We start from the raw sequence: 128165 nt of genomic DNA, 5'->3' as shown, positions 1-128165 counted from the left end.
ATCATAGTTTGTGGACAAAATTAGTTGAATATCTATATAATATAAACTACATATTGACATGTGAACTCATTGTATATTATGTCGTACCACACTCTAATCTCAAATTTTATCATTAGTAAAATTTAAATGAAAAAGGGTTGTACCAGGTGGGAGGGGCGATTCATGCAATCGCCTTTCTCCCATCGGACAAACCAATACTTTTTCTTTTTGTATTACAGTTAGGAAATTACAAAACAAAAACATCTGTCACTAATATAATTTATATATACTATAAATTAAATTCTTATATCGAGTCGCCCCATACCTATTCTTTAATGCCAAATGCAATCTTTAGCAGAAATTATTAAAGGAGCGAGGATTAATCGTTTTCACTCTACCGCCCCTCCCATTTCCAGACAGAGTTTATGTAATTTCACATGAATTTATCAAAACTATTTTAAGAAAGACTTTGCATTTAAAAAATTAGAATTCAAACGCAATTTTTCAGTATAAGAATCACGATTGAGATGAGTTCTAAACCCAAATCATTTTTTCATAGTCGCCTTTTTCTAACCTTTACTCAATCTGATATTTTTCTAGTTAAATAAATTTGGGACTATAACTCACAATTTATACTTTGATTTTATTGAATATTATTTATCGAATAATTTTTTTTCGGCGGAGATCCCAAAGCCAAAATCTAAATATGTGGGGTATCTTATCTTTTCAAGGAACAAATCGGATTTTTTGCAATGTATTAAGGGCCTATAAATTCATATTAGAATATTTTTCAAGCACAACATTATTCAAAAGGTCCTTTTTTAATAGTATGAATAATGAGTTTTAGGTCAGGAGAATACGTTTCTGCAGTGAAGTATGCAAGAAAACTCTTTTGGCGGCGGGGCTTCGCCCCGAACTCCATTGATGAATAATGAGTTGTAGATGTCAGGAGAATGCGTTATTGCAATGAATAATGCAAGAAAAGAAATTTTGGCGTCGGGGCTTCGCCCCGAACTCCATTGATAAATAATGAGTTGTAGATGTCAGGAGAATGCGTTTCTACAGTGAAGAATGCAAGAAAACGCTTTTGGCGGCGGGGCTTCACCCCGAACTCCACTGATGAATAATGAGCTGTAAATGTCAGGAGAATACTTTTCTGCAGTGAAAAAAGCAAGAAAACGCTTTTGTCGTCGGGGTTTCGCCCCGAACTCCATTGATGAATAATGAGTTGTAGATGTCAGGAGAATGCGTTATTGCAATGAATAATGCAAGAAAACACTTTTGACCCCGAACTCCACTGATGAATAATGAGCTGTAAATGTCAGGAGAATACTTTTCTGCAGTGAAAAAAGCAAGAAAACGCTTTTGTCGTCGGGGTTTCGCCCCGAACTCCATTGATGAATAATGAGTTGTAAATGTCAGGAGAATGCGTTATTGCAATGAATAATGCAAGAAAACACTTTTGGCGTCGGGGCTTCGCCCCGAACTCCATTGATAAATAATGAGTTGTAGATGTCAGGAGAATGCGTTTCTACAGTGAAGAATGCAAGAAAACGCTTTTGGCGGCGGGGCTTCGCCCCGAACTCCACTGATGAATAATGAGCTGTAAACGTCAGGAGAATACTTTTCTGCAGTGAAAAAAGCAAGAAAACGCTTTTGTCGTCGGGGCTTCGCCCCGAACCCCACTTGAAAAGCTTATAGCGATGCCCCAGTTGTTTTGTTTTTCACCAAAGGTTGAGAAATGCTGCTTTTTAAAAATTCTCATATATATATATATACGCAAGTTTATGCATAGGGTTAGGGTTTACTGGGCATTAGGGTTAGGGTTTGGAAAAAAATCGCCCCCCCACTCAAAAGTTCTGGATCCGCCAGTGCCCACCCCAAACCGTTTTTTTTTTCAACAAAAAAAGTATTTAAAATTTTAGGCTTAATGTTTCATGTCCTGACATGGGATTAAAGATGGCGAAGTTACAAAAAAGATCTAAGTTGCACTTAGTATTTACTTATCCTTCTTAAAATACACCATATCAATTCTGTGTTCCTTGTTTATAAATAGGCCTCCCGTCGTAGTCCATTTAGAGTTGGCAACAGGTCTGGTATTTGTCTAGACATGTTAACAGCACGTTTTGGGACTACACACAAACAGACGCATGAATGCATACACTCGCTCTCAGAGACACACACAGAATTTGGGCATTGAAACTGTACGACTTTATCGGTACAGAACTAATGCAAAGTTTTTGTTTTGGCTTTTTTTATAAATTAATTTCGAAACAAACAATATAATTTAAACAATTAATTTCTACTTTATATTCAAATAATGTAACAAACTATACATTCATTATTTTTCTCATTGAAAAAAAAAATAGGACACGAACGCGCGACATTCTATTAACTTCGCTAATCAGCTATGCTAATATGTGAAAATTTTAGCTTAAAATGAATAATTCAGGTTTTTTTTACAACACCTAGATTTAGATACTTTTTATTGTAGAATTTATCTATTTTGTTCTTACATACATTTTATTAGGCCTATACCTTGTATTCTTACATACATTTTATTATACCGTGTTTTCTTACATACATTTTTATTACATCATGTAACGGTTTTATATTATTTTAAATTTTAGTATGTGTAAGTATTTTTTGTTAGCCTATCCCCAGCTTGTGTAGCTATTACAATGTATTTCAATAAAATTATCTAATGCTTCATACATAGACATAAATATATTTATGTCTATGGTTTCATATCAACACTATCTCTTGGTTATATTTGTTCTCTGATGTCCCTTAGGTTCCAACTTTTTGATTCCACGAACAAAATTTAAGTTAACAGTGGGAATTGTAAAAAAAAAAAAAATGATGACAATATTGATATTGAAAGACCCACTGTCCCTTGGTTTAAAAAATAAATTTAAAGTAGTTCAAGAAAAATCAATACAATTATTGTGTTTCACTCTTTAAATTACACAGTGTTGGAAATGTCTTCCATAGTAAGCCTAAATTTGATATGTTGAAACTCAGTCTAGTCTTTAAATTACACAGTGTTGGAAATGTCATCCATAGTAAGCCTAAATTCGATATGTTGAAAGTCAGTCTAGTCTTTAAATTACACAGTGTTGGAAATGTCATCCATAGTAAGCCTAAATTCGATATGTTGAAAGTCAGTCTAGTCTTTAAATTACACAGTGTTGGAAATGTCATCCATAGTAAGCCTAAATTCGATATGTTGAAAGTCAGTCTAGTCTTTAAATTACACAGTGTTGGAAATGTCATCCATAGTAAGCCTAAATTTGATATGTTGAAAGTCAGTCTAGTCTTTGATAATCTTTCAAGACTGCCATTCTAAGTCAAGTAAAACAGAAACAATATTTAGTTATTTGACCGACATTAGTCCAATGTAAAGTATTTTCTTTTTTAAAATATTCGCCCAACATTAACGCAATAAGATGTCTGATTTGGATTTTGAATTATAAATATTTATTTATTTCTATGCAATGATAAAGATAAAGCGGAATTTCAAAGCGAAGTAGTTTATTTTAAGTCCAACCGTGTTCATCTTTATGTTCTTGTGACCAGTCAGGATGCACACAAATTTTGTTTCCAGTTTGAGCTCCACAATTAATGTGCGAATAAAAAGTTTGGTCACGAAACGGTTTTGTCTTCGGTCAAAGCCAGCAATTAGCAAAGTTACGGGAAGTTATCGGCCAGACCAGCGCTTCTCAACCCGAGCTATGTAGACTGTACTTCTGCTGTCTCAGGCCTAGGTGAGAATAAGTTTAAATAATGACAGACAACAAATCTAAAGAAGAAAAAATCACGCTATGCAATAGTATTGATCAATTAAGATAAAAAGTAGAACTGGAAAATGAAAAGTATTTAGAGAGTAACTAGGAACAGGTAGTGCCATTGTTGCCGATATACTCACTCCCCAATTAACTCACACACATTCTTTTCTATTAGCCTATTCTTTTCTGATTATTACTGTTCTGTTTTTTGGAGTTTTCGGTAGAATGAATGATAATGGAATCACCTTCACCTATCCCTTAGCTTGGGGCACCATACATGATCTGTCGACCGTCTTTCTCCATTCTGCTCTGTCTTTGCCTTGGATAGAATCTCTTTTGTTACAGGCTCTTTTATGTCTTCCCATCGCTTTCTCTGCCTCTTATTTTTTTCTTCGCACTGTTTCCCGAAGGAAGGTCTCTGCTATTCCTGTCATATGGCCATAAATTTACAGTTTGTGTTTTTGACAATGGTTGGCAGGTCATCATAGGGCCCCAAATTGCCGCTGTGATCCTGTTTTTAATCTTTTCGTTTGTGATGCAGTCTTTGTAGGCTATACCTAGAATCCTTCTATAGCATATCAATTTCATTGCTAGGATCCCCGTCTCTAGTCCAAGATCATTGATTAGTCTTGCTGAAATACGATCTCAACTCTTCTGCCCCCTTCTTGCTGAAGGTATAAGAAATAGTTCTAGTTGTGTCGACGCGTTTTCTTGCTCTTAGAACATAGTTTGGGGGGGGGGGGGGGGGAGAATAGACTGAATGGTTCAACAGAAAGAGTAAAAGGAAAAAAAAATCTAGTTATTCAATACATGTATCAATACATTCTTGAAGAAGGCGGTTTAACCTTGCGCAATGAAAATTAACTCGCATTGTGGCTGACTTGAAAAAAAACAAAAACAACATCGTATCGCAGCTGTTTAGACAAGGCGAGAGCGTACGATGAAAGACTGTTGATACCATCTTCAAGTTGAAAGACTACAAGGAAGAGGAAAGTAGCGATGGTGTGTCTAGGTTAAATTAGACTTGACCGTAGCTCTGACTGTGATGACTTAGTCAGAGCTCAAATTATCATCTCATGTGAAGTTGAGATTTCGCTCTTGAAACCAATATATATTTCACATTTCTGTAACATTATTATCAGCTTTGTACTGAGCTACAACTATCAGTCCAAGGGATTGATTTGTTAATGTATGTTTTTGATCCTTTTTTTTATTTTTTAAGTCTGTTTATTAGTCCATGTGTAACTCATGGGTTCCTTTTTAACGAGAAAAATTATCAGATTTATGTTATCTCTCAAAAGAGAAGTGGGTCAGTGACTATAACTAGTGAGATAACAAAAAAACAATGACTAAAGAGGTAAGAAGTGAAAGGCAACACTGAAATTAAAACGAGTTTAATTAGTGTGGAATCTTTTTTCAATTGTGAAAATGTTTTATGGGAAGGACATTTTAGGTGTCTGAACACGTTACAAGACCACCTAGCAAGGCGCCGTGAAAATCACGTTACAAGACCACCTAGCAAGGCTCCGTGAAAATCACGTTACAAGACCACCTAGCAAGACCGCATTGATCAAGATTGAAGACTGCCACCCAAATAGATTGGATGCTCGACTTTGAATACTTTGATGCAGAATACGGCACTGACCACTGCTGGTTGTAGATGACGTCAATGACCACTACTGATATAGATGAAGAAACCATCCACTGCTGAGGCAAATGCAGAGGCCACTGATAATGTAGATGAAAACACTGACTACTGATGAAACGCCCTGACCACTAATGACGAAGATGAAGACATTGACCACTGCTTCCTATTTCTTTAGAAATCTCACTACTTTCATAGACGTCAAGACAATAACAAGATCGCTAGCAGGTGGTAGCTAAAATGTCTGCTGAGAGAGAGAGAGAGAGAAAGAGAGAGAAATGAGGGAGGTAGGGAGAAAAAAAAATAAGGGGAGACTAATTTAAATGCAATGAATCAGAAATGTATAATTATGGATTGGATGACAAAGTTGTCCTCTCCTACCCCCCCCCCCTCTGCTTTTGTGACCAACAACGTTCGCTGTTACATTGATGGATTCGTTATTAGAGTAAACTGACTACTGCTGGCGTGATGCGTACTCCTCCCCTATTATAGAACAGTTGCCTTATAATATCAAAGAATTAAAGTGTTTAGAGTTCCAAGGTACATGTTTAGCACAGCCTACCATCTTATCACACATTTTTTTTAAAGGTGATGAGACGGGGGCGGGTCGTGTAAACTTGGTATTACGTCAGGTTGAAGCTATTTCTGTCAGTTATGTAGGCCAGTTTATCTGAAATTGTCGGGCGTAGACCCGTTACAGTGTTTACTGCGTCAAACGATCCCCCCCCCCTTTACTTTTTTTTTTTTTTTCATACTCCCCTATTTCCGAAAAAAAAAACAATTGCCGGAATTATCTCTCTTTAGTCTTTAGGTCGTGCTATTAATAGATATGCGTGAGTGGTTCAGTTCAGTGCTGATACTTTTGCTACTATAACGAAAAACAAAAAGGCAAGTGAGAGCTACCGCGATACATTCCCATGACTGGGCGATGTAACCTACATAGGTACTGGCGGACTCGACGAGCAGGCTAAGTCACGTGATCGTGTGAAATTCTTGCGGTTGACAGTCACTCTCCCTTGCGGGATTTTATTTGTTGCCTCCATCTCCTCAGCCAGTGGTGCACAACCCTTTTCGACTTGGGGGTCCATTTCAATCTCCGATACACGTGTCACGGCCCGCACCACGTCAAAAAAGTCGTCTAGTCCAATGGAACCTCTATGGCATCGTTATGGTCAGTGGGCAGAAATTTTGAGGGACATCGTGTGACAGGCCGAATAAGGCCCGCGGTCCTTAGTTTAGAAATCATTGTTTTAAGAAAATTGATCTGTATACGATAGAAGTGTGGCTGAGCCTGATCCCAAAGTGCATCAAGTTAACAATTATATTTGTTTGACATGTTTCGGATGTTCCTCCAGAATTGAAGATTATTACATCCTGGCCCAGACCCAGTCTTAAGCCACTGCAACCTATGCGGTCGCAGTGGGCCCCGCGCTTTTATATGCCCCGCGCTAATTTTATGTGTAATTGTTAATTGCAAAATATATACGAAAAATTCCTGGAAATAACCTGCACTTATTAAAATTTCCTGAAAACTCATAAAAATCTCATGAAAAATAGACAAAATTACCATCTGTGTGTGTCATTCATTATGGGAAACGCCATTCCTACGCGCGATAAAAAAAAAAAAGACATTCTCAGCTTTCATGTAATAAAATGTAATAATCGGACGAATTTTGCCCTTAACCGGAAGTTCCAATACGTATTTACTTTTATTGTTACTTGCATATAAATATGCCATTGGTTGCAAGATTGGTAAAGTAAAATTAACTTGATCGCAATTTTGTACTTAGAAAAGAATGAGTAAAATGCAAAGCCGAATTTATTTTCTATTACAAAATCTTAATTTTCACTTATTATCCTTATTCCCACCCAGACTAGGCCCTGCGCAATTAGTTTCGCATAGGGCCCCGCAATCGCTAAGACCGGCCCTGCCCAAACCTCAAGCAGGACGGCGTCAGCAGGCAGGGTTTGAACCAGGAACCATCGAGGCCACCATGTGTCCCAATCTGTTGTAGTGCCAGAATGATGAAAGGAAACACACTACATGAGAGAAGTGAGTCACCTCAGAAATCTGGAATATTCTTTTTTTTTTTTTTAAAGATGGTAAATACATCGGACTTTGCCAGACTTAAAGTTAATAAGAAATGTAAAGCTAGAACCGATACCAGTGAAAGTGTGTGTGTGTGTGTGTTTGGGTGTTACGTAATAACAATTAGATCACACCATAGTTCCTTCCACTAGGGACACACACATTATCAGACCATTCAACACAGCTATCTGAACTCTATCTAGATTTGCTAACCAACAAAATTACGTCTAACAGACGGTGAAATATAAACCTTTGCAAGCCACACACACACACACACAGAGATTGAACTGGCGTGTCGCAGTAGCAGCAATGTTCAAGAACTACACTGGGCTAGACTTGACAGAAACTCAATGTACACAGGCGTGTGTGAGAGGAAACCTGACCTAGTTTTGACAGTCAACAAAGTCTAGAAACTGACGAGTTTGACAGACATACTAGACTAGATTCTAGATCTAGAACTTTTACGAGATGTGAATCAAGACTTGGTGGGCGAGGGAAGTGAAATTATAAATGAAGCTTTAATCGGTCAACTGACATTTCAAGATTAGAAATGATTTAGACAAAAATAGCATCAAATTGTCTATGAACGTATTTAGGCTAATCGCCGCTAAAGAATAAAAACTCTTCCAAGATAAAAAAAAATTGGTTAACTAAACAATACATTTAACGCTGTGTAGGAATAAACAACAACACGTACACCTCTTTTAATATTAAAAAAATAATACTTATGCCGAAGAACAAGTCGAGCAGAAGGCTGAATAAGCCAATGAATGTATAGTATTAGGAACTAATGATGTCTACACATTAATAACAAATGTCATACATTCTTTTATTCATCAGAACCTTATTCTGACCTAATAGCTTGCACTTGTTGTTAAAGACACTGTTCTGTATCTGATGTTAACATCATTGACAAAAACAAGAACATTTCGGAAAATACGAGAACAAAAAAAAAATGAGCGAAAAACAAAAGGGGGTGGGGTGCGTATGCCTAGTCCTTCAACAATTACAAGAATTCAAATGAAGCTATGAAAAAAAAACAACTTGTCAGTAGTCTAGGTCTATGACATGATGTCACTGACTGACAGTCTTTGTTGATAAGGTATAGTCATAATGATCGATCAACTAAGTACCATTTCATGGCTTGGGGTGAGGTCAGTGAACTTCTAATTAGGGCCCACTACTCGTACACAAAATAAAATGGATCCACAGGCGTCAACAAAATACACTAAAAATATTACCCAAAAAATAATAACAATGACTAAAGAATCCATTTCAATTACATAGCTTACAGATTGAACTGACAATTGATAAATTACATTTTTAATTGTCGCAAATGTTTAACTGTAAAGGAAAATTACTACGCATTAGTAGATTATAGAATAGATTCAACAATGTCAAGCGAACTATAAAATTCACGTTTTATTCTAGACATATTTAACGCTTCTGTTATTCTGGCAAATTTTCAACCAATACTAGGCCTATTCCTACCAGACCATCCCTGAAACTGCGCTGAAGATTAAGAAAAATACGTCATTGTCAGATGTACAAACGAAAATTGTGTCGCGTGGCACACGTGCGTCACCGCTGAAACAGCAGGCAGACGTCACTTTCCAGCAATGACAGAGCGTGTGTGAGGAAGGGCGAGTGAGTTGTGGTCATCACATGTCTACTCAGACTTCGACAGTTTCCACTTGCTAATGTGAATCAATAAAACAGCTAAATGCTGGTGGCAGGTGATGCACATCTACCAGCGGGTGATCAATAATTCTACAACTCTATCACAGTCATTTAACCTACTTTTTTGTTGGTTTGTCCCGTCATCGAATGATGTCACGTCAATTGGTCATTCACAATCAATCTTGAATTTGAGAATGAGAAAAAAAAAGGACTGCGGTATGTTGTGGCAACACTCTTAGAGTTTAGACTATCTCTCTGCGGTATGTTGTGGCAACACTCTTGACTTAAGAGTTTAGACTATCTCTCTGCGGTATGTTGTGGCAACACTCTTGACTTAGAGTTTAGACTATCTCTCTGCGGTATGTTGTGGCAACACTCTTGACTTAGAATTTAGACCACCCCTCTCTCTCTCTCTTGCTGGTTTCAATGAAGCTGTGAAGCATAAGCTGCTCTGTTTCTTCACCCACGAAACTCTTAGAGATAGAAGTCCCCCCCCCCCTTTTTTTTCCCCACTGGCTTGAATTGAAAGCAATCTTTTTGCCCAAAAGGTTCTAAGCAGATAAGCAGATGAACATTCGTGATTCGTTACGTCTGTTTTCTTCGAGGTCCCAAAATCCTAAGACACTCGAGCTACAGTCCGAGCTCCAAGGGGGGTGGTGTCCCCCCTCAATCCTGTGCCCCACTTCCATTGCATGATTTTATTTGAAAAGCGTTTTTTTTGTTTTCAAAATTTCATAAGATGTTCATAGCCTCTAAGCTTTATGGCTTTGCTAAGTAGGTCGTCAAAAATATTCATTTATTAATTTGTTAATAGTCCGTGAATGTGGGTAAACTTCTCAGTTCTCTGATTGATCCCTAAAGTTTCTCATTAGTGTCATCAAATGGAACATCTGTACATGAAACCAGACAGTGGCCTAACTGACCTTAGACTATTATTATTTATGGAGATTGTTACAGCCACGTTGAAGATAGATCTATAAAGTTGGAAACATAAAACAATTCGTAGACAGTTGTTTCTAAGCTGGCAGAACAGAGAGAGAGAGAGAGAGAGAACTAGGCGTGAGAGCTAGTGAAAGAGAATTACCGTGTGTGGCGTGGTGTATGGGTCAGATGGAGAGAGAGAGAGAGAGAGAGAAAGACTTTGAAAGTAGATACAATATAAATTCTATCCTAAGGATGTCAACAAAAGGACCAGCCAGACACATAAATCTAGCTTCAGCTGAATGACTACAAATTAAATCAGATGATGAAATAAAATTCTCTAAGTAAAACGTACAATATTTCTTGACACCCAATTCTCCTACACTACATAAAAACAATCACTTGAACGTAATTAGGAGGCGTCAAAGAGAAACTATGGTTTAAAAAATCAAGTTTTATCTTCTATTTCGTTCATACATCCATAATCGTTCAATTAGGCGACCAAATTTTGTACAGTAAGCTACAAGGACCTGCCAACTACATCGAAACATTTTCAGGCAAAGTAGGAAAGAAATTCACGATTTCTTAGTTTCCCTTAAAAAAAGGTTTCTTAAGATTAAAAATACATTGGTATGTCTTTTTACTAAATCAGTTTGTTTGTGTTTTCTTTCGCATATTATTAATGTTTTTCCAGATTATCAAATACATTATTTAAATATACGAATAATTAATTTAGAATAGTAAATAGAAAAGTGGTAGTTTACCTTAAAAATACTTGTGTTGTTTATTCGAACTAGTCCATAAAGAGACGCATTAACATTCTACATTCTTAGAGGGTCAGACAGATATGTAGACATATATGGGGAAGTAATCATTATTTTAAAATGTTTTCATTAGTTTCTTCAAAGGACAATAAAAATGAAATATAGAAATCAAAATATAGATTATCAAATCATCTTTATTAACTGTGGTCCCGTATGGGGCATGGACCACCAGCAGCTTTCTCCAGGCTTCTCAGTTCTAGGCGAGTCAACAGTCCCCATGTCTTGCTCATCTCCCTGGCATCTGCTTCCTAAATCAGTGGCATAATTTATACATTGAAGTGTGAATAAAAAATACGATTCTACTACGGTATCTAATGTTGTTTCTTTTCTTGTGTGATTTAAAAAAAAAATTTCCATCTCTTTCTCAGTTTCTGCCCAAATAAAATAACACATTTTGAGACCCACTTTAACAATTTACAGCCAAAGAGATCACCGTAAAGTGTTCCCATAATTTCAAAGTGGTCTCTTTTTTTTTGCATCCAATCGTAAACCCTTGTTCAATCTACAAATGTAGTTATCTAGGTTTTCACTTATCACGTAAACTATTTCTTTGAGACTTCGACACTAGAAGAGCCAGAAATTCGTTCTACCTGTTAACATGAACATAAAACAAGTGAATCTCTCAGATGATCAAAATGTCCTCCTTCAACATGGCAATAGTCTTCAAATCTCTCGTGATAGCAAAATTCAGTGTCATGATAAGTAAAGCTCTTGTGTTTAAAGTTCTTGTTTTTAGAGTTCTTGTGTTTGGATGCAAGCTCTTTCAACATTGTGTTGTTTCCCTTGGTAGCTGATGACGTAATCTTATCTTATATAATACAGACGTTACTTCAAAAAAGAAGATGATTACGTCCTACGCGTCATGCCTCTAGTCATGCATGTTAACCAAGCGTCGAGAAGTGAGAAATATTTCAGACATAAAGATGGATAGCACCAAAGCCTCGATATAAACATGATACATTGTCTGTCATCACATTGAAACGTTTATGCATGTAAATGTCAATTGAGATATGATCACGTGGTTTCAGCTTAGTAGTAGTACTTACTGTTTCGTTAGCAGATTCTGTTAGAAAAAAACACACTTTTAGCAGCGTTGTTTCGAAACATGCTTTTTTGTTTTTTAAACCAGTTTGCATGGTAAAATTCTCTGATACATAATCTTACGCTGCATTTTCTTTTTTTCCATCTTTCTTGCAGCCCAATAGGTAACATTTTCTGTAGCAACAATTTATCCAGAATACTATCGCTCGACTATAACAAGAAATCCATCCACGCAAAAGGCTGAGCTGGGCACACAATGCGTAGAGCTACAGACAGCATGGCAAGACAGGCTAAAGACTAGTAGTAGAAAATGGTTGGGAGACCAAAGTAAACTGGAATTGCCCAGAACAGAGTCCCATGTCTAAGCACTGTTACGGCCCTAACTATGCTCCACTGGTGGTCAGAAGAATCAAGTTATAGCTCACAAAGACTTTCTGTAGGGAACAACTCCAGTGAAAAGTCGGACAGGCCAAAAAAAAAAAAGAGAAAACATCAAGGAATCTAATGTTAATGAAAAATACTCTAATCCTGGCAAAAATCGGAGAAGAATGGAGAAAGATAGTCAGCAGATCATATGTGATTCCCAAACGGTCCAAAAGGCTAAGGGACAGGTGAAGGTAAATGTAGCTACAACTCAGCAAACATGCACTTACAGGTGATTACAAACGACGTGCACAATTTTAAGAACAAAACAAAATTGTTCAATACACTAGCGAGAACAAAGATGATTCCGAGAAGCTTAGGTTATTCAAAGAATACTTTTAATTTATAATATATAACTGGCTTGAAGAAGTATTAGTCATTGTATAGGATGTTTCGATGTTCCATACAGCGCCTAGGCAAGTAGGAAAGCATGACACAATAAATACGAGGGGGAAGGGAGAGAACTAGAAAGAAGGGGAAGTAATAAGGAGGTTCACATGAAAAAAAAGGACGTAGAATGAGAATACAATTCACGAATGATGTTGAACTAAGCCAAACACAATACACTCTGGACGACTATCTTCTGGCGCACAAGAAATAACACCCTGTTTTGGAAACGTGTCCTGTTTAATTCTAAATTTCGATTTGATATTTGTAAATGCAACATTAACTGTAAATTTGATTTTTAATTTCCCATCACATTATAGTCTGTCTGTATTGATCGGAATATCTAGAAATAATAAAAAAATTAAAATGAGTGAATCGTCTGGAAATGTTAGGACATCACAAGCCAGACTTGAGAATGCGATGTTTCAATAGAAAGTGACAGCCTCTTCCAAGTAAGCAACGGCCTAACCCTAACCAATTGGGTACAAACATTTGTATCCAAAGTTCAATTTCCTACTGAAATTGTTTATTTGCTAATTATCTAAAGTTGCGTAACAACAATCATGAGCGATTCTGTGTGGCAATTCTACATTCCCTTTGTTTTTCCGTTATAAATCAGCAGTTGTGACTTTTGATTTTCCAATACCAGCTTTTTCCTTAACTAAATAAACTGTATAAGGATGAAGGGCTTTGATCGTCATTTTCTTTAAAAATATATTAATGAGTAATTTCCATATCCATTTGAAAAGAGAAAAGAAAGAGGAAAGGGTGAGAGTTGGTGAGAGAACAAATCATGGATACAGTTTCATGGAGATGCTATATATAACAGAATCTTTCATGGGCGTAGCCAGGGGGGGAGAGGGTTGGGGGTTCAACCCCCCCCCCCGAAATGAAATCCCCCGAGGGGGGGGGATCGGAACTTAGTGACTGATTTTTTGCTTTGATTTTGTTTATTTTAGGTGCCCAAGCACAACCAAAGGGGTTTTGAGTTTAAAACCCCCTACCAGGGGGGTTCGAGTTTAAAACCCCTACCAGAGGGGTTCGAGTTTAAAAAACCCCTACCAGGGGGTTTGAGTTTAAAAACCCCTACCAGGGGTTTTGAGTTTTAAACCCCCTACCTGGGGATTCTGCAGTTAACTCCACCTCTTCTATAAAACAAAACAAAAAAAAAATGCAAACGAAAATCCCCTAATTTCAAGAGCACAGTTAAGGAAGATTTTGATTTTAAAACCCCCTCTAAAATTTACGACAAACCCCCTCTTCAACATAAAAAAAAAGCTAATTACGCACTCAAACTGTTATGGGCGTAGCTAAATGGGTTTTGACTCAGTTTTGGATTTAATTCCAACTTCAGCGGGGTTTGAAGGTAAAAAATATCTCTTTAATAATAAAAACAAAGCAAATTATACACTCAAAATGTTATGAGTGTAGTCAAAGGGGTTTTGAGTTTAAACTCCCCTCCAGTGGAGTTTGAAGCTAAAAAGTACCTCTTTAATATAAATAAAAGCAAATTACTCACTCTAAAATCTATGAGCGTAGCCAAAGTGGGTTTGAGGCTAAAAAATACATCTTCAGTGTAAGAAAAAAAGCAAATTACGCACTCAAAATGCTATGAGCGTGGCCAAAAGGGGTTTTGAGTTTAAACCCCCATTCAGAGGGGTTTGATGCTAAAAATACCTTTCAATATAAAAAAAAAAGCAAATTACACACTATTTGAGCCAATCCGATCGGGGGTTTTGAGTTTAAAACCCCTCCAGATGGTTTTGAGTTTAAAAACCCCCAACAGATGATTTTGACGATAAAAATTCTCTTTTCGATATAAAATCTAAAGCAAACTACATCCACTTAATTCCAAGAGCGTATTCAAGAGAGTTTACACATTTGTACCAGTGGCAGGGCTCCATTAATAAACTGCAGTGAATAGTCATCTGCCGAAATTGAAAAACACTAAATTTGGCTCAACAAAGATGGCTAAGACAGATTTTAGGAGTCAGTTATAGAGATCAGGTCTAAATCAAGGAAATCCAATGCCAACTGGGAGTCGACCCCTTAGTAAGATTGTGAAAGAGCGACGCATGAGGTTTGCGGGACATGTTCTCCGACAAAATGAATTACGCACAAGAGGAGTTGCAATGATATCCTAGTACAACTTGACGCCACTCATTCATGGAGGTCCTCATGGCAGGTGGGAAGAGGCTTCAGACATTACCAGTGACAGATTTTTATGGAAACAACTTGACGGCAGATGAGCCGAACGGCGCGGGAGGGTCTAAGTCAGTAAGAATAGCACATTAGTTTTTTGAAATAGAACTTTTTAAAAGCAGGAAAATGCACTGTAGATACCTCAGAATATGCATTTTGTTGGCTTTCAATACCAGAAATAGTGCTCCTAGCGCTCCCTTAGATCCCATTGCTAGTGATGGCGGGGAATCTACATTTTTTCCACTAACTCCAGGAAGAACGAATTCTAGGTCACAATAAAAGTTAAAGGTCTTCCAAAAGAATGAAGGGTCAGAATTTAATAAAGATTATGCACACACACACACACACATAAATACATATAAAAAATTTTTTCGCTGGGGGGGGGGGGAGGGTTCCGCCCCCCCCCCCCCCGAACAAAATCCTGGCTACGCCCATGGAGTCTTAACAGACTAGTGACAGACTGATCACAAAGGTACACGTGTCATAGTACTTCTTAGGTATTTCTAGTTTACAAAAAAAAAATATTTTTTTTTTGGAATCATCTCCAAGAAGAAGCTCTGAGTATTATTGGTCCATATTCAGTGTGTTTAATTTTCTTTGAGTGAGCTTAATAGACAACTTGCTTGACTTGCTCCATTAATCCCTCAAATGCTCAAAATTAGCTATAGTAACAGCTATATTATTCATTATCATTATGTATGCAGTTATAATAGGATGTATTATGTATATCAATATCTAATGCAGTGTGAATCCTTAGAAACTGGCCTACACACAACCATTAATGTAAATGTATAAATGTAAGTAACATGTTCAGAAAATACCATTGTTTAAATTCATAATAGAAAGAAAAATTGGCCAGGTACCAAGCAGAACGACATGGTCAAACAGAAGTAATCTCACAATCATGTCTGATATTGATTTTGGCTTTTCTCCGCGGACTAATGGCCTGTCGGTTTTGTTCAATCAATAATAAGTACCAAACAATAAACAGTGGCCAACTATTTCTAGGCCAGCCCATGGGGATATTTAAAAAAAAGAAATAGCTACAAGAAATAGACATGGAAAAAAACTGAAGATCGTTTGACTACAGCAGCAAAGGTAAGATATAGATGGGGAATACAGCAGTGGCGGGCCTCACGGGGCATCAAGTGGTGGGGGTATCAAATTGAGGACAAACTTTCTCAGTAAAACTATACATTGTAATTACATAAATAAAAAAAACATTTATTTGTTTTGTTAATTTGCTATGTCCGATATTCTTTCTTAAATTAAATGTAAGCTATAGACCACCTTGAATCAATTTTTTTCAGATTTATTTAAATCTCGGCAACTTTAACATTTTTTTAACCTTACATGATGTGACTTCATTGTTCAATGCACTGGTTATGGACACGTTTAGAATGGTGGTTTTTATAATTACTAATTAGTAATTTACCAATCTCTTTTGTGGACCAGTGGGGGGGGGGAAGGAGTATCTGGGAGAAAGTTTTCCAACCACTCAGCAAACACAACCTTGCTAGAGTCGGAATTCGAACTCAAGCCCCCTTGTAAGGTGGCCAAGCCGAGACCAAGCAGTTTTAGTCTCTCGGCCGCACATCACTTGCTTGGATGAAATGTGAAGTTCGTCTGTGACTAGGTAACAATAATGACAGCAAGACTAAAGATTTAAATAAGCAAGAGGGCAAAATGTGGAGAGATTATCTCTAGAGAATCTTGAACATCATGAGTTTTCTCGTAAAGCAGAATCTGTCTCTCCTTGGGCATCGCGAACGAGTTGAAGAATTGGCAGTAAAAATCAAAGAAATTACTATCCAAGTACGATCCATTCCTGAGAGACCAAATACGTAAATGTCCCAACAATAGAAAAACACATTTCTTGTACTATAAGTGCTCACGAAAAAAAAAAGTATAAGAAGCAAATATTTCTCGATTATTTTCCACAGTACACTTAACATCTAAAATCTGGATCAAAATTTTATGTCTAAAGTACTAGAGAGGGTCTTATCTTATAAACTTTCCTTCAAGAGAGGAGATAATTACTTCTGAACTATAATGTAGGCCTATTATACATCGCAGTGCTCTACAGCTTAGCTGGTGTCTACAATTAGTTGTTTCTAACTTGTTTCTGTCACCTTTTGTTTCCTTGGTTCTTAAAAAAAGTTGATTCTAAAGACTCTGTAACGTAATGCTCTGCCAGGTAGTCAACATTTTAGCAAGCTCTTCACTTTTCTCTGCTTTCAATGTCCCGTTTGTTTACCGTTCCTGCTAGTAAACATTCAGGTGTAAAGAACATGCTTGGCCCATTCCGGTTCCATTGCAAAAGAACATTTGACTAGCTCTGATTTTCATCTTCTGAAGTCTACTTTGCCCTTTTTTTTTCTTCTACTGTGCATGCAGGATAGTTTGTAAAGCCTTCGGTTTTGATTTAGTTGAGTAAATCAATTTTAGTTTTCATTAAAATTTACATTTTTAAAAATTCTCTTCTGGATGTACAATGTTTTACGTTTCAGATGTTCCTTCAGAGGTGAAGAAATTTACTTCCTAGTCCAAACCTCCCGCAGGACGACGGGGATGGGAGCGGGCAGAGAGGGATTGAACCACTGGCGGATCCAGAACTTTGGAGTGGGGGGGGCGATTTTTTTCCAAACCCTAACCCTATCATCACTTACCACAGCCCCCCTCCCCCCCCGCGAAAAAAAATTATATGTGTGTGTGTGTACATAATTAATCTTTATTACATTCTGACCCTTTCGGAAGACGTTTATTGTAGACTCCCCGCCCTTGCCAGCAAGGGGGTCTGGGGGAGCTCGCAGCGCTCCCCCAGCGCGGGGCTCGCCGCCGAGCACTATTTCTGGTATTGAAAGCCAACAAAATGCATATTCTGAGGTATCTACAGTGTATTATCTTGCTATTAAAAAGTTTTATTTCAAAAACTTAATGTGCTATTCTTACTGACTTAGACCCTCTCGCGCCACTCGGCGCATTTTCCGGCAAGCTTTTTCGCAACTCTTATTTTGCTTAATTCATTTTCTCGGAGAACATGCGACGTTCTGTCACAACCTTTCTAAGGATTCGACTCCCAGTTCGGCATATGATTTCTTTGATTTAGACCCGATCTCTATGACTGACTCCTAAAATCTGTCTTAGCCATCTTTGTTGAGCCACATTTAATGTTTTTCAATTTCGGCAGAAGGCTATTCACACTTTAGGCCTATTAATGGAGCCCAAGCCACTGGTAGAAATTTGTAACCTTTCTTGACTACGCTCTTGGAATTACATGCCTGTATTTCGCTTTAGATTTTATATCGAAAAGGAAAGTTTTTTCGTCAAATCATCTTTTGAGGGGTTTTAAACTAAAAAATCTCTGGAGTTTTTTTTTTGTTTTTTTTTTAATTCAAAACCCCATTTGGTGACTGTAGTTTGCTTTAAAATAATATTGAAGAGAGAGGTTTTCAACTCTAAACGCTCTGTAGGGAATCTGGAGGGGTTTTAAACTTTAAAGAAAAAGCCATCAACTCAAAACCCCTTTGGCTACGCTCATAGATTTTATAGTGTGTAATTTGCTTTTTTTTTATATTGAAGAGGTACTTTTTAGCTTCAAACCCCAACTGGAGGGGGGGGGGTTAAACTCAAAACCCCTTTGGCTACGCTCATAGAATTTTGAATGTGTAATTTGCTTTTTTTATATTGAAGAGGGGGTTTATCGTAAATTTTTTAGGGGGTTTTAAAATCAAAATCTTCCTTAACTGTGCTGTTGGAATCTGGGGATTGTTGTTTGCATTTTTTTGTTTTGTTTTATAGAAGAGGGGGATTTAACTGCAAAAACCTCTGGTAGGGGGTTTAAAACTCAAAACCCCCTGGTAGAGGGATTTGTATCTCAAAACCCCCTGATAGGTTTTTTTTTCAATCTCAAAACCCCCTGGTAGAGGGTTTTTAACTCAAAATTCCCTCGGCTGGCTGTGGTAAGTGATGATTTAGTATTAAAATCTCACCTATAATAAACAAAATGAAAGCAAAAATCAGTCACTTAATTCCGTCCCCCCCTCCCTTGCGGGGGGGGGGGATTTCATTTCCGGGGGGGGGGGGGTTTGAACCCCAAGAACCCCCCCCCCCTGGCTACGCCAATGATAGGCATATATATATATTCGATATATGAGAATAAAATAAGACTGTTTCTCAATCTTCGGCGAAAAAAAAAACATTCATGTTGAGGTTCTTTCTCTTGCAAGCTTGGGGGTCTGGGAGAGCGCTGTAAGCTTCCTCAGTGGGGTTCCGCCAAAAGTGTTTTCTTGCATTTTTCACGGCTGAAACGCATTCTCCTGATATCTACACCTTATTACTTATTAGAGGGGTTCGGATCGAAGCCCCGACGCCTAAAGCGTTTTCTTGCATTCTTCACTGCAGTAACGCATTCTCCTGACCTACAGCTCATTATTCATTCTATTATAAAGGACCTTTTGAATAATGAGGAAAGATATTCCAATATGAATTTATAGTCCCTTAATACATTGTAAATACAACCGATTGCTTCTTTGAAAAGATAAGTTACCCCACATATTTAGATTAAGGCTTTGAGGATAGCCGCCGAAAAAAAATATTCGATTAAAAATATCCAATGAAATTCAAGCATAAATTGTGTCCTAAATTTATTTAACTAGCAAAATATAAGATAGAGTAAAGGTTGGAAAAAGTCGACTAGGAAAAGATTATCTGGCTTTTGAACTCATCTCAACCGTGATTGTTATATTGAAAAATTTCTTTCTTAAAATAGTTATGATAAATTCATGTGAAATTACACAAACTCTGTCTGGAAAGGGGAAGGGCGGTAAAATGAAAACGATTAATCCTCGCTTTTTATAATTTCTGCTAATGATTGCATTTTGCATTAAAGAATAGGGGTTGGGCGACTCGATATAAGAATTTACTTTATAGCATATATAAATTATAATATCAGGTGACCGAGCCTCGCTCGGATGAATAATTTGTTAAGGAAGGATATATACCCGAAGTCATTTTGAGAATATTTTTGTACCAGGTGGCCGAACCTCGCTCTGTTAAATAATTTCGGAAGGTTATATACCCGAAGTCATTTTGGGAATATTCTTGTAATTACGAAAATGAACGATCGGATAAAGACTACTAATCTGAAGAGTTGTTTTAGTGTTCTGTTAGTTCTAATTGTAGGGCTAATTGTACATGTCGATTAAATTTAAAGTCTTTTAAGTCCTCCTACAGTCTAGACAAACTACAGCTCACGTCCGTCTTATAGTTTTACAATCCATCTTTTGCGTAAAACTATTGTAGGCTTACTATTATTGGCTTGGAAGAAAGTCTTTGCAGTGTAACTTCTCTACGTTATAGGGTAAAACATGCACTTAGTGACAAAGTAAAATGGCGCATTTTTTCTTATTAGACTTAAATCATGGCATTAGTTTTCTAAAGAAACGTTTCCGTGGGGCACCTCTGTTACGCCAAACAATATGCTCGTTACCCATACGGGTTACGTGCCCTGCCCAGCCTGACTGTCGGACTATAGGAAGTTCATACCGGCTTTTGCCATCCATCCATCCTAGTGGTGCTATGGCCTGCTTTTACACATCCATCCATTCAGATCTCTCCTGGCCCTAACTCCAAGCTTTTTACCGAGGTTTATAGTTAAATCAAAAGAGGCTGCAGTGTACGCAAACTCGTTGACCGCTAGATGGATATCATGTTTAGTGTGAGCAAGTAAGGCGTAGAGAAGTTGTGTTATGACCATTTCCTTTGTTTTGGTACAGGAGAGGTAGACACTGAAGCATGAACACATGGTAATAATTCACCAGCAAAATAATAATAATAATAAGGCTTGTCTTAGAGTCCGAAAATTAATGAGGATTGCAGCTGTGACCTACATATCTTGCCACATCCAGGGCAAGCATAACCATTGTCCGCGATGCTCGATTAAGATTTTCTTTTAGCGTCTGCGTCTGTCCTCGGCAGCAAATTTTCTTTTGGTCTCAAATGTGTATCCGCGGCCTTTGTATAGAGGGAATTCTTTAAGTCCGACAGTTACGCTGGACAGAGCAGTATCCTGTATGGGAGACGAATCTCAGACGAACGCATGCCAAAGGCAGGATTTTTTGGTGAGCTAAAAAGTGGTCGACGTAACACCGAAACCCTTAAAAGACCAGCTTATGGCGCAAACTTGACTTAGCTGACATAGAAGAGAGCACATGGTTGCATGCAACCTCAGAACGAGACAGCTGGAGGTCACCAGCAAAATAAACAACAAAGTAAAAGGTATCTACACCGCTCTACACAATTAAAGTGTAAACAACTTATTTAGCACTTAAAACACAATAACTAATCATATATCGGCACATTTAATTTCATTACTTTTCTTTCATAGTTCTATAATAAATCAATCTACATTAAGATGGTGCGCAAATGTTTAATTAGGTCTATTGATCCTTTAAAACTCGTTCTTGTTTGCAAAGAAATATTTTAGTATACTGCGGTAAGCCTAGTGACGTAAACAGCGTTTTTCCCGTTTACGTCATGGAAAATTTTCATTCATAAAACATTCTAGCCAAAATTAATTTTTCGATAATGAGGCATTTTCAAACTGATATAACGGTCGACCTCGAGTTTTCCCGATGTGGCCAATGAGTTGAGAATTTTTTTCTTACTAATATGCACATACCTTGAAATTTTAAAGAAAATCGTTAGAGCCGTTTTCGAAATAAAATTTATATATATATATAAATATAAATATATATACATACATACATACAAGAATTGCTCGCTTAAGAGTATAGGATTAGTGATAGATTTTTTAAATTTTGTAATCCTATACTCTTAAGCGAGCAATTCTTGTATGTATGTATATATATTTATATATATATATATATATATAAATTTTATTTCGAAAACGGCTCTAACGATTTTCTTTAAAAGTTCACGGTATGTGCATAATAGTGAGAAAAAAATTCTCAACTCATTGGCCACATCGGGAAAACTCGAGGTCGACCGTTATATCGGTTTGAAAATGGTTCATTATCGAAAAATTAATTTTGGCTAGAATGTTTTATGAATGAAATTTTCTGTATGACGTCAATGGGAAAAAAAAATTGACACCGCTTACGTCACTAGGCTCACAGCAGTACACTAAGACATTTCTTCGCAAACAAGAACAAGTTTTAATGATTCAATTGGCGTAATTAAACATTTGCGCACCATCTTATTGTACATTGATCCATTAGGAATTTATGGAAGAAAAATAATGAAATTAAATATCTTAATGTAAGATTAGTTATTGTGTTTTAAAGGCTTTATAAATTGTTTACACTTTAATTGCTTACATCCGTAGGTAGCTTTTACTTTGTTATTATTTTGCTGGTGAATTATTGCAATGTGTTTAAGCTTCGAAGTCTGCTGTCCAATACCAAAACATAGGAAATGGTCATAACACAGCATATCTATGCCTTACTTGCACAATCAGGGCCGGCCCTAACATTTGCGGGGCCCTATGTGAAATGTGAGGATTGCGCGCGGATCAGTAAGGGTAGAGATAAAGATAATAAGTGAAAATAAAGATTTTGTATTAGAAAAAAATTCGTATTTGCATTACATTTTTATTAAATGAAAGCTGACGATGCCGTTTTTTTATATCACGCGTAGGACTGGCGTTTACCATATTGATTGACACCCCCAAAGTAACAATTTTGTCTTTTTAAGGACATTTTTATGAGTTTCAGGAGATTTCCAGGAGCTCCTTGAAAACAAGGAGACCACGGGAACCCTATTATAAATTATAATGGTTTAATTTAATAATTTACACCTAGAATTAGCGCGGGGATTTTGAACCTTCGGGGTCCACCACTGTGACAGCATAGGCCTAGGGCTGGCCCTGATGATATCCAGCTCGCGGTCAACGAATTTTCATCACGCTGCTGCCTTTTTTTTTATTTGTTAACCTATAAACCTCGGTAAAACAGAAGTCATGTTCCAAAAGTCACCCAATAAAACCTACTCAGCCCAAAGATCACTGCGCATAGACATCCCTTAAAGTGGTAGATAACTTCACATTATCTGGGAAGCATTTTATCAATTGACGCATTGCTTTAAAGAGAGGTTGATATGTGATCATGGATAGTCGTGCTTTTGGACGCCTCCAAGCGAGAGTGTGGCGAAATAAATCGCTCCGCCTGTCTACAAAAATCAGTGTCAACCAGTATTCTCTCAACCCCTCTATGTGGATCTGAGACATGAGTACTTTATAGAAAGCAACTAAGACTTCTTGAACGACTTCACCAATGACCACAATACAAACAGCGATATTCTTGCAAAATGGTATGAAATTCGAGTCCGAAAATAAGTGAGGAATGCAGTATTTTCCTTTGCTGTGCAGCCCCAACTGTGACCTACATATTTTGCCACATCCAGGGCAAGCATAACCATTGTCCGCAGGTGGCCGATTTAGATTTTCTTTTCGCCGTCTGCGTTTGTTCTCGGCAGCAGATTTTCTTTTGGTCTCAAATGTGTATCTCGCGGCCTTCGTGAGAGACCTCCAGCTGTCTCGTTCTGAGGCCGCATGCAACCAGGTGCTCTCTTCTATGTCAGCCAAGGAAAGTTGACGACTAAGCTGGTCTTTGAAGAATTTCCTTGGGGCGCATCTGTTACGTCGACCACCTTTTAGCTCACAAAAAAAGACTGCCTTTGGCATTCGTTCGTCTCCCATACAGGATACGTGCCCTACCCAGTGCAACTGTCGGACCATAAGAAGTCCCACTATACTCTCCATACCGGCGTTGGCAAGGACATCGCTGTATGTAGTGCTGTCCTGCCACCGTATGTCCATGATGGAGCGCAAGCATCTTTGGTGAAAGCACTCAAAAAGTCTTAGTTTTTTCTGTAAAGTGTCCATGTCTCAGAGCCATAATAAATATACTAATTGCAGTATTAAATGTCATGAAGTAACCATTTTAGAAGTTACACTGCAAAGACTTTCTTACAAGCCTATAATAGCCCAATAGTTCTACATGAAAGAAGCAATGTAAAACGTTAAGACGTGAGCTGTGGTTTTCTATAGGCCTACTATTGAGGGTACTTTCTATTCTAATCGCCATGTACAATTACATTGAGAACTGAAAGAACTAAAAAGCAACTCTTCGGATTGATAGTCTTTACCCGATAGTTCATTTTCGTAATTACAACAATATTCCCAAAATAACTTCGGGTAAATATCCTTTCTTAACAAATTATTCATCCGAGCGAGGCTCGGTCACCTGATATTTTCTTACTATAATACAAAAAGAAAAAGTATTGGTTTGTCCGATGGGGGGAAGGTGATTGCATGTATCGCACTTCCACCTGTTTATATTATATAGATATTCGACTAATTTTGTTCACATACTATGATTTCTCCATAAAAGTAGGACCGCCCCCCCCCCCACCACTCAAAGGGTTTAGATGGGAAGGGCAGTAGAGGTATTCACTCCTCCCCTTCCAATCGGCCAACAGGTGAACGACATAATATAAAGACCGGTTAAAATACCAATAACAAGTTTTAATCATATAGATATTTAATTGATTCTGTTAGCAAGCTGTGATTTCTACAAATAAATAGGACCGCCCCCCCCTCCACTCGAAAGTTTATGGTGGGGGCGGGGGCGGATTGATGCTATGGCCCCCTCCTGACCTTACAAAATCGCCCAAAATACTAGAAAAGGGGGGGGGGGCGAAATAATCTAAAAATAGGTTGAAATATAAATAATTAGTATATATTATTAACATAAGTAATAAATTCGTATACAAATTGTGTGAATTCTATACTAAAATTCGTCCGCCCCCCCCCCCCCCCCCCCATGGAACCGCCAGTGGATTGAACCCAGGATCATCGATAAATCCGAAAGACAGTCCAGCGCGCAAACCGCACGACCAGGCAGCCAGCGTAATGGTGTTTCTGTCTGATTACTTGTTACACTCATTTCCAATCTATTTGTTCGAATTTTTTGTTTAATTGAGCTGGGGTTCCATTATGATTTTATTTATAATATAGGCATGATTGCTGAGCTGGAAACATTGTGACCGAAATTCGAAGCGCTTTCCGTGGCCAGCGAACACGACAAACCTTTTTGACGAGAGCAGGATTCGGAATGCTCAACCCTTTATAGGGTTCAATTTTTTTTAATAATGTGTACCATGTTTAAAAATGAAGGGTGTGTTTTATTCAGCCGAGCGTGTCAGACAAAACAAGTCTATTCAAAGCAGCCCCGATGTAGCATTGCTTGTTCAGACTAACACTGTTGAGTCACGGTGGGTCGAAGTTTTTTGTTCTCTTAAATCAACCAACTGTAAATTACTAGTTGTAACATATCTCTTCTAGATGTCTGCGATCAGGAGCCTGGAACTGATTCTTTGTGTATAGACCTAGTTGTGTTGGCTGAGCGCCTGAAGGCAGCACGGAAAGTCTCCCAGATAGGCCTACCACCTGCCCTTCACTGGCCTGTACAAGTGATTGGACTAGAGCGATCTCAGCATGTTATAGCATTGAAAAATTTGCTATTCAAAATTGATTTTAAAAATACATTTATGAAGGTACATCTTCAAAAAAAACAACAAAAAAAAACAAAAAAAAAAAAAACATGACAAAACACATAACATTCAAACAGACAAAACACAACATCCTAAAATTTCTCATTGGAGTACAAAAACAAAGCCCATGAGTCTGGAAGGAAATGTGTTTTTAAAGTAATGGCTCAGTTGTGTAGTAGAAGAAAACATAAAAGTGAGTTCACATTTCGCGTTTTTAATGATCTTTTGAAATCACGCGTTTCTTATTGATAAGCCATTGACATAGGGATAGCCTGCACCAAAACTTCAAAAGTCGCTTCTAATTGTTAGAGCTTTGGAGATGTTCATACACGGGGGGGGGGGGGGGGGGTGGGAGAACTATAAATAGCATTTTGGTGTATTCGGTGTACAAAATGAAGGAAGATACTTTTTTTTTGAAAGGTACCGGGATATGATCATTTTACTGCCTATTTTTAGCTCAGGAGAATCAAATTTTCTAAGCTCTTCTGTTAGTAGAACAAAATAGTTTCAATGTGTAGAAAGAAAATATACTTACACTCAAAACAATTTAAAACAAATGGATAAATAGCTTACTTAGATCCTCCCGCACAGTTTGGCGCATCGGGCGGCAAGCTGACTCCACAAAGATCTGTCACTTGCAATGCCGGAAGTCGCTTCCCAAATAACTAGCGGTAATACAAGCGTGTCGATACAAAGATAAACTGCCACGAATTCAGATATCGTTATAAAGTATAGCTCATATTTTATTTGATTTAGTTGACAACAGTGGAATTCAATTTAAGTGTCATTGTAGTGATTAATTGTTTTCGTGAAAGTCGCCACTATTGAAATTATTTGGCGCTATAAACGGAGAAGCTTTAAATCTACAGTGCCAAAAAAGTGCACTTAAAATTAACATTTACCTTTAAAAAAAAACACTTCCTTTGTTTTGTACACCAGATACACCACACAAGTAGCTCTATTAAGGTTTTCCCGCCATGTATGAAATTCTCAAATAGGAAAATGATTCAAACTGCTCTCATGCATTCATAATGGCATGGCTCTAAACAAATGCTACAAAGATCAATAGATAGCCTTTTTATAGTATAGAATCTAGCCATAGATCTAAATCTAAATGTATATGAAAATGTATTATGCCCTAAGCCCTCGACCAAAGCTAGTGTTGGATAACAGGGATGCTAGTGTCTTGGCAGGACAGAGAAACGGATCCTCTACACTTTCACCATACATCTTTACCCCTGGGACGTTAAGTTTATTTAAAAAAAAAAAAAAAAAGATTTTCATGTTATGAGGCTAATAATGAAACTCAATGCGTAAGTTAGATCTACAGGTCATTTCGATTTCAGCATTAAAAAAAGGTATAAAGCATTTCTTTTTGTTCCTCCTTATGGTTAAGCGCCTGGGTTCTGAACATGCGGTCCTGAGTTCGAATCTCGCTGAAGACTGGAATTTTAAGGGCGCCCCTAAGTCCACCCAACTCCAATGGTACCCGACCTTAGTTGGGGAAAGTAAAGACGGTTGGTCGTCACCCTGCTTGTTAACCGTTGCACAAAGAAACAGATGACTAACATCATCTGCCCTACAGACTGCATGATCTGAAAGGGGAACTTTACTTTTTTTTTTTTTTATGACCCCCCCCCCCCCCCCCCCGTTGCTGACAAAACAAAAATTCAGATGGGCCCGCTCATCATTCTTTAGGAATGTTTGTAATACCGGTATTTGAAATGTCTGCCTGGGGCAGTTGGTAATATAGTGCATGATTGGAAACCTTTCATATATTTTAAGGATCTATCACACATACATTGTTCAATGTATCTGAGAAATTCACGGCTAGGGTTAATCATGTTATGCCTACAAGGCCTGACCTGTATCAATCAGCCAAAATATCTAAAAGGTTTGTGTGATCTGTTTCTAGTAATTAAACTATCCCGAAGCTATTGTGTTATGTATATCAATCAACTGGACTATCATGGAGACACTGTGTGTGTAATATCCAATGGAATTTCCCTGTAGGTATTATATGGCACGGTGGCTAAACCACAGTGGCTTAGTGGTTAAGCGCTTGGCTTCCAACCCTGGGGTCATGGGTTCAAATCTCGATGGAGATTGGGATTTCGAGCTTTGGAATTTTTACGGGCCACATTACATCCTGCTCGTTAACCGTTGGCCAAAGAAACAGAAGACCTTAACATCATCTGCCCTATATACTGCATGGCCTGAAAGGGGAACTTTACTTTTTTATTATGTATCAAAAATGTCTACAAGCACTAGACAAAAACATTGATCAAGCCACAAAGTCTAACCAGTACAATGACAGTTCTACAAGACATACAGTATTAAAACCATTCCAAGTCAATGCTTCAGTTTCTCCTCATATATTTTCTGAGTTCATACAGAAACAAAAATAGCTCCAAAAAAAAAAAATTGTCAAGAGAAAATCAAATGGACAAAATCATAAGTTACAGCTAGTATACATAGGTCAGGTCAAAGAGACATTGAAATGAATGAATGCAGTGATTAAAAACTCAATGTCCAAAGAAGCAGATGCTCCAGATCTAGGGAAGGGGGCTCACTTTAAAAGCACTCACAAGATAGATCTAGGACTTTTTAGTACATATATTTTGGTTGTCACTGGATGTTGTCATCCACACCCACCCTTCCAAAAAAAAAAAGCTGAGGTTCATCCTAAAATATTTTTCTTGACTTTGAATCTTGTGGAAGACAGAAACTAAAAAATAAAAACAACAAACACACACATGAAATCAAGGAAAAGGTTATGCAAAAAGTTGAATTCCATTGAGACAAAGAGAAAGCAACAAAACAAAAAAGAAATAGCCTCCAACAAACCAACAAACTCTAGAAATTGTTTGATGTGACAGAAACAGTTTGATATTTGATAATACTGGTGTAGCCTTGACTTTTCTGAAACAAAATAGATCAGGTTTTTTTTTTTTGACACATTCAATTTGCCAATGATTTAATCGACAAAATGATTTTTAACATGAAACCAAAACAAAAGACTAAAAAATGATATCAACTAAGTAGTGACAAATGTATTCACATTAATATTACAGAGCACTGAATGAGTAATTGGGACACAGCCCATTACACCAGTTCATACAACAGCCAGCATCAAGTGAACCAAAAAAAAAAGTTATGGTGGACAAATAAATAGCAAAGCATAACAGCTGGTATCACATGATATCTGGTTCAACTTGGCTGCTAAATCTGGCCACAGCATATTTAATAACCCCTTCAATTATTTTTTTTCACCGAAGTGGCTTTAACAGAGCTAACTAAATGAGAAGCTCTTCTTAATTTAGAAGAGATTCACATTTAAAAGGGAGATTCTAAATCAGATAATTAGGGCCATTCATCATCTTCCCCCCCCCCCTCCCAAAACAATAATATTGTTTGTTCATGATTGACCTAGTTAAAACAAGACTTATTACAGAACAGACAACATTAGTTTGAATGAAATTACAGATTTGAAGTTCTAATCCCATATGCAACCCCCTTTTCAAGCTGGACAAAGTAAAGCTGGGGGATGCACAGTGATTTATATCTTTATAAGGTTAACTTTGGCTTGGTGGATTAAAAAAAGTACAGGGATTCAGTGGATTTTGTCATGAGATTTCTATCCCCAGGATTCCAGTGGTACAAAGCAATAAGGACATTTCTGATACAGTGTTACTTTAGACCTTGAGAGGTTAGGCTATCAACCATGTCCTCAAACAGTTTATTAGAAGTCCAGATTACCAAAAGTTATAGGGACTTAAACTTTTATAAACATACTTTTACCATTTCTCTATGAGCATTCAAAACTAATTATGATTCGTTCATTAGTTAAAAACAATACCCTAACTGCGAGTAAGATGCAATCCATTTTCTATGTCTCAAAATATACAATTAAATAAAAAGACATACAATGTCTGTTAGGGTCTTGTATTCACAGCCATCTGAAAAATGTCATAGACCACAATGGAATATAGGTTAGGTTGGCAAACACAATGGAAAATACAGAAGGTTCTTTATCATGTTGGGAAATATAGCAGGCCAATAGCCAGTGGGGAAAATACATTAGGCCAACATTGGAAAGAAAAAAAAACTTTCATAAAACACTGTTGGGACTACAGCATGACTTTAACCTCAGAGTTGTCAAAATCATGGAACAGTGACTGATGGACCACTTAAGAGAAATTTAAAATGTGTACAAGTTCATATCTTGAACAAAATAATCAAAACTAAAGATTTGTACAAGTTCATATCTTGAACAAACTAGTCTCATTATACATAAAAAGTTTATTTTTTGACAAACTCAAGTGACAGTAAAAGTCATATTACAAATGAATTCTGAAGTCAGTCTACAGTTAATGCTGGAGTCAATGTTTTGTCAAATTTCACAGTCATTTAATAATATATTTCTAGAGTAAGTGCTTCCAAAAATTCTGACACAACTTGAAGACTTACTAATAAGAACAGAGTCACTTTTTGACAAATGTTATACCATTATACATAAAAATGGAAAAACACTGCTACAAAATCGTTTGATACCAACAATTTTTTGTTTGTTTTTTGTTAGATATATATTTCAATAAGATATTGAAATGTACAGTTTAAAGTTCTCAAAGAAATAGAGTGAACTCTGTGTATATGTGACCATAATTTGTCACATTTCTCAATGAAGATGAGGATGATCAAATTACAAATAAATAAATAAAATCAACTAAAACCCAAGTGACTGATAGTTTCTATCTATACAGGTGTATGAAATGTACAATGTATAAATATATATATGTGTGTGGCTATGTATAAGATGAACATCAAGCACTCTATACAACAGGTGTTTGCAAGAGCACCAGGCCTGGGGTAGGTGAACGAGTGTCACTGTGACACCGGACTCTTTCCAAAATCTCTTTGCGGCAAATAGGACATTTCTCTAACTGAATGGCACAAACTTCACAGAAGCCTCTGAATAGAAACAAGAAGTGCATGAATACAATTGTTTTTTACAATTTACATTCAAGTTAATAATGACATCAATGGATACATCTTTGCAAGGAGTTATATCAATGTTTAAGTCTGAGAAGCAAGAGCAACATTTAGTTACAGTATAACCCTTTGAGTGCACTCATCAATAAGGTTTTACATGTCAGCATAGGTTGAATGTTTATGTGTGTGTGTTGGTCAGAATGGAAGGTTGAGAGAGGGGGAGGGAAGAGCACATTTCAATTCTAATAAACATTTACTGAACAAAACAAATAAACAAACAAGACAAGACCTACAAAACTAACCATGAGCTAACAAAACTAGACAGACAAAACAAAAAACAGACAGAGAAAACTAAAAAAACAAACTAGACAGACAAACTAGACAGACAGAGCTCTAAATTTTGCAAAGTTGGAAATATTAAAAATAAGGATATAGAAAAAAAACTCTAGAGACTCAGTTGTTACCCACCTGTGGCCACAGTCCAAAAGCTGTGTATCAGCAATATTGTCAAAACACAGAGTACAGGCATCTTCACTGACCACAAACTGATTCATCAAGGCCATTTTCTGATGTCTGTCACAAACATAGAGCATAAACAGAATGACTTTGTTAGACTTCAACTCAAATATAGGTTTAAATACATAACTTTCAACTTGAAAATTATCACATTTTTTTCTTTTCAATTGCTTTTGAATACCAGGTACAACATCTTTCCTGCTTATAGTATGCATTGCATGCTTAGTGTGCTAGGGTCCAATATCTTTTGTGGACCAGTGGAGGGGAGGTGGTATTTTTGAGAAGGTTTCAGTGCTGCCTTTAGGTGCTAAGCAAACACAGCTCGAGTGGGTTTCAAACTTGAGACCCGCTTGAAAGGCAGTCAAGCGGTTTTCGCCTCCCACTAACACAGAAGATTTTGTTTTTACTTTATAGCTTTTTGTTTCAATGTTATAAATACAAATGTAAATCATGGTTCCCCCCCCCTCCCAAAACAAAACATAATGGGCATGCTTGAAAGGATCTAAATCTAATATTTGTGTACAATGTTTAAAAACATATTTTGATCTGCTATTCAAAAGGGGAGAGTAGCAATACTCTGGAGTGAACATATTAGTAAACAAAAAGTATCAACTGTCACCTTCCAGACTACTGAATATCACACAGAGACTTGCTTCAATACAGACCTGGGCAATACAATCTTCTCTTCAGGTAAGAGTCTACCATATTGGTTGAATGTCTTGAAGGCTCGTGGCGGGGGATAACGAAACTGTTTCTCACCAAAGTTAAACTCACACTGCTGGAAAGACATAAAACTGGCAGCTGCGAAGAATCCAGTTCTGGAAAGCAAATGGTGAAAAGTGTGCAATGAAGTCTCTCACATACACAACATAAATCCACTATAGCCAATTGTTTATCCATTATTCGCATATCTCTCTCTATCTACATCATATAACAAACAAACAAACACATATACAGATATACAAGGCAATTTAGTTATATATATACATACAAATTGACAACATACCTGGCATGTGTAAACAGCTGCTTGTAACTAGGCAGCGGATCTCCATTCAAATAAAATATCAGGTATTGATTCTCAAGATCCAGCAATAAACCCAATATATCACCTGAGAACAAGATCAAAACAAGATGCATATCACTCTGGTGTTGACTCCACACAGATAGGAACACACGCGTACACAGCCGCCAGATAAACAATCCAATTTACATGTCGACTTAGGAACAAATTAATAATAATCACCCCAACCCCCTCTTTATCCACACGCCATGTTGTACCAGCATGTCGATCATCAAGTCAAGAGATAAGCTTCTCAGACAAAGGATCCTGGGACTGACTGTAAAAGTGTCGCCACATCTGGCTCACTTCTGTTTTTTTTCTTTTTAATTCAAGCCACTTTTATCACCGTACTAATTACATACACGAGAGACACGTTTTCTTGTCTACCTTGTGGACTAGCTCATGAGCGATGCACAAAGGGACATCATTCGGGTATCAGTCATTACGTCCCAACTGGTGTGGCGGCACTCGCTCCATCGTCTACATTGAGGAAGAGTATAAGACCTGCCCTCTATGGCATATCAACATGCAAGTGGCTGGAGGTGTGCAGCGAGACGAGAGAGGAAGGTATTTCATAAGACGTGAACATTACATACAGAGGACGGAAAGAAACATTCGGATTGGGAAAGGGGGGGGGGGCTAGACTGTTACGTGAGCAGGACCAGCAAGATTAGCTAAGAATTGCAGAGAGAGAGAGAGAGAGAGAGAGAAAGAGAGAGAGAGAGACGGACAGATGTTGACATGCAGCCAGTAAGAAGCGGGCAAGAAAGTCACACACTGCATTGATCATATGTCACTGACAAACACAACGTCAAATAGACGGGGGAGGAGAGGGAGATGTATGTCCACAGTGCTCATGACCCATTTCTCACACATGGCCACAGTGGGAAAGAGAAAAAAACGTTCTCTGGGCTAGTCTCGCTCACACGCTAATCTGAGCTGTAGATCTACCAGCAGACGTTGCTTAGACCACGAGACACTCAGTGACTGTAAACTCATTCAACAAAACTCAGTTTTAGAAGCGTGCCTCTATTAACAAAGCAATGACTTGAACAATAGCATACACAAGTGTCTAAGCAATAGACCCACACATTGAAACGTGGCCAGAGAGGAAAATATTAGTTCAAGATCTTACTACTATCCCAGAACATTCAGTAAAACAAAACTCAAACCAAATAACAGTTAACAATAACTACAAGGAGGCGTGGGGGCTGAACGATAAAGCGCTTGGTTTCTGAACTGAGAGTCCCATGTTCGAATCCTGGTGAAGACTGGGATTTTTAATTTCGGGATCTTAGGGCGCCTCTGAGTCTACCCAGCTCTAATGGGTAACTGACTTTAGTTGGGGAAAAGTATAGGCGATTGATCGTTGTGCTGACCACACGACACGCTCGTTAACCCTAGGTCACAGAAACATGAGCTTTACATCATCTGCCCTATAGACCCTAAGCACGCGCCCTAAGGTCTGAAAGTGGAACTTTATTTTTACAATAACTACAAAGTACGCGCAAGTTTGACTAGATCAAAGTTCTGAATAATTTGATTCGACAGATCGGTGGTGCAGAGCTGCAGCTACTTCATCATTAGGTTACCACGTGTGAATAGGACAAATACATAGTTCGGCTCGCGTGCAGTGCTACAGTCACAAGAAGAGAGTGTATCTCTAGAATGACTAGTTACCTACATCGATGGACCAATTTTATTTCTGCCATCTCAGTCCTCTACTGTCATTGTCATGTTAGCTCAAGGCAGCCGTCAAAACAGATTTTTCGATGTGTCTTTCAGAGGAACAATGAGTGAGGAGGGCGAACACAAAATACCTTGGGTAGGGAATGCTTTATACACAAGCACATCAAAGCCTGTGTGATGAGCACTCTGCTATACGGTAGTGAAGCATGGTCCTTCAACTCTTGGCAGGAAAAAAAAACTGACTATCTTCCGAATCCGATGCTTATGGCGGATCTTTAAAATAAGGTGGCAAAATAAACTAACCAAATGAGGAAATGCTGGGTGCTGTTATCGCCTTGGCTGGCTTCGACCTGTTCACAGAACCCACAAGGTCAACTCCCACAAAACTTTCTGTTTGGTGATCTAATAGAAGGCAAGAGAGTCGCAGGTCGCCCACTTTTAAAGTATATTGATATATGAAAACGTGACATGAAGCTCTTAAAAATGGACACCAACAGTTGGGAAAAGGGGGCACTGGATAGATCCAGATGGAAAGCAAGCATAAATGAAGTGTCCTGGATTGCAGATGGCGTACACACGAGAAGTAGAAAGATGGAAGTGCTACAGTGTCTGGTGATTAATATGGCCTACCTGTAACCACAGTAATGCAACAAGGATTGGCCTCTTTAGTCACACGAGAAGTTGCCAACGGAAAAGATCTTTTATCGTGACGTAAAATGCTCCCCCCCCCCCCAAAAAAAAAATATTGTTTATTGCCGGTAGTGGTAACAAAAACTACATTAACTATAAAATGCTTCCAATGTCTCAAACAGCCTTTGACAACTAGTCCAACTCTTGGCCAGCCTGGCTTAGATAGTGGATCCGGCGGAACTGTTTTCACTAACAAGAGAAGGAGCAAAGGAGAGTAACTGGCGCCCAAACCAGTAAGCTTCTGGCAAGAGGGGCTTGTTAGCCTTGGAGAAGGAAAACTCAGAATTCAAACATCTGCTGCCTTACAGCTATACCCTAACATAGGAAAGGCCATGGGAGTCAATCTTGAGGAAAAACCATTAGGCAGCTGGCAGCACACAATTCTACACATGCTCCTCATATTAACAACCATTCTGTACGAAGCAGACTGTGTGTACAGGATAGGAGTATGAGAAATTGAGTTGGTGTTGTCAATTATTCCGACAAAATATTTCTCCATCAAATGTGTTAGATATTGCTTGCCAAGACTGGCGTATAGAGAAAATGAAATAATTGGTCAACCGCGGCGTGAACATTGGACGAGATGTTTTGTAAGAAATCTGCTCCAGATGAACTGAAGCAAGTTGCTTGGTAGAAGTCTGACAATAAATCTAACTATTCAGCTTGTCCCATAGTTATGTTACTACTTAGATCTAGTTACTAGTAACTTTTGTTTCCACCTCAGCAGCAATGCACACATATGGTAATAACCTATTGTCAAAGAAAAGCACTGACTATACGTACAGTGGACCAACAATCTATAGGGCTGATTCTTAACGATGTGTAATAATAGGGGACTGCGTTTACCAGGATGGCTGTCTGGTCGTTCGGTCGTCCCGGGCCCGTTTGGACTAAGAAGTAGATTATGTTCAACTCTGAAGGAACATCCGAAACATGTCAAACAAACAATGACATACAGATACACACACTTTTGTTTTTAGTGTTTTACGCCAGGTTATAGATTGAGCCGAATACCTTTATCGAGGGTCATCAGTACTTGAGGTTATTTAATAATCATAATTATTAATCAACAGTGAACGAATTATCTTCACCAATAACACTGTAGACACGTGGTTGTAAAGTTCCCCAACCTTTACTTGTTAGACCCACAAAGTTGCTTCTATTAAGGAGTGTTTTTTTTTCTTGTAAAGATTGACAAGTTGTTTTATCTTTATAGAATCAAGTAATAAAAAAAAAAGATCAAAGGGTTCTCTTCTCTGACAGGTCAGAGAGTTATCCAACACGCTTGGCTTGATCTAGCTTTAACGTGCAAATCTCGCTGACCCAACGGTCAGCTAGAGCTGATCTAACAGAATCTCTAGGTCTTGTCCTTCCTATGACCCGAAGCCAGGTGACCTTTCAGCCCAGACGAGGGAGCAAATTGGCGCGTGACCTCCATGTCGAAGGTGCCGTTTGGCGTGGGTGTAGTCTGGGAGTACAGTATGCAGGTCAAGCTAATAGCCATGAGATAAAAATTGACATATTTTGGGACAATGGTCTATGTTTGAAAATTCTTGATACCATTTATCTCACGCATTCGTAGGGAAACTAGATCATACATACTTTCTCAAAAATCTTAAAAACACCTTCCCGGTTTGTAGTCATGCTAAAACCCACTAAAATAATATCTTACTGTGGGCGTGTGCACCCGCCCCCCCCATCCCGCCCTTTTCCCAAGTCATTGATTGCGTGTCCACTGATCCAAACTCGAAATGCTCTAAAGAGTCGATTAAATGACTCTAAAAGAGAACAATAGGCCCCTGGGTGCCTAGAGCTTGTTTACAGCCCTGGTAAGGAATACAAATGTGTGAAGATCTGATAGTCATATTCACACTAATATTAGGGGCTGACAGTTGCAGAGACAAACTTTGAAGAGTGTTTCCACGTCTTCTGGAGTAGCTGAGACACAAAGTCCAGCCATGGCTCAAATAGATACCTCATTTATTCCCGAGGCAGCTGAATATAATTCGGTCATTGCGCCTATTATACAAACTGGTAAGTCCATATCTTGATTACTTGCTTAAAACACTTGGTTCTCATAATCTGTAAGTCGCAAGACGATTATAAATGTACATGTTCAAGAGTTCATACAACAGATTCGAGTTGAGTGTGCTTTTTTAGAAAGTAAAAGTTTAGCTACGGTTTTCTCTTAGCTTTGGTTGATAGAGGGTGTGTCCAGAAGTAGGAAACAGAAGGACATATCTCCGCATCAGGTTCTAGTGTCATTGTTAGGTTCTAAAGTCATTGTTAGGTTCTAAAGTCATTGTTAGGTTCTAAAGTCATTGTTGGGTTCTAATGTCATTGTTAGGTTCTAAAGTCATTGTTAGGTTCTAATGTCATTGTTAGGTTCTAAAGTCATTGTTAGGTTCTAAAGTCATTGTTAGGTTCTAAAGTCATTGTTAGGTTCTAATGTCATTGTTAGGTTCTAGTGTCATTGTTAGGTTCTAATGAGTACAAACAAACAAAACATCCAACAAACAACAAAATGTTTCAACTGATTATGCATTTGTTCAACATTTTTTTTTGTCATCCGAATGCACTAGCTGTTCAAAATCGATCAATCGTGGCTTCCCCTGGCGTGACACGAATATATTTTCTCATAAATGGTTAACGTTATTGGCCAGGCTATCCCAGCACTACAAGACATAAAGTCAACTCTAATAGTACAATGTCTTAAGTCAAGTTGAATACTACAAGGTACAGATCAGACACAACTGATAAAACTGAAGAGACTATCTCCTCGGTTCTTCCCCCCAGAGGATCCAATATCAGAGCCAGATAAGGATCCTAACGACGCTTAGAATGCCAATTAAACTGCAGAAAACTAGGCCGAGAGATCACACAACAGCTTAATAGACATTAATACATTCAATTATAAGATATTGAAAAGGTGTTGTGTGATTCATTGTCGCATTCTTGGGAAAAAAAGGGGGGGGGGGGGCTCTACACTTAGACGGATAGAAATAAAAAAAAAAAGGTGCAAAATGAAAAAAAAATTATAATCGAACACCACTCCTTTCATTAAAGGAATCATTTCAGGAATCACATTTCACTAGTCTGCCTGTTACTGACAAAAAAGAAAAGGGGGCGGGGCACAAGAAGTTTTCACTGCAACAATTCAAAAAGTGTTGAGAACAAAGAAATAGTTCATTTCTGTCATAGTAGTTCTTGCTGATATTTAGGTTACAATTTCAAAACTCAAGTGCTAGTTTCTGTTCACACACCATACAGTTGTGTGACTGGCTGATAATGTTGCCATGTCTCAGCTGTTACATTTTGGACATTATTACATTGAAGAAAAAGGTAAGTACATCAGTTGACCCCCCCAAAAAAAAGTTTTGAGAAATATGAAATATCACTTATCAGGTTTGATGATTATTTCTTTGAGCATTCGTGGGTTATGTTTAACTGAATCTTATAAATCTTCCAGCATTTCTCAAATTTCACGCATCAAGTACCCTCTCAGTACATGTTTCTTTTTCAATTAGCTCTTCAGCTCTTGTGTTTACCAAGGAACATACCGCTATTTTCTCTTTCTTTAGAAGTAATGCCCACCATTTTTTTCTAGTGGTTCAGGGCTACACATGTTGAGAATCCCCTGGACTAACAAGAACTGATGGGCCCATAGTTATGACTGAGAGATCATGCTGGCACCGCAAACTCACAGCTTTGTCTGCAGCTTATTGAGGACGTGAATTCAATACAAGATGGGTTATAAGAAAAGTTTTTTTTTTTAACCGTGGACTGTACAAGCCACAAGTTCAAAAGGGAATTAATTTAAATATTTATGACATATTTATACGATCAGATATCTGAGCCTTAAAATATTGTGGACTGCACAATCCAGATTGCTTAACACGCTTTAAGTTTAGGACACAAAGATTAAAACCAGTACAAGTTTTAGAGCAATAAAAAACAACAACATTGATTACATTTTACAATCAATGTACAATAGACATGAATTGAAAGCAGCGGTACACTAGTGGTAAGAAAGTAATGGTACACTAGTGGTAAGAAAGTAATGGTACACTAGTGGTAAGAAAGCAGCGGTACACTATTGGTAAGAAAGTAATGGTATACTAGTGGTAAGAAAGTAATGGTATACTATTGGTAAGAAAGTAATGGTACACCAGCAGTAAGAAAGTAATGGTACACTACTGGTAAGAAAGCAATGGTACACTATTGGTAAGAAAGTAATGGTACACTACTGGTAAGAAAGCAATGGTACACTATTGGTAAGAAAGTAATGGTACACTACTGGTAAGAAAGCAATGGTACACCAGCAGTAAGAAAGTAATGGTACACAAGTAGTATGAAAGTAAAGATACATTAGTGGTAAGAAAGCAATGGTACACTAGAGGTAAGAAAATAATGGTACACAAGTAGTAAGAAAGTAATGGTACACCAGCAGTAAGAAAGTAATGGTACACAAGTAGTAAGAAAGTAATGGTACACAAGTAGTAAGAAAGTAATGGTACACCAGCAGTAAGAAAGTAATGGTACACCAGCAGTAAGAAAGTAATGGTACACAAGTAGTAAGAAAGTAAAGATACATTAGTGGTAAGAAAGCAATGGTACACTAGAGGTAAGAAAATAATGGTACACCAGCAGTAAGAAAGGCATGGTACACCAGTAGTAAGAAAGTTATGGTACACCAATTGTAAGAAAGTAATGGTACACCAGCAGTAAGAAAGCAATGGTACACTAGAGGTAAGAAAATAATGGTACACCAGCAGTAAGAAAGGCATGGTACACAAGTAGTAAGAAAGTAATGGTACACCAGTAGTAAGAAAGCAATGGTACACTAGAGGTAAGAAAATAATGGTACACCAGCAGTAAGAAAGGCATGGTACACAAGTAGTAAGAAAGTAATGGTACACCAGCAGTAAGAAAGCAATGGTACACTAGAGGTAAGAAAATAATGGTACACAAGTAGTAAGAAAGTAATGGTACACAAGTAGTAAGAAAGTCGTGGTACACCAGTAGTAAGAAAGTCGTGGTACACCAGTAGTAAAAAAGTAATGGTACACCAGTAGTAAGAAAGTCGTGGTACACCAGTAGTGAGAAAGTCATGGTACACCAGTAATAAGAAAGTCATGGTACACCAGTAGTAAGAAAGTCATGGTACACCAGTAGTAAGAAAGTCGTGGTACACCAGTAGTAAGAGAGTCGTGGTACACCAGTAGTAAAAAAGTAATGGTACACCAGTAGTAAGAAAGTCGTGGTACACCAGTAGTAAGAAAGTCATGGTACACTAGTAGTAAGAAAGTCATGGTACACCAGTAGTAAGAAAATCATGGTACACTAGTAATAAGAAAGTCATGGTACACTAGTAGTAAGAAAGTCATGGTACACCAGTAGTAAGAAAGTCGTGGTACACCAGTAGTAAGAAAGTCGTGGTACACCAGTAGTAAAAAAGTAATGGTACACCAGTAGTAAAAAAGTAATGGTACACCAGTAGTAAAAAAGTAATGGTACACCAGTAGTAAAAAAGTAATGGTACACCAGTAGTAAGAAAGTAATGGTACACCAGTAGTAAGAAAGTAATGGTACACCAGTAGTAAAAAAGTAATGGTACACCAGTAGTAAGAAAGTAATGGTACACCAGTAGTAAAAAAGTAATGGTACACCAGTAGTAAAAAAGTAATGGTACACCAGTAGTAAAAAAGTAATGGTACACCAGTAGTAAGAAAGTAATGGTACACCAGCAGTAAAAAAGTAATGGTACACCAGTAGTAAAAAAGTCATGGTACACCAGTAGTAAAAAAGTAATGGTACACCAGTAGTAAGAAAGTCATGGTACACCAGTAGTAAAAAAGTAATGGTACACCAGTAGCAAGAAAGTAATGGTACACCAGTAGCAAGAAAGTAATGGTACACCAGTAGTAAAAAAGTAATGGTACACCAGTAGTAAGAAAGTCATGGTACACCAGTAGTAAGAAAGTAATGGTACACCAGTAGTAAAAAAGTAATGGTACACCAGTAGTAAGAAAGTAATGGTACACCAGTAGTAAGAAAGTAATGGTACACCAGTAGTAAGAAAGTAATGGTACACCAGTAGTAAGAAAGTAATGGTACACCAGTAGTAAGAAAGTAATGGTACACCAGTAGTAAGAAAGTAATGGTACACCAGTAGTAAAAAAGTAATGGTACACCAGTAGTAAAAAAGTAATGGTACACCAGTAGTAAGAAAGTAATGGTACACCAGTAGTAAGAAAGTAATGGTACACCAGTAGTAAGAAAGTCATGGTACACCAGTAGTAAGAAAGTGATGGTACACCTGTAGTAAGAAAGTGATGGTACACCAGTAGTAAGAAAGTAATGGTACACCTGTAGTAAGAAAGTAATGGTACACCAGTAGTAAGAAAGTCATGGTACACCAGTAGTAAGAAAGTGATGGTACACCTGTAGTAAGAAAGTAATGGTACACCTGTAGTAAGAAAGTAATGGTACACCTGTAGTAAGAAAGTCATGGTACACCAGTAGTAAGATAGTCATTTAGTTAAAGTCCATGAACTATTTATAACGTTAATGTCTCTTGTTAGCAACTTGAACAATGCTGTCCGTGTTGGTCTCAGTGAGGGATATGTACATGGACAGACAGAAGACTCGGTTGTGAGCAACGATTGAACACTTCATCTATCAGTTAAAAAAACAACAAAATGTATAGCCCGCACGTGTTCGTTACAACACAACGTTTCAAAGAAGTCACTGAAACTGTGACCAAACTTATTGCCTGATTAATGTTGACATTCTATCTCTTTTTAAGTTGTGAGACTAATAGCTCTGTTAGTACTTCAAGAAAGGCCCTTCACTCAGTTTATCTTTGACAAAGAAACTTCAGATGAAAGAAAGTTACAAACACACTGCCCATCTAGTGTCATAGTACTCAAGGGCTAGGGGCTCTTTAGACAAACAAGTCGACCCAATCACTTCCGTAGAGAACATCTGATAGAGAGATAAGTCTGTCACATACACAAGCTTCGTTCACTTGCATTGGAAAACCGAAGACTTCACCCTCCCCCCCCCCATCCTTACCCCACGTCGATAGAAACACGAGAAATAAAAGCGAAAAATGTTCATGTTTTGATTAAAATGATTATTTTAAGCTAAAGGGAAAAAAAAGCGTGACAACTCCCACTGTGCATTCATTGCACACATATTCCAAAATATTTTCTTACATTGTTACTGTAAAATTCATGTAATCAATGTTTTGGGAAGGCAGTGCCAAACTTCGCGCTTGAGTAGAGTAACCAACTTTGAACTCAACATTCTGCCCTAAGGCGAGTTGATGAACTTGTGAAACAAAAACAACTAAATAAGCAGCAGTTCCCTGACTGTACCCCAGTACACGTTCAATAAGAACGCTTCATTAGCTTACAAAGATTTCTTTGCATTCAAACTTAGAATACAAAAGGTTTTGGAAAGCAGAGGAGGGGGGGGGGATACAACTCCAGTTTGGTCAACGATTTGTGAACAAGCAGCGATCGAAACTTGGATCTCGAGCTATCAAGTTAAGAATACGACGGAAACAAGAGATGGTATTGTGGTGCGTCTAACGTATCCACCCAATGCATTCATGCGAGGAAACTTGGTGATTAACCTCTTCAGACAAAACCGATTTGACAGAACTGCACGACACGATCGATCTCCAGGTTAAATACATCGCCACTATATGGGAATCTCAAATGAAAGACAATTCCATTGTTGACTACATACACTGCTAGTCATTTATAAACTCTACACTAATCAAAACAGTGCAGGAAATCAAGTTCACAGTCAAGTATTTCGTCTCTTCAAACTGAACGTCTCTAATGTTTGTAGTTCTGGGGTGATACTTTCCAAAGAAATAAATCTGTGCGTGTAAATTGCCTGCTTCCTCTGATTGTGTACTGAAGGAGATCAACAGATGGACGTGTTAAAAGTCAAATGTCTGATGTAGACGTGAGATGTTTATTTCAAAGATGCTCCTAAAATAACGCCTTTCTTCTTGTTCTATGGATATGCTAGACAAACAGAACATGGAGGAAAAAACAGATTCTTTTATTCAGTTACAAGGTACGCAAGGCTAACCTTTGTTTATTTTTGTTAACCATTTACAGTGTATACCACTAATCATCCTATCCCCATTTATTTATAGGACTATGACCAGAAAACAACAATAACAAAAACAAACACAAATATAGAGTTGAAATTTAACACTTGCAATATTTTTGTCATTCTATCCAAACTGAAAACTAGTTGTCTACTTCATAAGTTTGACAAGAAATGCAGAAACTTAGTTTTATGCAGTGACCTAAACCATATTATAAAGAAACTATAACGAAGTGGATTAAGACTATGAATCACTGTCTAATACAGATTTGTGCAGAATCTTAAATGTGCCGTGTTTCTGTTTCATTTTGCTTATAAAACACGTTCCAGATGTTCCTCAAGATTGGAAGATAATTACATCCTAGTTCAAACCTCCCGCGGGACGACGGGGGATGGAGGCGGGCAGGGATCGAACCCAGAACCATTTTAACCACCGAATGACAGTCAATAGCGCATACCACAAAACCAGGAAGCCATCGAATGACCGATTGGGTCAATTCCATATTTAAAAAAAAAAAGAATTTTAATTAGCTCCAGCTAAACAATATAAATAGTTGATATAAAATTTAGTGTTTTTATTTGCTTTAACGTACAGATTGCCCTTGTATAATTTTGAGGGCAAATGTGTACAGATCTTTTTGACCAGGGCTGGCCTGCAACCTATGCGGCCGCAGTGAGCCCCGCACTTTCATAGGCTTCGCGCTATTTCTAATTGTAAATAATAAAATTAAACCATAACTTATATATAAAAACAGGGTTTCCGCGTTCTCATTTTACTGGACCTCCTGGAAATTTCCTAAAATTGCAAAATATACGAAAGTCCTGGAAATCTCCTGAAAACTCATAAAAATCTACTAAAAAAAGTAATACAAAAATTGTTATTTTGAGGTGCCAATCCCACAAGTGATTAAAAAAAACAACAACAACACGATATTGTCAGCTTTCCTTTAGTAAAAAATTATTGCAAAGACGAATGCATTTTCTAATAAAGTTTTCACCGCCCAGACTGAGCCCCGCAATAGTTAGGACCGGCCCAGTTTTTGACTCTGTATTGTAAATGTGTTTACTCTTGTCCAGGGAACTATTTCATCATGGACTCTGAGCAGCTGGTCTCCAAACCTTTCCGAGAGTTGCAGCTGGAGGCGGTGAATGATGCCCACAAGAAGAGCTCCATGACCGAGAAGCTGACCACAGTGAAGAACAACATCTGTGAGAAACATTTCGTGATGGCCAAGGGAAGGTTAGAGAGACAGAAGATGACTAGACTCAAACAGCTGCATGACAACTCCAACAAACTTCGTCAGGAGGTAAGTAATACCGATACAGCAGCTACAGTGGCACCAAGAAATGTGCTTTCTACAATGCGCATAAGCAGTCAATGTTGTTTTTGTTTTCTAAAAAAAAAAAAAGGATCGTAAATCAATCTCATCGGGTACTCGAGAATGGGTGGAAGCTCAAATTAATTGTGATCCGAGTGTAACATAAAAAAAAAAACAGCAACAAAAGAAGGTTATTTCCGTTGCTTGAGTTTATATCATAGACTTATATATATACATATATCTAGACTGGACATGGAAACTTTTTGACACTATAAAAAATGTGAAAATTTTGTAGAAAGTTGGATCAAGGCGTTGTTTTGTAAAAGAAGTAAAGGCAATTTTTTTCAACCCTAACCTATGTAACATATAATTTGACTTTTAGATCTAGATCTAGTAAATGAACATCAAAAATAAGAGTACTCTCGTCTCATAATTATTATTTTGCAATTTCTAGATACATAATCTTCTTTATCAAAAGACTGAATGCAACACTAAATTGTGATTTTTTGTGTATTTTTGATAATCAATTACTAGATCTAGATCTAAAAAATAAAATTATATGTTACATAGGTTAGGGTTGAAAAACAACAACTTGACTTCTTTGAACTACTTGACAAAACAACGCCTTGATCCAACTTTCTACACATGTTCACGAGCGATCTGTCGCGGGTAAGAATTTATTTCCGGTTTCCAGTCTAGTAGTAGATATAAGTCTATGGTTTATATCCTCAGTACCAAAACAACTTTGCCGATTACGACTTTGTTGTACATTTTTAAAAAGCGCGATTTTACTCATGTTACTTTGGTGGACTGATTATACAGAATTATTTGTGTCTTTCATGCACGTCAATAATTAAGACGTTTCGAGTATCGAGTACATGTTAAGTGACGTCCTATTTGAAACGATTTATGGAAAGTGGTCTTCAAAGAATGTGTCTTCAAAGAGGAGTATTTGTTTGAGAGTGTGCGACGCAAGCCCAAAGAAAGTTTTATTGTAATGGAGATCTTTGTTCCTTCCGAACATAGGTGTTGGTTGTAATTTGTTATAATGTAATGTAAGTCAGTCGATAAAATGACCTTGCCCATACTTCGATCCCTTGTTAAGAACTCAAAGCATCCTCGAGATAATCAAAACTTCACTGAATACCGCGATAAGAAAGCCTCATCTCTAGTCTTGAGTGAGAATTTTTGATCCATGTTTTGACTATCTTATCTTATATAATATAGACGTTACTTCCAAAAAAAAAAAAAAGCGGTCTCGCTTCAAAAAAAGATGATTACGTCCTACGCGTCATGCATTCAGTCATGCCTATTAACCAATGACTTAAGACGGTTGAAGTGCTGGACACAAAACTGCGAGAAGAGCGCTCTCTTGTTTTGTTATTACTAGATTAGTCATTGACACCTTACTATTGCTGTTTCACTGATTGGGTGAGAGTTCATTTTCACAAGTGAAATTGGGGAAGAGAGAGAGAGAGAGAGAAGAGAAAGAGAGAGCGAGCATAGTTAGAAATGACATGTGACAGTTTGGGTGATTGACTGCCTATGCCTGACCAAAAAAATGCCAGTGTCAAACAATAACATCAAGTGAGACAGATGTCACTCGACTAACTACCATCTCCTCTGTTGTAGGTGAAACTGTTCAACTTGGACAGACAACGTCATCACGTGGAGGTCAAGAAACGGTTACAGCCTGACAGGGATTACAGCTATGACGACACAGTAGTCCTCAATATGGAGCGAAGGCTCGGGGCTAACATAGCTTCAGGTTACCTGGATAAGAAACTCAAATACCCTATCCGACTAAGGTAAACCACTATTACAATTAGATCTAGATCATTCAAGCAGTTGTGTTGCACTAAGCCGCCTTCACCAGAGCACTCGATAAGAAGAAACAACTAAAGTTTTAAATTTACATACAGATCTAGCTAACAGTGAAAACAACAACAATAATAATACCCCCCCCAAAAAAAAAAACAACAAAAAACAACAACCCTGACCTGGCTGTATTTCATCTAAAGCTCTAAGATATACAATGTCATTCGCTGACTCGTTTCCCTTTGTCTATTGTTCCTTACTATCAATGAAATTGAAATATGTCATTAGAACATTTGTTGAGCGAATATATATATAGTGCTTTAAAAAAAAAATGGTGCCGGTACTCAGTAGTTGATTTCCTAACTTTAACTAATAAAAATTAATAAAATATGTTAAAATACAAGAAAAGTATTTTTTTTTTCAAAAAGGTGCCGGTAAGCCGTACCGGTGCGTACCGTCACAAAAAAGCCCTGTATATATATATATATATATATATATATATGAATGTAAGGTATATTTATGAATTATGTCCCGCATACAAATCAAAACCGTTTGACCAATCGTGTTAAAACGTGGCATAAGTGTTCCTTGGATCATGGTGGAGACAGTAGAGTTTGTTCTGTGTCACTCCCACAACCGGACCAAATTGGGGTTGGGTACAAATAATTTTAAAATACCTAAATTTATCTCCATTTAAGAACGAACCTTTTTAACAAATCGGGTAAACCCGTTTTCACAGTATTTCATATTTGATCTGAATATGTCGGCTGAACGAGTAAACCTATTTTAAAATTCTTCTATTTTTTTTCCTTGTAAAATTATATACAAATGTGAAGGAAACATTCGCCATGTTTGACATAGATCTATATCCAATCCACTAGATCAGCAATATCCAAACTTAGGCCCGCAGGCCATATCCGGCTAGTATATATATTCATCTTATTTCCACAGATCAATAAACGATATCAGAGTCACCCCAGTGGTCAAAAAGGCCAGAGAATGTCTCCAGCAGCATGTCACTCAAAGGACAATCGAGACAACACTCCGGGCCAGTCCACAGAGATCACACACAGCAAGGAGCACAGCTACTTCCATCCCCAGTGCCTTGTACCAGAGAAGAAACTCGCGATCTGCTCCAACTACTTCACGCCCGTCTGATCAACTACAGACAGCACTGCCCAATATCCAGCAACACCGAAGCCTTACCAGCAGGCAGGAGCAGCGTCCGCAGACAAAAGTGAAATTTTCTTTGAAGAATCCACCAGAGGATCAGCTAATGTCAAGACAAATGACGCGAGCCAACACTTTTAATTCCGGCATTAGCTTACCTCAAACTACACAGAGCAATGATTTCTCAGAAGAAGACGACCTCGACGAAGATCCAGATCTACCTGATTACATCGATCTCCGCGAACTGTTTCACGGCAACGTCACCCTGCGACAAGACAACAGCGTCCAACTTCCCATGTCTGCTAGTCGCTCGGTGAACAATGCAGCAGCGACATCAGCTAGAAGGACTCCCGGGTCTCCGCCAAAGTTAACCACAGACATGCTGCAGTTGGAGATGGATCAGATCAACTCGAAAATTAACACGTTCATCAAAACTCTGTCGGAGTCACGTGGTAAGGCCAACAGTGACGAGGACAGTGATGACGGCTTCATGGACAGCATCAGCCATAAACTGATCAAATTTCCATCGAACGTGTTCCAGGGTCACCACAAAGAAATCAGCAACCTCAGAAGCACACCGGGTAAATCAAGCAAACCTGACCCAGCACCACCCCTCAGTACAGAAGATCAATTCACCTCTCAACTACTTCCGTCGGAAGTCACTGACGCTTCACTAACTAGCCGCGAAGAGGTGATCGAACCTGCAAAGGCAGCCCAAACTCCCAGATACTCGTGGCAGTTCATTCGAGGACACCTGCGGGAGCGAGAGAAAAGTGACCAGAATACAGAGGAGCTGGTCCTACAGGCGTTGACCGGTATTCCAATCAGCAATTCCATGCACACCCACGTCCCCCTGCACACAGCCTCCAGGGCTCTGCGCCACACCTCCACATTCAAGATGCACAAGATAGTGGAGAAGCTGATACAGGAGAGGACTAGGTATGAGCGCCTTCAAGTGGAAGAGCTGAAGAAGCAGATGGTAGCAGAAGAAGCACAACCAGCGGAAGGTGAGACTGTTGCGGAGTCCATGGAAGAGGCTAAAATGGAGTGAACATATTTTTGTTTTTTCAAACTTAATAGTACTTCATGATTTCTCATGTGTGACTCACAGACTCTCGTGTTCCTGTTAATAAATATACCTCGGGTTTGAAGTGGACAAGAAATACAAAAGAAAAAACAAATTCAGAATTCAAAGCGCTAATGAAAAAAACTTGAAGGATAGGAGCAAAATGGTGAAACATCACGTGACTCCTGTCTAAAAATTTGAATAAAAATTCCATCCTCTTCGAACTTAACTTTTCTGTAAGCAGCCCAGCGCATGACCACTCATTCAATATAGTAAGATAAACCAGCTCATCGATATGGATATATGCTTTTTGGTATTTCAAATCATCCAGGGGATTAATATGAAGTTTGCTAATCGAGGGATGTTGTCGAGTTGTATGAGTGTCTTGTAGGTCTTCAGCTTCCTTTTGACTAGTGAGGCACAGGATGTTTGTGTGACCAACAGTCTACGAGTGTGAGTTGACCAGCGTACTGACCAACCAACATTTACATCCAATTCTGAGTGTACATTTGTATTGCTTTCAAATTGGAATTACTCATGTTTAGGATCAACTTCGAGGCTTGGATATGACATTTCCGCTTTATTGTAAGTGTGAAGTCATGACTATATCAAGTTTATGTTCAGCTTGAAAGAAGACATAATGACAATAGAGTTCTCAAGCTGTTGCTAGTAGTGGCTCAGCGGTCCAGCGCGGCGTAGTCATAAAACTGCTGGTTGGTCACATTTGAATAACGAGCCGGGTCAAAAACATTTTGTTTGGCTAGTGGCACGAACTGACGGTACCACAATCTCGATATACACACGTGGGGGCATCGTGCACGTGAACATATCTGCATCAGATGGTGACACGATGGGTGGAAGGTCTATGCCAAGTGCTTCCAAATGATCTCGACTTATCTTCCATTGGTGTTCTGATATCGATTCTTCCCAAGTTTATAGCATAGGGGTCAAACCATCTCGACGTTAAACCACGTTCTCACAAAGCCAGATCAATCTAGAGACTGAATGTTAACTGCTGAATCCTCTTCACCAGCTGAAAGTAATGAGAGGACAGCACCAACACCCATGACTATACAAACAACATTGCAAGCCTTTGTTCACTAGGATGTGTTGATATTTGTCTGATGAATTAAACCAAACAGTACCAAGTTATCTTATTAGTGTGTGTGGATACTTTTTTTTTTCAAATTATACATTTTTTTCTTCTAAATTAGACCCTAACCCTAGTCACCTCTGCACACACACACACACACACAGTAACTAAATGTTGTCTTTAACATCGTCGTTCAGAATTATTAGAACAAAAGAGTCTTGGACAGTTACCTAACACATGACACTACAACGTAAAAGTCTGCTCAGAAACTTTTCCTGCTATTTACTAAACTCTAGACAAAAGGAATTCTTCTCACAAATACACACGACAGTCTGGTCTAGATAAACTCAATACAATTCGATCAATTCACTTTGTCCCCCAAACATCTGATATGAGTAAACTAATGGTGCTTTGATACCCAGGGCAATATTTTTTTTAAGGGCCATAACAAATTAGAGAAACTAATTAATATTTGTAACCCATTATAACGACATAAAATAGCCTAAAATAGTAGAAAAGATGTTTGTTTCAAACTAGGTTAATTATAAGGAGCATATTTTTCTAACTAATCAAATAGAAGTGAGATCGCTATAACAGTTTCCACTCGCCTGCCAACCAAGTCGTTTGATTGTATTTCATAAACTAGCCAGATTGAAGGCGCTGGTATTGATGAAAGCACAACAGAACACAGGCGTGACAAGAAAAACGCGAATCTGGGTGTGTAACGTTCTTCAGTTCCACCAACTGATATTTGAGTCTTTGTCTGAGACCAGAACAGCCTAGTCACAGCCAGAGAGTGGGGCGGAAAGATTCTCTCTTCTCATCGAATGACCAAGTCGCTCCAAACGTTTCAAAGAGGACAACGTTATTTCTTGACAGATGGTACTGGCGACCACGGCTGCCAAAAGTTTTAAAAATCTTTGACTCCCCCCCCCCCTCCATGACACAAAGCCCGTCTCGGTGGCTAATTATCTTCCAGGGCTGATTATATTACAGTAGGGGGCATTGAGAGAATAATATAAAGATTGCGATCAGTTGCCCACTACAGTCAATTCAAAATTAAACACAGGAAAACAACGATGCTTCATATATAAATTCGAGGCCTAGATAACTTTTCATTTACAGGACACAATAGTAGGATGGACCAAAAAGAGAAGTATCGGTTGACTTTGCACAGGCAAACAAGACTCGTGGTTTCACAAGAGTCTGTCCCTTCACACTCTGGCCGTGACGTGGGAAACAATAGTTGTAATAGAAAGTCCAAGTTAGCGAGTCCTAGGGTGCTCTTCGATTTGTTTGGGTAAGACAAGTTTACAGGTGCTCACCATAAAATGTTCACTGCAAAACTGTAGACCTACCCCCAGATTGCACTGGACGCCTCAATGTAACAACTTATAGCAATTGATCAAGACCAACTAATTTGTAGACTCCTGACTATTCGTATCTCAGTAGATCTATTGTGAGTCTGAGAATGCAAACATTACATATGGATTCAGGGTTCGGTTGGAGGAGGACGTTATCTAGTAGATTGCGCTGTGTTAGAAATGAGTAACATGTCTCTGAGGTGCCCCACTTTGGTTTGGTTGTACCCACGCGACGCCAAGCTGAGCAGCCCCGTCAACCTCCACTCTATTGCGAGACAGAAGGAAGACTTGGGGGGTAAGAAAGGGGGGAGGTGGACAAGGAATAAGAAAGACAAGAAAGCAACACAAAAAGGGGCGGAAAGGAGGGGGCGGGAGAGAGGGGTGTGGATAAAAGCTGACAATTAACCAGGAGACCACGCTTGACACACAAAGAAAAAAAAATGAGGGTGTGGGTGGGGGGAGACTTGCTCTGAACAATGACAGGGTGATACACGGAAACGTGGGGTCTTTGTTCCAAGCAAGCACATGCGCGATTTCCAGTCGCTTTACTACCATAGTACTCTGAACTCATCACCAATGGACGTTCCAGCAGTATCGCCAACATAGTACTGTTTACTGAATACTCAATGGACGTTCCAGCAGTATCGCCAACATAGTACTGTTTACTGAATACTCAATGGACGATTTCCAGTATTCCTAGTAGCACATAGCACAATGAACTCAGAACACAATAATACCGGTACTGTTAATCACCAATGGATGATTTCCAGTAGTAAGAACACTAACTCCTACACAGAAGATTACAAAAGGTTATATCACGAAGATATACATTTTTCTGAAATACAATTTCAAATGTTGACAAAACAAAAAAAAAAAAAAACACACCACGATTTAGACATTCATTTTAGGCACAGCAACAAATACAAGTCATTAGTGATTTCTAAAAGTAGGTCAATTAAGTAATTAAGCCATTCCATAGCACACACACACACACAAATGATATAGTCTGAGTCATCTTAGGCAAATCAGCAAACTAGAACCACAATATAGGGCTGAATTCTTATAGTAGTCACACAAGTAGGTATTGGCTAATGCCTTTTTTTTTAAAAAAAAAGAGCAAGTTATTCGTATTAGTTTGAACATCTTGATACCATATATGGATAATTAATTTCTATTTATCAAAATTCATTAGACATACTTTTTGGACCATGGTATATTTGTAATGTTATGTTATCAATTTTTTTTTTATCAGTAAGTTAATTTTATTGGTCATTTTGTAAAAACTATAACAAACATTATAATCTTATATCATGCTTTAAACAAATTATATCAATATATCTATGACATACGTTAGTTTGTATAAAACTAAAATTGTACATTTTAATTTACCTACAAATCTATATTCTTTTTTTTTTTAACGAAACCTAAAACTAACTAAGGGACCTTGTCTTTAAATTGCATCATTTAGTTTCATCGTAGATCCATACGCTGTTTTCAACAATGAATACCGTCAAAAAACAAACAAACATCAAACAAATGCATTGCTATAGTATATTTGTATGGATATATAATACTATTGTACTTATGTGTAGATTAGAATATTTGTGTGAATTTATTGGATAGGTGAATTACCGTTTCTGTGGGTTTATTTATTTGCCAGTAAAATAAGAAGTTAAGCAGACAAACTAATCATATTTTATTCACGTATAAGGTAACTGAAGGTTTACTGAAAACAACAACTAGACATCTTTAATACAGTAAGAAATCCTCGTCCTTAAACATCGCCATTATGTTTGACCTATTTGAAAAAATCGGAGTAGTCTATCGAGGAACGGAGTTTTTATTTTTTTGTTTGTTTTTAAAGGTAACTGCAGAAAGTGCAAGGCAACTTTGAGATCAAGCACTTGCATTGCACCCGTTCTAGATCTAGTCAGCAAGATACCGGTACTGAATACCTAGCAATAACACATTTGTCATTTCACAAGACCAAGTTTGAACGAATTTAATCCACTGAAAGTGAGTGATTCGAGAGATATAGAGCTAGATCTACATCAATATACTCCTCTATAGACAATTTTTTTTATCAATCTAGAAATTCTACCCCCTCCCCTTTTTATGTGAACTAAAAAAAAAAGTTTCATTGACATCCATTTTTTTTTTTAATTTTAGGCGGGAAGTTGAGACAAACATGGATACTGGCTGAAACCTTCCAAATACAAAGAGAATGTTTTCAACTCAGCAGCTGCTAAGGTTGATAATCAGAACTGAAATTAGCAGAACAAATTCGATGAATAAAAAAGAAATGGGTGCAACTTGGACATGCTAAATAGATTAAAAAAAAAATTAGATCTAATCTTTAGGCCTTCCAAAGTGTGTCTAAATCTATGCACACATTCCCCTCTATAATGTCAAGTAGTCCCATGCTGGACACTGCCTTGACTGGTCGCCATGATCATGCAAAAGGTCACAGTACACAGTATTTTAAAATAGTACCGCCCTCCCGGTCCCGCCTTCCATAATTGCGATAAAAGGCTGAACTTTTCCTGACCCCATCAGTACCGAGGCCCCTACAGAGCCTGTCTTATGCGTGTCGTTCCAACGTGCAGGCGTGTGTTCAACACAGTGGTTCTCAGATTATTAAACGTCAAGGACAAACTTTAGACAAAAAATTTCCAACATGCCAAAGATACGCCAATCCTGGAATATCGAAGAACTAGATTAGATCTACTATGAATGTATTTCATTCATCAAATATTTGACGGTTTAGAGAAAAAAAAAAGCGATGGGAAGGAGGGGGCTGTGGGCATGTTGTGTGGCGTCCTGCTAAAGTGCGATAGTACAGGTGTCGGAAACGTTCTAGAAAAAAAAAAGTTCAATAAACAAGCATGAGTTGTAAGCATCTCCGTATGCACCCCTGTCCAGGATATTAACTAGTGGTTCTGTGTGTATGTGTGTGCGGGCGCGTGAATTGTTACTGCTGATACAGCACATAATGCCAGCCGATCCCTTTCCCCCCTTTGTCCTTCAAAAAATTTTTATCAATGGAAAAGAGGCGGGAAAAATAGTCCCGCGTATTTCTTCCATGGGCACACAGAAGTTGCTAATAGTTTGTAATGTTTAAAGAACCATACTTTTTTTTTTTTGATAATCTAAGACTTAAATCAGACTATCTGTTATATAAAAAAAAAAACGAGCACACGATTTAATTGTATTCATAGATCTACCGAAACAATATATATATATATATATATATTTTAGTTGGGATCACCAAAACTGATTCGAAATTTTGAACTAGATCTAGATCTGATTTGTGTGTTCATGGTTATAAAAAAAATAGTTTCCTTAACATTTGGTAGAACTATTAATTAAATCTAGAAAGATTGTTTTTAGAACTAGACTATATAGTTTTTTGTTTTGGTCTCCCAAGTTATACATTAATTTATTTGATATCGGCCCTGTTGTTTCCTTACAACTTGATAAGACGACTGTTAAATCTAGATAGGCAGCCCCTTTAAAAAAATAATGGGGTGATCCTAAAGACGAAGATGCAGACTCAACACATTTTTTAAAAACTCGTGTGTGTTCGAAAGGGTTAGGCTTCAGTTTCATTTCCCTCTCAGTCATGACCTACATACACACATTCATTCAAATTGGGATACGTTTCAGGACCCAAGAATGTAGCCCGCGAAAAATCGCAGAACTTCCTGTGGCGCTAAAAAAAAAAAAAAAAAATTAGACTAGGCAACGACGAGGTGAAGCAAGGACTAAGGGGAAAAAAAAACCGTGAGGGATGGGTGTTTGAAAGGAGCGCTATCACGTGACCTAGTAAGGAATGCGACTCCCGAAACCTTTATGTCTGTTGTGCTCCGAGAAAGTGACCGGACCACAAACTATACAAACTGTTATGTAACGCCCTTAACATTCCCAAACGCGTTTATGTTCTTTGTTGTTCACTCATTGTAAATCAGTAACAAAATGTCCATAGCACTACAGCCACTGATTTGGATATCTGTAAATCAAAGTAAACTCAATAGTGTCTATCTACTTATGGTGCAGTTCTATTTCTAAGTAGAATGGTTCACATCATCCTCGAAAAAAAGGGCATAGATCTAATTCAATTCATGAAATCTCAACGCACGCTAATCCACCAGAAAATGGTGTCACCTAAGATAATTTATTTTTTATTTGTCCATTTCAACTATCGGTCGAATAGTAGACATTTTAGAAAACGTGTATCAACTCTTTGTCTGGTAAAAAGTTTGTACACGTTATTTCTCCGACACCCAATCTCTGATCAAAATGAAATTTTGCACAATTATTTCTTTTACCTGACAACACAAGAATCAATTTTAAAAATTAACCTGTTAATTAATTATTGTTAATTAATTATTTTGTTAAGAATCTCAAACAAAGAAAGAAATTGTACGGGACAGGTAGGTTGCCACTTAAATGTAAGTTTGAAACAAACAATAGATAACTATTGAATCTTCTATGCATAAGTGTAATGAGAAAGCTAAGCATAAAATAGCACTAACAAAAACAATAGGTCAAAATAACAAAAACAATAGGTCAAACTAGTTCTAATTACCTGACTGATCCAAAGTAATTGATACAACTACAAGGCTTATAAGTTTAATGTTTTTTTTTAAAAAAAGCTTTTTTTTTCTATGTTTTTATGTGGTACAGCAGATGGCTCCGTAATTATACTTATTAAAACAATTCAATCCTTTTCATATAACTTCAATGGGATTGTATTGAATTTTATTGAAAACATTTTAATTTTCTAAACATTTATATCGAAAGCTAAGCAACACTTCCAATACATTTATATTACCATTCAATAAGCCAAGTGTCAAATAGATTGGTTCAGATTTTATTGGCCAAGTATGTTAGAATACTATGATGCAAATTTTATTTAATACCAAAAATAATTTTTGTTACAGTTTCATAATTCCTCAAATATATAAATTACAAGCAAGTTAAAAAAAAAGGATGTCTTTGTGGAAATGACTTTTTTAAATATATGTTGACATTTTTCAGATGTTCGTTCATAATTAAATTCTACCCAAACCTCCTGCAAGATGATAGAGATGGTGTTGGGCTGGGTTCGAATCTGGGGCCATCGAGGCGAAAGTCAAATATGCATAACACACAATCAGGCAACCATCCCGCTTTTTTTGTTTTTACCCTAGTTTCTATCCAACATCACATTGGGAAAAAAAAAGACAACATTTTTAAAGCTTGTAGGCAAATATTTACTTTCTTGAGAGCTAAAAGGATACATTTTATCAAACAGACAAAACAGATCTTATAGAAAGTAAGAAAAGAAAAAGTGATAGAGCTCAAGGATTAATTAGAACACTAGTGTAACAGTAATTGTCCAGGAGGAAATGGGGTAGGGAAAGAAAACATCAGACAACACACAAGGAGGACAGAGAGAGCACTTAGAGAAGGTGTTGACAAACTGATGTGTTCATGGGAGGAGAAGGGAATACTCACCAGGTTTCCAACACGGGTGTGTGTGTAGCTCACTTTGCGCATGGTACCAGATTAACTGTCGGCATCCATCGTAAGCCATGGAGAATTCATCATCCCCGATACCACAGCCATCCTTAAAATAAATGTTTATACATTATAATCACATATTAGGTTTAGTGACTAACTATAGTTACTATGCTATATACAAATGTCTTAAAAATTTTTCTAGTGACTCTAGTCACTATACTTAGAGCAAATGACTTAAAGCCAAAGTTGGGTTAGTTGTGGATGAACAGATTGGATCTGAGCTTAGATGCTACTAAGTTGTAAAATAACTAGAAGGTGTGGAAAGATACAAAATAAAAGATAATGAATGGGAGGGACATCTATTTTTGGGGATGATACATTTTTGTATTAATTAAAAAAAAAATGAACTAATAACTAACTAAAAGAAACAATGCAAAGGGAAGTAATGCATAGTTTACAGTACCTAACTGTTAATAACTTGAATTATAGTAAATTTAGAAATTTAGTTATATCAGAATTTTTTATATATATATATTTTTTTTTTCTGATGAGATCTAGATTAATTAATAGTATTTAAAAAAAACCCAGATTTATTGATTTCAAAAATTTGTTTAATTCTACTTATTGAAATTGTTATCTTCTATCATATTACATCAATTCTGTTTTAAACAGCAGACTGCTAAATAACAATTGTGGTGGCATATAACAAAACACACATAATTAAATATTATTAATAAACAGGGTAGTATTATGATACAGTCTGTACAACTGCACATGCTTTTGTTGCAAATGTGTTCATTTTAGTATAAGTGTCATTATCTTTCTTTTCATAAAGACTTTTCCACATTGTTAAAAGTATTTGTGAATTAAGTTATGGGTAGACGTTGAAACATCTATAAAGCATTATAAGTAATGAACATAGAATAACAACAATAAAAGTTCCATTGTTCTTTGCTTTAGATTTGTAGATAAAATATTTTTTTTTCTGATAGAATAATTTAAAAAACACAAAAAAACTTTTTTTTTCACATATTTTTTATGCTATATGGCTTTATTTTAAAGTAAAAAAAAAAAGCAACACTAACTATATCTAAAGAAATGAAAAATGTCAGTTATACTGGACTCCTAAATGCCCTGACAAGCTAGCAACTAAAGCTCCATTTGTCAAGCCATACAAATCTGCCAACTTATCTTTTGTGAGGGAAAAAAAAATCCCTCACACTAATTAGAAAAGCAGATGAAACAAAAGGGAAAAAATGGTGGCAAGTCAACACAATGCAGAGTAACACCACAGGTTTTCTCATCAACCATGCCTTGCTATGCATCTAGAATATAAACTATGCATTCTATGGTGATACAGATTACAGAGCCAAAACATTTCTTTTAGAACCTCATTTAGACTTGAAATTAAAAGCAAGAAAATAAAATACATTAAAGAAATAAAGCTCTTATTACTGAAACTAAAAAAGTGAATAGATTATTAGTACTGGTATATTTTATGCTTTCTTTATAAGCATGACAGGCCTATTTCAGAGGTCTTGCTTAGGGTGGTGTCACTTGGTACAAATTGAAATAGCCACTCCCTCCCCTCCAAAAAAAAATATTAAAAAATTTATAGCGGGTTTGTAATAACCTACATTCCTTGATTGTTACACAACTCTAAAATGTGTGCTAATTTTAGTTAAAACTTAAAAACAGACTTAAATGTCAATATAGATGCTTTTCACATGTAATGGTTTGATTCTCAATAACATTTTGTAGCTAATGATAAACTTCAACAGTCTCAAACATGACCAACACTTTGTTAACACTTAAAACTTTTACTGGTTTAATACTTTTGTGAACTAGGCTCGAAACATCATGCCAAATCCACCACTGTCCAGACTTTTACAGATAACATAATCGATCCTACAACTTTTTTTCCTTTTTAAAGAAAACATTTCTGAGAAGATGTCTTTAACATCAGTGTTACCATTGCTGATTAATGTATTTTATCATTTCAAACAGTGTGTAATATGTTACTGTCCTTTCAAACAAGATACTAAAGTACTTTGCAGCTTTCATTTCCCTGACAAGTTAATTCTTCACTAGACAGGTAAAGCTACAAAATGTATAAACTAATTCTGAGTTGTTGATGCATGGTTAGGAACTGAGATGCTTTTGGTGCATTGTCACCTTTCAATCTTATAAAATTTGGAAAGCATTCCACCATGTCAAGACAATTCCTTGTATTCAAACTCTACTTTGCTAGAAACTGATATCTAGCAATGTAGCAATACTGTCAAAACTTTCCACTTTGGGGTCACCTCTGATGAATATATAACCTGGTGTGGCTTGCACCCCTCTAGCAATGTCAGAGGCCATCCTAACCTAATTAAATTGTGTGACATGCTTGTCTGTGCTCACCATGCTTAGTCCAAATATTGCAAAGAAGCAAAAGAGTTTTTAAAAAGTTGAGGGTAAAAAGAGTTGAACAAAGAAAAAATCAATATATTGATGAAAACTTTAATGAAAACAAAACAAAATTTAAAAGAAAGAAAGAAAAAAAAAGCTTGTACAACAGAAGGCAAGAAATAATAAACATTTCAGTAAACATGAAGATAAAAAAGTTCTCACATGGTTAAGAAATTTACTGTCTTTTGTGGCCCAACCAATCTGCATGACTCCATCTGTAACGATAGTCACTTCATAGTACCATACACCTGAATCCACTTGGAATGTGCATCGAACACTTTCAAAGGATGATGCATCACACCGAGCCTAAAGTGAACATAGATACCTTTATGAGTTTTTTACAATGTGTATACAAATGTTCAAGAGTTATCTATGTATATCTAGGACAAATACACAACTTATTAACTTTGAACTAAGAGGCATAAACTGGAAAGATAAAATATTTTTAAGGATTAAAGGAAAAAAAAAGTCAAACAATACAAGAGTACATGCCTCCAGGCCATCAGCTGATATCTTTAAATATTCACTGACATCATTGCTATTGAGCATAACGTTCAAATGTGACCTGTCTAGCTGCTCATATGAGAATGGACGGCCCTGGACAACAAAACAAACACAATTTTTAAATGTTGATTAGCCAGTAACAGATTAAATAATAAATTGTTATTGGCTGAGAAATAAAATTATGACTCATTCTCATTCATACATAGCAGACACTTTTTATAACATCCAAAGTCAGTAGTAGAATCTTTTGTTTAAAAAAAGAAAAAAATGCAAACTTAAATTACCAATTCAAAATAGTGACAGGTCAAAAGTATAGAAAATTGAAAATTGATGTATTGTTTTTTTAACCATCCATCCATCCATCCCAGTGGCGCTACAGCCCATGGAGGGCTCTGGCCTGCTTTAACACATCCTTCCATTCAGATCTCTCCTGGGCCTTTCGTCTCCACGCCCTAACCCCAAGCTGCTTCAGATCTGCTTCCACGTCATCTATCCATCGCATTCGGGGTCTGCCTTTGAGTTGCCTGCCTTTTGGTTTTTGCCTGTATACGATTTTCGCCCCTCTGTTGTCTGACATTCTTTCAAGGTGACCTGCCCAACGTAGTCTGTTCTTTTTTATTTCGTTCACTATTGGTGGGTCTTCATATAATTGATATAACTCATGGTTAGTGCGTGTCCTCCACCCTGTTTCATCCTGTATGGCACCATATATTTTCCTAAGGATTTTTCTTTCCCAAGTGTTAAGTAAATTTTCAGATGTCTTTGTCAGTGTCCAGGTCTCACTTCCATACATTGCTGCTGGTCTTATTATAGTTTTGTATATTATTTTCTTGGTTTTACTTGAAATCATTTTGCTCTTAAGTAGATGGTGGGTGCTATAAAATGCCCTGTTGCCTGCTGCTATTCTTTCCTTTATTTCTGTTAGTAGGTCATTTTTTAAATTAATAGTACTTCCTAGATATTTGAAAGTTTGGACGTTTTCAAATTCGTGGTCTTTGATTTTGATATTTTGTCCCTCTGTTTGATTGTCTCTTGTCATTGTGATGTACTTGGTTTTACTGTCATTGACCTCAAGTCCTGCTGGTCGAGATGCTTCTTCTAGTTGTATGAAGGCTCTAGCGATGTCAGAGGTTTCTTTACCCAATAAGGCAATGTCATCGGCATAAGCAAGGTATTGTAGAGGTTGGCTGTATATCGTCCCTGTTGGTTGTGGACCCATGTTTTCTCTCCTGAAGTAGTTAGTAATAGTTCCCCTTGTGTTTATGTGTATATTTCTTATAACTCTCTCCAGTGTTAAGTTGAAAAGAATGCAGGAAAGTGCGTCTCCTTGTCTTAATCCTCGTTTAATCCTAAATTCCCGTGAGTGTTCTCCTTGTATTATGACTTTGCTTTTTGAGTTGTTTAATGTCATATGTATAAGTCTTGTCAGCTTATTGGGTATTCCAAAATCCTGTAGTGTGTCATATAGGTATTTCCTTCTGATACTGTCATAAGCCATTTTATAGTCTATAAAGAGTTGGTGGATTGGTACTGTTTTTTTAACCAGATTTAAAAAAATGTTTTGACTTAAATGTGCTATTCAGTATTATTTGCTGTTACAACCACAAAAAAAAAAAAAAAAAGCTTTGTCGATTTTTCATTGCATTTGACATGTTGTAATAGGGAACTAAGCCTGAACTACTAGCTAGATCCACACAGTCCACAGCAGCAACAATCTAGAAAGACAAAGGCATAGTCTTCAACACTAAAAATCAGACTGATAGTCACAGCCACATTCTTTTATGCTTGAGAATCTTGGATGCTGACTGCAGATCTAGAGAGGAGAATCCTAGCAATGGAACTGAGATGTTACAGACAAATCCTAGACATCACTTACAAATACTGCATCACAAATGAAGAGATCAGAAACAGGATTCATTCAGCATGATGACCTAACTACTGCCACGGCAAAGACTTTCCTTCAATAAACAGTACCAGAAAAAAGAAAAAGAAGCAGAAAGAGAAAGCAATCGGAAGAATGAACAGGCAAATCATTGAAAGAGATTCTGTCCAAGGCAAAAGACAGAGAGGAAAGGAGAAAGACAGTCAACAGATCTTGTTTGGTGCCCCAATGTTCAAAAGACTCAGGGATAGGTGAAGGTGAATAAGCTAAGCTAAACAAGACTGACAGCTTTGCTGTGCTAAGCCATTTTGAATTATTCAAATGTATGTCACCTGGGCAAACTACTTAAACACTTCAAATAATTATTAAAATGTAGCATATTTTGCTGTTGAAAAAGAAATAGTTTCAATATCAAAATGTTAAAACTTAAAAAAAAAAGTATTTAAAATATAAAATGTTTAAAAGCTGTAGCACTTTGCAATGTAAACAAGATTATTCTCATTTATTTTATTACACAATGCTAAAATAAGTAAGAATAGTCTTCAATTATTTCACAAGAAGTACATAAAAAGCTTGCAATTATACACACTCTTATTATTTACTTGTTAAAGGTGATTATATTTTGTTTTATTTAGCCCTCAACCCAATGGAGGAAAAGCAGCTATTAATTTTGTGTGGTGTCAATATCACAATACTTTGCATCTTACAAAGTTCTGGTGCAATGGCTACTTTTTCTTTTCTGAAAGCAAGCCGTTTCGTTTTTGTTTTGTTTAATTTATTAAGGTATGTAAGACTTTCTTTTCATACAAATAAACCACTTTAAAAACAATAGGGTGTGCGAGGGTCTAAGTAAATGTAAGGGACATTATACTAAGAAAGAAAGATAAATGTTTGTGAGTAGTTAGTGAATGCTAAAATGTAGACATTCTGAATTTAACACTATCATCTCATGTCTATATAAGTGCATATCATTGCTCTTGACTTGAGCCTTGGCCACTCAAATTGTACATTGTTCTAACAAATTAATCCAAAAGAACTTTAATGTAATTACCAAAAAGGAAAAAAAAAGTTCTTGTCATTGTAAGTTGCATTATAAAGATACAAGTGTTTGGGCCTATCAACAGAATGTTATTACATTTACATATTGTAAGCTTTCTATTTTTATGTTGCAACCGAAGGTGGATATTCTGTTCATCAATTATAAGTTAACCACAATAATGGAAATGCTGCAGTGGCTCAATAACCTTAAATAAGACGAAACTCTTGCAAATTTACAATTAGCCCAAGTAAGGTGACCAGATTTTTGGGAAGTGAAAGAGGGACACATGTCAAACATGGGTCGTTAAAAAAACAAACAGAATTTGTTTTGCTGTTGCTGAGCAACAATACTTTCAACAATTTATAGATCTATGTAAATTTGATATTGCATTTAAGAAAAAAAACTTGATACTATCTCCTTCTCAGCTGTGCTGATGATGGTCTGAAACGGTTTTGCCGGATGAAACATATTCAGAGCGATCCATCTGAAAGCATTTATGTTGTCGAAATGGCAACTTTTCTCTCTGAGATACTTGGAACAATTTTCATAAAAATTTATGATAGTTGTTAGATCATTTTTTCTTAACAATTAGACAGATGCTAATTAGTAAATCACATGTGTACTTCATATGTGAGGAACCTTTTTCTAACTTTACTTCACATTTCTGAATGGCAGAAAATATTTCTGTCACTTAGTATGCAGACGTGCTACATGGAACGGAATATTGCTGCAATGTTGTGTGCAAAATACAGCCACAATTCAGCACATAAGTTTAGAAAAAAAAAGTTTTTGATTCAAATGAAGCATTAAGAAATATCACCCTCATCTTTCTTTAGCCTAAAATTTTGTTATATTCTACATCGACAAATTTCTTTTCATTGATGGAAGTGAATGTTGTAGGAGCTGAAATAATACATTTTAATTTATATGGTTTCCACGTATATTGGTAGACAAAATTGCAGCAGTTTTATGGCACTGTGTACTATTTGGGCATCCCAGCCATTGCCTAATAGTTTTTTGACAACACCGACTGAATCTTGCGAGTTTTTGTTCTTGCCATTTCAATTCTCCGAAAAATAAGCATTAACACCTTCTGTAAAAATAAACTACAACTTTCTCTGTTCATGTTTTGAAAACCATTAGCAATAAATTGTCAAATAAGTTTCAGTAGTATGTCCTGGATGTGGTTCAATTTCCAATACATTAACTCTCATGCCCAACAGTGGCGAAAAAAATTGTATCATTAGGGGATGGCTGCCTGGTTGTGAGGTTTGCGTGCTGGACTGTCGTTCGGATTTATCGATGGTCGAGGGTTCAAATCCTGCCCACTCCCATCCCCCGTCATCCTGCGGGAGGTTTGGACTAGGAAGTAAACTATCTTCAACTCTGAAGGAACATCCGAAACATGTAAAACATTTTACAAACAAACAAAACTTTCATGTCTTTGTGGTTCAAAGCATCTGTGAACACTGTCACAAACTGGGCAAAACTAGCCTGATTCTTTACTTTGTCCAACACATTTGGTTCTTAAATGTTGGATCATGCATTTTAAAAATACTATTGATGTACAGTAAGCCCATTGATCTAAAACTGTGATTATGGAAAGTTGAATGATACCTGGTAGGAAAAAGTATCTTCTGCGGCTGCAAATTAGACTCCTGCATTACTCGTTTCAATGTTCAATGTTTATGAAAATCTTAATGCATGTAATAAAAGATACCATCAAATGGGATTTTTCTTATCTTAAATATGTTACAACATTTTTAAGTGTTGATCAAACATATGTCATAATGAAAATGTTCTTACCTCTTTGATAACTGAAAATAAAAAAAAAACAACAAAAAACCAGTTAAAAAAATAAGAATTTTTAAACTTCAAAATTGTAATATCTAATTCCTTAAAAAATTCAAATTTTGTGTACTTTAACACATTTTATATAAAAAAAAGGTCATTTTCTTTATAAAAGTCCTTTATTATCTTATCTTACAGGGACTTCTTATAAAATTTTCTAAGTCACTGGTTTTCTTTGCCAATAAAGGTAATCCAATCAAGCTTTAATGATTCAGTACCGGTAGTTTACAAGAAAGTAATTATGACAGTTTATTCTATGAGTATGGAACCAGTAAAAATTTTCATCGTTGTCTTAACATTCTTTTGTGTGTTTAAATTTTGGTTTTGTGTCCTATGTACCCTTGCTACATGAGTTTTAAATCTGTTCTGTAATGATATTACTAATGGATTTACTCTTTAACATTAAGTAATTGTTTTTTTAAAGTATGTTTTCAGTCTTTGTTGTATTTATACTAAAGTTGAGGTATTCAAAATGAAAACAGCACTGGTAGAAGAAAAGTGCCGGAGAAGAAAAGCAATGACACTAGCTCCAGCTGGAATAACCTGCTCAGTGTGCAGCTGAATGGAGAAAACTCAAAGACATTTAGTAGTCTACCAAATCCCTACAATATATGCTGGAATTAAAAAAGAATGACTATGAAACTAGTGTCTTTTAGAAAGAAGGTGAAATGTCAGATGTGTAAATTGACATAATTTTGTTCATAATTGGTTGCTCCTTTTTTCCAGTAACATTTATCTATGTCCTCTTTATTTTTACTTGGTTAAAAATTCCTTCCAACTGCAAATTTATATTACCTTCATTGCCTTTCACAAAATTGACTTCTTGTATACCGGGTAACAAGTGTTTTGGAAGCTTTGCAAATGCAGACTTAAATTTTATAGTAAAAAAAAACAAACAAAAACAATAAAAACAACTACATAAATGGGTAATACCAACTCACACAAATTATCAAGGCACCATCCTGCACAGAAACCCACTTCTCTCCGGCTATAACTGAGTGGAGTATTATCGTTGTCACGTGTATACCAGCCCTCTAGTAATGTCATTGGGTGCACATCACAATGCTGCAATGCTTGTGTAATTCTTAGTTTGTTTTCACCTAATAAAACACACAAAGACATGGGTCAATACAAAATTCAGTGATGAATATGTTTATACTAATATACACACCAGCTGATACTCAACTTTTGATGGGTTCAAAAAGTTGGTATGATGACTTTATGTCAAGATAGTGGAAAAGAATCTGCGCTGGCTTTTAAATTTATCTGTTGCTTACTTTGATCAGAACACTTCTTCTTTCAACCTCCTATACTTTGCTTTTTTCTATACACATTTCTGAGGGGATACTGCACACATTTAGACTTTGGCTTAAGCCCATAACTAGAGCTGCGATCAGCCACATATTTCTTTATTATGTCAGTATATCCCCTAAAGATAAAATACCTACTTATTTATTAAAACACACAAACAACGAACAAATAAGAAAATGAGAAAAAAAAACACAAGAAAATGGATTAAAAAAAAATAAAAATTTTGTCAGCAGTACTGCATCAATGAACCACGAAGAGTGCTTAGTTAGCTATTTATTGGATAAGTTTCAGGGTTATTACATCCAAGCCTAAATCTCCTGCAGGATGGCAAAGGGCAGGGTTTAAACTGACGTGATGCATACCATATGACCACAAGGCAACTTACATCAGGATGAACTGGGTTAAAAAGGAAAGTTTAATTAGGAATATTATGATAAGTAAGTCAGGGCTCATATACATATAGAATAATTGTGTGTATAAAAATTTATATATAAATTACTTGATGCCTGTATATAATAATTGCATGTGTGAGAAATATATATATATATATATTTGAAAGTTAAAGTATATGGTATATATACTTACTAGTTTGAGCAAACTTTTCTAGAGCAACCATTGAATGAAGAATTACTACTGGATGATTTTCTGGCTTCTGATAAATAAAACAAACATGATTTGAGAAAAGGAAAATCTGTTGAACAAAAAACAATTTGCCAACCCTAGCTTTTTGCACTGCAACTATTTATAAGCATCAAATAATGAAAATTGATTGACTAATTGGATAACTTTTTGATTGATTCATGTGTTGTGATTAACAATGAATAATTGTGCAAAGTTTTAATTTGATATGAGATTGGGAAGTGGGAGAAATTATGTACAAGATTTCATCCAGACAGAGCGAATTGATATCAGCTTTGTAAAAACATAACTTTATTCTTATACCTCAAAAACAAGTGATTTATTAAAGTAAAGTAAAATATCCCTTTAGACCTAGTGACCTATAGGGCTGATGATGAAAGGTTCTCTGTTTCTATAGCTGATGGTCAACAAAGGTGTCATGTGGCCAGCATAATTACTGATCCCCTTAACTTTCCCCTACTAATGTCAGGTACTCATTAGAGTTGGGTAGGGGCATCCTAAAAATACAAATGAAATACAAAATCTTAGTCTTCACCAAGAGACTCTTTGATTTAGAAGCCAGCCCAGCACTTTACCAGTCAGCCATCATGCCCCCTTAGTGATTTATATCAAGACTAATATATATCAGAAGTTGTATTGAACATAAGAATTTGATCAAAGAGTTACATTTCAAATTATCTGCTCCATGTTCTGCAAAATTATGAATGGCAACTTATACTTCTATTTTTAAACTGAGTAAAACTTGCTGTAATTTAAGCACTAGCAAGCTTTGCATCAAAACAATAAACAAATAATCTTTAACTTACCAAATGTTGTATCAAGAAAGTCAATATGTCCGATGTTAAAAGTGATATGCTGTGTGGACCTACATTTGATAAACACCAAACAAAAAATGAAAAAACTGCAGCAAAATCAAAGGTAAAATAGATGTTTCAATTTTTAAAAACTAATACTGACATTTTAGAATGATTATTTAATTTCTTAGCATTATATAAATGAAAGAAATATCCTAGTGACCTGCTAATTTTTCTGCTAAACACCCCAATAAGACACAAATGTTCCTTTTCTGACAGGGTTTGCAATATGTTTGAGCTAATTCCATCTCAGCAAGGTTTAGATGGCTTTTCAATTCTAATAGAGCATCCTATAAGTAAAGAAATAAAAGAAAATTTCTTAAACAATGCATATATTAGAAAGTAAATAAAGACTATTAAATATTGCCAAGGAAAAAAAGCATTGACAAACCCATGTAAAAGCTATCAACTAGCACATGACTATGTCATCAATTATGCTAAACACTTTTTTAGCGCACTTATTAAACTTATTTAAATAAAAATAAAAATCATCATCATCATCAATCCCTTGACTTTTGTCATAGGGGTGCTGTGACAGTACGCATAACCAATGCCCTCCACTTTTCCTGGTCAGCAGCTGTTCTTAGCAGGATATCAAGAGAGGCTGGTCCATTCTACTACATTATCCAGCCAGCTTTTCTTTGGGTGACACTTTCTTCATGCTCCCTCCATTGTAACTTGAAGAATTACTTTTGGTAGTGAGCCATGTCTTACAATATAACAAAACCAGCTCAGCTTTTATCTCTTCACAGTATTGAGTTCTTCCTTTTTACCAGCCAAATTGTTGACTTATCCTAAATACACATTACAAACTTATATAAGGGAGACAATCAAGATAATAATATTTTAGTTGCATAAGATTAGTCTCAGTTAGTTTCCAAACACTAAATTTCATTGAAAGACAATTTAACATAAGAATTTGGAGAAATTTAAGCAACTAATCGACCCACGGCGTAGCAAAGGCTTTAGGTCAAAGAAAAAATTGTCATTTTGGGGTGTCATTCAATATGGAAAACGCCAATCCTATTGCATTATGCAATACCCATAATTGTGGAATCTGATGCCTCAAACTAATGAAGAGTTACCTGAGGTCAACAATTCTCGTAGATAGATTGAAACATTTTGTAATTCTTGCTATTGAGCGTGATCTATGTAGGAAATAGAATTTTTATGATATACTGTATGACTTCACTACACGCAAGGCCAAAACTTGGCCCGCAAAATCTGTTTTGCATAGGGCCCCAGAACGGTTGAGCCCGCCCCTCTATTTAGTGCCGGGTGAATACAGAGTAGATTACTTGTCCCCCCTCCTTTTTTTTCGCGCTAAAGTTACGTGGGGTAGAAATAAATAAAAGAGTGATCTTTCCACAATGTCTTGGTCACAATGGTTAAGTCCGGTCCTGCTATTTAGTGACTGGTGAATACTACTCCCCCCCCCCCCTCTTTTTTTTTCCATCAGGTAACACTAGTCCAACTTGCAGAAATAAAAGAGTGATCTTTCCTTTACTTCTTGGTGTCCAAACTGTTGAGACATGAAGAGAATTATATTAAAGTAATTTATTCAGAAACATCAAATATACATGGAAATATGACTGACAAAAAATACAGCAAATTATAATAATAATAAATGAAACCATGAATAATAATACTTCAATTCAATAAATAATTCAATTTTGATGATTTGAAATAGAAATTTACAACATTACTAAATGCAGTGCAGGAAAGTAGCCCAAAACACATCTCTGGAAACCACACAATGAAAGTGATCAAGGCTTTAACAACTTTGTTGTTCAATTTTGATAAAATGATTTAATATGGCCAAACTGCTTTTGCTCTAAAGGGGATTCAATCCTTTTTAACACATTTTATTCATCTAGCAAAATGCTCTTGACATAGTTATCTTAGCTTTTACAGTATGTAGCATAACCCATCATAACAGACCATCCTATGAATCAACAGTTCCGTCAAAACATTAACATATTTAACATTGCTTACTAAAAAGTAATTCATGTCTTTAAAATCACCACTGATCAAACGTTAACAAGGTCAATACATTTTAACTAATTGAGAGACTACTTTGTTGCTAAATAATTGATATTTAAAAAAATAAAGATTCACCATTAGCACAGGACAATATTTTCATTTGTATTAGTTTTTTCTATGATGTAATTTATGGCTGCATTAGCTCTGCCCACTAACGGAAACATCATATTTGTGATACATTTTAAAAATATTTTATTTCTTTTAGCATGAAAGTGGTTCACATATACTTATCATTTCAGCATTTTTTTAGTAGGTTAAAAAATAAATGGTCAACAAATTTATTTGTGATTTAATATACTGATTCAATAGGATATGAATATTCTTGAAGGAGTTATAATAAGTACTCAGAATGTCTATTCTTAGAATTGTTCAGTGCTTTTTTCATTTCTGAGTGTGACAACATTTTGATGGTATGATGTGTTGTCATGCCGGGGATTTTACTTGAATTCAATAGTTAACAAAACTGACGATCTAGACTCACAAATTAATTATTCTTTGATAAAACAAAACTCTGGAACTTTATTTAAATATAACGTAAGTACAGTTTATGTACAAATTACAAATCAATGAGCATATTACAAAGGCTTTTCAAACAGAGCTCTTAGAAACGTGACTGACTACCAAGGCATTATTTTATCGACCGACTTTTCTTTCTTACCACCGCCAATTCTCTGGCGCTAACTCTTTTCAAAAATGTCTTTGTTTAAATTCAAATCAACCAATAGATTTCAAACATACTAATTATGTCCCTTGGGTAAATCCTGACTTGAATGTCAAGTGTCTAAATTTGAGGATTAAATCCCGAGACTCATGTCGAGGGCTTATATTTCTTTCAAAAGTGAAATGTACAAACAATTCTATAATGTAATCTGTGACATATTACCCCCCTCTCCATTTAGCATTTGTATGGTAATAGAAATGCTCATATGTATTAAAATATTTAAATATACACAAAATACCATACATGAGATTATAGAAAAATGGTTGAGGTAACATCTGACAAAATAAAGTCAACTTGGAGATAAAAAATATGTAAATGCAGTGAATAAAATTATTGATGACTTTGAACACCTGTCTCACTATTCAAGTGGTTATGAAAATGAGACAATGCTTGTCATGAACAATATCAAAAGTTGTACAAAGCATAATACTTGGATAAACTAAATCTTGAATTGAATAGGTTACTTCTCTTCATGGTGCCTTATGATGAAATTAAAATATGACATTATAACTCATTTGGTTAGTACTAATGTGAAAATGTGTACATGGAAAAATATATTGCATATGAAAAATTGACATAGAAAAAAAATAATTGTGATAGTACATGACAATCTTCTGAGAAAATAATACTCAATGTGATATAAATCTCAATATGTGTGAAGCAATGAAAAATTCCAATTGTCTGTCATGTATCTGTACTATTATAGTAGGATATATGCAATAATATTATACCTGAAATAAAATGCTCATGATTTAAAAATTAAAATGTCTGATGCATGTCATATGCAAAGATGCTGAAACATAATAAACAAAGTATCTTGAATGAGTGACCTTCCTCAGTGGGTTGCTTGGTGCTGAAAAAAATGTAACATAATCTGATATAGAACTCCTGTGGAAAATGAGTAGACAAATTAATTAATTAATTAAATATAACTGGATAATGTTCTTCCTTGACGAGTATGAATGATAATGGATCAAGTGGCACTAAATATGCTATAGTACATATGTAGAGTAGAAATGTAAAGTTCGGAACCCTTCTGAATTGCCGACATGGATGTGCATGTGCGTTTTCTAAACTTGAAGAAAAGGTCTTTCAGTTTATGAAGCTGTTGTCTCCATGTCATAATGATCTCACAGATAATGTCTGATTGAACCGCGTTTGAGTTTGGTGAAAATAAGAACTGTCCGAAACCAAAACTCAATTTTCTGGTTGATGAACTTTGACGCTGTAGAACAATGGTAGCAGAATGCTTTGCATTAGAATGTTCAATAGAGCAATGACTGAACAAGTCTGAGTTCAATCGGTCAATACAGCAATGTTGAAGAAGTTCATTTGTTCCTTTCTGAAGAAAAGTTGCCCTTTGAGTGGAAGGAGGATGAAACTTGGTGTTGTCAATGTTGTTGCTCTCTGAGTTTCTTTCAAGTTGCAGTACTGGAAATGTTTCAGAAACACTGGTAAAGAAATCTGCATGGTCTGGAAACACTTTAATGTTCTTCACTGTTTGTAGTGCTATGTCATCCAGAGTGATGACCTTGGGAATGTCAATGTTATTTGATGTTGGTAATAAAACATCTACCTCAGGAATGGGTGTTGATGATGTTTCTTCTTCCTCAGGAATAGTTGCTAAGCTTGTAAAATGTTCAACTTCTGCTTTGATGTCTTCATTATCTGTTTCATGGTAATGTTCAAACATATGAACATGAAATACTCTGGTAAACTTGTTGACATTGATTTCATAAAGCAGGTTGGAAATCTTTCTGGTGATGGTAAATGGACCTTGCCATTTGTAGAATAGCTTGTTACTCCAATCTGGTAACAGTAAATTGACTTGATCTCCTTGAGCAAAATATCTTGATTTCATGTGTTCATGTAATATTCTTTGACTTTCAATGTTCTTGGATGTAATGGCTTCTTGAGTTGACTCACATTCTTTCAAATGAGGAATACTTGTATGAGTGTTAGAGTCAAGTTGCATAGTTTTTCTTTTGTCTGGTATAGCCAAAGTTGATTGAATATAAGTATCTGCTTCTGGTTCATGAGACTTGTCTTGATTGTAGTAGAAATGTTCAATGCATATCATAGTATTTGATGCAGATGCAGTCTTATTCAAGTCTTGATGTATGAAGTCATCATCAGTGGTTAGGGATGGGAAAGTACTTGGTAGAGGTGGGCTTGTATTGTCAGGTAGGGATGGACATGTAGAACTAGTAGCAGGTAGGGATGGACATGTAGTAACTGGGGGTGTCCATGTTGAGTGTTCTTGATTGTTGCTGGCTACTGGACTAGTAACTGGTTCTGTTGCATTCTGCATAACTTGCGTAACTGAGGTAGCCATGTGATTATTTTGGCTAACTTGTTCAGGTGCCAAATGTTCTTGTTGTCTGGACATGGATCTTGTCATTACTGCCAAACATTTTTGACCTTGCTCTATGGCATTTGTACATTCAGCAAGTTCTTGAGGAGTGCATTCTTTAACTCCTTCTATGTTTCCAATGATTAGGTCCACTGGTAGATTGGGTGTTACTAATGCTTTTGTTTGACCACTGAAGAATGGTGTAGTAACATAAATGATGGCCTCAGGTAACTTGCTGACAGTTCCGTTGAATGCAGTGACTTGGACGTGGTTGCCTGTGAAACGGTTTGCGTGTACGAAGCGTTCATGTACTAATGTGGACGTGCTTCCGGTGTCACGAAGAACTTCCACCTTCTTGTCTCCTACAAAGCCTGGATAAAATTTGAGACCATTGGACTTTGCAATGACTGTCATAGTTGAGTGCTCATTGTAATAGCTTCTGTTATATGAGCTTCTGTTTGGCATATATTGTGGTCTGGAGTCCTGTGAATGACTTCTGTAGCGAGGTTTGTTGTTATCTGGTTTATTGTTTCCAGGTGCTTTGTTGAGATTGTATTGCTCTCTATTGCTGTATCTTTGAGTTGGTGATGTGGGTCTATCAAAATTTTGATTTTTGGATACTGCCTGTTTTTTCCAACATTCATGAGTTTGGTGACCCTTTTTATGGCAAAATGAACATTCTGTGGTTCTGCTGCGGCATTGAGACGTGAAATGCCCTAGTTTATGACATTTGTTGCATTTGACTTTGTCATCTGACTTATATCTTGCATTTTTGTCTTGAGCAAAGCAGACAAAATTTTCTTCAACAGATGGTTTGACTGACTTGTTTGGATAGGCTGCTCTATATTGTCTGATGATCTTGGTTAATGTCTGTATATCAGTAGGATTTCTCTCTATAATGTAGGATTGAATATCTTCTGAGTGAGCATGGGTGATGTTGTCGATAATAATATGTTGACGAAGAGCTTGGTAACTTTCTTCTATTTTTGCCATGGATACCCATCTATCAAACCACATTGACATATTAGCTACAAAAATTTGAGGATCATCATTTTGCTGTGGCCTTTCATTATAGAATTTCTTTCTATAGTTGGCTGAAGTTGCTCCGTATTGGCGCAGTAGAGCTTCCTTGATATCAGAGTAAGTGCTGCGTTCATTGATGGACAGTTGTGAGCAAATGTTGACAGCTTTGCCAGTCAAAAGGGTGAGGAGTGAGCTCGACCAATGTGCTTCAGGTAGACCGGATGTTGTTGCTATTTCTTCAAATCTTATGAGATACGAGTCCATATTGTCAATGTTTTCGTTGAAAGCCGATATTTTGTTCATTAATCTGTATTTGTCAAACATATTTGATTGACCTTGAATTGGAATGCTTTCTTTATTTTCTTTATTTTGCCTTTCGAATTCCATTTTTTCTTTTTCGTGTTGCCTTTGTTTCTCGGCTTCTTGCCTTTGTTTCTCGGCGTCTTGCAATTTTTTTTCTTCTAATTGCATGCGTTTTTCAGAATCTTGCCTTTGTTTTTCAGCTTCTTGCCTTTGTTTTTCAGCTTCTTGCCTTTGTTTTTCAGATTCTTGCCTTTGTTTTTCAGCTTCTTGCCTTTGTTTTTCAGCTTCTTGCTCTTGATATTCTTTCTCTTCTTGTTTCTTTGCCCACTGGTCTGGCTTTGAAATTTGCTTTTCTTTGGCAAATTCTATTAATTCGAAGAATCGTTGTGTTCTAGAACTGGAAGCCATATTTAATTTTTTGTTGTTAGTTTCTTGTATTGGAGCAAAATTTATAATATCTGGATTTTGGCTTTATCTCAGATATAATAATAATATAGATCTAATGACAAAGTTCTTGAAGCCTCAATTTGCTAATAAATTCTTGACAGTAGACTTGTAGTTACTGGAGTCGTATGATTGAATATATAGATCTATTGAGCCGAGTACTTTTTACTGGTTTAACAGTTGGTTAAATCTGGTCTTCTGTTTACTTTGTGCTGCACAAATGATTATTTACTGGTCTTCTTTATAATGCCAGTTATTTGATTTACTGGTCTTTTTTATAACGCCAGTTATTTGATTTACTGGTCTTTTATATTGCCAGTTATTTGCTTTACTGGTCTTTTTTTATAATGCCAGTTATTTACTTTACTGGTCTTTTTTTATAATGCCAGTTATAATGTATATTGGTCTTATTCCTTTTGCCAATTACATATAATAATAAATTTCGTGAGTTAGACGTAACTCTAACGAAAATCTTTATAAAAGAATTATCGATAACCAACTGACCTGTTAAACACAGAAATTCTGTCCTCCGTTAAATAAGAATGAAGTTCCTTTGAAGAGTTTTAGAAATTGGTCCTAGATCTTGAATAAATTTCGTTAAAAGTCGTCCGTGAACTTTTATTAGTCGGAGAGTGCCAGATGTGACAACATTTTGATGGTATGATGTGTTGTCATGCCGGGGATTTTACTTGAATTCAATAGTTAACAAAACTGACGATCTAGACTCACAAATTAATTATTCTTTGATAAAACAAAACTCTGGAACTTTATTTAAATATAACGTAAGTACAGTTTATGTACAAATTACAAATCAATGAGCATATTACAAAGGCTTTTCAAACAGAGCTCTTAGAAACGTGACTGACTACCAAGGCATTATTTTATCGACCGACTTTTCTTTCTTACCACCGCCAATTCTCTGGCGCTAACTCTTTTCAAAAATGTCTTTGTTTAAATTCAAATCAACCAATAGATTTCAAACATACTAATTATGTCCCTTGGGTAAATCCTGACTTGAATGTCAAGTGTCTAAATTTGAGGATTAAATCCCGAGACTCATGTCGAGGGCTTATATTTCTTTCAAAAGTGAAATGTACAAACAATTCTATAATGTAATCTGTGACACTGAGTATTGTGTCCATGGAAGGACAATCAATCCACTAAAATCTATGATCTACTGCTGAAACAATCAAGAAAGACATAACAAATGTTAATGTTCACAACAAATCATAGAATAAACTATAAAACGAAATGTTCAAATTATAGCTACACTGCTTTAGATATGAAAATCTGATTGACACAAAAAATAGAAACAATAAATTTTGCTGAATCATCTTAACAAAAACTAAACTACAGCCAGTCATTATGCTAGGATGACATAGATAAGACTGACTTTGCCTCAGGGGAAACATTTCACCTTTATATATATTTTGTCAACAGTTGAGGATGATTAGAGATTAAACCACAGATTAAACAAAAACAGATTGTTCAGATATAGTTTATTAAACCAAATATAAATCATTTAATTCATTATTTTTTCTGCAATCTAGCCTTTAGATTTGAACCATGTCAAGTAAATACTAAAACCAACAAAAATATTCACAAAAATGTTCTGCTCAAAATCTGAACCACTGAATCTGTGCTGATTCTACTAATAATTAAAAAAAAAATGTCCCTCTCACTACTTTGTTTGGACACCTAACAGTGGCTCAGGGCTGACCTCTAGTGTGAGTAAAGGAAGTAATGTTTACCTTTGTTGGTAAAGGACACTCATCCAGTAAGAGAGCGATGACAGCTGGACCTAATGGGTCTTCCATAGGTATGACTCGTATAAGTGATTTGACTACATTCAACCATCCTTGATCACAGTCAGCTATTTTATGAAGTATTAACATTGCAAGCGGAGGTTCTTGGGCACTAAAAAGAAAAAAAACAACTGAATATAGCTGTAATAAAAAATAATAAATCAAAATGTACAGTACATTATATGAACAAGACATATACAAGTTGTAGTTTGATATATAACAAACAAATTACTACAACTATAAATTTAGTTACGTTGATTAGCATAGACTATTTTAAACTCAAGGATTTCTATTACAATATGAATTTTAATATTTTCTAATTAGTTCTTCCTTGACAAATATTAATATTTTGAAATTAATATAATTATTGTTATCACAAACATCATCTGTTTAAAAAAAGAAATGAACATTCAATTCTGACTTTTAGATTTCCGTTCTGACACAGGATATTATTTTTAGATAGCAATACTTTCATCTTAATAATATATTCAAATGATGTTTTTTTTTTTAAATGAATAGAATGATTACAAAAATAATCAACATTTTAAAACTTTACTGTTATTTTAATGAGATAAAAGTGAAACTAATATTAATTTTATTAAATAGTAGACAGACTAATAATATTTCTTACTTATCAACTAAAGTGCGAATAACTGATAGTGTCTCCAATACAAGACGATCTACATCTTCTTTCTCTGCGTCTCGACTCCTCCTACTTGAACTATGATGTTGTCTCTGAGAAACAAAAATATGGAACAGATAAAAAAAAAACAACAGGAAGAGCAATGTTTGCAGGTAAAAGTGAAGATTTAGGAATCAACAAAGGAACATCTATATACTTCAATGAAAAAGTTGATTAATAAAAAGTAGAAAATCAGTTTCAGATGTTCCTTCACCTAAAACCTCGTATAAAATGTCAGGATTTGACAGTGGGCAAGGTTTAAACTCATTCAATATTCCTGATGAGCAACCCTACTTCAAAGTAACCACACAAAAAATATTTTCAGATCTGAACATTAGATCCCAAAATTACAAGTGTGCTTACCACGCTTCTTTTTTCTCAATGCAGATTGCAAGTTTAAGGATAACGTAGATTTATATTAAACATCAAGATACTTCCTAATTATCCGTCATAAATTACTATTAAAACATAAATGGAGTTTGAAACTTTTAGTGCTGAAACAAGTTATGACTAAGACATGTAACATATAATGGTAGCTCTATGGTACCAAGGTTACTGAGAGAAGAAGGTCAAGAAAATTTGGTGAAACAGGGATAAAATCAAATGAGGTCTTGCCAAGTAGCGGGAAGTACAAGCCTTACATCTACCTTGACCATCCAAGTCCCCTCAAAAAACCTTTCAAGTCAGTAGTGTTACCTGTCTTCCTCATCACAACCAAGGATCATGTGATTATATGCCACTCTCTCCAAAAAAAAATTTTCCTCAAAAATAATTCTATTTTTAGGGTCAACACAAATTGGAGCCAGAAACTTCTTCCAAAGACAATTAGACCCTGAATTGCACCTATCTCTCATTAATAGAGTTTTAAGACTTTATTATATGTTACATGTCATGTTATTCATCAAATTATTATTAGTATCAACATTTGGCCAATTCAAACACCACACAGGTAAGCTTATGATATGACCACAAGTATTTACAGTTGCATTGTTTAAAACACAACATGAGTGAGGTTGTACCATTGCAAAGGGTGAAAAAACTATTGAGTTACTGTCTGGGAAAATTTCAAAATGAAATCTAGTTAATAGATCATGGGTAGGTTCTTGGTAAAGATGAATGAAATGTTTTTGCTTTGTTCAAAATATCATTCTTAGTTAGTGAAAGTCACGTCATTTATGCTTTATATATACATTGGGCGAAATTAATTGAATTTTTGTTTCAATCAGGGAACCATTACAGCTAAAGGGATCACACTTCACAAATAAACAGATGCATTAACTGCAATTACTTTATATAAACAGCTCAACACTTTTTAAAAATAAGAAAATTGTAAAATGAAAATCTAGTTCTACTTCTATTTTTTTTTGAGTGGGTGTTTGATATTCAAAACTAATCAGTTTCTATTTAGTTCCATATTTTTTTGCCTTTCTATGCAAGCCTTTTAGATTATTAGCACAGTCCAAGAGAAACTTATGAGTAGGGCTTACAAACCAAAGTTTGACTGTATGTCTACTAAAATTGTAATAAATAGAAACAAATATTACATATTGGCAGATACATAAAATAAAACTGCTAACGTGAAAACACAATTTTGTGTTGAAGAGGTGCACACAAAATAAAAACACCACAACAGGCTAAATGAAACAATAACTTTTGTGTTGTGAAAAATAAAAAATAAAATTATTTTTTTAACTTTCATTTTGATTTATTCTTTGCAATTTATTATTATTATTTTTTTTTATATTTATGAAGATTTAATGAGATTCTTATATTTTAAAATTAAAAACAAATCATTTATTTTAATTAAAAACAGTTAGATGTTAATATCAATTCAAAACCTATACATGTCATTATGCTTTAGAACTCTTTAGCAATATGTTTACCATTAAAAGAAATACAATGAAACTTCCTTGAATGGATTCATATTAGTAACTGAATGCATCAAATTGCAGAATATATCAATTTAAAAAAAAATAATTTAAAACAGTAGAACATTAATATAATGAATATGTTATCTAAGTAAAACTGTATTTTAAAAATACATTTCGAGGTCCAGTTATTTTCTTTCATGCCACATATAAAAAAGATCATTTTTCTTTTAACAAAAGAAAAGTAAAAAAAAGGTTATTTTAAAAAAGAATATAAGATACTAATAGATTAATACTGAAAATAATGCCAAATATTTGACTAACTACTTAGATATTTGCAAAAATGAAGTTTGCACATCTATATTATTTTTTACAGTGAAAAGTGGAAAAATGCTATATTGCCAAAAATGAGATGCATTGTCAACAAAATATTAGAATGACATTTAAAAAAAAGATCGTTACACAAATTTTATGTGTGTGTTTTGGAATCTTTTTGGAGATTTTGTCAATACTAAGAGAACCTATAGTTAGAGAATGACTTCTTCCTGACCAATGCTATACAATCTTTCTCATGCAGTGTTTTAACTGCAGGTGCAGAAAAAAAAATTATTCATACCAAAATAGCAAAATAAAAAAAAAAAACATATGATGTATGATAAAAGTAATAATTACAAAAATAATAGTGTAAATATAGTGTTTATAATGCATTTACAAGATAGTGATAACAATTGTGAAGCATAATGCAGTATGCAGCCCAGCTGCTCTAAGTTCTAGACACAGCTAGCATTTTGAATGAATATTTCTAATTAAATGTAAAATGATCATAACCCAGATATCTGTATAGTAAGATTTCATTGTATAAAAATAAGTCAAGCCAGAAAATTTAACTATAAGCCAGACACAATCCTAAGCGTCTTATTTTTAGCCTATACAAACTGCAAAAAATTACAAAGATGAATGTGTAAAGTTTGATTTGCACCATCAATTATGGAGTTTTGTGCTTAGCTGGTACAATGGCCACTGGATGATAAGCTTTAGTGATTCACAATTTAGTGAACTCCAAAAAAGTAAAGGTAACATTTTTTCAGAACCAACTGTCTGCCACTGGTCATCAAAACCAATAATAATTCTACAATGAATCATAGTGAGAATTGTTTTGTTTCTTTTATAGTTCCTTCTAGCCCAAACATCCTGCAGAACATTGGAGGTTGGCGGCGACCAGGGTTTGAACAGACCACATGACCAGGCAGACATCCAAACCAGTTACTGGAGATGTATAGCGGAGAGCCTGAAATAAGCTTTTGTTCTCTTTAGCATAATTATTGTGTGATTATCAAATAGTTTTGTAAATACTGAATGTTTTTTAAACTGTTTTAAATTATTGAGCTAAGATCAGTACAGCTTCCTATCAATACTTATTTAAAGCAATGTACAATGTGGTTCCAATGCTCCTTAAGATTTAAAGTTTATTACAACCTAGTCCAAAACTCCTGACAACAGTGGATGGCATCAGGTGGAGTCCAAAGGGCATACCACATGACCAGACAGCCATCCAATTTAATTGTAAATAAAATTTGGTGGCAATGGTAGAGAGTGTGATGATGACGGTTCTAAAACTAACATTACATCAATGTTCTACTGCACAGGATAGTTGTATGCAACCATAAAAGGTCATAATCATTGAAAAGATCACTAAAATACACATGGCTTAATATTGTTTCTACAAACATAATTCTCATAAAATGTATTGCTTATTTTTGTATCCCATTAAAGTGTTATTCATGTTAGAAGCCACATGTTAGCAAATATAAACATTAGTTCAAATAACTAATGTCAATGAAACTAGGTCATAAGTGGAAACAGTACCATGAAAGCCGTATAACCTATCCACACCCTGGTTTCTACCCAACAAGTGCCTCTCTGGGGAAAAATCCAGGAAACAATTCCAAAATAAAGAATTTGATTACAAGATAGTTATAATCTTGAAGTTTTAAAGTGAATCAGAAATCTAACAAGTTTTTTAAATAGCTTGATTTGTAAAGATAGTTTTAACAAAAAGGAAAAACCAAAAAAAAAAACCAACAAACAAACCCAACAACTCATAAATAAACAAAAAACTGGGTTGTTTTTAATTCTGAAGATAATAGACAAAACGTGGCTTTTTTTAAATAAATTTTAACTTCCTAAATAAAGAAAGATGTTTTATTTAAAAGGTGTGCTAATGAATTTATATAAAGGATTTGCAAGTTAAGGGTAGATACAGATCGATCAGTTAACAGTAGAATAGAGGGAAAAAAAAAGGGTTGTCTTTTGAGTCATCTAATTATCAATGCCCAGCTCCAAAAAAAGGTGGAGAGTATTTATCTTACATTCAGTATGTTTGCAGTTATGCATGCTATGAAAAAAAACAACACATTTTTTTTGTAAAACGATTTCAAGTTTCATTTTTATGGACAGACTGAATGTTTATGTAATGAATGAAAGACAATTCATATTCTACTGTAAGTACATATTTAAAATTTTTTTATTTTGTTTTTATACATTATGTTTTCAGCAATAAATGGATAAGATATGTGCAATCACTTTTCACTATATCTCTCTTTTGTGTTTTGATAACATGTAGAAGGTTCATTTTCTGCTTTAAAACTCATCTTTTCCTGTTTTTCTAATGTATATGTTTAAAAGTGCTTAAAATGTAATCTTTCCTTTCAGTATTTTTTTTAAAAGAAGTGCCATTTGTTTGCTTCAATTTTCTTCTTTTTTAAATTGTGGCTTTTCCGATGAGCTAACATTTAAAGTGTTTAAACTTTCAATTATAAAGCTTTGTGTAAATATTTATAAAAATTGTCAAAAATAATTTTATCCTATCTGGATACAAACTATTTCCTAAATGTTGCCTCAAGAACTAGAGCTAGGTGACTTGTCCACAGTGGGTTATTTTTCTTTCTCAATTTTATAATTCAAAATTAAAATCACCTTTGGTCCTATAAACATGAGTTTATTTTATACAAAAAGGGCATGCATTTCTATTTAATTTTATACATTTTCCAAGAACAATAAAAAAGTATTTAAGTTTAACCATAACATGGTAGTGTATGAATGGGCCAAGTAAATAGTTCCAGCGGAACCTGAACAATAACTCCAGAGGGAAAGAGTTGAAAAGCAAACATCTTTGAATAGCAATAAAGTTTGGGTTAACAAAGATTGTATGTTTAATATTAATAAGCATTCAAAGATCTTTTATATTTCTATGTACATAGATGTACATATATTTTTTTGTTTCTGAATTATTTTAAGAAAAAGAAAGAGTATGATGCTTTGAAAAATCTGTTTTCTTTTAGCATAAAAATCCAGTTTAATAAAAGTTAAAAAAAAAACATTTGTTTCATAGTTTAGATAGCATTTCATATTTAACAAATGGTTGAAATGAAAAATAAAAACAATTTAAAAACAACAACACATATCCAAGATGATAAAAATTATACAAACAGCTAACATAAAATTTCATACTAACTTGATTATTGTGAGAGCGGTGGTGATGTCTGTGTCGTCTGTTATCTGAAGTGTCAAAACTAGTTGTTGAGGAGCTACCGAAATTATTTTGGTCCCGCTGTCGATTGGTGCTGGCATGAGAACTGCTGTCGCTTTCTTCTGCTTGCGTTATTGGAGGGTCTTGATTTTTATCCTTGCATACACAAGCCCCCATAATATTGAGTTGTTAAAAGGTACTGACACTGAGTCCAGTATCTAATGAAAAAAAAAGAACAAAAAGGAGTAACAAGTTTTATTTAGATAGCATTTATTAAGTCTATAACACAAGCAGAATAGCTCAGAGATTTATCTAAATATAAAGAGGTGCATGTTTCTTACTGAAAGAGGAATGCTGAAATTGCACACATAGAATATATTTATATATATATAGTAAAAAAATAGGTACTCAGTGATGGATTGCCTAACTTTTAAAACTACTAATAAATTAATATTAAATGCTAAAATGCAAGATAAGTAATAATTTTTTCCCCACATTACAATTATTGCATGAGATATATATATATATATATATATATATATATGCAAAATCTAGTTACATTCATTACGCCGTAATATAATAATAAAACTACATGACAGTGCACATATATATACCAGTGATGCCTCTTTAGAAAGGTGGGTTCTGGGTAGTATTGTTAGCTCCCATAGTGAAGTCCAGGAGGGTATTAAGACATAATTATAACAATATTTTGTGTTTTTTTCTTTACATATATTTGATGTCCCAATTCTTGTAATGAATATTCATTATAACTAGTCCATTTTTTAAAAATATTTTTTGGAAATAGTGTTTTTTAGATAACTTTAAAGTGCTTTCAACACCAGAACATTTATTTTTTTCAGGTAATAGTATTGAAGAAGCAGCAGGTTCCCATTCCAGCCAGCAAGGAGTAAAGTGTTTTCCTGCATTATAAACTTCAGAAATGCATTCTCCTGGCATCTAGGATGCATTTTTTCTAATATAATAAAAGAGCCCATGAAAAAAACAGTTGACGTGAAAGGGGATGTGACAGGCTAATATGAATATATTAAGTCCAATAAAGAAGATGGTAGTACTGGCCAATACAATCACATGAGGGACATTCAAGGTATCAAATCAAATGGTAACATAAGCAAGAAGACAAGAATTGTGTTAATGGAAACATTTTGACATTTTTTTCTGAAAACTTGCAAGTCAATATTTCGCAGTTGTCTCTCATAAAAATGATATTTAAAAGATCCTACTTAGAAGATGAAACAATGCTACTTAATATATATATATTTTAAATTTTTGTATGGGTAAAACGAAAAAACAATTATTTTTTGTGACCTTTGAAAAACAATATGACTCTTCGCCACCTCAAATGTCAGGATATCTGCGAACTTTTTTTTTCTTTTAGTACATGTGACTATTGAGTTATTACTAAGGTTTGAGATTACTAAATTTACATAACATCAGTTCCATAGAAGGGGGCAAAATTCCAACAATCAGTACATAAAACAAAATTTATAGAAACATGGATAGAAAATAGTAAAGCAGATCAAAGATTAAAAAAAATAAATCTTTAACATACCTGGAAAATCAGATGCTCCTTTTGTATTTAACCATAATATCAAATATCCATTTGTAATCACTAGAATCAGAAATGGTATTCAAATAGACACTAATAAGTGAAGTTTCAAGAAATTTGATAAAATCTCTTTAACAAAGGCCACAGTGTATTCAGGCAGCCAGTCATCAATGTCTTTCACGAGACATACAAAATCTCCCTCTCTATATATATATGTTACTATATAATAGAAAATCAGGTGAAAATTGTTCAGCTTCAACACATTAAGATTGACCAGCCACAAAATGGAGTTCATACTTGTACATTTTCATTGTTAACACTGTTACTGTTTATAGACAAAAGATCTAATATTTGTGAGGAGTGCACACATAAATTATTGACACAACAAATGCATACAATCATACATTACAGTGTGTCAAATGGTTCACTGGTTAGTGATTAGATCAAGATCTACTTAGATTCTAAATTTACACCATAAGCCCCAAAGGCACACCTGCACAACATTCGAGGTTTAAATCAAAAACATATTTAATAATGAATCACAACCAAAGTAATCTATAACAGAGATTCTAAATCTAGTTAAGATATATTATTATTAATTAAAATAAATGTTTTTAAGATAATCTTTATTTTCCAGACAAATAATCTAATATATATATATATTTTAGATGTCACTAGATCTGGAAATACATTTATAAAAAGTGCACTTGTAAAGTGATAGTCTTAGTAAATTTACTTTAAAGATGTGATTGGCTACATGTGTATAAAATACATCTTTAGTTTTTAGTCTTCTGTCCTGAAGTGTCTCTAAATACATGATTTTACTAATTATAATGCTGTTTAACTCAAGTCAAATGTGAATATTCATTTGTTATAGATCTCATGGCTCTATTTTGTGTCAGTTCTAGTTTTAGGTAGGTCTAGAGATCTAGATATAATCAATTATTCTTAGCATTCTAGATCAGTGGTCACAAACTACAGCTCTGGAGCTGCATGCGGCTCTTTAAAAAAATGTTTAGTTTTTAACTATTTATTAACTTGTATTGTAAGAGATGAGTACATTTTTGAAACACATGCCAACATTAAAGAAGCCTATTTTCGAAAGCAGCAATAGCACAGATAGTTACTCACAAACTTGTGTATCATTATGACCGTCAAATTTCTGTGAGTGTAATATTTTTCAAAGTGCACTAATGAATGTAGTTTTTCATATATTTATTTTTACATCATTTTTTAAGTTGGTTGTGTAACAAGGGAGGGATGGCACATGGGAGGTACAGGTGATTGATATTATTACCACTAAAGGCTCTAACTATGAACTTTTGGATTTGGTGCTCAAGCTCCTAACCTTTGCCAATTTAATCACCTCACAATAAAGAAGTGTGGATTTTAAATTTTTTCATGCCAATTTTGAGATATTGAAGAAATATATATTTAGGTCAAATTAAGTTTACAATAAAACTGGTCTACTTTGGAAAATCTGTAGAGCGAAGATTTTAAAATTATTTAACACCTGGAATGGTAAAAGTCAAAGTTCATCCAAAGAGCCATCTATTTTTTTAAAACTTATGCTTTGCTTTAGCTTAATTAATCTTATATTAAATAAAGGAACCATAGCAGTTTTTTTTTTTTTTTTTTTTTTTTTTTTTGCGGAATTTAGACTTGCGAGAACAAAACATCGCCAATACGAATGGCGGAACGTGAGCTTTTTTGATGATTTTGCAGGACAGTTCCACATAATGCGGGATGGTAGGCATGTCTGATATAAGCTACTTATTGATATTGAATGTAAAGCTTCCTAAAAAAGGGCAACTTGACAGATTGCAACAACTAGAGGAGCATTACCCTTCTCTCTGTCCTGAACGAAGTTTTCAACATTGTTCTGTTGAAACGGCTTCAACAGTCTGTAGAGGAAGGCTCAGAGAAGAGAAAGCAGGCTTCCCAAGAGGCAGATCATGTGCAGAGCAGACCTTCGTTCTATGAAATATCATAAAACAAAGTCTCTAATACTAACAATGGCTAATGATCAGTTTTGTAGACTTTAAGAAAACATTTTTCACAGTAGTTAGACAATATGGCATCCCAGAAAAATTAATCCAGATTCTACAACACCTATACAGTCAATCTAGCTGCTGCATTAAAACAGAAGAAGGAACAACCGAGTTCTTTAGCATCAAGACAGGTGTAAGACAGGGGTGCATCTTGTCAGTATTACATTATAGAAGTTGTAGTTAAAAACACTGATACTTTCATTGTGAACAAGTCAACGTCAGCAGAACAGTGACAGTCAGTGAGTTGTGCTGAGTGTTGAGTGAGATTGATAATACATCATAATACAATACTGAGATTGAAGATTCACATTGATCATTGACTGATAGAGATATATATGTACATTAGATCTAGACTCTTTATATAGTATATAGTCTAGAAGTAAAGTCAAGTGATAGAGAACAGATTCAATAGTTTAAAATAGTTACTAGATCTATTACTGTTAAACACTTTCAGTGAACACTATTTCACAATGATTCAAATGTCAATAAATAATTGTCAATCTGTTAGAATTTGTATGATTGTAACAAGTTAAGAACAAATTCAAATAAATAGAGATCTAGAATCTAGATTATTCTAGATTAAATCTAAATTCTAGATCGAGAGTCTGGCTAGGATCTAGATAGTACTAATTGGGTAACTAATAATAGATCTATCATCTAGTAGATAAAGATAAGACTGATAAGACTATTCTAGATTCTAGATTAAAATAGAACTAAAAAAATTAACAATAATAACAAACTAAAAATTTTTAAGTCACTAAAATCACTTGTCAGACAAAGTCTAAGACACTATTACTAGATGATGTACTGGTCTATCTAGACTCTAGTTCTCTACTACTCTAGTATCTAATGATAATCTATAGATCTCTATCACTAAAACTAAAACTGGGTGTAAGTGTAAGACTTGTCACTAGTGACTAGTCTAAAACTATATAGAATAACTAACTCAACTCAATAAGAATACTTATGAATACTAATAATACTAGATCTATTATTAGTATTATATTAATCACGATAGATCGATTTAGAAATTTCAATACCACGAAGCAAGGGATTTATTGATAAGCACAATGTCACCAGATACTTTTACAAGCATGCTTTTTACACATTTAACTTAGATCTAGATCTAGAGTCTAGTATTCCAAATCTAGATCTAGCCCTGTAATCGGCCTATAACAAACATGAAGGCTGCCATCTTGAATTTTTCGTCCTCACAATCATTGTAAAATTAAAAACTAAATTACATAAATTAGATTAAATAAAATAGTATCAAAGTTCATCAAATTATTGATATATTAAATTATAAATGTATTATATCAAACTTAATTTATTTTACATATATTAAACATAGCAACGGAAAAGCTGAGAGTAGGTCTATAGCAACCATTATTAGCATCAAAATGGAGGACGATACAAAAAGTATAACAGTTGTGACCGATACTGATGTTTTTCATCTGAAAGGAAGACCTTGCGAACTTTCTGCTTTTTCACATATTCCAGCAAATCGTCACAATGTTCCTAAGGAGAGAAACTACTTTAATTCTTATTCTAAAGTAAGTAGATCTAGATGTAACCGTATATAATTAATATATCACACAGTCAGTGACAGTCTGCTTGAGTCAGAGGTCAGAGACTATCTTATCATTTTATCCCCTATTTAAGTATCTTATCAAATACAGATCACGTTACTTCAATATAAAAAAAAAGAAGATGATTACGTCCTATACTATATATATGACTACACAAAGTATTACTATTAGTATATTGAGTATACATTACAGAGGTTAATCTGGATGTTGGATAGTCTCTGTTATTGAAATAGATGCATTTTTTTAATTCTACTAATCCATCAAACTGTTTTTTCATTATATATATATATATATGATGTATCAATCTCAGATAGACAACATGCTACACTACTTTCAAGAAGTAAATCAAGACCTACCTGTTTAAAACTTTTTTAGATTAGTTTGTCATTTTAGCTCTTATGTTTGAGTTTGTAATGTTATCACAGCGCATTGAGCATACATTTTGTTTGTTAACAGCGCTTTAGAAATAAAATTATTATATATAATAAAATTTGAATATATATATGCTTTCTTGATTGTTTAATAGAAAAGACCTACAGGCCTATTAAAACAATTAGGGTATATTGTTTGTGAAATTTGTTTCTAAATATCAGAGCTTGTGAAATTTTACTTCGCCTGAAGTGCAAGAGAGAGGAAGATAGAAAAGATAAAATATAAAGGAATATTTACTAACATGAAAGCCTGGGCATTATTTATGGTTGGAATGATGTTGCCCACACAGCAGTTCCCTCTTCTCCACACAGCTGATGTGTCCAAAGGAACAGAAATATCTGATACATTTTGGGATCAGCAGCAATGCAGGTTCTTCCAGGTTGTAGAGCTGTGTGCCACATTCTGAATAAGGGTCACCAACTCCTAATTTTTCCTCAGGAGAGCAACTGGCACCTAATGAACTATCAATTAGTTTAGAAAGAAAGAATAAAGTTTGATTTAACCATTAGCCAAACCACTAGCACATGTTTTGTTTTGTGTGACTTTCAAAACTTAACATTAGTTTAATCATAATTATTTTACTTAAAACTATCCCCATATTGGTCTCCAAAAAAAAAAATTAAATAAAACAGCAAAAAAAATGTTTTTTTCCCCCCAATTTAAGTGTATTCATGGTTAAAGTATTACTAATTACCCCCCCCCCCTTTTCCCCCCGAAATCACTTTCCCACAAAGATAATACAGATAAATCTTATGTGCTTTCTTGCTTACAAAACTATCAATAATTTTATTGAAATCAATCAACGTTTTTCTTCCAGCTTTGTTTTTGTGGCAAATCGCCAAATTAGTGAGTCGTAAATTTGTAATATGTTACTTTAGTCATATTTTTTAAAATGTATTTCTAACTATCTTGATGGTTTCCCCTCTTGCGCTCTAGCAAGTTTCAAACAAGCGTTTTGGCTAGAGGCAGTGAATTCTTTCTAAAGTGACTAAAACTAAAAAGAATCATAATGAAATGAAAAAATAAACTACAACAATTATTTAGAGAATCTTAAGGTATATTTATAAAATCTAGATCTAGATAAATGTGTACTGAACAATGAAGTAAAAAAATGTATGCTCATAACAGTGTAATTCAAATAAAACCAGTGCATTGAACAATGAAGTAACAACATGTCACATGAGCCTCAGAAGAAAGTGCATTCCTTCAGAGATTTAAACAAATTTAGGTGATTTGATTCAAGCTGGTCTATAGCTTACATTTAATTTAAGAAAGAATGTAGGAGATTAACAAAGTATCAAAATAAATACATTTTTAGTTTACATTTGAAATACTGGTACAATAGTTTTTGTTTGTTCCTGTATATTCAATGTGTAGTTTTTACTGAAAAGTGTAAGGGAATAGGAGCTTATTGCATACTCCTGGGGGAATGTTTGATGCCCCTCACCACTTGATACCCAGTGTGGCCCCACACCACCTGCACATTACTAGCTATGCCTCTAAACTTTTACAATAAATATGATATAGATATAGACATTGGATTGCTAAATTTTAAATAACCTAGTGGCTGTATAGACAGATATAGATCAGTAGGGATAATTGTAAAATTTTCAAACTACATGAATTTCTAAATGCTTTGGAAAAAATAAGTCCAACTCAGCCTGCTCATTGGATTATACGATAGGCAAAACTACTCTTACTGGGTAATTCGTCTGTTAGCCTAGTAGGGTAATTCATCTGTAAGCCTAGTAGGGAATAATTCATCTGTTCATATGTAAATGTAAGAGAGGCCACTTTTATTCCAAGCCCTTTTTGCTTTTCCAATTTAAACATTGATACATTTGAATCTGGTTAATCAAACCACTGGTTTAATATAGGACCATCTTATTATTCAGACCAAAACAAATCCTTTTATGCAGTCGAATGCAGTTAATTGGATCAGCAGACCATCAGATTAGCTGGATTCTTTTGTGCAAACAAAAGTTTAGGACTATTTTGCCACCTAGTCATAAAAACAGATGGATTCTACAAATAACTATTTTATAATTACCATCAATTTCTAATATAAGTACTGGGTAGGTCTTATCTTTGTAAATCTATGATGAGGATCATAAACTCTGTGATATTCTTGTCCCTGAAAAGTGTATTAAAAAAATAAGATAACAAAAAATCCTTTGGATTAAAGTCACAATCTTCTAAATCAAGTTCACCACTAAGTATATATATATATATATATATATATATATATATATATATATATATATATATATATATATATATATATATATATATATATATATATATATACATATATACATGATTCTTTAAATTGTATTTTTAAAAGTATTTTTAAGAATGTACTTCTATGATAGTAATTAGAATAAACAAAAAAAAAAGAATTTATATTTTTTTATTTCGGGTACTTATAGAATTGCTTGTCTGGTTCACGATATGATAGGCAGTTTTCCATACCTGATGGCTACTGCAATAAGATTCATAGAGATGACAGGGAGCATGCCAAGCTAAGAGGACTGCATGTTAATGATGAGGTATCATATTTAGATCTAAATTTTAGCTTTTGCATTAAATTTATGATTATAATTAGGAGTACAGTTTTTATAAAAATGTATATGATAATAAATATTATTAATATTAAAAAGGATGTTTTATTGTTATTTGCTACAATTTAAAGTACAGACTGTTAGATGTATGAACATATATATCATTGAAAAAAAAAGAAAGGAGTGAGGCAGAAGTTATCTTTTCTTATATTTCAAATACGGTGGAACCAAAATAATAATAACTCTCACTAACAGAAGTTCTGCTTAAAATTGTGTCTTTATTTTCTCCTTATTTATAAAAAGTGGATGTTTTAAAGTCATTTACGTCTGGTTGAAATAAAGATTTCGGTTCCTTGCATGCCTTTTTCACATAATAGGTCAGTAGTCGCCTGTTATGTTCACCAATTCTTTAACATGCTACAAGTGATACATTTTTAACATTCCATTGTGTGTGTGTGTGTGTGTGTGGCATAGAGTATGTTACAACATATATTGGTATCAAATGGCCTAGTAAATAAGACTGACAGACTGATGCCTCTCCACACCCACCCATCCACAACACACCAGACACTTTGCTCCTAAGGTTTGTACAACATACTTTGTGCCTATCCCCTCTCCTTCATTATGACTAAACATATGCATTGTGTTGTATAGCAATCTCTGAATTGACTAAATCAGGCCACTAATAATATTTCTTTCTTCACGTCAATACAGTGCTTACCCAATTTTTTTTTACTGTATTGCTTAACAGTCTAAACTGAACTGCATAATAAAATCTAAATCCTTTGAGAAGAAAATACAAATCTCAAACATGAGTCATGAAATTGCCTCATGTTTTTTAAAGACTTCATTAACAAGGGAAGTAACTTTGTATGATATACATATTGTTCATTTATTTCCCTTGCTGAAGTTCTTTTCCATTTACAATTGTTTTGTTGCTGTTTTACATGTTTCTTTAAAATTGAAGATCATTCAATCCTAGCCCAAACCTCATACAGGACATTGGAAGATGATGGCGGGCATGGTTCGAACCTGAGACCATGAAGATGCAATCCAGAGTGCATACTACATGAGCAAGCAGCCATCCAATAAAGAAGATTCCACTTTAATTTTATTTCCCCCTGTGCATTTTCTTGTTTACACTCTTATGCTGGTTTTGTACACTTTTAATTAGCTAAACCCACCAGTCAGCACTCTTTTTGCATTCAACAAAAGAAAACATTCTTCTTTTTTTTTAAGCTTCAAACATGTAAGTTATTTGTGATTATCAATTCATTTTTGAAGCATCTGATAATTTTATTTAAGTACGGGTAGTCATAAAACTCATAGGAACTGGGATTTTCATGCAGTTCAAAAGCATCTCCAGCATACACTTATGAGTACTATACTGCAACAGGCATTTCTTTAGGAGCATTGAGAAGGAAAGGGTCTATATGAGCCTGATTCTAAACCTTCTCTTGAATGTTTTTGCTAGGATGTAGTAATCTTTACTTCTGAAAGGAAGATCTGAAATTTAAAGTCAATGTAAGGAAAAAAATGACAAGATTGTTTTTAAAAATGTAATCATTGAAAATTAATTATTATGCTTTATTTTTATAAATTCTATTACTGTAGGAGCTTCAGAAAGATGTTCCAACACTTTCATCAACTATTTATGGTCAGAAACTTAGTCTGCATGTTGATCATCCTGATAGGAAACATGTACGCATTGGTCATGTTAAATCAGAGTTCTACAGACGCAATGGTCTTCCTGAAGGAGTGCTAAAAGCATGATACTTTCAATACCTAAAACCTTCACTAGCAGGAAGAAAGCATGGTTAAATACAATTTACCGAGTAACACAGCCTTTTAGAAAAATACATTTTAAACCTTCTTTTGTATTGCTTACTTAGCCTCAACCATTTTATCCAAGGAAATTTTTTTGAAAGATGCTCTGCAGATGTTCTGCTTTTCATGAACATTGTTAAAGCATTGCTTTTCTAGGATCTGGCATAAGCGCTTGCTATAATTCATTTTAAAACTCTTATGTTATGTAATTTGTTTCAAAGGTAGATTTGTTATCAAAGTTCACTGTACAGAATAATTTTATAGGAGCTTTAGCTGTATAGATTTATGAGAGCCTTCCATTTTTGTTAGCATCATTTGTTGTATTCATGTTAAATGGTTTTATTGTAAATGATATTGTTACCAATCAGCAATGTAAACATTACATGCTAGTGGTGTAGTGATGTCAATATATTTATGCATAGTAGATTACAAGTAAAAAATGTAAGCTTGAGAAATGTTTTCCTTGCAGTAGAACAGTGATACTGTGTACATAGGCTGGCAGTTTTTAGTTTCTTTCTATCTGGTTATTATTTCTCCATTGAATACTGCATTCTGTTGTTCTAAATTCTTCAGTAGGTATACAATCTGTAAAAAGTTTATGGATGGCTCTATGGTTGTGTAGTATGCACGCTGAACTGTCGTTTGGTTGTCTCAACAATCCCTGGTTCTTACCCTGCCTGCTGCTATCTCCCATCATCCTGCAGAAGGTTTGTGCTAAGATGTAGATTATCTTCGATTCAAACATGTTAAACATATTACCAACAAAACAATAATTCTTGGTTATTCCCCTTGTGTATATTTCAAGATAATGTAATTTGAGAAACACTGATTCTAGAATGATGCCAGTTTGTCATATCACTGTTCTACTGTATAAATAACAGCTCAATAAAACAAACATTTTGGAATATATATTATGCCAGTATGTTGACTGTAAAAGTGTGAAAAATTATCACCAACACTGGATCTTAACGATCATTTTTTGTATTTAATTAGTATAAAAATACTAAAGTAATCTCAGAATTGATGAACTATTTTCTTTCACTTAAATAAGAGCAAGCATCTTGTGTTAATTTGCATTGATTATTCAATAAAAAATCCAGTATTGCAGGTTAAATAAAATTTGAAATCTCTTAGGCTGTCGTTCCTTTTATTGAATACATGTTGAGCCACTCTTTCACTAAGTAGTAACTGTAACCATTATAATGTCTCTTAAAAATACATACTAAACATTTGTACATCATTATCCTTTTCCTACTAGAGACCTGTCACAAAAAACAAATACTGCAGTCTATAGCTAGAATAAAGGCTTAATGAACAGATTATCTTCTTAACACATTGCTTTCACTTGATTTTTTTTCCTGGCCTTCCTTTTGCTTTGCATTTTACATATCTTGGACTGCATAGTCTCATGTATGACATTTTATTCTTTACTAGGATTAAAATTGACAAATTATGACAATCAACACCTGTTCCGATAGTGATTTCTTCTGTTTGTTTTATATGTTTCGGATGTTCCTTCAGAGTTGAAGATAATTACTTCCTAGTCCAAACCTCCCGCAGGACGACGGGGGATGGGAGCGGGCAGGGTTTGAACCCGGGACCATCGATGAATCTGAACGACAGTCCAGCGTGCAAACCGCAAGACCAGGCAGCCATGTTTCTTTGTTATTCCTTAGCTTTTACAATTCCATTATAAATGATTATTTGCTGCCACATTTTGGTCTGATTTTAATTTGTGAGTGTTGGATTAAAGTAGAGGTTTAAAGGCTGCAGTTATATTCTTTTTTTTTTCAATCTTGACTCAGCTTGTTCTTTGTAAAAAGTTCTTGACTTTTTTTGTACCAGTACTGGTTATTTTGTTGTGCTCTAATCAAGATATTTACATCAAAACATCTTTTCCAGGGCTACCACAAGCATTGTTTTTTGTTCATGTTGTGTCAGACTGTGATCTAGGGATGCAGTTTTCCAATGCAACTTTACTCAGTCTTGATTTTGGGTCTTTTATTTTCTTCTTTAATTACACGACAAACAGAATTTGTGTCTCTCATACAAAACTGAATTAAATTATCCACAGGGTAATGCTACCCTAAAAATATGATCTACCGGTATATATAATTTGTTAATGGTCAAACCTTTTCTGCCAAATCTGTATATATTATATATATATACACATAAGGCTAGCATTAGACCGATGATGGAGGAGTACAGTATTTCATGTGACTACACAGTCCTAGCTGCGATCTACATATTTTGCCCCATCCAGCACAGACACAACCGTGGTCTGCCGGAGGAAGGAAGCTGGTCTTTATAGTATTTTCAGCTCACCAAAATGCAGTGCCACTGGCTTACGATTGTCCCTCAGCTAATGGGTTAAAATTATCTTTACAGACAAGTGTACAGTCTGCTTAGGATAACACTTTAAGAAGCATCACATTATTCAAATCTGGCATTTAGAAAAGATTTCTCTTTTGCTTGTCAACAGAATTAATTTATTCCCCCCCAAGACATTTGATGACTAATAAGCCAGTCTATCATTGGCTTCTGGTGTGGTTATTCATTTAAATAGTTTTCCTTTAAGAACAGGCATCAAGTGCAGATCACATGAAAAGCATCTGTTTCTGTGGCTAACAAACAACAGAATAATTATGTGGACAGAATAACAACCAGTTACCTTTACTTTCCATAATTGATGCCCAGTTCCAGTATTCATTAGCTCTAACTCAACTAAAGGAAAAAACAACAACATTTAAGCCTTTCAAAAAAATGTGAACATTACTACTTCACCACACTCCATTGACAATAAAAAATATCACTAGAGGAATGGATGACTGAGAAATACTTGGCTGTCATTATTATAAATTTAACAGCATTATTTTGTTTGTTTTAGATGTTCCAGCAGAATTGAAGATAACATCCTAGCCCAAACCACTAGCTGGATGGTGTTGGTTTGAACTCAAGACCATCAAGAAGACAGTCCAAAGCACAAATAATACATGCTTGTTGAAAACTATAAAATAAAAATGATAGTTAACCATTTATGCACAGGTGTTTGAAACAAATATTGATGTAGAGGAAGACCAAAAAGAACATGGCAACGCAGTATACTAGATGAAGCTGAGAGGACAGAAAAGAGCTAGGAAGCCATTAAAAAAACTAGCAAGAGACTATGGAGAGTGGCATGTTTGTACTGGGACCTATGTTCCATGAGGAACTCAAGGAAAGATGATGCTGATTTGAAACAAATATTGGCAGCCTGAAAAAAAAATATGTAAAAACTCATTTGAAAGATAAAATACAAAATAAAATAAAATTTTGCACTTCAACAAATCAAACATACCTCCACAGTGTTACAAGCAGTGTCTGGTTATAATAATGAATGGGGAAATAGTAGCCAGTGGCATTATTGCATTAGCATGACAATCTTATTAAACACAACACATGTAGCATTCAACATACTACTGACCAAATCTAATAAAGACACATTCTTGAATACAAACATTTAATTATTATACTTACAACTATTTCAACAGAAAACAAAAAGGTAAGTAATTATTGATCAACTTTTATTAACAGTTTACAAACTTTTAGACAAAAATATAATTAAAACTTCTTTTTATTCATTCTGTTGGCTCACAGAAATGCAGTTTAAAAAAAAGATTAACAAAACATTCATTTTAAACTGCTATAATTTTGGCTGCGACTAGACTGAAAGGCTGATGACAATATTTCCCATCTAATGAAATAATTATGGCTGTTACAATAAAAAAAAATTAGTGAAAATCTACATGTATGTTAGCTATATTTTATACATTAAAATGCCAGACTGAAAATGTAACAAAGTAAATATTTGAATGTACGGTACCGGTGTATCTAGATATATATTCTTAAGTGTCATTTCATTTGAAAACCACTATCAGCTGACACACTAGTAATACTTTTTTGTTTTACTGCTACAGAACTGTCTATGTAAACAACTTCATCTAGCCTTTAATAATTAGGAGATGATGCAGATTTTATGCACTACCACCTACTTCATTAGAAGGTCAATTGCGGCAATAGAGCTCCATGTTTTGGTAGAACTCTTGTAAAAGTTAAATTTATGTTTGAATATATAGAAATTGAAATTTATCACACATCAAGACACATTCATACAGGACACTCAAAAAAGTGATATTAACTTCTGATAGCTATATGCTTTAGTTTTCTTTTTGACAAATATAAAGAATTGTTAAGCCACAGTTGGAAGTACATTAATGATGTTAAAAAAAAAAAAAAGGGTAACATAACTGTGATGAGAAAAAAAAAAGAGCAGAATGTAAAATTATTTGATTTTATACAAGAAGTAAAAAAAAATTACTTTTTGAAATAGTATTAAAAATCATTTTTGAGATATTTCAGTAGATAGTTTTTTTTAAGCTATTCTGCAATGTTATAACTATGTGTGAACATTATTCTAAATATTTAATTTAATTTATTCTAGGAGTTCTGAAATTTATATCTCTTACAAAAAGAAAACAAACAACAACTATCACAGTAGACCTCCTGGGGATTAATGCACAACTTACACTAAATATGTCAACTACCCTTTTTATTCTTTAAAAAATTATTCTTGTTAAAATAATACAAAGTGTATTTTATATAATTTTTCAAAAAAAAAAAAAATCTTTATTGAGATGGGTTTAATAAAGGACAGCTGATCTTTTTATAACGGGATATTCACATGTGTTTCTAAATGAACACAAAAACACGTTACTTACAATAGAATAAGAAAATATCTGAACTTAAAAACATCTGTCAAATCAAGAACATATTTACGACTTAGGACATGTATATCATCAGTTTAACTGTCTTAAACCACTCTTTTCAATCTTTAGCACAAAATAAATGATTCAATCCACAAACTTGTGCAGAATAATGACCTCTTAAAAAAAATAATACAAGACTTTTACAGTATGTATTTTAAAAAAGTATTGACCAAAAAAAACAGTTCTGCTAATTCGCTATATCATAAAATAAACTTTTACAAAAGGTAATATCTGTGCTAAGAGTAATCAAAAGGCTACAAATCAACAAAATACCATACTATACTGGTACTTAAATAGAATATCAGCAAAAAAAAAAAAAAAAAAAAAAAAAGTTTTAAAAATTTGGCAGCTTTTTTAATTATTATTATTTATTTAAAAGATACACTTCAGTACAAGCAAGCAATAAATAGGTGAAAGACAGGTTTGAGACTTACACTTCTGAGCCATTAACCTAGGAAAAAAAATGTAAGGACATAATGGGTGCCTTACCTCTTCAAATCATATTGGACCTTACCGAATTTATCATTATTAAATTATTCATATTACAGTATGTTAGTTTTTGCACTTAAAATCATTAAAATCTTGAACAGTCAAGTGTCAAGTCTCAAACTAACTATTATGAATCATTATTTTTAACGACAACTGTAAACAGCTAAGCAGCTGAAAATGAAATTTATGGTACATGAGCACAGTAAAATGATGATTACAAATTTCGGAATGAGTCTGAAGTTACAAAAGAACTATGTACAGTTATGTCATTGTGATTACTAATGTAAGGCAGTCAGTTTGTTTCTTTCAATTGTTTTGGTGACACTCTATCAGCATCATCATCATCATCTACAGATAATCTTCTTTTGAGACTCGCTTTTATATCCCTATCCTCTTGATCTTCTGATAATCTTCTTTTAGGACTCAGTTCAGTTACACTATTTTCTTCAGGATCTTCAGACAATTTTCTTTTATGACTCAATTTTGAATTATCATCATCTGGCAATTTACTTTCCTGACCTGAAGATGTATCATCATTCTTTTCTTGTGAATCCTTTCCATTATTTTGAGCTTCATTAGTTCCCTTAGAGTCAGTGTTTTTTGTAATATTACTGTCATCGGTTGTTTCAGACACACTATCATTTATAACAATACTTTTATCAACATTCTCATCACATATTACTTTGGGCTTTGCCTTTTCAGCAGAATCCTTTACAATAGTGTCTTTGTCAGATAATAGCTTGCCTCTTTTGCCCAGTTCTACTTTCTCAACAACGACATCATCATCGTTACTATCATCTTCAATTCTTACTACTTCAGATTCAACCTTTGGCTGACTTTCAAGAGGTTTCCTAACTTTGCAAGCAGGTCCCATTCTGGGACGTTTAATTGGAGAAACATTGGGTTTTGATATTTGCTTGACATCATCCTCAGAATCTGAAATCTCAACAAGTATTTCTTTGCTATCTTCAGCTGAATATGGCCTTTTGGTCCACCTTTCAATAACGTCTTTCGACAATTTATGAACTTTAATAGAAAACTTCTTTAAATGTTTGTCCCGCAGATGTTTGACATAGTAAGCAGGATGAAAGCCAGTTTCAGAGCACATACAGCAATCTCTGGTTCCACTAGGCGAAGAAAGACATGTGTGCTTTAGAAGTGATGCTTTATCAATAACCACCATGCCACACTTCATGCAGGTATGATGCATACGCATACAATGTCTTGTGAGATCCACGTTGCGGCCAAAATTCAGGTTACACAGAACACAGACACTGCCCTTGACTAAAGTGTTGCTTCCGGGTGTCTTTTTTGGAGTTGCTGATGGTTTTGACTGTGCCACTTGAGTAGTAGTGCCATTCACTTTAACTGCACCTGTTAACGGGTCTATAATACCATGTGCCCTTATAATATGACGTTCACATTCTTGACGTGTGCTAAAGTGCCCCCCACAGAACATACACATAAGTGCATTTATGTAATGTTGTAGTTCTCTGTTGTGAACAACTCGCATGTGAAGCAGTAAATTTGTAACATGCTCAAAACAAGATATACATTTACCAACTACTCCCCGAGCTTGACTTTCCCCTTTGTGTGTTTCAATATGCTTGCGCAAGCCTTGAGCAGTCCAGAATCTGACGTAACAAGTAGCACAGTATAATGGCGCCTGATTGCGCTCAAACAAATTAAATGGTAAATCGATACGATGAGCATAAAAAAAATGTATGCGCAGTGCTTTTCTGTCTTTGACATAACCACTGCAAATTTCACAAACCTCAAAACCACCTGGTGCAATTCCTTGACTTACTCCTTGAGCCTGTCTATTATTTAATATGTTGGCTACAGTTGGTCGTGGTGTTTTGACATTAGCAGCACTATAACGAACAGGTGGTTGTTGCACAGGTAGTTTGGTTAAGGGTGGTCTAGCAGCATTTTGAAAGTTGAGCTGTGGTCCATTTACTGCCTGCATTCTTGGTTGCTGCTGCTGTTGCTTCTTAGCTGCAAGAGCTGCTGCATTTTTCTGGGCGGCTAAGGCTTGTACCTGAGCTTGCTGCCTCCTGGCTTCTGCTAATGCAGCCTGTTGTTGAGCATGTTTTTGCTGTAGTAGTTTTAAGTTTTTTGGAATCACAGGTTTATAAAAGATGTTCTCTAAACACAAATTTATTTCTGCCCCCGAAAGGCAGCCTGGATGAAGGTTAAACAAGGGCCGGAACTGTTTAATACATCGTTGTTTATGTAATATGAGCTTTTGTTCCTGGTTGTTTTCATATGGGCACAAGTCACACTCATAAAAAGCTCTCTTTTCAGGTAGTTTAGGCTGTACATTATGCTCAGCTTCAATGTGAAACTTAAATGTCATTGCTTGCCGTGTGGAAAATGAGCAATGTGCACAACGAAGATTTTTGCCATCTTCATGGGGATACTGTTTGTGCAAGTACATGACATTTTCAGATTCTGTTTGATAGTTACAACCTTTACAGTGTTTCTTAAGCTTTAGCTTCAGGTGGCCTATTGTAGCATAAAGATCTTTTTCAATTTCTTTGAGCTTATTTAAATCCTCTTTTTCCTTATCTGTCAGTTTTTCATCTTCACCTTTTTTTGATTGTATTTTAACAAGTTCATGGTAGACAGACTCTTTGATCAAATCAGAGCCAATATCAAATAAAAATTTTGCCAAAGGCCCAAGTTCAGAAGATGAATTGGGTTTAAAATATTTTGGGCGGGTATTAATTCTATTCTGAATTTCCCACCTAATTAGTTCAATTTGATCCAAGCTAGACTTTGGTTTAGGTGGAGCAACAGTTGGTGTCAGCAAAGATATGCCAGGTGCTGGAATGCCACTATTAAAAGCATAGTTGCCCTGTACATTAGCTGTTAAAAAAGCTGGATTTAAACCTTGGACAGGTGGAGCTGATGCACTACTTACACCATGAGTAACTACGGAGCTTTGCAGACTGGGTGATGTTAAAAGGCTGCTGTGTGTAGCAGTGAAACCCTGTGTTATGATGTTGTGTGAAGTAACAGAGCTAGTGAGTGCAGCAGGAACAAATACCACATTTTGAGTTAAAAGGGTATTGCTGGTGCTAACTTTAACAACTTTGGATTCACCAATAATCTCAATGTCATCAGTTCCATTGTCACTCTTTTCGGATTGTTTGGACTTTTTATTCTCACTGCTGCTTTTTTCACCTGCCTGTTTCTCCTTATTTTCCTTCTCACCAGTACCGCTTTTCTCATTGGCAACTTGTTTACCATCCAAATCAATTTCTTCATCTTTAGAGTCTTTATTATGACTGTCTTTCTTTTTATCACTTTTTTCCACTGATATATTATTTTCTAAACCTGGAGTTTCTACCTTACTATTTATGGATAAATCCTTTGCATCTTCGTCATCTTTAATTGTCTTTTTATTTTCTTTACTTGCACTTCTTGTCATTTTTCTTTTGTACTCTGATCTTAGATTTTTTTCAACAGAAACTTTACCATTTAAGTTTTTGTCCTCATTGGACTTATCAACAGTTTTGCAGTTTTCTTCATCTGCTTCAATGTTTTGCACAGTATGAGCAGTATCGTTTTCTGAAAGACTATTGTTAACCAAGCCATTTTCACTGATATCTGAGAAGCTGTCTATATCATTGGAGGAAGAGTCTAATTTATCTTTTACAGCAGCACCATTGCTTAGTCTTTTCTTTTTAAGTAAATCTTTAGGACCCTCATTGCAATCTGATTCATCAGTGGATTTGGTCTTTTTGGATGCCATCTTAAAAAAAAAAAAAAAAGAAAAATTTATATAAAAGTAACACAAATTTAATTAAACACGAAAATAACAAGAAATAAAATGCATTTCATTGAATAATTCACAGTAAAAGATCAAAAGTTGTCTCATCTAATGGAAAGAAATAGTACACTTAACACTACAAATACCATATAATATATTATATACATATATTTATGCTTTGCTATTTGATGTGTAGCAATTATCTTATATCTAATATATATATAAAAAAGATAATTGCCACAGATCAAATAGAAACAAAAAAATATAACATAGGGTCAAATAGTCAAAAGCTTTACAAAAAGAAATAGTACATCAATTCATTAGTATGCTAAGAATTAAAACTAAAGATGCTTGTACATTTTTTAAATTGACACTTAAGGTTAAATATTCAATCGTGACCTTGTTTACAAGTTACACACCTTAATGCAATGATGTAAATGAGAGAGGATATAGTATATATCATGAATGCTGGTCAGTCAATGTCACCTATTTGGCCATTTCTATTTTACCCTCTTTTTCTCTTTTATTATCAGGTGAACAGCTAGCATGTCAAAAATGTGCTCAGTTTTTATTTATTTTTATAGAAAAGTAACAATGAAACAACGAAACATAAAGCTTACATTTGCTTTGTAAATAACAAAAATGTTTCATTAGTTATTAGTGATCGATGTAGAAATGAATATAAACCAATTTGAATTAGATCTAGACTATATTAATAATTATTATTAATGTATAGTTTTAAACATTCTAGATCTAAATTATTCTATATACAGTAAGTATGAGTAAGTGTAACAATTATTAAAAATCTAGATCTATAAATAGATACTCTATATAATTAATAATAGATCTAGTATTCTAGACTAGGTCTAGATCTAAATATTAGAGATTAGAATCAGATCTAGATCTATAGACTGTCTCTATCTAAATCTAGTCTAGATTACTCTAGATTCTAGATCTAGCTAGATTAAAGCTGATCTCTGTGGACTCTGTCTTTGGTCTCTAGTGACTATACTATAATACTAGTATTTAGTATACTCATGATGTCAATTGATGATGATAGTATAAGTCACTACTCACTATTCTATATAACTGACTCTAGAACTCATCATAACTCTACTCTAATATTAATAACTCTTAGTCTAGTGCCTCTAGGCCTAAATTTAAAGTAAATATAAGAATCTAGATCTATATTTGAAATAGACCAGAAGATCTAGACCTAATCTAGACTAGATTCCTCGAACTAGCCTACTAGTTTATAAATGAAGGGAGGAAATCATTTGGATTTCCCCCTTCCACAAAATTGTCACCGCGTAAACCGGTGTTTCCCCCCTGCATACGTTATTCTAATACTCAAAAACTACACACACGGATGCGTCCGCTTTCGCCGAAACCGTCACGGCTAATAATTGAATATCCATATCACTAAAAAAAATATCAAAGATAATGTTTAAAATGTATTTTTTTAATTATTTAAACATACCATTTATGACAAATAAATAATTTTCATCCGTAAATCAAACATACAGCATTAATAATGACGTAAAGCCCATGACAACTTTCCAGGTCTATTGCTGAAATATGGCGGACTAGTGTCACGTGATAGAGAAGGCGCCCAACATTGTAGCCGACAACGTCAGTGGATCTGCATAATTACTATTTAAACCAATGAAATCGAAGATAACGTTTGCGCATGCGCGATTTCCTCTTTATACCTCCGTATACCTCCTCCCTCTCATACTCCTCTTTCAAAGATAAGTCGGTATATGACTCTCATCAACTGGCGAATGTGGGGTAGGGTTCTTTTGTGAGCTATAGAGTCTAGACGTAGATCTATATAAACACTGAAAAAGGAATGGAATTTTTTTTTCATTAACCAACTTTTCAATACCTATAACGATTATGATCGATTGTCGTTTCGGAATCTAGACAAAGATCTAGAAATATATATCTACATCTCATGACAAAACAAAGACAAACAAAAATACAGATTCATTAGACAATTAGACCATACAAGAATGAAATTAAAAATAGCCAACTGACAACCATTTCTAGATGCTTTCGAAAGTGCTATTAGTTTATTTGTTGTAGAAAAAAAAGGTGGGGGCGGGGGAGATAGCTGTTACCATTCCTATGTTTCTTTAATTATATTTATATAAATATATACATGAATGATGGAAGACATAATCATGTGAGGGTAAAGAATAAGACAATTTAAGATTTTATTGATTTTAATTTGAGGAGAGGCATCAAATCTTACTTTTACACAGCTATTATTAATAATAGATGCAATAAAACGTGACCTCAAATCAGTGAACATCAATACTGACCATTGGGAAGACATAGCTCTAGACCGCACCAGATGGAGAGAGACAGTGACCAAGAAAGCTATGGACAGTGAAAGAACAAGGGCCTCAGCTCTGAAAGAAAAACGTAAAATGCAAAACAAATGGCCAGCTCCTCTACCACCGAAGCGAAAGCCACCTTAACCTGCGATATTTGTGGACGGGAGTGTCTCTCCAAAATAGGGCTCCATAGCCACGTGAAAAAGTGTGCGAGATGAACCGTAGTCGTTCTACGACTGAAGGAGGCCAACTATATTAATCACTTCAATGTAAATGTTCGTATATCCTAGCCTAGACCTTCTGCTACACGGTAAAGGATGCACAATAAACATGTGTACCTTGCGGGACCAAGTAGAACAAAGAACGCTTGGGCAGTAGCAGTAGGATTCGAACTTGGCACCATTGTGACGACAGTTCGAAACGCATTACACAGCACCAAGCAACCATTTATTGTAGGCCTACAGTTACAGAGACGATGAGGTATACAGATCTAGCGTAAACTGCATTTAATATAACATTGTCAGTAGCTAACAGGCACTATTTGGACATGGCTGTCTAGTTTGTAGGCATATCGAATCACGTGTTATTGACACATAAAAGAGAAATTAATTAGAAAACAAAACAAACAAACAAAAAAGTAAGCGAACTTCCCCATTCAGAGGTTGATTTGGGGGGGGGGGGGGGGGAGGCAGATGATGTAAATATAATCTGTTTCTATGACAGATAGGGGCGCGGCTGAGTGGTTAGGCGCTTGGATTCCAAATTTGGGTTCGGTGAAGACTTGCATTTTGAATTCTGGATTTTTAGGGCGCTCCTAACTCCACCCAACTCTACTGGGTACCCAACTATTGTTGGGGAAAGTAAAGGCGGTTTGTAGTAGTGCTGGCCACATGACACCCTGCTCGTTAACCGTTGGCCAAAAAAAAAAAAAAACAAAAAACAACAGATGAGCTTGCCATCGTCAGCCCTATGGATCGCTAAGTCTGAAAAGAAGAACTTTCAATGACACATGGTTTACGAGCGTGTCTTGTGGCCATGGCAAAATCGCAATCTTCCTGGGAATTCGAACTCGTTACCCCTCTTGTTCCGAAGTCAAGCTTCTACCATTCTATGACATTGTAATATTTACTATACAGAAAATAATGATAGTAATAAATGACCTGAATCTCTAGGTTTGGTTACTGAATTTTCACAAGCACATCACAAAATAAGACGACATACAGAGGACAAATATCAGAGACGATTCTCAGTGGAAGTGATGACATTCACACAGTAACTCTCTTGAAAGTCTCCTACTTTCTAGTTAGACAATGGATGCACCAAGATACATTTCTGGTGCTGTTTTTTTTTTTCTAAAATCGGGCAGAATCTTTGGTGACTATTTGAAGTATAGTTCTAAATAACTAGAAGAAAGGTACCCCCCCCCCCCCAAAAAAAAAAAAAAAGGGACATGGAAAGAGATGTTGGAAATTACTATAGTAATTAGTAAAGCGATAGACAAGTAAGAGTAGCTAGGTAGCGAAAGAAAACTAGATAAGATGTTCTAGATCTAAATCTATGTTTGTGTTGTAAACCCTATTATATGTTACACTGTAGAGACGTTGAAGGTCTATCACGTAACACAGTGTCCACCTTGCTGCATGCTATTTGGACATGAAAATTAAGCAGAAAACAAATTGGGGAGAGAGTTTCTAATTGAAGGTTGAAGTAATTAAATTAAATGTTGATGTCGATGTTAAAAGACATAGTGACCCACAGAACAACGACGTGGTACAGTCTTCTATTATATCTAGATCTACACTGAATAGCCGACTGCAGAGAGTCCTCCAGATGATCACTCTAGTTTTACAGAAAACTCTCTGCAGCGTTGGTCTTCTTCTCTCATCCTCCTCTTTTAGCTCCTCTCTCGCCACTCTCTTCCTCCCCTCTTTATTCCTCCTCAGTCACTCCACCCTCGCTCTACTCCCCTCTCTCACTCTCTCCCTCACACTCTCCTAGCGTGTAGGAACACGTCTCTCTTCGGACACGGTGTGTTGTGTGTGTGTGTGCGTGTGCTGGGGTTGCCGGATGTGGTGGGGGAGAAGTCGGCTCGAACATCAGAGGTGTACATCTACTCCCATGCCTCTTCTGCAAGTGTACAGCTTGACAGCGTAGTATTATTTTTTAAATTAGACGACAGGCAGACGACAATTATCAGGGACGATTCTCAGTCGAAGTGAAGACAATCTTGTCATTAGTATGTTTTACTTATGGTAAATAAAAATAAATAACAAAAGGGTGCCCAATTTACAAACAAAATTACTGGCGATACGCCAACGGAAAGCCTAAAAAGAGGCCTTAAAATATTTGTGTAAAAGAAGAAATTTGAAAAAGGGGGAGGGGAGGTTACAAATGTAGGTGGTTGTCCGGGTTTATGGTGGCAGTCTGGGTTTATGGTGGCTGTCCGAATTGATCACCATGAAGTGAGAATGGTGTATACTAAATGTAAAGTCCACGAACCACTGAGGCCCTACTACTAGTCAGAAGGGGGGATTAATATTGAAGGCTAGCATATATAAATAAACTAGACATAACATCACCAAACGTCTTTCATTATGGATTGATCTCCCCCCCCCCCCCATCATATTTCTTTCCTCCTCCCTTTTATGAGTGTTGGTGATCGTCTACGTGTGCGTGTGTGTAATATACAAAGAGAGGGAGGGAGAGAGAGAGAGAGAAAGAAAGAGAGGGAAGTCGTCTCCAGAGCTCTTTTTGGAGAGTCGTGTTTGTGTGTTCATGTGCTTGTGTTATGTGCATGTGTGTGTGTGTGTGGAAGAGAGAGAGAGAGAGAGAGAGAGAGAGAGCTCGCTCGTTATTCTCCCTGTGTGCCCATGTATGTAGGAGCAAGAGAGTGAGAGGGGAGAGATTTTCTCTTTAGACTTTTGTATGTTGGTGTGTGTGTGTGTGTGTGTGAGTGAGATAAAAGAGAGATATATATCTTTTTTTTTGGGTGGGTGAATCAATGTTTGTGAGAGTGTGTGAGATAGTTTTTTCTATTTCTTTCAATGTGTGTGTGTGTGTTTGCACTTGAGAGAGAGAGAGAAAAAGAGGATAAAAAGGCATGTGGCTCTGGTTTCTTATGTATTCCTTAAAAGAGAGAAAGAGAGAGAGAGAGAGAGAATTAAAAAAACATGGCCACACATTGAGGGAACATTAAACCGTATTACACAATGAACACTTTATAAATATCAACACTTGTGAATGACGATCTGACCCAATGATTTTTACTTATCAACCCATCCACATTCTTCGCCTTTGATTTGTCTCACTAGTATTGTCTACTCGTGTACACATTCAGTCTGTAAACAATCGATCTATGATCCTCGATAGGTCTGGCCAGCGAGGAGATGGAGAAGCTAAAACAATGCAACCAGCCGCCATTTTCTTGTTGGGCCGGAGAATTCCCATACCGAATATCTCTGAAATAACCGGCACAATATTTACACTTCGCAAGGATTTGAACCCTTTCCACTTTTCCACATCACCACACATATTAGATTTTACCTTTACCCTTAGTCTGTTGGACCGTAGGCGCACCATGCAAGATTCGTTGACCGTCTTTCTCCATTCCTGTCTTTTGCCTTAGTTAGAATCTCTTTCAATGGCAGATAACCAAACAAAATAATAATTATAAAAAAAGGAGCTTATCTAAAGGGAAGAACCTCAAAATCACTGCTGCATATATCAATACTGCAACGTTTAACTCCTTTTTCTATATAAAACAAAATTAATGAATTACCACCATTTAATTAACTAATCGGTCTTTTTTTTTAAAAATTGATTCATGTATTGTCATGGACTTTGTGCAAAGTTTTAACTTGATTTAATAATGTGAAATGGGAGAAAAAAACATGCTGACATTCTTTTCAGACGGACAGACAAAATGAGTCGAATGAGCTTTGTAAAAAAAAAAAAAAGAAAAAGATATTTCTGTAAAAGCAGCAAATAACTATTTCATATTCTCTGCTGGCCAAAGGGTCAAATCCAAGAATCATTTGTGTCTCGTGAGACACATTATTTTCTTTCCATTTCTATTATTGTGCTGTCTGTACAGTATATTGGTAAGTGTCTGTCAGTAGATGTTCTAGAATCTAGACTTTACAATTCGACCTTCACAGCAAGAGTAATTTATAGGCTCATAAAACGAGCTCTTGTTGGTAAAAATATCTTTTTTTTTTATTTTAAGCACCTGAGTGTCTATTTTTTACAAAGCTTATATCAACTCACTCCGTCTGTCTGTCTGGTACACATTTTGTTGACCTTCTTAAAAAAAACTTTGCATAATTATTCATTGAACCTGACAAGACATGAATCAATACCCCCCCCCCCCAACCAATTAGTTAATTATTTTGTTGGTGATCAGTTATTTTGTTTGATAACGAAATAAAGGGAATAAATGGTACTTAATGGAAGATGTGGATGCATATATGGATTTATTCCCTTTATTACGGTTTGACACGTTCTCCAACTTCCCATTCTCGGATCAAATTGAAATTTTGTATAATTATTCATAGTCGATGGCAATACACGAATCAATCCAAAAATATACAAATTAATTAATAACTTTTTACTAATTAATAAAAGACACCGATCACAAAAACAAATAGACACAAGGACTCTTTTGTTCCTTTGGCAATTAAATCGTTGAACAAATTGTAACTCACTGTTGTAAATTTCACGTGTAATGTTGAAGAAAAGTTGCGATATGAACGAACATTTAGTGTGCTATCGAACAAATTGTTTGCTCTAATTATGTATTGTTTTTTTTTGCAATGCACAATGGACCTCATTTACCAATCGTAAACAAACAACATTTAGCCAAGTGATAATATTGATAAAGCAATGAAAAAAAAACGTATCACGTGACAGCCTTTATGGATTACGTAATTTGTATAGAAGAGATAGAGAACCACGTGGCTAAATGTTGTTTGTTAAATATTGGTGAATGAGGTCCGTTGTAAAACAAGCTTCCTCTCGGATAATAAAGATTATTATTATTAAGGAATTCAATCTGAAGAGAATGAGCCAATAATTACAATAATATGCTTAAGAACTTAAGCCACAAATATCTAGTAGATCTAAATCTAATGTTTTCTAAAAGCCAAAAAATCTCCATCCAAGCTGTATTATGTACCTTGAGAGGCTTTTAGCTATCCCCAGTTCTGACAAGTCTTGTGTAAAGGACAGTTATACACTAGCTACACGCGAAAACAGAAACACACACTTTCAGGAGACACAAATAAACATCGCACCCCAACACATACATGTATACATACATTAACTACTTCCGCAGACACAAATACATATGCACTTTAACCCATTCTCTTCCACAACATGCATACACGGAGAGGCTAAACATACAGAGGCAACTTTTTTTTGTGTTCAGCTCTTGCACTCTCCGTTCTAAATGCATCCTACATTGTTCACAGATCTCTATCATGCACCGAACCCTGTCACTAAGACCATTCAAGGGGAGTAGTAATTTTTTTTTTTTTTAAAGGTACTGCAATAGTTAGGGCTACCAGACGTTGGGTCGTGTCTTCCGTCCGGCAATCAAATTTAGTCTTTCATAGTGTTTGGTTTTAAAACTAAATTCTTATCTTTTTATGAATTACAGGTGTTCCTTCTAAATAAGATGATTACGTCTAACGCGGCGTATCTATATATTAATCTAGTCGTGCATGTTAATTAGAGATTTAAATTCTGTTACGTCTTTGGTTTTCCTGGCTGATTCCATGCTCTAATGGCGCTGGGGAAGAAGGTGCACTTGTATAAATTTGTCCTAGCACATGTAATAAGAAATATGCGTTTATCTTTGTGTCTTTCTTAGTATTTTATTAGGTTGGGATTTTCGTATTTGTATGTTATAGTTTAGTGTTTTATGTATTATTGCTTCTTTACTTTTTAGTCTTCTGTCCGAAGGTGTCTATAGGTTTAGTGAATTTACTAATGGCGTACTTTAGTCCAATGTAAATATTCATTTGTTATAAGTCATTAAGAGCAGATAAATGACAAGTTTTCCTTGAAAATCTCCTTCAACGAACAAATATTTGTATGCTTATCATTTACGGGCAAAATGCTGACGTCAAAAGGGATATTTTGTCAATCAACACGCCGAAAAAACAATTCATTGATTCATAGAAAAACAATCACCAAATACAATCCATAGAAAATGTGATGGAGTTGCAGACTATCCCGTGGTATTGGGGTCAAGGTGGTTAGAGAAGAGCAAACAGGAAGTTGTTTATATTCTAGTAACTTCCAGTTTCTACACAGAAGAGTAAATTAATGAAAGGGAAGTAACTGATTTCCGAAATCAGGATCTCCTGCAAAGAACTAAATTTTGGGTATTCTAATTAAACACCTGAAAATACCTTGACATATTCACCACTCAATTCCATTGTGACATACACACACACACGCACATATATCTTCGCACAAATAAACTGCTTCTAAAAAGACTATTCGATTAGAAAAAATATATTTACGATTGTTCCTCCTCTCTTTCAGACCTTGCGATCTATAGGGTTAAGATCATCTATTTCTATGACCGACGGTTAACTAGGGTGTCATTTGACCAATACTACGACCATCAGCTTTACTTTCCCCAACTTATATCAGCTAACCGTTAGAGTAGGGTGGACTCATTAAAGTCCCGAAAAAAAATCCCTTCACCGAGATAAGACCACGACAAAATAGCGCCGACAGAATAGCGTGAACAAAATAGCGCCGACAGAATAGCGTGAACAAAATAGCGCCAACAAAATAGCGCAGAAAAAAATATATTTCAGTCATTTTGAAAGAAATACTTTAGTAGATATCGTAAAATATGAATAGAGCCAATTTTTTTAAAATTTATTTTAATGTTATTATTTTTCAGTCATTTTGCAGGAAACACTTAAAATATCTTAAAACATAAATATGCAAACAGTAAGCAAAAATTATAAGCTAAAATGAATAATTTTAAAATATATCATTTATTTACATTCCAAAAGTGTACTTTGAAAACAGGCAAAGATACACACATACACACAAACTTTCGCAAAGTTAATTTGTAGGAAATGTCACGTAGAAATTCCATCACTGCTTGAACGGAGTCACCACATTTCAAAATCCTATTTTGTTTTTAGAAAGTTATGCATTTTAAACATTGATGAAAAAGGAGAACAATAAAGTACTCTCGTTCTCTGTATATATGGCATACTTTCAGATCTATTAATATTGGAAAAGATAGAGACATCAACAAAAATGTTGCCCAGGACATTAAATTACTACTGATCCGGTAGTTTTATACACATCCTATATAAGTACGCGCTATTTTGTCTGCGCTATTTTGTCGGGTCACCTAGAACCAGGGACCCCTCGGTTCTGAAGCCAAGCGCATTTACCATTCAGCAATCGCGCCCCCAATATATATATAAAAGCCAATTATCTCCTGACATGTTTAATCAAAGACATAGTCAGCCTACATTTTAACGATTACTATGTCTATTTTTTTTTTGTCTTCCTTTGTAAGTGTTTGTCCTCTTTTCTGCCCTCCTTGGGGCGTGCTGGTGCCAGGTAACCCTAACATGAGTAGATCTAGCAGTTCTAACCTAGGGGGCTTACTTCCCTCACTGTTAGCTGTTTGGGTAGTTTCTGGATCTGAGAGAGAGAGAGAGAGAGAGAGAGAGAGAGATGGAGAGAGAGAGAGAGAGAGAAACAAAATATATGGAGGAAGATGAAATAAGGTGAAATTTTCAAAGAAATTGCTTCTTTTCAAACTGAATTATGCGCATAATTTCACGTACCCTATGTGTATGCATGACCATGCTAATGATAAATGCAAATCCGAAAAGGTAAGGCAATTTAAAAACAGTTTTGAATGATTGAATTGTCGAACCAATCACGTTATTTAAGATAGAGAAATGTCTTTTTCAAAAGAAACGTTATGAGTTGATTGTGTTGAATACCCGATCTTTATAATAAGGTCCTATCCAATTTAATTATTTAAATTTGTGAAACATTGATAACAATGTCATTTTTAAGTAATCAAATATGGATTTAAAACTACAATGTAATTACAACAAATACTACAAACAAACTTCTAGGCCTATTTTCTTGTATTCTTATAGAGCACACTGCCAAAATAAATGTAGTTAAGGGGACGGGGGGGGGTATTCAATTAAGGTCTTCAGAAAATGAATTCCATCCTTTTAGGGCATGAAACTGATGGTATGCAGTGTCTTTACCGTACATTGCTTGCCTTACGATTGAAGAATGTAAAAAAATAAACTCACCAAAATGTGCTATACCGAGAATTCAAAGCAGAAAAGTGTGTGTGTGGGTATACAAATACAAACTTAGGGAGTGTCATTAAAATAAAAAAAAAGGACCGAAAATTGTGAAATCTGGGGTCCGTCAGAAAGTCAACATAGAGTATAGTCAATATTTTGATATTGAATTGAGTAGCCGAAGTCAGAATGTACGTAGAGCTTTTTTTTTTTTTAGTGGACGGAAGGGAGGGTGATAAGTGTAAGTGATGCTTCCATAATGGATACCGTTAGGTCTTAATTATCCTCTCTTTTGAAAGAAAATTAGTAATTTATAAGATAAAATTATAAGAAATGTGTATATCCCTTGTATCTAAATAACGTGTCTATAATTCATGCATTTATCATATCATTGATTACAATAATATGTACAGAATGTACCAAGTGAGTCTTAATGCTTCAAAAGCAAAAAATGTGATGAAGTCGAAGTTCTGTCCACGGCAACATCATTAAATGGTGTAGGCCTATTTAAAAAAATATAACTCCGCCAAGGACGGTCCCAAGCCCGGCTAAAAAAGGAGATTTGGGCGTAAATCTAGCTACCCTACTCTGTTGAAAAACAACCAGCTACAGAAACCAGGAAATAGACGAATCAAATTTGGTGGCCCCTAATAAAATAGAAAAATAAAATTACACACTATAAAAATAAGATAACGCAATTCCTATTTGTGTGTGTGTGTGTTAAAACAGTCAATACTGATAAGTAACGAAATTTAATTCATAAAGCACCTCTTCGCTTTCTCCGCGTTTTGTTGACGTTTTGAAGCATCGAAATAACGTTTTGACATATTCACAAATAGAAATAAACAAGGTTCTTCTAACATAGGGAGTCTAACAAGTAGATTAAAACATTTACAAACAAACCATGAGTTCAAGTAGAGACTTAGACTTCAGAGTTGATCCAAGTTTCGCATTTTTTATAATTTTTTTTTTCCTGTGCGAGGCCTCCACCAACTGAAGGCCTTAGGCGGCTGCCTAGTTTGCATATGCCTAAGGCCGGCCCTGCAGAAATACCAAACTGCAAATCAACTGTTGTCGCGGACCATCTGGAAGGTGTATGATGCCGGTTGGTGAAAGCCAGAGTCATCTGGAAGTTGACAGGCCAGACTATCGTCTTAACCAGGACCATCATCAACATCGGTACACGGAGTGTCCGGTCTTAACCAGGATCATCACCACCATCGTTACATGAAACGTCCGGAACATTTAAGAGATTTGGAGGACAGTTCAACTGGCAGCAGAGATAAACAAAAATCAACCTCAACATCTTAGAAATCAGCGAGTCAAGACCGACTGGTCCAGGGCAGAAGCCACTGACTTCCAGGAGAGCAACTGTTATTCTTATGAGCAGAAGGCTACATACACACAGGGAGTGGTTCTGAGGCCAAGCAGGCACAGTGGGCGCTTATTGAATGAGAGGCGTATGGACCACGGATCATTACAGAAAAAAAAGGATATTTTCCAGTGCTACGCCCCAACGAACGACACTGAAGGGGTCGTGAAAGACAACTTCTACAACAGATTGATTCCTATCCTACAAGACAAACCAAAGAAGGACATTGTCATTATTATGATTATAATGGGCGACTTCAAGGGCAAGGTCGAAATAACAAAAGAGGATATGAAGAGAACATGGACACCAGGGACTAGATGAGATGAATAACAATGAGTTCGCCAACATGTGCGCCACAAGCAATTATTGGAGGAACTGTCATCCCACACAAACGGATACAGAAGGTTAGCCTACTTGACAGGAAGCCAAATTGACCATGTATGGATCAAACGAGCATCTAAGGGAAAAGGCAAGGCGTGGCAAGGCACACATTTAGGGACAGAATATGTTGAATATATTGAATTATATCTTTTTTTCTGCTATAAAACTATAATTTACATGTTTTGTCTGCTTATTAAATTTTGTGTTTCATTTCTTAATAAAAAGAAAATTATGGCGTGTCATTGCTACGTAATGAACAAATGTGGTTCAACCAAGTTTTAATGTCTACTGACCTTGGAAACTATGAAACTAAGATGGGACAGCATCCAACTTAAGACTTTCCCTCTCTTCTGCACATTAAACTGGTTGTACTTAAAATACAAAACATGTATCCCCTAAATCAGCTCTGCTGTTCAAAGTTCACCAAAGTCAAACATTCTGTTCTCAATCCATTGTTGACCTCTGCATTGGATTAATGAAAATATGTTCAGATTTACTAAACTGGATTTTATTACAGTTGAACAGGATTCTATAAATTACATATATGCTGTCCCACTCAGATGTACTAAAACTTTTATTTAATGCTGTGAATTAATCTGATAAGTGATTAAATATATTAATCAAGTATTGGGATGGTGCTACCAAAATAATGCTATATGAAATTTAATGAAAATTAGTTTAAGTATATTACCTTGATATATTTGTTTATCAAATAGATTTTTGTTATTTCTATACTGTATATTTAACACTAAAGCCCAAACCCCACTTTATTTTGAAATTCTTATATTTTTTTTTTACTTTTCTTTTTCAATCTTTGTGTATGAGCAAGTTACAGTAGCTATGACAGTTGGGTATGTTGGAGCATATTTTACTAATATTAATTCTATCTATTAAAATTTTAAACAAAAAAATTTATGATCTAAAGTAGGATGGAAAATATTTTAATTCTGTTTGCTTAAATTTCTTTGTTTAAATTCCAAAATCAGATAATCTTGTCCCATATAAGTGATTCTCAAAGTTTCACAATTGGCTTCAAATTAATTTTCAGTGTCATTGCAAATAATTATTAAGGACTATTCTCTTTCATATAGGATGATTGGGATTCTTGAGAAAGTCACATTTGAAGTTCAGACGCATAAGTCAAATACTGTTGATAATTAGAGAAGGCTTTTTAATTATTTGTTTCAATATCACAAACGACAAAAAAATATTGGAAAGTTAATTATAAAAAAGAAAGAATAGCAAAAAAAAGATAATAAAGAATTATTTTTTAAATAAAAAATTCTTTTCAGCAGGGTTTTTAATAAATAGATAGCTTTTAGGTTAAAAAAATTAGATTATAAGTCATCAGTTACCAATTGATTTATGGCCTTTTGTAAATAATGTTTGTTCATGTCATAGTTCAGATAACGAGTATAAAAAATTGGCTGCTAAAGCATTTTTTGATAGCTGTGCAATTATAGAAAGTAATTATTAATAAAGAAACATCATATTGATTGAGATATGTTTACTACTTAAATAGCTTTTAGGACATGACCTCCACCTGTCCCAGAATGATATTATTATAAACATAATGCCTAAAATAATAAAAAAAGATAATTATCTTCACTAATGAAATCAAGGTCTATTTTATCAAAACAAAATAAGTTCATTTAAAAAAGCTTATTTGGTTGTTTCATTTAGAACAGCATAGCATTTAATTGGAAATGTAGATTGTTTTCAAACATTACAAAAGAGAACAAACAATAACTTATATGATTGTTATGACTAAAAGTAGTTTTAAAATCATATTGAAGATTGAAGCTTAGGGCAATGGTAGAGTTAGCCTTTATGAAAGATGGCCTGTTTTCCTTTTGACATTTCAAAATGAAAATACACACAAGAGCTCATTTAATTTTTCCTTGCATTCTTATACTTATGACATGGCATCTGACATAAAAAGTCCAAGGAGATGACTTTAAAAAGTGAGAACACAGTGCTCAAACTCTAAACTCAAAGAGATGAAGCTTGTCAGTTAAGTCCTCTTTAAGGGGTATCTAGAACTAGCATTCATCTAAGAGAGAAAACTCCAAAATATTAAAAAAATAAAAAGCTGTCTAGCAGAAAGAAATGTATGTAACTATTGAAGATAGTTACTTTTATGCACCATTTACTCTAAGAGTGTGTCTCATGAGTAATTATCTTTATAGATTACATATATACAAACAAATAATAATAGCTTTTTTGAAGTAACGTCTGTATTATATAAGATAAGATAAGATGTAGGGGGCACAGTGGTTGTGTGATAAAACACTTGGCTTCCAAACCGAGGGGTCTGTAGTTTGAATCTTGGTGAAGACTGGGATTTTGATTTTGGTATTTTATCCCTTACTAACTACAGGCCTTAGAAACAGATGACTTTTACATCATCTACCCTATAGATTGCAGTGAAAGGGTTAATTTAACTTTTATGTATTATTAGATGTCTATATTTATAATTTATATAGAGATATGCAACTAAGGTCTTTACTTTTTTTTTAAACATTAGATCTAGATTTACTAATCTATAGGCAGTATACAACCAGAATAAGCCACTATTATGACTAAAAGAGAAAAAGAGATCTGTATAGATCTATACTAATTTTTCTAGATCTATATTGTTTGATTGTTAAATGTTTAAGTTGTATCGGAAGTTCTTTCAAATTTGAAGATAATGACATCCTAGCCCAAACGTTCCACAGGATGATGGGAAATAGAAGCTTACAGAGTTCAAACTTAAGACTATCGAGACCACCATATGACAGTCCTGAGCGAATACCACATGACCAGGTAACCATACCATCCATATGTTACGGCTTTATAGGTATAATATTTATATAGTTAAATAATCTAGTATAGTATAGTATTTCCCAAACTTTTACCTTAACAGAACACTTTGCACATTCTGAGTATTTAGTGGAACATTTTGCTTATTATTTTAGAGAGATTAATTTATGAGATTGCCTACTAGTTAATTATTCCAGTAGTTCATGGAGCACCTATTCAGGTCTGGTGTTCCACGGAACACAGTTTGTGAAACATTGATGTGGTATTCTAGATCAAAATCTTAGATTGTTTTAGGTATACTATACTTTCATTTTTTCCCCAGCAATGAGTGACCCACTGTGCAGTTACATACTTAGACCGCTACAGTAATTACACGTGAAAAAAATTCTTGGTTCTTATTTTAGTTCTGTTTATATTAATTGATATAGGCCTACTTTAATATTATATTTAAATATTTAAACAAATTTATTATTTAGTCTATAGATCTTTAGGATTACTGATGACAATGACTGACTCATTGTGGACTTAAGCGACTAAAATTAGAATCTAGATCTACTTATCTAGTTAATGACTTAAGGCTTCTTAATTTTATATTGATTAAATTACTAATAGTAATAGATTACTAGAGACAGAGATCTAGATCTTGCGATGGTACGGGGGGGGGGGGGTAGATGAAATCATACAGCTTTGACAATGGGGTGCAGATATAGATCTATCATTTATTAAACATTTTATTATGAGCTAGACTAGACTCTATAAAAAGTATATTTATAATATTTAGACAAGACAGTATTATAAATTATCATAGATCTAGAAAGTTGAAGATGGTATTTAAAAGTAATAACTAAATAAGTCTTTTTAATAAGTCAATGATTATATATAATATAACAATATAACTAGCCTCTATAAAATAATAAGTCTACAGTCTACGACTAGACTCGACAACAACGGTTACGGTAGCCCGGGAAATCCGGGAATGTTCAAGTAATCACACTCACAGGATCAGAATGAGTTGAGAGAATCATAGAATGAGTACCTGACTAAGAACCGAATCGAACGGCAAAATAATATTGACTGGAATATGTATGGTAAGTATTTTCATTAAAAAATCTAGATCTATAAATATAGATATACTACTAGATCCACTGATCCTGATCCATTACCTAAGCTCAGTCAGAATTTGATCCTGTTGTAACTATGTAAACACACAGCTTACTTTGGTTATCTCCCATCTTCTAAGGTCTCTAGGTTAAAAGTTTTAAAGAAGCAAAGTCATTTAGACCTAGACGGCTAGATTTACCTAAATATATTACTACTAGACTTAGATAGATCTATATCTGGACACGAGATTACATTTTAAAACTCTATGCGTTTGTCTAGAATCTAGATTATTCTACATCTTTATCTAAGTAATAAGAGTGTACGTTAGTTGGTGGTGAGGCATAGATGAACATCATCATAATATTTGGTAATAGTTAAAATGATCGAAAATAGAAATTGATTTGCATTCTATTTTTAATTCTACAGATTTAATTATCGTAAAACCAATCTTCTTTCTTTGGGAATTGTGAAAAACTTGATGAACTGGACAACCCTGCCCATTTCAATATGTTTTTTTTTTACCACTCCATTTCGACACAATATTCGAGGAAATAACTGCAGTGCAGGTTTACCATTAGCAAACTATTTAAAAAAAAAAAGATTAAATCATTACTGTACTCCAGTAATGAAGTATATACTTTTAGATGAGCATGCAGACAATTTTTCAATATTTTAAGTCCATTTAGTGATCCTATTTTCTAAAAGATGGAAAGAAGGAGACTTGTCTATAAGTATAAGGATGCGATGGCTGCCTGGTCGTGTTGTTTGCACTCCGGACTGTCGTTTGAGGGTGACGATGGTCCAGGGGTGTGTGAACGAAATGTCAGGTGAATGAATTGTCGGATGAACGCATAGCTGTGAACGATTTGTCGGTGAACTAAAGAACGAAATTTCAGTGAACGATTTGTTGTGTCCCCGGTGAAGGATTCGAACCTATCTGCTTTTCGAACGTGTAAATCAACAAAAAGATAATAAAGGCTACAACAAACGATGTGGGGACGAAGAAATGTTTGAATGATGAGCCATCAAGACTATAGACACAAGAAAAACCTAAAAAAAATAATAATAATAAAAAAAAGACAATAGCCTACCTCTTTTAACCAACTTTTAGATCGATTACTTTTCACTTAATAACTAATGAATGTTAGATTTAAACCAAGAAAATACCTTTTTTTTTCTAAAACAAAAGAAACAATTAAGGGTAAATTATCAATTAGTTTGGATTAGTTATGTAATTACATTTGTATTATAATAGATCTACACTAGCAATAATTAAAAATGTTTTTAACCACTCGTTTTTGTTTAGAGCAATTTCATGCTTTTAGCTTTCTGAATGTGCTATTATGGTATCACTTATCTGGACCAGTTGGGAAAAAAGGGAGGGGGGGGGGAAAGAAGGAGGTACCCTATACAAAGGACCCCAGAACAGTGGACACCAGGTGGGAAGAGGCTTTAGATAGACAATGCCAGTGACAGATCTTTATGGAGACACCATGCCGCCCAATGCGCGGAAGGATCAAAGTCTAAGTAAGTCTATCACTCTCCAAGAAACAGTTGCACTCCTCTTACTCGAGACTCAAATTCTTTATAGGTCTACTATAGCCTTTTTAACTAGTAGGCGACATGAACTTTAATCTAATCTTATTAATGGTAAACCAGTAACACAGACTAAAAACGCAAAATACCTAGGTGTTATAGTAAATGAAAAACTGTCACGGAATCCCCATATTGATGAAACTATCAAAAAATCAAACAAAGCATTAGGGTTTATTAAAAGAAATTTCTATAAATCAAATAAGAACATAAAACTAAAATGTTATTTAACCTTGGTTAGGCCAATAATAGAATATGCATCCTCATTTTGGGACCCCTCAACTCAAGAAAACATTAAGAAACTGTAGCAGATACAAAATAGAGCAGTGAGATTCATAACGAAAGAATATTCACATTTGACTAGAGTAACACCTTTAGTAAAATCACTAAATTTAGAAAGCCTTCAGGATAGAAGACTTAGAAGTAAAGTAGCAATTATACATAAAACATTGAACCATAATCTTCAAATACAAAAACAAAATTTAATAAAATACTCAGAAAGACACAAAGATAAAGGCACATCCTTCGTTCCATATGCTAGGACAAATTATTCAATACTCCTTATTCCCTAGCTCTATTAGAGCATGGAATGGGTTGCCTGAGCTAGCCAGGAAAACCAGTGACTTGGCAGAATTTAGGCATGACTAAATGCATGACGCGTAGGACGTAATCGTCTTCTTTTTTAAAGTAACGTCTGTATTATATAAGATAAGATAAGATAAACCCGGTACTGTTATTTATAATCTACATGAATATTTATAATATTACAGACATTCCTTTAACAGAGAAGATACTTATGTCCTCTGCGAATCGAGGGGGGTTAACTCTTTATCTCGTTATTATTTCCACGTTCTGACAGAATTGTTCATTTTTCACATTTGTACATTCTACCTTGCTATGATTAAACTTCAATAACATTTTTGTTTGTAATCAGGAAACGTTACTTTTGGTATATAATTATAGGAGAATGCATGCTCTTTTTATATAACACAAATTAAAGTTTATAAAACGAAACATTAATTTAATTTAATAGGGCTATATCAACGATGGTATCGATAATAATCCGAGGAAGAGTTTATCTAGCCTTGCATGTTAATTAGAAACTTGAACTCTGCTATCCTGGTTGATTCAGGCAACCCGTTCCATGCATTAAGTCTAATGGCACCAGGAAAGGAGCACTTGTACTATTAACGATTAAGAAAAAAAATGTATGCAGATTAACCCCCTCCCCATTTTTAAAATAAAATTACATCTTATGTAGATGAATAGTCGGCCTAAGTATATTGTTTAAAATGGCAATATACGATATAAGAGAAATCCTCGAAACATCAAAATTCTTGTTTTTTTTTTAGCAACATTCTTGAGAACAAGCAATGGACAGCAACGATCCTTTATGATATTGTTGGTTTGACTGCCAACAGCTCAAGCAACTGGATCGAACCAGCGTCCTTCCCGTCCGTTGTTATGGCACCAGCCCAAAGTCGCCAGTTAGTTCACTACGTCTGCGTGTTGTCCACCAGTCTCGCCACTAGAAATAGAATATATGTCAGTGAAGACGTTGGCTACACCCTGATGTCATTTCTCACAGGAATACTTCAAGACAGGCAAACCACTTGAAGTTGGACCGAAGCTAGATGTTTTGTTTTGAACCCGCAGCAGAAATAGTTTTGTTTGTTATAATGATAATAGTTCAATAGAAAGTAGCTTTTGTCTACTTTTTAATGCCCTAATTTCATTCTTATGTTGAAATTACTTACGGTACTTTTAAACAATAATGGACACATGATGCCTAGGTTTGAAAGTAGTTCAAAAGTCATATAATAATTAGTATTATAGTCTAGAACGCTTACATTTAATACGCACTCATTGCACTGTCTAATGTCTTTTTCTCGGATTGTGCAAATACCCTCTCTCTGTCTCTCTCTCTGTCTAACTCTCTCTCTCTCTCTCTTTGTCTCTCTGTCTGTCTGTCTCTCTCTCTGCCTCTCTTTTCTCTCTCTGTCTAACTCTCTCTCTCTCTGCCTCTCTTCTCTCTCTCTCTGTCTCTCTACCCCTCTCTGTCTCTCTCTCTCTGCCTCTCTCTGTCTCTCCCTCTCTTCTCTCTCTTTGTCTAACTCTCTCTGCCTCTCTTTGTCTCTCTGTCTGTCTGTCTCTCTATCTACCCCCCTCTCTCTCTCTCTGCCTCTCTTTTTCTCTCTCTGTCTTTCTGCCCCCCCCTCTCTCTCTGCCTCTCTACCCCCCCTCTCTCTCTCTGCCTCTTCCTCTCTCTATCTGCCTTTCTCTCTTCCTCTCTCTCTCTATCTACCTCTCTCTGCCTCTTTCTCTCTCTCTCTCTCTCTCTATTAGGTTACAAGACCCACACCGGACCATAAGCTATGTTGAGTTGAGGATCTACATCTAAAGTTTTTATATGTACATATAATAAGTTTTTATGTAAAATTAAAACATGAGTATGCATTTGTAAGATTTCATGTAGCCTAGTTGCCAAAGAAAAAAAATATTTTGAGATTTTAGAATTGTATTTGCAACCACCTGGAAACACTTGAGCGTCGTGGCGCCGCGCTTTGAAAACTGGTGCGAAAATTGCTGGTAGGAGAAAAGTCACAGAGAAATAATAAAACAATAAACAAACGCATCAGTTAAATCCAGAGAAAGTGAGCTTTTGCCTTTTTTTTTACAAAGCAGTAAATCAACTCACTTTGTCTGTCAGGTAAAAAGTTTGAACATGTTGTTTTTTTCTCCCATTTCCCGTTCTCTGATCAAGTTAAAACGTTGCACAGTTATTCATTGTACCCGAAAAGATACAAATCAATCCAAACATTTTCTAATTAGTTAAATTATTTTTTTTGATCAATTATTTTGGTTCATATCGAAATAAGGAGAATAAATGCTACTTAATGAGAGATGTGGATGTATACATGAATTTAATCTCCTTATTACGTTTTAACACCTTTTGTATCCCACTTCCCAATCTCGGATCACGTTGATAACAAGACACGAATCAATCCAAAAGTTTATTAATTAGTTAATCAATAAGTACTAATTTATTAATTTTGTTTTACATAGCAGAAAAAGAGCTAAACACTGCCATTTTCAGATAAGTGACAGTAATTAGAGGTTCTTCCTCCCTTTTTTTTTGCTTGTATGCTATAATTGAACAAATTCTATTTTGTTTAATTAAAAAAAAAAAAAACAAAAACAAAAAATTGTTTATAGCGCTTCTATAATGCAATTGCATGCTCAGTGCGCTATGAAGACCTTTCTTTGTAGAAGATTTCTGTTTTTTGCGCTCAGCAAACACAATTCAGTTGGGATTCGATCTCGATCCCACTAGATAGGTAAGGTGGCCAAGCAGTTTATACCATACATCCAAAAAAACGTGTTCAGTAAGACCAATATAGGCCTGTATAGACCAATATAGGCCTGTATAGACCAATATAGGCCTGTATAGACCAATATAGGCCTGTATATAGTTAAATGTGTGATTTTGTTGAATGATAGAGGGATTTTAAAAGTTTTTTAAACGCATAAAATTGTGATACGGAATCTCAAGTCAATGGGCTAGCATTGGCCTGGCTACACAAACAACATAACGAATGAGCCGCTTTGTGTTATGTATTAGACCCTATTACCTGTAAGACGGTTTACTTTAATTTCCGAGTATTGGACTGACTGACTGACTCTTCTCGTTGGTGTCTGATTGGAAGGTAAGATCTTCCTAGTGGTAACGAGAAGAGTCTGGTTCGTTTACATCCGTCGTAAAACTCACGCTGTCCAAAGCTGATCTTTACAAAAATCTACTTTCTAGAGTCACGTTGGTAGACAGGCTCTTTATAGAGTTTATTGAATGACAGATAACTTCAAGCAACACTATGTAATGTACACTGTAAAAAATAAGGTTCTTGGCTTGACTTTGACAGTGAAAACAGATTTACTGATAGTCACCGTTAGATCGTCTAAGAGCTGAGCCGAAGACTCTTCGACCTCTAAGTTTGAAAAAAAAAACACCTTTTTGAGCGTCAAACAGTAAAAAAAAACAATAAAAAAACCTGTGTGAACCACCGTTCTGTCTGGAAGAGACCCAAGTCAATGCCTATGTAAAGCATTGCTATTTCCGATGCATCTGGCCCCCGAGCGCATGGGCTAGGCATGGCCGAAGGCCGAGTGCACCGGGAACCTACGCCATTTTCCTATGTTGTACCAAGCTAACCGTGGAGGACTCGCCATTAGTGTAAACGGTCCCTTGAGGAACGGCGCATGGATTATTGACAGGGTCGTGAGAGCTCTCTTTCAACTCCGTTCCGTGCAATGGGTAAACCCTCGCCTACCCGTGGACACCCCCACGGGAGTTTTGTTTTTCCATTCATTTAGCCTAGTTACCCCCTCAAGTAACCGTTTCCACACGGGCGCCACTTTGAGACAGAATAGCATACCCGTGCTGATAGTCACCTACTTGTGCGCTAGTCCGGCATATTCAATATTCAAGAGTTGTCCTGAGTTGCTTTATATAGGAAGCATCAGAGTTATTCAGGCTTTGAAGGACTGTTTAGGCGTCGGTACTTGGGTAGTTTACTAGTGCTAGTTCAAGTGCTCGCTTTGTGTTCTGTGGCTGTCCGAGATCCAATTGTAGAGTTAATATCTTAAGTCTTTTTTTTTTTTTTTTTACATAGCTTACCTGTCTGTCTGTCCATCTGTCTGTCTGGTGAAAGAAAGTAGGCCACGTTATTTTCCCCACAACTTATCTCGGATAAAGCTGAAAGTTTGCATAATTATTCCTTGTACCTGACAAAACAAGAATCAGGAAAACAAAATAATTTAATTAGTTAATTAACTATTGGTAACTAATTATTTTGTTTAGTTTTAAAAAAGGAATGAAATTGTGCTTGACTGATGTGGTGGTATAAGTAGAATTATCCCCATTTTTACTTTGTAGGTAGCCGCGTTAAAGTTTGAAGAAGCTAACAACAGATAACTATAAAACCTTTAACTTTCATAAGCGATTCGAATTCAGGTCTTTCAACTTTTAATAAAAAAAATGCATTTGAAAAGTCATAAAGGTAACCTTCACCCATCCATCCCAGTGGCGCTACAGCCCATGGAGGGCTCTGGCCTGCTTTAACACATCCTTCCATTCAGATCTCTCCTGGGCCTTTCGTCTCCACGCCCTAACCCCAAGCTGCTTCAGATCTGCTTCCACGTCATCTATTTATCGCATTCGGGGTCTGCCTTTGGGTCGCCTGCCTTTTGGTTTTTGCCTGTATACGATTTTCGCCCCTCTGTTGTCTGACATTCTTTCAAGGTGACCTGCCCAACGTAGTCTGTTCTTTTTTATTTCGTTCACTATTGGTGGGTCTTCATATAATTGATATAACTCATGGTTAGTGCGTGTCCTCCACCCTGTTTCATCCTGTATGGCACCATAGATTTTCCTAAGAATTTTTCTTTCCCAAGTGTTAAGTAAATTTTCAGATGTCTTTGTCAGTGTCCAGGTCTCACTTCCATACATTGCTGCTGGTCTTATTATAGTTTTGTATATTATTTTCTTGGTTTTACTTGAAATCATTTTGCTCTTAAGTAAATGGTGGGTGCTATAAAATGCCCTGTTGCCTGCTGCTATTCTTTCCTTTATTTCTGTTAGTAGGTCATTTTTGAAATTAATAGTACTTCCTAGATATTTGAAAGTTTGGACGTTTTCAAATTCGTGGTCTTTGATTTTGATATTTTGTCCCTCTGTTTGATTGTCTCTTGTCATTGTGATGTACTTGGTTTTACTGTCATTGACCTCAAGTCCTGCTGGTCGAGATGCTTCTTCTAGTAAATTCTAGTTGTATGAAGGCTCTAGCGATGTCAGAGGTTTCTTTACCCAATAAGGCAATGTCATCGGCATAAGCAAGGTATTGTAGAGGTTGGCTGTATATCGTCCCTGTTGGTTGTGGACCCATGTTTTCTCTCCTGAAGTAGTTAGTAATAGTTCCCCTTGTGTTTATGTGTATATTTCTTATAACTCTCTCCAGTGTTAAATTGAAAAGCATGCAGGAAAGTGCGTCTCCTTGTCTTAATCCTCGTTTAATCCTAAATTCCAGTGAGTGTTCTCCTTGTATTATGACTTTGCTTTTTGAGTTGTTTAATGTCATATGTATAAGTCTTGTCAGCTTGTTGGGTATTCCAAAATCCTGTAGTGTTTCATATAGGTATTTCCTTCTGATACTGTCATAAGCCATTTTATAGTCTATAAAGAGTTGGTGGATTGGTATGTTGTATTCATGGCATTTTTCTAGTATACATCTTAGTGTGAAGATGTGGTCGGTTGTGGATTTGTTGGGTCTGAAACCACATTGGTAGTCACATAAGATTTCTTCTGAATATTTTCCAAGTCTCTTAGTTATAAGCCTAGACAGTATCTTATAAGTCACATTTAGTAGAGAGATTCCTCTGTAATTACAGCACTTTAACTTGGATCCTTTTTGTGTATTGGGGTTATAAGAGCCGTTTCCCATTCTGTTGGTATTACTTCTTCTTCCCAAATTCTTGATATTAGTCTGTGTATTTGGGAATGTAAGTCTTTCCCTCCATATTTAATTAGTTCTGCTGTGATTTGGTCCTCTCCTGGTGCTTTGTGATTCTTCATGGTCCTAATTATTTCTGATGTTTCAATGAGTGTTGGAGGGTTCACTAAGGGATCTGGTCCCCCATGCGGCAGTTCATATTCTCCATTGTCTCCATCTTCAGTGGTATTTAGGATCTCCCCAAAGTATTCAGCCCATCTCTTAATGACCCTGCTGTTTTCTGTAATAAGCTGACCATCTTTGTTCTCACACATGTGTGATCTAGCTTGAAATCCGTTCTTTTCATCTTTAATTTTCATATACATTCCTCCCATGTCTCCCTCCTTTGCTAGTTCCTCAATTTGAGTGATCTTGGACTTTTCCCATTCCCGTTTTTTCTTTCTTAAAACTTTTGTGGCCCTTCTTCTTGCTTCATTGTATTGCTGTCTAGTGTTCCTGGTTTCTCTCTGTAGCATTATCATTCGGGCATTGTTCTTCTCTTCTATAGTTTGTCTGCATTCATCATCATACCACCCTGTTTTCTCGTTCTTTTGTTTAAATCCAACTACCTCTTCTGCTGTTCTTTTGATAGCATGCTTTATTATTTCCCAATGCTCATTTATGTTATTTTCGCAGTCCTTTTCTAATGTTGTCAGTTGTGTTTGGAGTGCCATTCTATAAGTTTCTGCAACAAGTGGATCCTTTGTGAGTTTTTGACTATCATATTGCTGTGCTCTCTTTCTTTGGTAATTGTGTATGGTACTTATTCTTTGTCTAAATTTAGCTTTTACTAGTAGGTGGTCTGAGTCAGCATTAGCTCCTCTGAAACTTCTTACATCTAGTATGTCTGATCCATGTCTCTTATCTATGAGTATATGATCTATTTGATTCTGGGTGTTGCCATCAGGTGAGATCCAGGTTACCTTGTGAATATTCTTATGTTGGAATTTTGTGCTGCTGATAGACATTCCTTTTCCTGATGCAAAATCCACTAATCTTATGCCATTATTGTTGGTCTCTTCATGTAAACTTTCTTTGCCAATTATTGGTCTGAATGCTGGTTCCTTTCCAATTTTTGCATTGAAATCTCCTAGGACTATTTTGATGTCATGCTTTGGCGCTTCATCATAAATTCTTTCCAGTCCATCATAGAAGGCTTCTTTTGTGTTATCATCTGCATCTTTAGTAGGGGCATGAACATTGATAAATGATATGTTCCTTTCAAACGTAGTGAGCAGAGTCTATCACTTACAGGTTTAAATCCAATGACATTACCTACCATTTCCTTTTTAACAGCAAAACCTGTACCTAAGTTGTTAGTGCTTCCACCACTATAAAATATAGTATACTCCTTGGTTCTGAGAATGTCCGAGTCTTTCCACCTGATCTCCTGTAGGGCTACAAGGGGTATCCTATATTTCTTTAACACTTCAGTAAGTTGGGCTAGGGCACCTGCTCTATAAAGGCTTAGCACGTTCCATGTCGCAAAACAAAAATCATGTCCTTTTCCAATCCTAGGTCGTTTTCCGTTGAGATCTGTCCGGGTTTTCGTGTGTGTATTAGCTTTCGTAACAGTATTTTTTATATGACAGAGTTGTTAGCCCTGTGCATAACCATCTGGGGGGCTGCCCCTTTCAGCTCTCTGGATAGCTGCCTTTATTTTCGGGTAAGGTGCCCTAGCCTTTGTGGATCCCTCCACTTCCTGCAAGGCAGCAGGTTTGATTTTGGTCCACCCCGGGTATTTTATTTCCCCGGTACCCACCATATCTGGAGGGCATTCCCCTATCCGCCACCTGGGGAGGCGCTCGATGGGAGATCAAAAACTCCACACGAGAACCTTCACCCAGATACCCATTCTTTCCCCCCCCCCCCCCTTTTTTTCCCCAACTGGTCCAGACTAATGATAGGATCATAGCGCATTGACAAAGCTAAAAGATTGAAATAGCGCTAAACAAAAACAATTGGTAAACATATTTCTAATTTCACTAATTTATTATCGTTATTCTAGATCTATTACAAATTTAATGAAATGACTGATCCAAACTAAACTAATTGATACAGCTAAGCTTAATATAAGCTTTATTTTTTAAAAGTATTTTTTTTATTTTCTTGTTTCCACTGTGCGTTGATCAGCGAAAAGGTTTATAAAAAAACATTCACAGAGATTGAAGAGCTCCGAGTAACAGAATTCACACAAACAGTATTTAATACACAAACTGTTCCTAATGTAGGTTGCCAAAAAATAAACTGTGTACTCTCTTTTTTTTTTCTATAAAATGCAGTATTGACCAAAGAAATGAAGATCGTTCAGATTTAATACATTTTCTTTTCGGTATTTATGCATTACAATACATCATTGATGAGTGTGTACATAAATAAGAGGACAACACATGTAAACAAGAGATGTAGAGAGCACTACAGACTGTGGACAAGGAATGGAGAGACGCACTACAGACTGTGGACAAGAAATGGGGAGACGCACTACAGACTGTGGACCAAAGATGTGGAGACACACTACAGACCGTGGACAAGAAATGGGGAGACGCACTACAGACTGTGGACAAGAAAAGGGGAGACGCACTACAGACTGTGGACAAGAAATGGGGAGACACACTACAGACTGTGGACAAGAAATGGGGAGACACACTACAGACTGTGGACAAGAGATGTAGAGACACACTACAAACTGTGGAAAAGAGATGTAGAGACACACTACAGACTGTGGACAAGAGATGTAGAGAAACACTACAGACTGTGGACAAGAGATGTAGAGAAACACTACAAACTTAGGAGAAGAGATGTAGAGACACACTACAGACTTTGGACAACGAAGATACATCGATCGACCTCTTTGTAAATGTTCAGAAGTCAAAAAGAACATTCTGCCTTTCTTTTCGTTTCATAATTGAACATTTCTTCGTATTCATTGGACTGTTGACTTGTTTAATTACATTAAATATTACCTGAATATAATTAATAATTTTAAAAAGTGGTACCATCAATATCAACCTGCCCCCACGGACTCATTATCATTAAATCTAGATACATAGCAGACAGGGCCCTCTCCCCCCCCCCCCCATGTAAGCCTACATTTGTAATTTTCATAAGCCCAATCTTACACACAGACATAAACACACACACAGCGAAACACACGTAGGCACCACCCTTCCTTCTGAGCCATACACATAAACACACAAGCACACAAATACGTGAAACCACACACACATACATACATATCTACACCGACCAACACACACACACACACTTTGGATCCTGTGCCTACAGCATATTGATTCGTTCCTGTCTCTTCCTCTCTCCGTCTGCCCCACGACCCTCTCTCT

At 35.5% G+C, this 128165-nt stretch overlaps 4 protein-coding genes and 1 long non-coding RNA gene across 10 annotated transcripts; 3 read left to right on the top strand and 2 right to left on the bottom strand.

The window, feature by feature from the left end:
• Positions 1-6624: 6624 nt before the first annotated feature.
• Positions 6625-13462, top strand: LOC129927185 (uncharacterized). The gene is made up of 2 exons (XR_008778781.1): positions 6625-7465; positions 12124-13462. It is a non-coding gene; the product is annotated as an uncharacterized LOC129927185 (long non-coding RNA).
• Positions 13463-27913: 14451 nt separating this feature from the next.
• Positions 27914-86074, bottom strand: LOC106053726 (RING finger and SPRY domain-containing protein 1-like). Its single transcript, XM_056036172.1, has 17 exons — positions 85933-86074; positions 82845-83166; positions 81260-81492; positions 75827-75930; positions 75142-75307; positions 66667-66793; positions 66456-66514; positions 65596-65662; positions 64641-64799; positions 63655-63665; positions 58916-59020; positions 58586-58729; positions 55964-56075; positions 32069-32171; positions 31728-31880; positions 31015-31119; positions 27914-30525 (listed from the first exon to the last, which is right to left on the bottom strand). The coding sequence occupies exons 3-17, from the start codon at positions 81449-81451 to the stop codon at positions 30387-30389; spliced, it is 1746 nt and encodes a 581-aa protein (XP_055892147.1). The 5' UTR covers positions 81452-81492; positions 82845-83166; positions 85933-86074; the 3' UTR covers positions 27914-30386.
• Positions 36326-49164, top strand: LOC106053729 (uncharacterized). 3 transcript variants are annotated; one of them, XM_056036169.1, is made up of 4 exons: positions 36326-36535; positions 43712-43941; positions 45586-45761; positions 46723-49164. In XM_056036169.1, the coding sequence occupies exons 1-4, from the start codon at positions 36460-36462 to the stop codon at positions 47990-47992; spliced, it is 1752 nt and encodes a 583-aa protein (XP_055892144.1). In that variant the 5' UTR covers positions 36326-36459; the 3' UTR covers positions 47993-49164. The 3 variants fall into 3 exon arrangements, with proteins under 3 accessions (XP_055892144.1, XP_013064781.2, XP_055892145.1); XM_013209327.2 differs by lacking the exon at positions 36326-36535 and adding an exon at positions 37498-37843; XM_056036170.1 differs by lacking the exon at positions 36326-36535 and adding an exon at positions 41686-42598.
• LOC106053730 (uncharacterized protein CFAP90-like) lies at positions 85977-92764 on the top strand. Its single transcript, XM_013209328.2, has 4 exons — positions 85977-86114; positions 86244-86445; positions 89343-89462; positions 91089-92764. Exons 1-4 carry the CDS (start codon positions 86074-86076, stop codon positions 91245-91247), a joined length of 522 nt encoding a protein of 173 aa, XP_013064782.1. The 5' UTR covers positions 85977-86073; the 3' UTR covers positions 91248-92764.
• A 2083-nt stretch (positions 92765-94847) lies between these two features.
• LOC106053731 (MOG interacting and ectopic P-granules protein 1-like) lies at positions 94848-116785 on the bottom strand. Of its 4 annotated transcripts, XM_013209332.2 has the most exons (3): positions 116749-116785; positions 113074-113242; positions 94848-100355 (listed from the first exon to the last, which is right to left on the bottom strand). In XM_013209332.2, exons 2-3 carry the CDS (start codon positions 113104-113106, stop codon positions 96888-96890), a joined length of 3501 nt encoding a protein of 1166 aa, XP_013064786.2. In that variant the 5' UTR covers positions 113107-113242; positions 116749-116785; the 3' UTR covers positions 94848-96887. The 4 variants fall into 4 exon arrangements, with proteins under 4 accessions (XP_013064786.2, XP_013064787.2, XP_055892143.1 ...); XM_013209333.2 differs by lacking the exons at positions 113074-113242; positions 116749-116785 and adding an exon at positions 101854-102013; XM_056036168.1 differs by lacking the exons at positions 113074-113242; positions 116749-116785 and adding an exon at positions 101451-101605.
• Between the last annotated feature and the right edge of the window lie 11380 nt (positions 116786-128165).

Source organism: Biomphalaria glabrata, chromosome 7 (genome assembly GCF_947242115.1).
Source record: "Biomphalaria glabrata chromosome 7, xgBioGlab47.1, whole genome shotgun sequence".
Classification (NCBI taxonomy): Eukaryota; Metazoa; Mollusca; class Gastropoda; family Planorbidae; genus Biomphalaria; species Biomphalaria glabrata.
Note: the sequence above shows the minus strand (reverse complement) of the source record. Positions and strands in the feature narration are given on the sequence as shown.

Coding starts and splice junctions, on each gene's coding strand:
- LOC106053729 (XM_056036169.1), top strand. CDS start 36,460: ATGGCTCAAATAGATACCTCATTTATTCCCGAGGCAGCTGAATATAAT. Junction 36,536..43,711: donor TGCGCCTATTATACAAACTG/GTAAGTCCATAT, acceptor ACTCTTGTCCAG/GGAACTATTTCATCATGGAC. Junction 45,762..46,722: donor AAATACCCTATCCGACTAAG/GTAAACCACTAT, acceptor TTATTTCCACAG/ATCAATAAACGATATCAGAG.
- LOC106053731 (XM_013209332.2), bottom strand. CDS start 113,106: ATGCTGTCCCATCTTAGTTTCATAGTTTCCAAG. Junction 100,356..113,073: donor TTAGTTTCATAGTTTCCAAG/GTCAGTAGACAT, acceptor TTTTTTTTTAAG/ATGGCATCCAAAAAGACCAA.
- LOC106053730 (XM_013209328.2), top strand. CDS start 86,074: ATGAAGGCTGCCATCTTGAATTTTTCGTCCTCACAATCATT. Junction 86,115..86,243: donor TTTTCGTCCTCACAATCATT/GTAAAATTAAAA, acceptor TATTAAACATAG/CAACGGAAAAGCTGAGAGTA. Junction 86,446..89,342: donor ACTTTAATTCTTATTCTAAA/GTAAGTAGATCT, acceptor GGGTACTTATAG/AATTGCTTGTCTGGTTCACG.
- LOC106053726 (XM_056036172.1), bottom strand. CDS start 81,451: ATGGGGGCTTGTGTATGCAAGGATAAAAATCAAGACCCTCCAATAACG. Junction 75,931..81,259: donor ACCGCTCTCACAATAATCAA/GTTAGTATGAAA, acceptor TTTGTTTCTCAG/AGACAACATCATAGTTCAAG. Junction 56,076..58,585: donor ACAGTAAATTTCTTAACCAT/GTGAGAACTTTT, acceptor ATTTATTTTAAG/GATGGCTGTGGTATCGGGGA.